The sequence below is a fragment of the Theropithecus gelada genome, chromosome 15 (assembly GCF_003255815.1).
Source record: "Theropithecus gelada isolate Dixy chromosome 15, Tgel_1.0, whole genome shotgun sequence".
In the NCBI taxonomy this organism is placed as follows: Eukaryota; Metazoa; Chordata; class Mammalia; order Primates; family Cercopithecidae; genus Theropithecus; species Theropithecus gelada.
Genome location: NC_037683.1, coordinates 96,987,220 through 97,131,398, shown reverse-complemented (window position 1 = coordinate 97,131,398; position 144,179 = coordinate 96,987,220). Strand labels below are relative to the sequence as shown.

The following is a 144,179-nucleotide window of genomic DNA, read 5'->3' as shown; positions in this document are numbered from 1 at the left end:
TAACAAGCCTCCCCTATATAGTAACAATATGGATGGATCTCAAACAATACTATGTGAAAGAAGAAAGAAAAGAATACAAAGTATGATTTTAGACATATGAAATTTGAAAATAGGCAAAATTAATTGCATATTGATATTTTACAGATGATAACATACAAAATCAAATACATGATTACCATGAAAATCATGTTATTGTTTATCTCTAGGGACTGGGAGAGGATTATGATAGGAAGAGACACACTAGGGAGATCTTCTGGGCTGCTGGTTCTATTCCTTGACCTTGGATACAATTACATACTTACATATATCTTAATATATATCTAAATTATATTTATATATAGATGTACTTTATGTACCATATGATGTATATCACAAAATTAATTCATAAAAGGGGGACTATTTGCAAGCATCTCTTAAATACTCTCCATAAGGCAGTTCCATGTTATATTAGAAAACTAAAATAATCCTAGATCCTAGACCCTTAAATAAAATAAACTATTTAAATATTTCTAGGAAGAAACAATTAGGCTTTTTGCTCCCTCTTAAAAACATTTGGATGTGTCTGGGCCCTAGAAGACTCTAAATGTCCATTTTGCCTTTTTTGTGATTTTAAAAATATTCTCAATTTTGCCCTTTTGCTAATAATGAGCAAAAGGGGGAATTTTTGAACACCATGTAAATTTTAAAAGTGTACTTTAAAAAGTATACATGACTGCAAATGGGAATACTATATGTTGAGTAGTAATCTTTGATTTAAGATCAAAGTAATGCATTGGCCATAGCTCTTACTTGCTTTAGAGCATTGATTGTGTGCATCTTTTCCCAAGTTCATACTCAGTAATGTCATATCACATTGATATCTTGAAATTGAGTATGATGGAATATTTACAGCATGGAAATTGGCAAATGATACAAGCTACAAATACACCCCCATCCCCACCCCAGGCATTTGTTAAACATTTATCAGCACACCACTGCTTAAGGACTAAGAGTTCTGAATATAAGTTTAAACTTTTTTTTCATTAGTTTTCCTATCTTTGGAGAAGCTTAACCTACTTGACAAACAACTCTGTCAAGGCAGTTAAGTATTTCTTAGGACTAAAACAAATATGTATCTCTAACAAGATAACTAAATTGATGTAAAACTCAGAAAAGAGTAAATTGAAATGTAGAAAAAATGGAAGAATAAACACAGTTTGGCATGCCTTAGACCCATGCCCCTCCCATTTTGTTGCTAATATGAAAAGGAAAAATTACTGAAATAGTCTCCCTTTTAGTTTGCTCAGCAGTTGAGTTTTACTTCCAACTGCTCTATTTAGGAAAAAATAAAACTGTCCTCTGTTCTTTGGAGGTGAAAACATGGAGGCAGTTTCCATATTGGGAATATTATGAAATTTGGGGCGAATGTATTTAGTATTTGATGTAAAGTTTTTTTTGTCTTTGTCCCAGCTCCCTGAACCTATTTAATAAAGGCCTTTACAGTTTTACTGCTATTGTATTAATCAGGGATACAGAAGTATTATTTATCCAGCTTTTCCACCAAATGGAAAAAGTTATAATAGCCCTTCTGAAGTGAGATGTAGATACTAGATACTTGTGAGATGCAGTGGCCTTTAGTGAGTTAATGTCTAATAAGAAGGAAAATGGGATGGAAATCCAGAAAACCCAGACTATGTTTTGGCTGTGTTGACCATTTACCCGATGATAGCCATTTAGTTGTCCTTTGCCTCAGTCTCTTCATTCTAAGACTTAGACTTAAAATACTGATAATATAATTCGTAAAGATTTGCATTTATCTTTTGGAGCATGTTGGGGTAGAGGCAGTGTTGAAGCATAAAGTGGTGGAATAGATTTAATGGTCCAACACTAAACAAGACAAAAATAACTTCTGCATTTCAATAAAGGCTATGTTTTCTTTTTCCTCTTCCTTTTTCTTCCCCTTCTCCTCCTCTTTCTCCTTTTTCTCCACCTTGGTTCTTCTTTTTTTTTGTAGAGGTGGCAGTCTTGTTTCATTGATCAGGCTGGTCTCAAACTCCCAGGCTCAAGTAATCCTGCCTTGGCCTCCTGAAGTACTGGGATGACAGGTGTGAGCCACTGTGCCCAGCCTCACCCACTTTTACTTTGGGTGCCATGTGATCTATTTCTTTAATTCTTTTTTTTCAACTTTTATTTTAGGGTCAGGGGTACATGTGCAGGTTTGTTATATATGTAAATTGCATATCATGGGGGTTTAATATACAGATTATTTATCCACCCAGGTAATAAGCATAGTACTTGATAGGTAGTTTTATGATCTTTACACTTCTCCCTTCCTCCGCTTTCGAGTAGGCATTGGTGTCTGTTGTTCCATTCTTTGTGTCCATATGTACTCAAAAGTTTAGCTCCCACTTGTAAGTGAGAACATGTGGTATTTGCTTTTGTGTTCCCATGTTCACTAGAACACTGACCTCTGGCTCCATCTGTGTATCTATAAAGGACATGATCTTGTTCTTTTTTATAGCTGCACAGTATTCCATGGTGTTTGTGTACCACATTTTTCTTTATCCAGTCTACCGTTGATGGGCATTTCGGTTGGTTCTGTGTCTTTGTTTTTGTGAATAGTGCTGTGATGCTGTGATGAACATACGCATGCATATGTCTTTATGATAGAATGATTTATTTTCCTTTGGGTATATGTCCAATAATGGAATTGCTGGGTTGAGAGCTAATTCTGCTTTGAGTTCCTTGAGAAATTGCCAAATTGCTTTTCACAGTGGCTGAACTTGTATGTTTAGTACATTGAACCTAAGAGATTTGGCTTCTACTTTGCAGAAAAGTTACTCCTTTTGAAAGCATACTTTCCCTCCTGCTCTTCCTCCTCTTTCTCTTTCCTCTCTCCCTTCCTCCCTTGCATTGTACTGGCTTGCTTAGCAGTGAATTTTAAGATACAGCCTTCTAAAAAAATTGGCTAGTTGTTGTGTAAGATATTTTACGGAGTCTAAACTCCTACAAAAATAGGTCTAAGCCCAGTCTAGCCTGCCTGTAATGTTTTCATTTATCAAATTCAGCCTATATTTAGAATAACATTCTAATTACACTGTTCACTTAGATGTATTTTTATACTGATTTTTTTTTTTTTAATTCACAGTTTCGTAGGGGAAACTCAGCCTCTTTTTTAGGTTGAAAAAACAATATTTGTGCTGAAAAATTTTAGTTGTTTTTTTCTCCACCAAATTTTAAAGTGAGAACTATATTGGAGGTTGCCAGGCTCAGCCAATACAAGAATCCTTCTGTTACATCTGTAATACTATATTTTCTTTTCTTTTCTTTTTTTTTTTGAGACAGAGTCTCACTCTGTCTCCAGGCTGGAGTGCAGTGGTGTGATCTCGGCTCACTCCAACCTCCGCCTCCCGGATTCAAGTGATTCTCTGCCTCTGCCTCCCAAGTACCTGGGACCACAGGCGTGTGCGACCACACCCAGCTAATTTTTGTATTTTTAGTAGAGACAGGGTTTCACCATGTTGGCCAGGATGGTCTTGATCTCTTGACCTCATGATCCACCCGCCTCGGCCTCCCAAAGTGCTGGGATTACAGGTGTGAGCCACCACACCCAGCCAGTACTATATTTTCATTTGGCTTTCATGAACATTCACAAGCAAATTTAGTCAATTGTTGAGCACTTCTAATTATTAAAGCCTCCTCCTTTTAATGATATGGTTTGGCTGTGTCCCCACTCAGATGTCATCTTGAATTGTAGTTCCTGTAATCCCTACGTGTTGCTTGAGGGACCTGGTGGGAGGTGATTTAATCATGGGGCAATTACCCTCACGCTGTTCTTGTGGTGGTAGTGAGTGAGGTCTCATGAGATCTGATGGTTTTATAAGGGGCTTTTCCTCCTTTTGCTTATTCTTCTCCTTGCTGCTGCCATGTGAAGAGGAACATGTTTGCTTCCCCTTCTGCCACGATTGTAAGTTTCCCAAGGCTTCCCCAGCCATTATGAACCGTGAATCAATTGAACCTCTTTTCTTTATAAATTACCCACTCTCGGGTATTCCTTCATACCAGTGTAAGAACAAACTAATATACTTTGGGATGCACTGAACTGCCTCTTTTTAGTTTCCATTCAGTGATCATAATTCTGTGCTCAGGAACCACATAATTGGTTGTAGTGTATTCGGAAACAATTATTGTGTTCACACTGAGACTTTTTTCTTGTCCGAGTTGAACTTTCCCAGCCTTTTGAAGGCAGTGTAGTAGGGTTTAAGAACACAGGCTTTAAAACCAAAACAAACCTGGGCTTATAGCCTAGGTACACCATTTACTACTAGTCCTATGTTTTGACAAAAGATACCTAATTTCTCTAAGCATCAGTGATCTTACCTGTAAATTAAGCATAACAACACTCTCATAGGACCCTTGTGCGGAGATAAAATCAGATAATGGATGTAATGCATTTAGTACAGGACCTAGTCAATAGTAAACACCGAAAGAATAGCAACTTATATTTAGATGTCTCTCGTGTAGTTTATAGATCTTTCATTGAAATCACTTTCCTCTGGGTACACTGTGGTGTGTCATTATTCCTCTTACTAAGTGGCTCTCAGAACTGAACTTAGTTGTTTTAATGTAGTTTGAATAGTTCATAGTACAAAAATCTTTCTTATCTTAGATGGCAAACCCATTTTAATGCAGCCTACACTTAAATTATTTTCGGTAGCTAGGCTACTTAAGTTTCTAGTTGACTAAAACCAAGTCTTTTTTTCGGTTGCACTACCATCAAACCAGCTCTTTAGAATGTATTTGTTTATTTATAGTTATGTCTATTCACTATTCCTAAATTTGCTTTGGCCTATCATTACAGAAATTTTAAATGATTCTGTCATCTGCTATATTAGCTAGTCTTCTAAATGCTATCCTCTGCACTTTTTAAAAAATTTTGTGGATATATAATAGGTATACATATATCTGTGCATTTGATCAAGATCACTCATGTCTTCCACATTGACAGTAATAGTGGACAGAATATAAAGCAAAAGTACAAAGTCCTGGTGTATGCTGCTGGAGACTTCCTTTCAATTGAGAGAGAGGAAGTTCCAGGCAGATCTCACGTGAACTCACAGAATGAGAACTCACTCATTACTGTGAGAATAGCACCAAACCATTCATGAGGGATCTGCCCCTATGACCCAAACACCTCCCACTAGGCCCATCTCCAACAATGGAGGTCACATTTCAACACGACATTTGGAGGAAACAAACCATCCAAACCATATCAGATATTGTATGAGGTTTTTGTCAAGTATCTTGCTGAAATCAGAGTTACTGTGTTTATATGCCCAATTATCAGCCCAATTATTCTGTTAAAACTTGTGAATAAAGCTACTCCAACACAATACAATATTCTCACCAAATTCATTTGTCTTTTAGAGATCACTGCTTCATTTTGTTAAGTTTTTGTTTGTTTGTTTGTTTGTTTGTTTTGAGACAGAGTTTTGCTCTGTCGCCCAGGCACGAGCAGTGGCACAATTTTGGCCACTGTATCTGGCCAATAATGTCTTTTATTACAAAATCATCCAGCTCAGAATCACATGTTACATTGTGTTGTCATGTCTCATTTGTCGTCCTCAGTCTGGAACAGTTTCTCAGTTTTCCTAGACTTTCATAAATTTGACACTTTTGGAGAACACAGGCCATTTATTTAGTAAAATGCCTCTCCGTTTGCATTTGTCTAATGTTTACTCATGATTAGACTTAAATTATGCATTTTAGGCTGTAAAATCATAATAGTGGTGCCACATTCCTCTCACTGCATCCTATTAGGTGATGCATGAGACATATTTGTCCCATTCCTGATGATGTTCACTTTGATGATTTGATTAAGGTGGTGTCTGCCTGGCCTTTCCCATATACTCTTTTTCTCTTTGTTTAATAACTTGTGTCAGTTCCTTTAAAACTATGTAAATATACTATCTTAACCAAGTTTTCAATGTATTCATTTATTTATATCTTTGTGGACTCATGGTTTCTCCTTCAGTGAGTTGTAATCTATTATTTTGTTGTTCGAATTGTCCTCAGTTTGGTTATTGGGAGCCTCCCTCAGCTGTTTTTGGTGCCCCTTAGACATGTCCCATAATTCTTTTAGCACGTTTTTGCTTTCTGGTACAACAAAAAAGATGTACTTTTACTAATCAGCCCCGTGACTCAGGCATTCTCCAGGGAACCCTGGTTTCTTTTATAAGAGAATGGTATTTAAAAGCCAAGATCTGTGTGCTAGGTATGCTTATTGCTATTGTGATAATGCTGCTCCTAGGTCTTTTGGTGTACAGAGCTAAGAATATACACGCATGTCTTTGTTTTTGTTCTTTTTCCAAGATGGCAGGTAGGAGGCTTTTAGTATGCCTCAGCCACTAGGAAATAGCAAGATAGTACATAAAGATCACTTCTGTGAGCTTTAATTCAAGAAGGAAAATGGGAATCTACCAAAATCATGATGGACACCCCAGATCCCAAGGAGGAGAACACAAGCAAATAGCCCCCATGATGGCATCTAGCTGATAAGTGAGTGAAGCCCCAGTATGTGAGACAGAGAATTTTCCTCTGTGACTTACCTTTTGTATTAGTCTGTTCTTATGCTGCTAATAAAGACATACCCGAGACTGGGTAATTTATAAAGAAAAGAAGTTTAATGGACTCACAGTTCCACATGGCTGAGGAGGCCTCACAATCATGGTGGAAGGCAAAGGAGGAGCAAAGGCACATCTTACATGGTGGCAGGCAAGAGAGCATGTGCAGGGGAACTGCCCTTTATGAGATCTCGTGAGACTTACTCACTATCATGAGAACAGCATGGGAAAAACGCACCCCCATGATTCAGTTACCTCCCACTGGATCCCTCCCACAGCACATGGGGATTATGGGAGCTACAATTCAAGATGAGATTTGGGTAGGGACACAGCCAAACCATATTACCTTTCTACTAGGATCCAAGCAACCCAGGATGAAGGAGGGCATGTTGTTTGTCCCAGGCCCTGGAGCTAGCCTGGGGAAAGGCTTGGAGGCACTGAGAGGGAAAGACACTGGGAAAAGCTACAGGCATTTTCTTAGAGTGAGGGCTGGGAGCAGGATGCCATTTTTTAATTCAGGCACATACAAAGTTAGTCATTCTTTGGTGACCTGGCAACATGGTCATGCAGGGATTTTCGTTTTAGGCCAGAGATTGTAGCACCTGCTCTGGAGTGGGCTAGGGGCCTCTACAACCAGAATTGTAGAAAGGGCCTCAGCAGTAGGTGAAGGAATTGTGTTCTCTCCTGCCACAGGCTTAAGGCAGGAAAAGCTGCTACCACTGCAGTTTCTCCTGGGCAACAAGACTTGCAGCCAGAGCCAGATTGATGACCTAAACCTGGTCTGTATGTCATTGCTGGATGTACCAGCCTGCTCTTCAAAAATTGTGGTGCAGCAGGGCTCTCTCCACTCCACACCCAGGAAGATCTCTAGGCATTCAGAGCACCTGTTTGCATGGGTTAGCAGCCTGAGTTTCCCTACCATTCCTGTGCAGAGATCCTGGTGCAGGAGGGCCTTCTCTACTTCATGTCCAGGCAGATATCCAGGCATGCAGAGTACGCACTTGTCTGAATCAGTAGCCTGAGCTGGCCCGTCCTTCCTGTGTTTAGACTGTGGTGAAACAGGGCCCTCTCTGCCCCACAGCCAGGCACATTTCCAGGGAGTTAAACCACCCATTGACCTGGATTAGCAGCCTGAGCTGCCCCACCTTTCCACTGCAGAGATTCTGGTGCAGCAGGGCCCTCTACACTCCAAAACCAGGCAGACCTCTAAGTATCTGGAGTACCCATTATCCTGGATGAGGAGTTTAGTCCCCTCTCTCACCCCTTGCAGAGAAATTGGGACTGAGGAAGTTTCTCAGCTCCATTCCTAGGTACACCTCTGGGTGCCTGGTGGCCACTCACTGGATACTCCCTTGGTGCTGATGCTTGCGCCTGCCATGAAGGGACCTGTACATGGGCCTGCCCTGTCTGGCCCTGCCCATTTTGCCCCGCCCCCTCAGGACTGAGCAGAGAGTTCAGACGATTGTGCACTCCACAGATCAGCCCATTGTCTGAGGCAACAGGGAGCATCTTCCAGTAAATAAGGATCAAGCATATACCCATCCATGTTGGCTGCAGACGACTCTTACCTGTAAGTACCATCCGCTGGCTTGCAAGTCAAACTATACAATGCAATATAAAACCTGCCAAAAGAAGTATACAGGGCTATAGAAGCAAAGTCAAAAGACCCTACCCAGCATTCTCTACAGTCACACCCCCAGGGTTGGCAGTGGGGGTTGGAGAAGGGAATGGAGAAAAAAGCCCAATAATATTACAGGAAAATAATATACCTGCACACAAATACTTATGAAAATTAGAAGTGCCAGTGTCTCCAGATGAGAAGGAACTGTCATAAAAACTCTGGCACCATGAAAAATCTGAATATAGAGACACCATCACAGGATTGTATTAGCTCTCCAGCAATGGTCCCTAACCAAAATGGAAACTCAGAAATGACAGGTAAAGAATTCAAAGCAAGGCTTTGTGGTGGCTCACACCTGTAATCTCAGCACTTTGGGAGGTCAAGGCAGGAGGATCGCTTGGAGCCAGGAGTTTGAGACCAGCCTGGATGACACAGCAAGACCCTGTTCCTAGAAAAATTTTAAAAATCAGCTGGGTGTAGTGGTGCCTGCCTATGGTCCCAGATACTCAAGGTGGGATCTTGAGTGGGAGGACTGCTTGAGCCCAGGAGTTCAAGGCTGCAGTGATCTGGTGACAGAGTGAGAGCCTGTCTCAAAAAAAAAAAAAAAAAAAAAAAAAGAAAGAAAAAGAATTCAAAGAATGGATTACAAGAGAGCTCAATGAGATCCAAGACAAGGTTGAAAATCAACACAAACTTATAAAGCAATTCAGGAACTGAAGGAAGCGATGAACAGCTTAACATGAAACCAATCAGAGCTTCTGGAATTAAAAAACTCACTTAAGAAATTTCAAAATGTAGTTGAGAGCTTTATCAGTTGACTGGACCAAGCTGAAGAAAGAATTTCAGAGCCTGGAGAATAGTCTTTTGAAATAATCCCAGTCAGACAAACATGAAAAAAAAATACTTTTTAAAAATGAACAACGTATTTGAGAAATATGGGTGTGTAAAGAAACCAAACCTACAAATTATTGGCATTCCTGAGAAAGAAGGGAATAAAGTAAACAACCTGGAAAATGTATTTGAGGAAATAATTCAAGAAAATTTTCATAATCTTGCTAGAGAGGTAGATGTCCAGATATAAAAAATCCAGTGAACACTTGTGAGATATTATACAAAATGAACACCACCAAGGCAAATAGTCACCAGACTGTCCAGGGTCAACACTAAAGAAAAGAAGTCTTAAAGGCAGCTAGAGAAACAGGTCAGATCATATACAAAGAGAACCCCATCAAGCTAACAGTGGACTTCTCAGCAGAAACCTCACAAGCCAGGAGAGATTTGGGGCCTATTTTCAGCATTCTTAAAGAAAAGAAATTCCAGGCAAGAATTCCATATCCTACTAAGCTAAGCTTTGTAAATGAAGGAGAAAGAAAATCTTCTCCAGACAAAGAAGCACTAAGGGTATTTGTTACCACTAGACCAGCCTTACAAGAGATCCTTAAGGGAGTCCTAAACATGCTAATGACAGAATGATACCTACTATCAAAAAAAAAAAAACAAAAACAGACCAGTACATAGCCCACATATCTTACAAAGCAGCCACACAACAGAAACCGTAAGGCAACCAGCTAACAACTTCACAGTAGGATTCTGTTTCTAGGAAACCCTAAAGACTCCACCAAAAGGCTCCTAGAACTGATGAAAAGACTTCAGTAACATTTCAGAATACAAAACCAATGTACATAAATCAGTGTCATTTCTATATATTCATAACGTTAAAGCTGAGGGCAAATCAATAATAAATCCTTTTTGCAATAGCCACAAAAAATATACCTACAAATACATCTAACCAGGGAGGTGAAAGATCACTATAAAGAGAACTACAAAACACTTCAGAAAGAAATTGTAGATGACACATACCAATGGAAAAATGTTTTATGCTCATGGATTGGAAGAATCAATGTCATTAAAATGGCCAGACTGCCCACAGCAGTCTACAGATTCAATGCTATTCCTATAAAAGTTCCAATGTCATTTTTCACAGAACTAGAAAATGACTATTCTAAAATTCATATGGAACCAAAAAAGAACACAAGTAGCCAATGCAATCCTAAGCAAAAAGAACAAATCTGGAAGTATAACATTACCCAACTTTATACTATAAGGCTACAGTAACCAAAACAGCATGGTACTGGTACAAAAACAGACATGTGGACCAATGGAATAGAATAGAGAACTCAGAAATAAAGCCACACACCTATAGCCATCCGATCTTTGACAATGTCAACAAAAATAAGCAATAAGGAAATGACTCCCTTTTGAATAAATGGTGTTGGCTAGCTATATACAGAAGAATGAAACTGGACCCCTACTGTTGGCAGTGGCAACCCATTTGGAGTGGCCACTGCCATCATGCTGGTTGCAGCAAGGAGGTGTGGCTGAGGTTGTACACTCTGTGGAGCAGGCAGGAGCCAGGGATAAGTGGGTACCTCACCCCTTCCAAGTTGGTGGGGCAGGAGCTTGCCAGGTGCAGCCACGGCTGCCCAAGTTGTGACTGTGGACATGGGCCTCCCACTGCATAGAGCAGGCAGGATCCCTGCCTTGCCCCAGGTGCAGCTGCTGCTGCCCAAACTGCAGCTGTGGACTCAGGTATCCCTGCACTCTTGGGGGCCTTGCCCACCGCCCCCACAGGCGCAGAAATGCCTGCTCCCACTGCCTGGCTTCTCCATGCTATTGGTACCTGCTCCAGTCTCAGAGCAAAGTTGGGATCAACCCCAGGTGCTGTCACAGCCTGGCCAGGTGTGCACACGCTTGGGGCAGTGTTGACATGCCAGTCTCTGCCACCTTGGCCCCCTCTAGATTTGGGGCACTAATGAGCATAGGAGGGAAGCCAATGGGGGTGCTGAGAGAAGCTTGACACAGGCCTACAGGCACCCCTTGGCACCTACAGCCTGAGTGCCATGAATAGCAGCAGGAGGCAGACAGGTTCCTGGGTGGAATGGGGTAGGTCCCTGATGAGGCCCCACCTTCAGGTTAAGGAGGGCCTGAAGCCTGAGGGCCAGGCTGCCAGTCCCACAGACCAGAGTGGAAACTTGTGGTGCCTTTTCCAGGCCTGCCCAAGGCCCACCCATAGACCAATCAGTGTGTACTTCCTCCCCTCTGAGGCCCATAAAAGCCCTCTGAGTTCAGCCAGAGCTGAGTAGACTTTGGGATGAATAGCTACAGAGAGGAGCTACCCACTCCAGGGCCTCCTCTGAGCTATTCTGTCACTCAATAAAGCTCCTCTTCACCTTGTTCACCCTCCACTTGTCTTCATACTTCATTCTTCCTGGACACAGGACAAGAACTTGGAACCTGCTGCATGGCAGGGCTGAATGAGCTGCAACACAAACAGGGCTGAAACACACCCCTTGCTTCCTGGTGTTGAGAGTGAAGATAAGGAGAGAAGAGCTGTGGCCCTTCAGGGAGTCCAGACCTGGGAGCTCCCTGAGCCAGGGCTGTGACTCCCTCTTTGGGGCCCTATGAGTCTCCAAGCTTCCAGGCACCACTACGTTCCCCATTGGCAGCTGTGGAAGCTGCTTGTCATGTGCCTGGTCCAGCCGCACCCTTGCAGAGAACCAGTACCCATGCCAGCACCTGGAGCTGCCTGCCCCACTGCACCAGCCGGTGTGCCTGACTGTGCACAGTGGCTGGACCCCATGCTGTCTCAGTCACACAACGCTTGCCGCTCCATCCTGGCTTGCCCTTGGCAGGCAGGGGACCTAGGCTGGTAGCATGAACTGAGGGCAGCTTTCTAGGTCTAGTAGGCAGAATGAGTCCAGCAGGCCCAGGCAAAACTCAGGCAAAGGCACCACCAGCCACAGAGGTTTCTGCCCAGAAAAGTGACACCTCAAGGATCCTGTAACACTACCTTTCACTATATACAAACATTAATTCTAGATGAATTAAAGATTTAAATGTAAGACCTCAAACTATATGAATCCTAGAAGAAAACCTAGGAGACATTATTTTGGATATAGGCTTAGGGAAATAATTTATTATTAAGTCCTCAAAAGCAAGTTCAACAAAAACAAAAATTGACAAGTGGGACCTAATTAAACTAAAGAGCTTCTGCACAGCAAAAGCAAGCATGAACAAAGTAAAGAGAGAACCTTCAAAGTGGGAGAAAATATTGATAAACTATGCAGCCAACAAAGTAATTTCCAGAATTATAAGGAACTTAAACAATTCAACAAACAAAAATCAACCCCATTAAAAAGTGGGCAAAGAACATGAAGACACCTCTCAAAAAAAAGACATATAAGTGGCCAAGAAACATATGAAAACATGCCCAACATCACTAATTATCAGAGAAATGTAAATTAAAACCACAACGAGATACCATCTCATACCAGTCAGAATGGCTATTAAAAAATCAAAAAACAGTAGGGGCTGGTAGCGCTGCAGAGAAAAGGGAACACTTATACACTGTTGGTGGGAATGTAAATTAGTTCAGCCACTGTGGAAAGCAGTTTGGAGATTTCTCAAAGAACTAAAAATAGAATTACCATTCAACCCAACAATCCTATTACTGGGTATATAACCAAAGGAAAATAAATTGCTTTACCAAAAAGACACATGCACGTGTATGTTCAATATAGCACTATTCACAATAGCAAAACATGGAATCAGCCTATGTGCCCATTAACAGTGGATTGGATAAAGAAAATATGGTGCATATACACTGTATCATATTCTGCTATATGAATACTACAGAGCTGTAAAAAAATTTACTTGCTGTATCATATTCTATGAATACTACAAAGCTGTAAAAAAAAAAAATGAAATCATGTCGTTTACAGCAACATGGATGCAGCTGGAAGCCATTAGCCTAAGCAAATTAACATACTGCATATTCTTACTTATAACTAGGAGCTAAACATTGAGTACTCATGGACATAAAGGTGGCAATGATAGACCCTGGGGACTACTAGAGAGGGGACGGAAGGAGGAGGGAAAGGGTTGAAAAACTACCTGTTGGGTACTCTGCTCACTACCTGGGTGACGGGATCATTCATACCCTAAACCTCAGCATCATGTAATATACCCGTGTAACAAACCTGCACGTGTACCCCTGAATCTAAAATAAAAGTTGAAATTATTATTATTATTTTATTTATTTATTTATTTATTTATTTATTTTGAGACGGAGTCTCGCTCTGTCACCCAGGCTGGAGTGCAGTTGCAGGATCTCGGCTCACTGCAAGCTCCGCCCCCTGGGTTCACGCCATTCTCCTGCCTCAGCTTCCCGAGTAGCTGGGACTACAGGTGCCCGCCACCACGCCCGGCTAATTTTTTTTTTGTATTTTTAGTAGAGACGAGGTTTCACCATGTTAGCCAGGATGGTCTCGATCTCCTGACCTCGTGATCCGCCCGACTCGGCCTCCCAAACTGCTGGGATTACAGGCGTGAGCTACCACGCCCGGCCTGAAATTATTTTAAGAAGAATACATACAGTCATAGATACATTTCCATCTATAGTTATATCTATATCTGTACTGAAAACCATGAGTTCAACTGATTCTAATCCAGTATTGTAAATTTCATTCTAGTTTTCTCCCTTACCTTATTTGTAATTCCCTTCTCAGACAGTAAGAGACCTGGCTCCCATTGTTCTTTATATCCATACAATTGAGTCCTATTACTCACAGTAGTTACACTGTATAAAGTCCGTGGGAACACCGAATTACTAAATACTGAACAACTGGTCAGAGCAGAAGCACAGGGTTTGGTTCCTGCAAGTCTCTGGTCACAACATTTCTATCCACTGATCAATACATAACCTTCTTTTATGTGTGTTTCTATTTAAGGACCCTTATTTAATATATGTTGTTCTTTCATTAAAATTGAACTCATGGCCCCAGCACTATAACTCATGCCTAGGTAAAGCTTATCTACACGTGTATTTTCTCCATAAGGCACATCACAGCCTTCTTGTGCTTAAGAACACTAGTCTGCACTTCAGCCCTATGCTTGGGGCCATTGTAAACAGTGAAATCCCCACAAAAGGCAAAAAAAAAAAAAAAAAAAAAAAATACCTTTTTAAAAAAATTTGGCACTAAATAAACGTGGAAAAGATACTTGTTTAAAGTATGAGTGCTGAAATTAAATGAGAAGACCTCAGCTGGGAATGTGTACATCCAGCAATTTAAGTTTTTTGTTGCTATGCACATGTCCGTGAATGGTCACGAAAGCATCGCAAGTATTGATTTTGAGGTTACAAATAACATTCTGCCAAAGAGGCAAATTCTCAAATATGGAATCCACAAGCAGTGAGGATCAATTGTATTTATTTGATGAATGTCCTCATTTGTAACCCATCTCCTATTGGTGCTGCCTCCCCATTCCACTGTGGGAATGCCCTTCTCACCCTGCTCAGCCTCTGACACTCAGCTCTGGCTATAGTGCCTGCCACCATGCCCCCCACCTTCTTCTCCTCCACTCTTGAACCCACTTGTTGACTTTAGGACTGAATTAGGAAGAGAAAGGAGAAGGATACTACTTCACTTTGAAAGTTTAAAAAGAATCTGTCTAAATCAGTGAGGTATTTCAGAGGTAGAGAAGAAATACAACGTTTATGTATGTCTCACTGAGCTTGAGGAATAAAGTAATACAGATACAATTGAGGCCCCACTTTCCATGTATTCTTCCCCAATTCCATTCCCTTTCTTTCAAAGGTGGTTACTATCTTCATTTATTTGTTGTTATTCCTATGCATGTTTTTATACCATAATATATTATTTTGCATATTTTAAAACTTGATATAAATGATATATTACATGTAGTGATATACGACTTGCATTTCTTTTTGCTGAATGTTTTTTAGATTTTACTAAATTGATACCTGCATCTCTGGTTTGCTTATTTTACTTGCTGTATCATATTCTGCTATATGAATATGTAAATATGTTATTTCCCATTTTAATTATTACAAACAGTGTGGCAATAAATATTCTTGTATATGTCTCTTGTGACACTGTAAGGGAGTTTTCTAAGGCCTATACTTAGAAGTAGAATTGCTGGATTGTTGGATGTGAGTATCAGAAACTTTACTGGATACTGTCAGTATTATATTCCAAAGTGGCTATACCAATTTACACTCCCAGCAGCAGTATGTGAAACTCCCCTTTTCTTCACATCCTTAACAACACTTACTATTGTCAGATTTGTTTTTGCCTGTAAGTATAATGGGTATGAAATAATATCTTGTTTAAATTTGTATTTTTCCATATAAACTATGAGACTGAGCATTTCTTAGGCGTTTACATTTGAGTGAAATGCCCATTTTTCTTTTAGGTATTTTTTTCTTGTTTATATGCAGGCATTCTTGATATATTCTGGATACTAATTGTTGTTTATGTTTCCCACATATACTTTGCAGCATATGGCTTGTCTTTTCATTTTGTTTATAAAGTTTTTGATGTACAGAAGTTTTCTATTTTTTATTTTATTTATTTATTTATTTATTTATTTGGAGACAAAGTCTCACTCTGTTGCCCAGGCTGGAGTGCAGTGGTGTGATCATGGCTCCCTGCAGCCTTGAAGACCTCTTGGGCTCGAGTGATCCTCCTGCCTCAGCCTCCTGAGTAACTGGGACTACAAGGCATGCACCACCACACCTGGCTAATGTTTTTTGTTTTTTATTTTTGTAGAGATTAAGTCTCACTATGTTGCCCAGGCTGGTCTCAAACTCCTGAGCTCAAGTGATCCTTTTGCCTCAGTCTCCCTAAGTGTTGGGATTACAGCTGTGAGCCATTGAACCCAGCCAGAAGTTGTTTTGTTTTGTTTTGTTTTTGAGATGGAGTCTTGGTTTGTTGCCCAGGCTGGAGTGCAGTGGCGTGGTCTTTGCACACTGCAGCCGCCTCCAAGGTTCAAGTGATTCTCCTGCCTCAGCCTCACAAGTAGCTGGGATTACAGGTGCTGGTCACTGTGCTTGTCTAATTTTTGTATTTTCAGTAGAGACAGGTTTTTTTTTTTATTTTAATGTAATTATGTAAGTGTTTCTGTTATGATTTGTGCTTTTTGCATCTTTTTAAAGAAATCCTTTGCTAGCTTCTAAAAGCTATTAAGTTTTGCTTTCCACATTTAGGTTACCAATCCCATACATAAACTTCTTGCTTACCCCAGTCAAGCTATGACACTGTCTTGCAGTGATGGTTTGGATGTGGTTTGTCCCTACCAAAAGCCATGTTGAAATTTGATTCCCAATGTGGCAGTGTTGGGAGGTAGGGGTCTAGTGAGAGGTGTCTGGGTTATGGGTGGCAGATTTCTCATGAATAGATTAATGCCAAGTGAGTTTTCACCCTTGAGGAGTGGATTAGTTCTCTCAAAAGTGGGTTGTTACAAAGTGAGGTTCCTCCTGTTTGGCTCCCCTTTGTACATGTCCACTGCGCCCTGTGACCTTCTGCCATGTTATGACATAACTGAAAGACCCTCACCAGAAGCCAGTGCCATTCTCTTGAACTTCCCAGCCTGCAGAGCTATGAGTGAAATAAACCTCTATTTAAACATGTCCCAGCCCTGGCTATTCTGTTATAGCAACACAAAACAGACTAAGATAGTCAATATGTATATTAATACAGTCATACTCTTCAGGAATTGCACCTTGATTATACACAATTGAGACAGAGTTTAATCTTTCATGAAACTTCAGAGTTTAGCTTATAAACATTGAGCATTTCACCCTGAACTTAATTGAAAACTATTAGGATAGCTGGGCGCAGTGGCTCACGCCTGTAATCCCAGCACTTTGGGAGGCCGAGGCGGGCGGATCACGAGGTCAGGAGATTGAGACCACGGTGAAACCCCACTCTACTAAAAATACAAAAAATTAGCCGTGGTGGTGGGCGCCTGTAGTCCCAGCTACTCAGGAGGCTGAGGCAGGAATGGCGTGAACCCGGGAGACGGAGCTTGCAGTGAGCCGGAGATCGTGCCACTGCACTCCGCCTGGGGGACAGAGCGAGACTCATCTCAAAAAAAAAAAGAAAAAAAAAAAGAAAACTATTAGGATGCCAGGCACAGTGGCTCACACCTGTAATCTCGGCACTTTGGGAAGCTGAGGCAGTGGATCACCTGAGGTCAGGAGTTTGAGAGCAGCCTGGCCAACATGGTGAAACCCCATCTCTACTAAAAACACAAAAATCAGCTGGGCATGGTGGCACCTGCCTGTAGTCCCAGCTACTCAGGAGGCTAAGGTAGGAGAATTGCTTGAACCCAGGAGGCAGAGGTGGTTGCAGTGAGTCAAGATCACACCACTGCACTCTAGCCTGGGTAACAGACCGAGACTCCATCTCAAAAAAAAAAAAAAAAAAAAGAAAAAGACTATTATGGAGTTCTTAAAATTAGCATTTTTGTAAACTTTAGTAATTAAGTGATTTTTCTTTTTTCTGTAACTCTAAATTCTCCCAATGTGGGGAATGTACTTATAAATAATAAATTAATTAAAGTGTTGCCATTTCTTAGCTGGATTAATGCTAATTTGAGGGTCTTATTCTTTAGAGTAGCATAGGCCAAATCAGATCTGCTGCCTGTTTTCCTACAGCCTGTGAGTAATAATGGTTTTTACATTCTTTAATGGTTGAAAAAAACAAAACAAAAACATTTCATAACATATGAAAAGCATATGAAATCCCAATTTCAATATCCACAAGTGAAGTTTTATTGTAACATTGATTGCTACACTGATTCATTTACATATTGTCTATGGCTGCTTTAGTGCTTACAAGAGCTGAGTAATTGCAACAGAGACTGTATAGCATGCAAAGCTCAAAATACTTAGTCTTACAAGATAGTGTTCCCTGTGAGAGCAAAGGGCAGGCAGGTTTACTGCCTATTATAAAAGATTTAGGTTCCCTAAGCTCAGAGTTCCTTTCTTGTAATGCAGTCTACTACATGTACTGATGACATTTGGCCCTCTTTGAGTTGCCCTCTGGCAACTAGGCCTTGGGGAACTGGCACACTAAAATGCTGATACTTTGCCTACTGTATTGCTGTGAGTAATAAAGTCCTTTGTTTCAGGAGTCTTGTGTCTTCTATCCACATCTATAAAATTGTGGTAGACAAACTTGTTTATTTGTTTGTTTGTTTGTTTTTTGAGATGGAGTCTCACTCTGTTGCCCAGGCTGGAGTGCAATGGCATGACCTGGGCTCACTGCAACCTCTGCCTCCCAGGTTCAAGTGATTTTCCTGCCTCAGCCTCCCCAGTAGCTGGGATTACAGGCACATGCCACAACACCTGGCTAAGTTTTGTATTTTTAGCAGAGACAGGGTTTCACCATGTTGGCCAGGCTGGTCTTAAACTCCTGACCTCCGATGATCTACCTGCCTCAGCCCCCCAAAGTGCTGGGATTACAGGCATGAGCCACCATGCCTGGCCCCAGACTAACTTTTTAGTTAGCATGTAGAGTAAAACCTCGATGCTTCACAGTTCTTGGAAGTTTTGATACCCAGGATAGGATACTGTCAGAGATATGGCTTTTTGGAAGAGGAAAGATAGGGGTCTTGTGGCTTGGTCAGTGGGATTTTAGGGAATCATCAGGAAGTCCAAAGGAACCTATTGATTAAATTGCATTCTCAATCAGGCTACACATCGTTCTCCATTTTACTGCCTCTTAATGAGGAGGAATTGGAAAGGTGGTCGCAGGCCAACTACTGGGAAATAGGTTTAATGACAGCTACCCAAATGGTGGCCTGGTTGTTGCTGACTCTCCTCTGGGTGAGAGAACTTCTTTGTCAATCTGCAAGTTACTCCATTGTAACTACAGCTAAATTTTGCCTTCTTTCAAACACCTACATTGAACATAAAAGGGAAATATGCAAACGCTATGGGCAGAAACCCAATACATTTTTAGAACTTTGGTTTACTTGGGAGATGAGGGAGTAGGTGTTAATGCTTGATAAGAAAGGCAACAGCTACGCTATCTTACAGCTCAGGCCTTCCTTTAGTCTATCATACTAATCTTAGATCCATCTGGAGATGACAGTAAAAGGTCTTGGAATTTTTTGCAGTGCACATGGACTGCTACAAAAAGCTTTGGTCCTCTAAGAGAGATTTTCCTGAGAGAGATAACTCCTGTGGGAAATGATAAATGAGGCATTCAGATTACTATTAAGGCTCTAAGAAACTGCCTTAGACTGAGATTACAATGTTGATGAGGTAACCAACTGAAGAATGAGAAACAAACCCAAAGAAATCTAGATATCTTGTAATCAGCCCTGCCATCATGGAAAACTCCACCTATCACTTATGTTGAATTTAAGAGATGTTATTTTCATAATGGGGCAGTAGATATCCCAGATTAAGGTGGACTCCTCAAAAAGGTCACATTTTGTGAGCCGATCCCAAAGGGCACAAACCCCAGACATACCTGGAAAATGTGGCTCTGGCTGCCACAAAATTAAGACTTTGCAACCTTATATATGGCTTTCAGTGGACGGAAAACACTGGAAGTTTGTTTGGTTAAGCTGCGGTCAGCCACTGCATAGCTTAAAATGCACCTCGCTTACTGTACATAGTCACTCTCTCCTGTGCCTCTCAATCTCTCCCTCCCCTACTACCCCAACCTGCTTTAAGGAATAGATGATTAGGAGTTTCCTGGTCACCAAGGGGGACCAAAGGTCTAGGCACCTGTCAAGTGTGTTGGGGAACTTTGGGGAGGGGAGGAACTCCAATTCTTATGGTCTTGCTGGATATAGGCGTCCGAGTCATTATTCTACCCAGTTCCATGGGAGGCACTAGCATGTGGATTCAGCTAATGGAATCTGGGCAGAGTTCACCTGGTGAAGGAGAGCTAATAGGTAGGTGGGACCCATGGTTCAATCAGTGTATTGTGTATTGCTTTTACATATGAATGTGTAATAGGAATTGATGTGTTCCCTCATCCTGTAAGTGCCATAGGAGAGTCTCCTGATTGGGAAAAGCTGCAGGTAGAAAAGTGCTAGTGTCTGAGGCTCCATAGTTGTAACGACTCCTCTAAGTTACAAGTTGATGATTTTGCTGATTGAAGTCTCTGACAAAGGGGGGCAGCTTCTATCTGGAGGTGCCCTTGGGGTTTAGGACTCATAGCCTCCCTGACATAGCAACCATATATATCCATTTTGAAAAGCACCTGGTAGTTTGCTACTGGGCTCTTGCTGAAACACAGTGCCTGACTGATAAAGGCCTTTTGACTTCCAGCCTGATATTCCCATTTTGGGGGGCATCAACTTGGACAGAATGACTAACAAGGTGGGAAGGGCTCAATAAGCCTTGTTTGTCAAGTGGAAACAATATATTCAAGAATGCCACTGTTCTGGCCCTAGAAGCATCTTGGCTTTATAGGAGAAAGTGGCACCTATCTCTCTGGGGGAAACCTTACCTTTCCCCTTTCCTCCTGACTTTTCTATCTGAACCAAAGCCACCAGCTCAGTGGTGCCCTCAAGTCACAATTCATTATCCTAAATGCCTGTGCCTAATTCACTCATGGTTTGGCCAAACTGAAACCTGATGGGAGTTCTCTGAGCTGTGGTGGCTATTCAACCCCAGTGTTGACTATGTAGAACCAAAAATGGATGTGGTTACTGTACTAGTAGGCAGAATTCAAGGCCAATGACTTATCTCTGACCATAGTCCTCTTGATGAACCTTGTTATATTAATACTAACTCTTGGGCTGTTGCACTGGCCTAGCTCTTTGGTCTGCACTTGGAAACTACAAAGTAGCAGACTGAAAACTCTCCTCTTTGGGGCCATGAACTATGGAAACAAATCACAGCCGCTGACTTGACTGTGTGGGTGCCTTAAGTAGATGTCCATGGTAAAAGCCCAATCTCTGATGAGGCTGATTGGAGTCAAGCACTGATCAAGCTTGGACTGCCCTGACACAGATGCCTCTGTGCATCATTGTGCTAGACATGGCACACACTCATCATCATAAGACAGGGCAGAGTAATCTAAACACCTGATGCAAAGGCTACCATTGCATGCCAAACCTGTGACTCCTGACAAAAGTGGACACATTCATCTCACAGTGAACAAGATCATGCTCCTGGCATATTAATTTCACTGGACTTTTGACCCCCTCTCGTGGATATTGGTGGCGCCTAACTGCTGTTGACACTTTTTCACGTTATAGTGTAACTGGTCCAGTCTAATCAGCTGACTTTAGCCACACTGCTGTGGTCCTTGAAACTAATTTACATCATGCCTTTGAGTTTCTGGACCATTTGCAATCTAGTACTGCTGTGCCTTTTATGGCAAAAGCCACTCAGTGGGCTAACAATCAAGATACTTAATGGACCTTCCATGCTCCCACTATCCACAGGCATTTGGTGTTGGTGAGCATTGGAACAATTACCTCAAAAATTAACTCAAAAAGATCTCTCACTCTCTCTCTCTCACATTTCTTCTTAGTCCACACATTTTGGTACTAGGTATTTTGGTCACTGAATGGGGCTGTCCCCAGAAAGGGATCATCTTTTCTTGGCCACTTCCTAGATAATGATCAGGACAAAAGGCTTGGGATTGGGTGGGGCATGTGTTGCTTATAAATCTGCCTTGAAAATTCAGAATTCCACCCTGGGAATTCCTGGGCATGATGCTTCTCTCTTTCCCCTAATGGCAATCACAGGCTGACCCAGTTGGTACACCCTCTGGGTGGCGGCCAGCCAAAAGGGAGCCTAAGGGATTTAATTCTGGTTCAGCTACTTAGCTCTTGTTTAACAAGGTCCCAGGTCATAAGGATAATGACCATGTGGTTGGAAACATTGCTCCCTATAGTAACCCATGTGGACCAAAATGGGGGACACAATGGGACTCTATATGTTTTAGAAAAATGTCCTTTTATTGTTGTTGTTGTTACACTTTACCTTTCTGGATACAAGGTCTGGGTGTGAGAAGGAAATTATTTGAAAAAAAGGTGAAATCCAGTGTGTCTGGATTGAGATACACTGATTTTTTTTTTTTTTTTTTTTTTTTTGAGATGGTGTCTTGCTCTGTCTCTCAGGCTGGAGTGCAGTGGTGCGATCTTGGCTCACTGAAAGCTCCACCTCCCAGGTTCAAGCGATTCTCCTGCCTCAGCCTCCTGAGTAGCTGGGATTACAGGCATGTGCCACCACACCCAGCTAATTTTGTGTGTGTGTGTGTGTGTGTATGTGTGTGTGTTTCAATAGAGACGGAATTTCACCGTGTTGGTCAGGCTGGTCTCAAACTTCTGACCTCAAATGATCCGCCTGCCTCAGTCTCCCGAACTGCTGGGATTATAGGCATGAGCCACCGCACCCGGCGTGGTGGTGGAGGAGGTAGATTAAACAACCCCAGCACTAGGAGAAGGAACATCTTAGAGTTTGGGAGGCATAGGAAAGGTAGAAACATCAATGATCTATCTTTCAGAGCCATCACTGGATCTTTACTCATGAAGGAAAATACTCTGGTGAGGCTCTCCTGAACGAGCAAACACTTTGAATATAACTGACTACTGTGTCTGCCACATCCTGCCAGACAGCTCTGACTGCAGTTGATTGCCATACTCCTTCACCTTTAATAAGAAAACTACTGAAAAGAGCAGAAAATGGCCCAGCTCCTGTATCTCTCATGCAAAACATCTGTCGACATCTCTGGATATCTTTCCCACTCCTGTTCCTGTAAACTTTGCTAGTCATTCTATAGAGTAGATGAATACCACCTGGCTGGTGGCAAGGACAAACAGAATGGCATGGACTGAAGGCCCTCAGGCAGTCCCTCCATAAATAAAAACTAGGCTTAGTTATTCAAACTGTACTGGGAATCCTAAGGCCCACCAACCATCTGGGAGGCCCTAATGCGAATCACATGTTGGGGGCTCTGATAATTATAAACAGTTTTCTTTCCAGGTGCACAATGTATACTCCCAGGATTGATGATGATTATTTTTTAGACAGTTTCACTCTGTCGTCCAGGCTGGACTGCAGTGGTGCGATCTTGGCTCACTGCAACCTTTGCCTCCTGGGTTCAAGTGACTCTCCTGCCTCAGCCTCCAGAGTAGCTGGGACTACAGGCGCACACCACCATACCCAGCTAATTTTTGTGTTTTTAGTAGAGACAAGGTTTCATCATGTTGCAGGCTGCTCTTGAACTCCCGACCTCAAGTGATCCGCCTGCCTCATGAATTTCTTATGTAGAAGTCAGCCAGTAACTTGCCTTATCTTAAAAACACCTTACAGACTGGGTGCAGTGGCTCGCGCCTGTAATCCCAGCACTTCGGGAGGCTGAGGCAGACAGATCACTGGAGGTCGGGAGTTTGAGACCAGCCTGGCTAACATGGTGAAACCCCATCTCTACTAAAAATACAAAAATTCGCAGGGTGTGATGGCATGGGCCTCTAGTACCAGCTACTCAGGAGGCTGAGGCAGGAAAATTGCTTGAACCTAAGAGGTGGAGGTTGCAGTGAGCCGAGATTGCACCGCCACACTCCAACCTGGGTGACACATTAAGACTCCATCTCAAAACAAAACAAAACCCCAAAACACCTTACAGTGACTTACACTGTAGAGGTGGTCATAAGAAAGCTTCCAGTGTTTCAGGAAACACCATCAGTAGATAACTGGGAGAACTGTGCAAATGAGGCTATTCTAGATTACTTAGAAGATTTTTCTCAGAGGGATAACTGACTTGCTATGCATATATGCACCTGTGCCAGTTACTCTTACAATGTGAGCCAGCCAATTAAAAGAATGAAACAAAATTTTTCCTAACTTCAGCTGAAATGATCAGTGATATCATATTGGCTCTGGAAGGGATTCAAATCCGCTTCACTTCACTGCTTAGGGTTGTTGATTGATGTAATTGCCCTAGATTTCCTCCTTACAGGCCATGATGAAATATGTGCAAATGCTAATACATCTTGCTGTACTTGGATATATTCCTTGGGCCAAGTGGAAAAAATCAATACATAATGCCAAGGAGGCAGCCAAAGTAGACCCTAAAGCTTTATGAGATTTGTTCAGCTGATTGGGCCTGGAACCCTGGAAAACATGGTTGTCAATATTGCAGGTTGGCCTTATCTTGCTACCAGTAGTCTTGTTGACAAGTCTTATTAATGCTGTATGAAACAAATTGAATAGATTTGGTCCCAGCCTCTGGTGAAGATTCATCAGAGTGACTATCAGTGTGGCATACTCATGGGAAAGTTTGCCAGAAGTCAAGAAAGTACAGAAACAAGGGGTGGATGTCGAAAGACAATTCTTTATAGGTCTTTCATGATTCTGCACATCTGATGAATAGAGGCACTGCCTGGCTATAGTGGATAGAACAATGGCTGCCCAAAGATGTCCACATTTTAATCTGCAGAACCTTTGAGACTGGGCACAGTGGCAAAGGCCTATTATCTTAGCAATTTAGGAGAGTTAGGTGGGAGGATCACTTGAGCCCAGGATTTTGGGACCATCTTGTGAAACAGAGAGAGAATGTATCTCTCTCTCTCTATATATATAAAAAGATTAGCTAGGCATGGTGGTGTGTACCTGTAATCCCAGCTACTGGGGAGGCTGAGATGGGAGGACTGCTTGATCCTAGGAGGTTTTGGCTGCAGTGAGATGTGATCATGCCATTGCATTCCAGCCTGGGTGACTGAGTGAGATTCTATCTCTTAAAAAAAAAAAAGAAAAGAAAAAGAAAAAGAAAAAGAAAAAGAAAAACCTGGCTGGACACGGTGGCTCACGCCTGTAATCCCAGCACTTTGGGAGGCTGAGGCAGGCAGATCACGAGTTCAGGAGATCGAGACCATCCTGGCTAACACGGTGAAACTCCATCTATACTAAAAAGACAAAAAATTAACTGGGCGTGGTGGCGGGCACCTGTAGTCCCAACTACTTGGGAGGCTGAGGCAGGAGAATGGCGTGAACCCAGGAGGCGGAGCTTGCAGTGAGCCGAGATCACACCACTGCACTCCAGCCTGGGTGACAGAGTGAGACTCCCCCTCAAAAAAAAAAAAACAAAAGAAAAAAGAAAAAAGTAACCTTTGAAAATATGTTACCTTACATGCAAAAGTGACTCTGCATGGTGTAATTAAGAATACTAAGATGGGAAGAGAATCTTGGATTATCTGAGTGGGCCAACATCATCACAAAGATCCTTATGAAGGAAAGAGGGAGGCAGAGAGTCAGGAGATGTGACAATGAAAGTAGAGGTTGGAGTGATGTGGCCACAAGTCAAGGAATGTGGGCATCTTCTAGAAACTGGAAAAGGCAATCTAGTCTCCCTTACAGCTTCTAGAAGAAACACAGACTTTGATTTTAGCCTTTTCAGATCAATTTTGGACTTGTGATCTCCAGAACTGTAAGTTAATAAATCTCTGTTGTTTTAAGCCACTAAGTACATGGTAATTTGTTACAACAGCAATAGCAAACTAATACATTGTCTTTCTTCTGGACAATTGTCTTTTCTTTTCTTTCTTTTTTTTTTTTTTGAGATAGGGTCTTGCTCTATGGCCCAGGCTGGAGTGCAGTGGCACAATCTCAGCTCACTGCAGCCTCAACCTCTGGGTGCAAACAGTCCTCCCATCTCAGCCTCCTGAGTAGCTGGGACAACAGGTGTGTGCCACCACACCCGGCTAACTTTTGCATTTTATATAGAGATGGGGTTTTGCCACATTGCCCAGGCTGGTCTTGGTCTCCTGAGCTCAAGCAATCTGCCCGCTTCAGCCTCCCAAAGTGCTGGGATTATAGGCATGAGCCACCAAACCTGGCCTGGACTATTTTTTCAAGGGTATTTCTATAGTGAACAGTCTTAGAAGATAAAGTATCTTCCTACAGAGCAAACAGAAGTCATGCTTACTGCCCATTATAAAAGATTTGGGTTCCCATGTTTGGATTTCCTCTCCTATAATGCAAACCATTGTGTGTACAGGTGTCACCTAGCTCTCTTTGTATCACCCTGTGGAAATTAGGGCTTGGGTAACTGATGCAAGAAAATGCTGACACAGTGGCCACTGATAATGGCTGTGAGTAACAAAGACCTTTGTTTCTCATGTAGGAGTCTTGTGTTTTCTGCTAGTATTCATGAAACTGATAGCTTGTAAGTAGGGACTCAGATCCTTCACAGTTATTTGACAGATTATAGAACAACTTGGATAAGCCACAGGTTCTGCCTTGACCTTTCAACTCATTGACCATTCTCAAATGGGAAAAAGGCTGTAAGAATTATTCAAGTGCAATGAATGATGGGAAGACAATACTTTCTTTTTTAAACACCTCTCAGCTTCCAGAAGCATTATATTTTGTCCCCCAGAAGCATTAGTATCCTCTGGAATTCTTGGATGATTGGCATCATACTACTTACTGCAGATTTTGAAAATTTCGAACCACTTTTTCCTGTCCTCAGTAATCACCTAAAATTTCCCCATGGCTCATTTGCTTAGTTTATACATGATGGCAGACTCTCCACATAAGGTAACCTCCTAAGGTCAAGAAACACATTCCAAATATGTTTGTTTTGAATACATTTGTCCACTGAAATCACCAGGCTTAGAGTTTTACACAAAATAAGACCAAGCCTGAGTCTACTTACCAAAATATATATTCTTCTATTCATATGTTTCCAGGAGAACCAGTCTTAACACTTCTGCAAAATATTCAATGCTTGCCTTAGGGACTGTGCCTTAGGTTATCAGCAGTAACCTGTTTGTAAGAGAGGTCAAAGGAGAATAGTCTTCAAATATTTTCAGGCATTTTCATAATACCTGAGTAAATTCCAGACTCTTGATAAGGGGTGAGTAGGTGAGGTGCAGTAACTGAGATTAAGTTTATAATGGAATCCTGGCAATACTTACCATCTACTGGGAAAAATTCGCAATGAAGTTTGTCTTGGGTATTCTAATAGACTCAGAATTAAAAAGACTTCGTAGTGAAATATCATTCTTTTGATACTTGGTAACATTTGCTACTCCACTTTGTAAGGGGAAATAAGAGGAAAGATGCAGATGGTAAGGATGATTTCACCAGCTCTCTGTACAGCATTGGTTCTCAACCAGGGGCAATTTTGCCTCCCATGTGACATCTGGCACAGTCTAGAGACATTTTCTATTGTCATGACGGGGGTAAGGTGGGACTGCTACTGACATCTAGTGAGTAGGGATTCTGCTAAACATCCTACAATGCACGGAAAAGCCCCCCACAACATAAAATTATCTGACCCCAAATGTCAATAGTATCAAGGTTGAAAAACCCTGTAATACAGGAAAGATTAAAAATAGTGAGACTGGTGATAGAATAATTCTCTATCTTGACTGCAGTGATGGTAACACAAATTTATGTATGGAATTTTGCATAGAGCTACATGCATACACATACGTGTGCAAATAAATGCAGGTAAAAAATATGATAAAAACCAGTAAGGTCTGTAGTCAACATGTCAATTTCCTAATTTTGGTATTATGCAACAATATCAAATGCTACCACTGGGGGAAGCAAGGGTACACAGAACTCTGTTCTATTTTTGCAACTTCCTATAATTACTTCAAAATAAAAAGCGAAAAAATGAATAGAGCCCCAGCTGGGTTCTTCAAAGAGGCCCTCTTCACCTTTTGCCGCTGCCAGTGCCCCCTTTGCTTCTGTGTGTTATACAGTGCTTGGTACAGCACCAAGAAAACTGTGGGATCCTACTTAGCACCTTTTATCCAAAGTTTGTAGTGGCTGTACATGTATTAGGTTGGTGCAAAAGTAACTGCAGTTTTGTCATTAAAATATGGCAAAAACTGCAGTTACTTCTGCACCAACCTAATATTTGCACCTTCTACCCAGTGTCTAAAGTTTTAGTTGGCAAATTAGTAAACACCCATCTTTACCACCACCTCTTCTCCAGCCCGAAGACTCAGAAACAACTGGAACACTTTATTTCCTTTGATTTCGAAGTAGCCCTAGAGATATTCATGAAATATTCCAATTGTTCCTAGGCTATGGACCCACTTTGAGACTGGTGTTCTAGGAGAGGTTCTATTTTCCATTATGAACTCTTTCTCAAGACATTGTCCCTCTCAACATGCTTAAAATCATATCCATTCCTTAAGGGCTGGCTCAAAATCATTTCCTTCAAAAGCCTCTGACTTGTCCACATTCCCCTGCCCCAATGTTTCCTTTCTCTGAACTTCTATTGTAAAGCAAGTAAGTTCTAAGGCATGTATCTATACATCTATCTTCCTTTGAATTAATCATCTATGTCACTACACTATAAACTTCAGGAGAGACAAAGGAGTATAACATATGATCTACTGCTCTAAAGGAGTTTCCTCTCTGGTGGAAAACATGATGGTTCAACAATTCAGTTCAACGATAAATGCTCTCATGCCAAGAAATTACACTGGGCACTGTGTGGTATTAGCTTGGTGCAAGAGTAATTGTGGTTTTGGACTGTGAATTTTAAATCATTGTAACTAGGCTCAAACGCATCTTACTAATCAAAATAGGAACCATTACAATCAATACATTTTTGCCAATGAGAAATAAGTTTGTTTATTCCTGTAGCATAAAAATCCATGCTTCGGGATTCAACCAACTCTTGGAAAGCATGTTCTGCATCCTGCTGACTGTGGAAGTGTTTTTCCTGCAAAAAGTTGTCAAGATGCTTGAAGAAGGTGGTAGTCATTCGGAGAGAGGTGAGGTGAATATGGAGGATGAGGCAAAACTTTGTAGCCCAATTCATTCAACTTCCCAAGTGCTGGTTGTGCAGTGTGTGGTCGGGCACTGTCGTGGAGAATTGGGCTCTTTCTGTTGACCAATGCCAGCTGCAGGCATTGCAGTCTTTGGTGCATCTCATTGATTTGCTGAGCATACTTCTCAGATGTAAGGGTTTCACCAGGATTCAGAAAGCTGTAGTGGATCAGAACAGCAGCAGACCACCAAACAGTGCCCATGACCTTTTTCTGGTGCAAGTCTGGCTTTGGGAAATGCTTTGGAGCTTCCTGGTCCAACCACTGAGCTGGCTGTCACTGGCTGTCGTATAAAATCCACTTTTAGTGGCACATCACAATCCAATTGAGAAATGGTTCATTGTTGTTATGTAGAATAAGAGAAGATGACTCTTCACGACCACGATTTTTTTGATTTTTGCTTAGTTCACGAGGCACTCACTTACCAAGCTTTTTCACCTTTCCAATTTGCTTCATATGCCGAACGACTGTAGAATGGTCAATGCTGAGTTCTTCGGCAACTTCTTGTGTAGTTATAAGAGGATCAGCTTCAATGATTGCTCTCAATTGGTCATTGTCAACTTTTGATGGCCAGCCACTATGCTACTTATGTTCAAGGCTCTCCTCTCCTTTGCGAAACTTCTTGAACCACCACTGCACTACTGTGTGTTCGTTAGCAGTTCCTGGGCCAGATGCGTTGTTGATGCTGCGAGATGTCTCCGCGGCTTTACAACCCATTTTGAACTCGAATAAGAAAATTGCTCGAATTTGCTTTTTGTCTAACATCATTTCCACAGTCTTAAAATAAACATAAAACAAACAGCAATGTCATTAGCAAAAAAAAAAAAAAAAAAAAAAGAAATGCACATTAAAATGATGTATAACATAACCACATTTATTTAAGAATGTATTTCAATGTCAAACAACAAATTCCAGCAATGCAAAAACCACAATTACTTTTGTACCGACCAGCAGTCCCCCAACCTTTTTAGCACCAGGGACCAGTTTTGTGGAAGACAATTTTTCCATGGACTGGGGGTCAGGGGCAGATGGTTTGGAATGAAACTCTTCCATCTCAGATCATCAGGCATTAGATTCTCTTAAGGAGCACACAACCTAGATCCCTCACATGCCCATTTCACAATAGGGATCACGCTCTTATGAGAATCTAATGCCGCTGCTGCTGCTGATCTGACAGGAGGTGGAGCTCAGGCGGTAATGCTTGCTTGCCTGTCACTCACCACCTCCTGCTGTGTAGCCCAGTTCATAACAGGCCACAGACTGGTACTGGTCCATGGCCCAGGGGTTGGGGACCTCTGGTATAAATAATGATTAAAACTTGATCCCTGTTTTCAAGGCCTTTATCTAATAAAGGAGATATACACAGACATGTGATACAAGACAGAATTTGGTAAGTGACATCAAGAAGGTAATAAAGCTATATGGGAGTATAGAGGATTTAAAGACTATTTTGGATCAAAAAAGGGTTATTAGGGAATGTCACATTTGAGTCTTGCAGGATGGGTAAAATGATGGGGTCAAAGTATGGGGGAAGAATTTCTACTTGCAGTTGAAGCTGGAAAGTGCAAGACATGCTTGGAGAGCTTAGCTGACCACTTTGGTTGAGGATATGATATGAGTGAAGAGCAAGGTCTTTGGGTTACAGTAGACCATGGACACCATACCACAAAATTTAGACAGTACTCTTAACACTTTGGTGACAGTGACTGGAAGTTTTCAAGCAGGTGTCATAATCAAAGCTTCGTTCTAGGATAACATATGGCATCACTGGAAAATAAGAGTTGAGGATGGAGACTTTAGATTGAGGCAGAGGAATCTGTAGGAGGTTATTGCTGTAATCTAGGCCAGAGCTAATGAGGGTGTAAATTAGACTGGTAGCGGGAGAAAGTTTTAGATGATAGAAGCTGTGCTACAAATGATGAATGGTCAAGTGAAATGTGCAGGTAATTATGACGGAAGGTCTGATTCTGTAGGCTTGGGTATTCAAGGAGTTTCAGAAAGCAGGTAGCAATAATGGGTACAAGGAGGTGGCTGTAATGACTTGAAGGAATGATCAGAAGAAAGAAAAGTATAACATACAAGTGTTTCTAGAGATGGTAATAAAGGTATTTGACTGGAATGGAGTGTATACATTGAGAGCAACAGGAGTCAACACTAGGAGTTAGCTGTGGAAGGTCTAGTTAAGCAGCTTTGGGCTGGGCGCAGTGGCTCACACCTGTAATCCCAGCACTTTGGGAGGCTGAGGTGGGTGGATCATCTGAGGTCAGGAGTTTGAGAGCAGCCTGGCCAACATGGTCAAATTCTGTTTCTGCTAAAAATACAAAAATTAGCTGGGCTTGGTAGCGCACGCCTGTAATCCCAGCTACTCAGGAGACTGAGGCAGGAGAATCACTTGAACCCAGGAGGTGGAGGTTGCAGTGAGCCAAGATCATGCCATTGCAATCCAGCCTGGGCAACAGAGCGAAACTGTCTCAAAAAAAAAAAAAAAAAAAAAAAAAAAAAAGAAAAAGCTTTGGTTTTATTTTCTAGGCAGTGGGAAACTTATGATAGATTTTTGAGTAGGGTAGTAACATGATGAAGGCCTGTTATTTCTAGCACTTATATGACATATGTAGTACCTCGTATTAAAGGTATGTTCCTGGACACAAGATTAGAGGATTAATGTTTGTTAGAGGATACTCAGTGAATTCTTATTGATTGACTGAATCATTTTGTCAAAAAAGAATTATTCCATCATGTGAATAATAACCTTCTATCAATATACTTGAACTCTGAATAATGGATTTTCTCAAAATGGGACTTCTTCAGTTGCAGCTGGCTCATACTGGCTTGTGAGGGCTTACTGGTAAAATTTCACATGTTTTGTGAGGAAGGTGATCTCAACTTGGTAACCATTTGCAAGATTTACATCAAGGAAATTGGCAAATGTAATAAATCAAAGTTTATTTTCAGGAGGACTGGTTATTAGTCATTTACCAGCACATCACTGCCAATTTCCCTCCCATCCCTTACCCCCACCATCCAACTATCATTTCAAGTTTTTTGACAGCAGAAACTGAGTCTTATTATTCGTGTATGCTCAGTACAGTATTATACAGTATTAGGGCATTAATTGTGATAAAATATACTCTTAAAATTTTATCCAGACCATTTAACAAACAAAAACCATTCTGAAGAAAATGCCACAAATAAACATCTAGACCTGGGGTTGGCAAACTATCTTCTGTGGGCCAAATCAGATCTTATGTCTGTTTTTATCTTGCAAGTAGAGTTTTTAGTAAACACGCTGTGATTATTCATGTATGTATTGTCAACGGTTACTCTGTGATACAAGGACATAGCTTAGTGTTTTAGACTGAGATCCTGTGGCCCACAAAGCCTAAAATATTAGGGTGGTGCATAAATAATTGCGGTTTTTGCAATTTTTTTTTTTTTTTTTTTTTGGCACCAGCCTAATATTTACTATCTAGCCCTCCCAGAAAGTTGACTAATCTCTGATTTACACCATGGTCCCCGCCACCTCCAGTGTCTCTTACAGGTCAGGATTATATCAAAAAAATGCCCTAACAATGGATAACTATACAGTATCTTCTTACAGGTAAATCTTATTACCTTATAATGTCACACACATCAAACATTTTTAGACAATGTAGACACAGATAATTGCAAAGTCCATAAATGCATGGAGACACACACACACACACACGGTATTTGCTGGAGAATCAAGAGAAAAACCGTCAAGTCTTCCTGGAGCATGTGATATAGGATGCATAGAAGTTAGACAGGTGAAGGCAAGGAGAAAGTCATTCTAGGTAGGGGAAGGCAGCTTAGGCAAAGCGTGCAGGTAAGACACAGCATGACAAGGGAAAAACAGGTAATGAGGAGCTAATGAAGTTGAGGAGAAATTTTATTTAGACATATGGAAGAAATTCCAAATGACTGATTGTCCAGTTGTGGCACTTTCTATCTTGAGAAGCAGTGATTACCTCACACCTAGACATAACCAAGTAGTCATCCTTCATTAAGCAGAAGGCCTTGTTATTGAGCCACGCTGCCAGAAATTTAGGTGATATCAAATGATGTCTATCCTGAAATCGATACCCTCAGAATTCTCTTAGACCCAGATTCCATATAGCTCTGCTAAAAAGTCGTGTTTATGTAACAGTTTTTATTCTGAGAACAGGGTTGGACGGCTTAGGAGCAGAAATGCAAAATGTATCTTTGCGGATTTGGGTCACCATGGGCTGTCAGGATTTAAATTGTGCAACACTGATTAATATAGTTAATGTGCTGGTTTGTACATTCCTTGCAAGTCATCTTTAAAACCAAATGATATAATTTCAAATTCGGATTCTCAGAGATAATTTATTTCTATCTGTATTACACTGAAAATAATTTTGGAACTATCCTTAATGCCACTTAAAGCCTGACATTGAGCAGTAACTTGATAGAATAGAAAGTGAACACCTCAGCTATATTACATTGTCCCAGTTGGGTGGACACTCCTCGGGCACCCTGTTCCGCCCTACACACTGTAGGAAATCGAGTTCACAGAGAATCTGGGGGCGCTCGCGCACAGCTGTCATCGCAGCAGCAGAGGCCACTGGCAATACAGGTCGCCTGATTGATCGTCTGACCAAACAGGGCTAACCCGAGGGGCGGTAAATAAGCTCTGGCCATGAAGCAATGACTCCGCGGGATTGCGCAGGGCAGTCACAGGCGTTTACTCCATTTTCTGTTTGTTGTGCTGAGGACCTTTCCGCCATTAACTTATCCCAACTCCCCCGCATAGGGCAATACCAGCCCTCCAAATATGAAACGCTAAGCATATTAAAATAACAACAAAATACCTCGCCGCTATTTTATCACCAGACCCTCCTCCCAGCGGGGAACGCAGAGTAGGCAGAGAGGCAAGGCAGGGCAAGCCGACTGTGACAGCGCGGAGCGCTGAGCATTGCCCAGCTGGGAATGAAGTAAGGCGGGGAGATTACCTGGACCGCGAGCGCGCAGGCGCATCCGCGGTCGCAGGGCCCACTGGTCCCTTTCTAGTAATTTCGCTAACCTTGACGTCATCTCTGTGCGCCGTTACAGCGCTTAACTGGAAACTGCAATTTAGTTTTTGGTGAAGGGAACGGAAAAAAACCATGAACTGAGCTCCCCGCCCCATTTTGCTTTTAGTCCTTCACACTGGCTTCGCCTACACTTTGGGCAATAGAGCGGGAAAGGAAAAGGCACGTAGGCTGAGCTCAAAGCGGCGCCAGCCGGGGATGACTCGGCGACGCCGCCAGGCGCGTTACCCGGCGTGCTCCGCGCGGCGCCGGCGAAGGGACGTGGGGGAAGGGGCAGGGAGGAGGAAGCGGTGGCTGCTGCGGATGTCGATGTGAGCGAGCGGCGCCTGAACACACGGCGACTGCCGAGCGCCTGACCCGGGCCTGCGCCAGAGCCTGCACCGAACTCCGAGGCCCCACACCCGCTAGGGTGGCCCTGCGCCCGTTGCTACTGAGGCGGCGTGCTCTGCATTCTTCGCTGTCCAGGCCTGTCGGCTTTGGTGTCTGCTGGCTCCTCCTTGCTCGCCTGCTCCCTCCTGCTTGCCTGAGTCACCGTCGCCGCCGCTGCAGCCATGGCCGAGAGTGGTGAAAGCGGCGGTCCTCCGGGCTCCCAGGATAGCGCTGCCGGAGCCGAAGGTGCTGGCGTCCCCGCGGCCGCTGCCTCCGCGGAGCCCAAAATCATGAAAGTCACCGTGAAGACACCGAAGGAAAAGGAGGAATTCGCCGTGCCCGAGAATAGCTCCGTCCAGCAGGTGAGGTCGCCTGGTGCTCGGGCCGGGATGGGGGTGGCGCAGGACCTCCGCTCGCCGCCCCAAGAGACCTTTTGGGAAGGACCTGGGAGAGGGGTCGTCCTCCCAGGTGCCCTCGGCCATTCTCCTGGGCGTCGTCCCAAATTAGATCACACCCAAGTTAGTGGGTTTGCGCTTTGGGACACCGCAGTGGTTTGTGGCGTGGCGGCGCGGCCTGTTTGTGGGACGGGCCGATGCCGCTTTTCTCGGAGCCTTCTTTCCCTGGCATCCGCCGACCCTCAGCCTCCTCCCCCAGATCCCCGCCTTCCGTCGCCTCTCCTCCAATTCCTCACAAAGGAAAGGGACCCACCGCTAGGCTCCGGGCGGGGTGGAGGCTGGGCGGGGGCGAGGGTTCGCTTTAGCTCAGGCTGCGGTTTTGTTTCATGAATTAAAAAAGGGGGTGGGTGGGATCCTCGTTGTTTTACGTGCCTGCTTGTTAAGATAGGTTTTGGGGTGAGGTGCACGTGTATATTTAGTTCTGCATTTTAACTCCTGAAATCTTTCCCACCTTGCAACCTTTTTAAAAAAAATTATGACGTAGAAACCGATTTTAGCTCCATCTTAAGTAATAGTAATAGTACTAGGTTTAAGGAGAAAGGTGAATGACTTTCTTTCATTGATGACTTGCTCTTTCCCTTTTAGTATGTTTATCATCTCTTAGATGCCAATCATTGGGTAGGTTTTTGTTTGATTTTAGAGAGGCGATAGCGATGTTGATATTAGCTGTTGCAACCAAATAAAAGAAAAGAAAATTGGAGTTAATGGAGAATATTACTTAAACTTGGTTCAGGAATACAAATCTTGCAGTTAATTAAGATCCTTGGTGGAATTTAACAAATAATTTTAGTGTATTGTTGAATACGTCGTATTTTCCATGATTATTGACTTAATCTCTGAAGATCGCACACAACGTGAACAGTTTGTGACAGGAAACAATCAACAATTCCTGAAATGTACCTATCAGTTTCCCCAGGGACTGTAGGTGATTGGGATATTGGTTTAGCGAGTTCCAAAGGTAGTGTGTTTTGTGAGGCAGTGAGGTGTGTAACATCGAATGAGAGAAACTTTTACCACCAACGGAATTTATCACTCTTTTTTTTTTTTTTGGTCTCCTAGTGCCTGTAAAAATGCTCCTTACCATTTTTGTATTTTCAAGCATACAGAAAGTTGAAAGAACTGGGCAGTGGACACACATATGTCCATCATCTACAATTAGCATTTTACAGTATTATAATCGATTATCAAGTCCATTTTATTTTTGGGGAGCAATTCAGAGTAAGTTGCACGTGTCAGTAGATGACACCAGTACATGTCACTTCAGCATTGTGAACTGATATTTGCCTAAGTTCAGCTTCGTTTTTTACGTTTTTTGACGTAATTTTGACATGCAGTGAAATGCACGCCATTCCATGAGTTTTCACAAATGCTTACACCTGTGTAGCCCAAGCTCTTATCAAGATATAGAACATTGTAATTGACTAGAGAGTTCTTTCTTACCTTTTCCCAAGTCATTTCAGTCACTCGGCCTTTCCATCAACCACCCAGTTTTTTTTTTTTTTTTAAATGCCATAAGTTACAGAGTTGCCTGTTTTAGAATTTAACATTAAGTGGGATCCCATATAGTCTATAGTACTGTTTGTATTTTTCTGGGTAAGCCTTTTTTTTCCCACTCAGCATAATGTTTTTGAGTTTCGTCTTTGTTGCGTGTATCAGTAGTTCCTTTCTTTTTATTGGTGTGTAGCTTTCCACTGTATGTATATACCATAATCTATTCACTGTTGAAAGTCACCTGAGCTGTTTCCAGTTAGTTACTGTGAACAGTCTTATACAAGTGTTTTTGTGGACTCTTTTTTCTTTCATGGTTATATACTTAAGACTTGGTTTAAGTAGGTCATAGGGCAATTGTATGTTTTAGTTTTGTGAGAAATTATGTTTTAAAAAATGCTTGTGGGCCCGGCGCGGTGGTTCACACTTGTAATCCCAGCACTTTGGGAGGCTGAGGCGGGTGGATCGCCTGAGGTTCGAGACCAGCCTGGCCAACGTGGTGAAACCCCGTCTCTACTAAAAATACAAAAATTAACTGGGCGTGGCCGCAGGCACCTGTAATCCCAGCTACTCGGGAGGCTGAGGCAGGAGAATCATTGCTTGAACCTGGGAGAGGGAGGTTACAGTGAGCCGAGATTGCGCCATTGCCATCCAACCTGGGCAACAAGAGCGAAACTCCATCTCAAAAAAAAAAAAAAAAAAAAAAAAAGCTTGTGTAGTGCTGGCTTCAGCAGCACATATACAAAAAAAAAGCTTGTGTCATTTTACCATCCCACCAACGAAGATATATGGGAGTTCCTGTTGCTCCGTATCCCTGCTAACATTTTGATCTTGTCAGTCTCTTTAATTTTAGCTATTTTAGTGGGGGTGTAGCCATATTAAGTTTTAAAGTTCAGGTCTGGTTTCTAGGATTCCTGATTCATGCCTCCACCATCCTGGGTGCTTTCAGCATTTTACTGCAGAAGATTAGAAATAGTCAATATTTTATAAATGGAAAAATTCCTTTCAGTTAATATATGATGTTATAGCTGTGAGGATGTTTTTGCTTTTTGTGATGGTAAAATTAAAATTATAAATTCTGTGAACGCTTTTATTTTACTCTGCTGTAACCAAATTGTGTGATTTTTTTTTTTTTTTTTCTTTTTTTTTTGAGATGGAGTTTCACTCTGTCACCCCCCCCAGGCTGGAGTGCAATGGCGTGGTGTCAACTCACTGCAGCCTCCGCTTCCCGGGTTCAAGGATTCTCCTGCCTCAGCTTCCCTAGTGGCTGAGACTACAGGCGCGTGCCACACCACACCCGGCTAATTTTTGTGTTTTTAGTGGAGACAGGGTTTCACCTTGTTGGCCAGGCTGGTCTCGAACTCCTGACCTCGTGATCCACCTGCCTCGGCCTCCCAAAGTGCTAGGATTACAGGCATGAACCACGGGGCACCCAGCCCAAAACGAATTGTTAATAGATAAAATTGAAGTCTTTCCGAAGTAGCCTTTTCTGATGGCAGTTAATTTTTAAATTCTTGATCATTGTTTTATGTCGAAGCAGAAAATGTGATAAAAATGGACGCTTACCACCACACCAGAGAACCTGAAGACAAGTTGGGCTTGTATATGCAAGGGAAACAGATACAGGAAAATGTGGAAGAAAAAGAAAAGCAGTTTTCAAATGACCTATTTGTAAAATCTACTTGAAGCACGAAAGATATGCCATTTTATAATTTAAAAATTTTAAAGGGTTTGATTGAAACTATTTGCTACAAATGAAAGCTTGTCATTAAAAAATACTTAATGACATTAAAATTCCACTGAAAATGTCCAGTTAGAAATTGGGAAATATTTAGTCTTTAAAATTTGTACCTAATTTTGGAGGGTCAGAGGGTAAGCTGAAGACAGACCTCCAGAGGATAATATTGAAGGCTTATGCTCTGTATCAGGCAAATTCCATTTTCTGTAAGTTAAAATTTCTTTCAATAAGTATTTCTATGTAATGTAGATTCCTTAACACATTATACCAAATTATGTTTATGTGAACATGCTGTAATAATTGATTAGATGAAATTATGTTAAACTTCTTGGGTAAATTGTGAAATAAGTTGTAAGATGGTAATTTATTTTCCTATTTTTCCATTGGTTTCTGGTCGTGAGTACCAACAGGCAGAAACAGGATGCCTTAATTTTTTACAGTGCTGTATACATTTGGTATTTAGTAATGTTACCTGTTCACAGTTACTAATAAAGCTGAAGCTATTTTCCAATTTAGAGTGAAATTTATTATTCATGGAGCACTCAGAATCAATTGAGTAACATAAGTTTTTACTTACAGGTAGCTAGAATAGGTAGTGAGAATATAAACTGTGCTATATGTATTCCAAGGTGCTGTCATTATTAGAGATTTTCATAATACAGGTTGAATATCCCTTATGGGAAATACTTGGGACCAGAAGTGTTTGGGATTTTGGATTTTCTTTTTTTTTTTTGATTTTGGAATATTTGTATATACATAATGAGATATCTTGGGGATGGCACCTAAATATAAACATGAAATTCAGTTATATTTCTTGTGCATTTTATGCACAGAGTCTGAAGGTAATTTTATATGATATTTTAAATAAATTTGTGAGTGAACCAAACTATACATTGAACCATCAGAAAGCAAAGGTGTTACATATGGTATTTTTCCACATGTGATGTCATAGTGTTAAAAAATTTCAGATTTTGGAGCATTTCAGATTTCATATTTTTGGATTGGGGATGCTCAACCTGTATGTAAGTAAATAGATACAAAAGCATCAATGTGTAGTGGCACAAAGGCCCTGTGTATGAGATTTTTTTTTTTGGTTAATTATTCATCATCAGCTATTGAAAAGAGCTTTGAGGATTTCCAAGCATCCATGAGCAAGATAACATCTAGAAGAATGGAGAGTTATATATGTGAGACATTAGTGCAGATAACGGAGGGGAGTTTCCATATAACTTCTAATTAGCTTATTTTGGGATTTCTAGACTATTAGGTTATGTGTAAAAATTTTGAAATACATTTGCTTGAAATGTCCAGGCAGTATATACTCTGGTTTTAGAAAGTGCCTTCTGTCAGTGCAGACTTCTGGGAAAATATTAATATACTTAGATGTAATTTAAACGTACTGAGTCAAATTGAGCCTTTCTTTGATAAGGGAAATTGCCTTAGGGTCATCATCACACACAACATTTAATGTTATACTGTGTAGTGTGGATTTAGAACTATACTGTCCACTTTGATACCATCACCCACATGTGGTTATTAAGTACTTAAAATGTGGTTGGACTGAAGTGAGATGTGTTGTTAAGTGTAAAATTTACACCAGATTTTGAAAATTTGGTATGAACAAAATAACTTAAGCATCTTAATGGTTTTGATATATTGTGTGTTGAAATAGTATTTTGCAGATTTGAGTTAAGTAAAAGATCAAACTTAATTTGACCTTTTATTAAAAACTTTTTTTCAGTATGACTTCTTAAAAGTTTAAAATTACTTGTGGCTCATATATGTTTCTACTGAACAACATCTTATCCAGAAGGTTGGATTGAATCAGTATAGTAAGATATCCGAGAAAAAAGTTTAAGATCATTGTTTTCTTATATGCTTTATTCTAATACTGAACAGCTGAAAAACTCGTTATTTAATGATTCTGATTAACAGAGATTGCTTAGCTTTTTTTAAGAAACAGCATAATTGAAGTATAATTTGCCTACCATACAATTCACCATTTTAAAGTCTGTAATTGATGTAATACATTCACAGGGTCGTGTAGTCAATTTTAGAACGTTTTTATCACCCTCAAAAGAAACCCTGTACCCTTTAGCAGTTGCCCTTCGTTTCTCCCTGGGCCCCCCAGCCTTAGGCAACTACTGATCTGTTTTTTGTCTATAGATTTGCTTGTTCTGGACATTTGTTGTAAGTGGAATCATGTGGTCTTTTGTGATTGGCTTTCACTTAGCATAATGTTTTCAAGGTTCATCCCTGTTTGAAGCATGTGCCGGTACTTCCTTCCTTTTTATTGCCGAATAACATTCCATTGTGTTGCCAACAGCATTCCACATTTTATTTTTCTCTCACGTGGTGGACACTGGGTTGTTTCTACTTTCTGGCTATTGTGACTAATGCCTCTGAACACTCATGTATAAGTTTTTGTGAGGACATGTGTTTTCATTTTTCTTGGGTGTAGATCTAGGAGTGGAAATTGCTGGGTTAAAGCTGTATGTGGAACTTTATGAGGAGCTGCCAAATTATTTTCCAAGGTGTCTGTACCATTTTACATTTCCACTAGCAATGCATGAGGATTCCAATTACCACATTCTCAATAACACTTGTTACTGTCTTTGTGATTATAGCCATCTTACTGGCTGTGAAATGGTATCTTACTGTGATTACTTTGCTTTTTATTTTCATTATTATTTTTGCTGGAGGCATTCTGAGGAAAACTGGAAAGCCTGATAGACAAATGTGCCTTTTATTATTTGAGCAGTAGTTCTCAGTGTGGTTTGGGGGGTCCCTATATCCTGTTAAGGGGACCATGAGATGAAACGATTTTCATAGTAATTCTGAGACGTTGTTTTTTTCAGTCTAATTTTCTCAAAACTGGGCAGTGCACTTGGCTAGAGTCTTTAAGGTGTGGGATATGACAACAGATATGTAAATCTAGCTGTCTTCTGTTATAAGACTAAAGTGATTTCCAAAAGTTTAAAATAATACCACTCTTATCACTGAGAAAATATAGCTATTTTTCATAAGGATGTTATGTATATTAATATATAGTGTATTATTTTTAAATGAATTTATTTTTAAAGATTATTCAGTTTTAATTTCTAATATTATAAATACCAACAACTATAAATAAACAAAACTCTTTGAATTTCTGAAGTTGTAAAATGGTGTCCTGAGAGCAAAAATTTCTGTGGTGGAGTATTTAATAGATTAAGTACGTCCTTAAAATATTGGGTAGTGGCTCCACTAAGTTGCCGTTACCTCTTGCCTAGAAACTGCAGTAGCCTACTGGTAAGTTGCCTCACTTTTCTATAACTCTCCTGCCAGCCATTCCAAGAGTGATCTCTGAAAAATGTTAATCAGAGCATGCCACTCTCTGTGTAAAGCTAATGGCTCCCTGTTGGTCTTAGAATATATAATGGGGTAGAGAGGCGCTATGTAACACGGTTCCGTGCCCTCTCCATTTTCTGCAGATGCCTTCTTTCTTTGCTTGCTTGGCTGACTGCATTGACCTTCTAGTTCCTTGACCTGTTAATACTTTTTTCCTGCCTGAGGACTTTTGTACAGTTTGTTCTTGTTACCTAGAATGCAAGAACACTCTTTGCTCGTTCCTCTTCCATCTTTAAATCTTAATGCAAAGGTCAGTTTCTCCAGGTAGCATCTATTTCTGATTGTCCAGACTAGATTGGGATCCCCTGTTGGATTTCTCACAGCAGCCTGTTTTTAATAAGAATTCATCACAACTTAAAATTGTATATTTATGTGATTCCTTCTCTTTAGAGAGGGGCTGTGATTGTTCACCATTGTATTACCAGAGCCTAGGGCTCAATAAATTGTTTACATATGAATCTAGTCCATTATGTACAATAATACATATTCAGTAATTACTTACTGTTGAACCTTTACTGAGTGTAGTATGTACATAATCTCGTAGCTTCCAGCCCTCTTGTGGAAGCTTCCTCTTAAGCTGTTCCCCCCTAGGTCACCACTCTCCAAGCACAACTCTTGACTGCTTCGTGATGTTCACTCTTTCTTCTCTGCCTGGAACATTATTCTTCTAGAACCACCTTTCTTAGCTGGAGATTCTCATCTGAACCACAGAGCACGGAAAGTGATTTGAATAGCTATCCATTTCTCTCAAAGGTGGTTCATGATGAATATAATTTTAGATGTATAGGAGAGAAGTTAATTCATTACATAGTGAGTGGTTCGCTGGAAAATGCTGGTTTATCAACCCGTTCTTCAGGAAAAACACTGATTTGTAGTGTTTGCTGGATTTCCATGATGTAAATATTGTCACTGTGGCAGATTTCAAGATACCGTTATTAAACTGGCTCACAAAATTTATGAAAATTTCAGAGCCATTGCTTATAATGGGTACCTTAGGGCAGGGGCCAGCAAACTGGTAGTCCAAATCCACTGTGCCCATTTGCTAGTGTGTTATCTATGGCTCCTTTCAGAATAGACCGTGTGACTGCTAGAGCCAGAAAGATTTACTGTCTAGCCCGTAACAGAAAGTTTGCTTATGCTGCTGTTAGGGCTTCGTGTTACTAGATCTTGTTCATCAAAACATTTCTCATTGGAAATTTTTACCATGACTTATTTTTTATAGAAATACAATGTGAGCTGGGCTCAGTGGTTCACGCTTGCAGTCCCAACACTTTGCGAGGCTAAGGTGGCAGGATTGCTTGAGCACCGTGGCTCAGTGATCATGGCTCACTGCAGCCCCCTGCTCCTGGAGTTCAAGACCAGCCTGTCTACAAAAAAATAAAAATTTATCTAGGTGTGGTGTCACACACCTGTAGTAGCAGCTAGTTCAGCAGGGTTGAGCCCAGGAGTTTGGAGGTTACAGTGAGCTGTGATTGCACCGCTGCATTCCAGCTGTGGTGACAGAGTGAGACTTGGTGTCTTAAAAATAAAAAACAGTATGAGCCACATATGTAATTTTCCTGTTAGCCACTTTAATAAAAAGGAAAGGCTGAAGTTAATTTTTCAATAGTGGTGACTCACACATAAAATTTATCACGTTAACCATTTTTAAGTGTTCGGTTCAGTGACATTAAGTACATTCACATTCGTTACCACCAGAACTCATCATCTTGCAAAACTGAAACCCTGTACCATATAAACAGTAACTCCCCATTTTCCCCACCTCTAGCAACCACCATTCTTCTTTCTGTCTCTGAATTTGACCACTCTAGGTATTTCATATAAGTGGAGTAAGACAGTGTTTGGCCTTTTGTGATTAACTTATTTCCCTTAGTATGATGTCCACACGGTTCATTTATGTTGTAGCATGTGTCAGGATTTACTTTTCTTTTTTTTGAGACAGGGTCTCACTTTGTCACCCAGGCTGGAGTGCAGTGGCACAATCATGGCTTGCTGCAACCTCCACCTCCTGAAGTTCAAGTGATCCTCCTGCCTTAGCCCTTCAAGTAGCTGGGACTACAAGCTCATGTCACTATGCTAGGCTACTTTGTATTTATTTGTAGAGACAGGGTTTTACCACTTTGCCCAGGTTGGTTTTGAACTCCTCAGCTCAAGGAGTCTGCCTGCCTTGGTCTCCCAAAGTGCTAGGATTATACAGGTGTGAGCCATCACACACCCAGCCAGAATTTACTTTGTAAGACTGAATAATATTCCATTGTATGTATGTACCACATTTTCAAAATCCTTTGATCTGTTGCTGGTCACTTGGGTTGCTTCTACCTTTTGGCTATTGTAATTTTAGTATGCTTTATTTAACACAGTATATCTAAAATATTTTAAGATGTAATTGATATAAAGACTGTAAAATATCTTGCATTTTAAAATACTAAGTCTTTGAAATATATTTTGTAATTTACACTTAGAGTATATCTCAGTTTGAAGTAGCCACATTTCAAGTGCTTAATAGCCATATGTAGCTAGCGACTACTGAATTAGCATAGCTAATAAAGCTTTCAGGATGTGCTTCCACCTACCTTTTCTCCTGTTTTCATTGCATTTCAGCCATTTTGTATTGTCTCTTCCGCTACCTTCAAACATCACTAGCTCTTTCTCCCCCTTTTGAGGCCTTTGCAAATGCTGCTAATGACAATGACATAATGGCCAATATTTATTGCAGGCTTGATTTGTAAAGCATGATGCATTATATTTTCTTAAAATGTCACACAGCTTTATGCTGAAAACACTGTTATTATCTTTTTTTAAAAAAATGAAGATGCTGGCCGGGCATGGTGGCTCGTGCCGCTAATCACAGCACTTTGGGAGGCCGAGGCGGGCGGATCATGTGAGGTCAGGAATTTGAGACCAGACTGACCAACATGGAGAAACCCCGTCTCTACTAAAAATACAACATTAGCCAGGCATGGTGGCGCATGCCTGTAATCCTGGGTACTCAGGGGGCTGAGGTGGGAGAATCGCTTGAACCTGGGAGGCAGAGGTTGCAGTCAGCCGAGATCACGCCATCACACTCCAGCCTGCGGCACAAGAGTGAGACTTCGTCTCAAAAAAAAAAAAATAGCTGGGTGTGGTGGTGCACGCTTGTAGTCCCAGCTACTCGGGAAACAGGTGGGAGAATTGCTTGAATTTGTGAGGCAGAGGTTGCAGTGAGCTGAGATCTCGCCACTGCAGTCCAGCCTGGGCGACAGAGGGAAACTGCCTTTTTTAAAAACTTTTTTTTTTTTTTGAAGCAGTGTCTTGTACTGTCGCCTCGGCTGGAGTGCAATGGCGCAATCTCAGCTCACTGCAACCTCCGCCTCCTGGGTTCACACGACTCTCTTGCCTCAGCCTGCTGAGTAGCTGGGATTACAGGTGCACACCACTACACCCGGCTAATTTTTTTGTATTTTTAGTGGAGATGGGATTTCACTATGTTGGCCAGACTGGTCTCGAACTCCTGACCTCATGATTCGCCCGCCTTTGCCTCCGAAAGTGCTGGGATTACAGGTGTGAGCCCCCCTGCCTGGCCTAACTGTGTCTTTAAAAAAAAAAAAGATACTGAGACTCATATTATTAATGTGATCAAATTCATACATATATTAAGTAGTAGACTCTAGATTCAAACCCAGTGACAAACTTGGGAGGCCTCACCGATCCAGTGCCCCAAATTGCCTTGACTTTCTTTGATTGGCTTTTCCATCTTTAAAAATGGATTGAAGAGCTAGGTGTGGTGGTTCAAGCCTGTAGTCCCAGCTACTTGGGAGGCTGAGGTGGGAGAATTACTTGAGCCCAAGAGTTCCACGCCAGCCTGGGCAACATAGCAATACTCTTATCTTTTTTAAAAAAGTTTATTTAAATGTTAGTTCATCAGAGGGTAATTGGATGCACCAGTTTATATCCGATCATTGATTATAATCTCTGATACCATTTTGTGATTATATGGATTGTCTCCTTTACCCCCCCCGCCACTCCGCAATACTGTAAGAATTTCAGGGGCAGGGACTGTTGTGCTTACTTTCTAATCCCAAGTTGCCTAGAATTGTGGCCTGGGCACATACTGAGTAGACAAGTATTTATTGAATGACCAAATAGTGTTTTAAATATTTATTTGCGATATTTTGTACCTAGTTGGGATTTTTTTTTTTCCTTTTTTAGACAGAGTCTTGTTCTGTCACCCAACCTGAAATGCAGTAGTGCCATCACAGCTCACTGCCACCTTGATCTCCTGGGCTCAAGCGATCCTCCCACTTCAGCTTCTGGAGAAGCTAGGACTGCAGACATGCACCACCACGCCCAGCTACTTTTTGTACTTTTTTTTGTTTTTTATTTTTTTGTTTGTTTTTATAGAGACAAGATTTCACTGTGTTGCCCAGACAGGCTGGTCTTAGGAATATTTTAAGAATGCAATTTTGGAAAAATGTGTTTATTCTTAGTCATCTTAAATGTCTGATGGCATTATTACAGTTATTTTCCTGTACCAACAACTGCTACTACAAAAAAGATAAGAGAGATGATACACTAGCTTGATTTAATCTCTCCACATTGTTTACATAAATCAAAATGTCGTATTGTGCTTCATAAGTATATACAATCATGATGGCAGGTGGATCATGAGGTCAAGAGTTCGAGACCATCCTGGCCAACATGGTGAAACCCCGTCTCTACTAAGAATACAAAAATTAGCGGGCATGGTGGTGTGCACCTGTAGTTCCAGCTACTCGCGAGGCTGAGGCAGAAGAATCGCTTGAGCCTGGGAGGCAGAGGTTGCAGTGAGCCAAGATTATGCGACTGCACCGTATCCTGGCAACAGAGTGAGACTCCGACTCAATAATAATAATAATAATAATAAAAAGTGAAGTTAAACTATACAAATACCATTAAATTGAGATTAGGAGCTTTTTTTAGAGACTGAAGTTGATACTTAAATCTGCCGCTCTTTACAGAGACTATTGGATTAGCATACTTAACAGATTCCATTTATTATAGGCATGAAAATATATGTGTGTATTTGCAAAATATTGTTACTAGACCTGAACTCTGATTTTTCTAGGTATAATTATATAACTATGAGTTAGTTTGATGTCCTGTACATATGACAACAGTCTGCTTGGTTTACTGGTTAAGCAACTGCTATATAGATGTCTAAAACTTGGGGGTAATTTTTTTTTGTTTTTACTCTTTAAAGCTCTCTCCAGTTTTCTTAAAGGATATAACTTTTACATTTAAAAAATACCTTATGCATATTTTTATTTTAAAATTAAGAAATTCACATGATGTTGAAAAGTATAAAAAAGGGGACTGAGCGTGATGGCTCACACCTATAAGCCCAGCACTTTGGGAGGCAGAGATGGGCAGATCACAAGGTCAGGAGTTCAAGACCAGCCTGGCCAATATAGTGAAACCCCATCTCTACTAAAAAAATAAAAAAATTAGCCAGTGTGGTGGGGCGCACATGTAGTCCCAGCTGCTTGAGAGGCTGAAGCAGGAGAATCACTTGAACCCAGGAGGCAGAGGTTGCAGTGAGTCAAGATCGTGCCACTGCACTCCGGCCTGGGTGACAGAGTGAGACTTAGTCTCAAAAAAAAAAAAAAAAAAAAAGGTGGGGGGACATTCAGCATAAAAGGTAAAGTTAACTTTTTTTTTTTTTTTGGTGATTCTGTCCAGAAAGGTGTTTGTATGTTCATATATAATTTTTGACTTTTGTTAAGCAAATGGGGTCAACCACCCACAATTTTCTTTATCTTACTCTTTTTACTTGTATTACCTTGGTAGTCTTTCCATGTAGAACTAGCTCATTAGACTATTATTTATTATTTTTGTGATTTATTGTTTTGGTTTGCTTATGAATATTTTGAGAAAGGAAAGCATGAACCTTAGAATTGGAGAAATCTGATGATGGGTAAGAAGCTTTAATCATCTCAGCCTCACTGGCTACGTTTTTAACGTATCATGTAATACCTGCTTCAGTAGATTGTTTGGAGGATTTTGTGACATCATATGCATAAAGTACCTGACTCAGAGTTTATATGATTTACTTATATTGGTTTCTTTCCCCATAGCCTTTTGTTCAGCAGCGAATTGAGTTTCAAGTTTTTGCAATAGAAGGAAGTATATCTATCCTAGCATGTGAATAGTGATATATTTAGTTTGTAATTCTTATCAGATTTAAATCAGAGAGATTCTAAAAAATAAATTTTCTAAATAATACACTAACATTTGTGGCTGTGTACAGTTTTATGAGAGAGTGCCCCTTTCTCATATATGTTACATATTCAGTGTGGTTGTTTCTCATACTTGGCATCCTTGTATAAAGGGTTATGCAGTGTTTTAAATAATACTACTAATTTTAAGGTTAAACGTCAGACTCTTGGGGAATGATAACTGACAGAACCATGTATATGGATGATTTATGGACATTTTTTCAAATGTTATTAGCAATATTGAGTAAGGAGCTAATTCAAAAATAGACTCTTGAAGGATCTCTGCCTTAAGATACTGAAATAGCAAAGATTTGAATACAGCATTCAGATAACTATTTAGAGAACCCTTGCTAAATGCTGTTAATATGTGACTCTGCGGGAAATTCGTGTATGTTTTATCTTCAGAGCTGAAGTAAATTTTATTTTTGGATAGGTTGATTCCTACCCCCCAGGATGTTTAATAGGGTGAGATAATGGTTGTTTAAAAGCAAGTTTGGATGTTTGGATTTTGGAATGTTTGTAAAGGGTGACGGTGTTGCTTTTAAAGTCAGATTAACTCCATTTTCAAAGTGTTTACAGTTTAGAGCTTATCCTTGCATAATTAGATTAGCAATATTTGAATATCTTAGTGAGTGAATTGTGCCCAGGCAATTTCCGTGTCTCATAATTCTCCCATCAGCCCTGCAGAATAGATATCTCTGTTCCTAATGAAGAAACCAAGGCTCAGAGACAGGTTACATCCTCCAGGTCACAGAACTAGTATGTAGCAAAACCAAGATTTGAATTCAGGCCTCCGTTTTTCAAAAATATTCTTTCCTAATTTGATTCTCTTCTCTTCCCTCCGTATGTGTGTTTCATTTTCTTCTCAAAAACAGTGGAGAACAAGGAGTAAGCAAAGTCGACCCTCAACAGCTGAGATTGGCACAATAAAGTTGATACACTGTATCTTAGACATTTTCATTTCAGGACAGCATTTCACATTCTTTGCACATTCTATTTGATACGGTTTTCTAACTCTTAATTATTTGCTGCTTTTCTTCCTCAGATTAAAAATAGAAAATTTAGGGGATAAAGAAGGTATACTTTCAAGACAGGAACTTGACAGTCTGGTTAAAAAAAAAAAGAAAAGAAAAAGGCAGATACAGGATACCTTGAGAGTCTGGAACAGTTATCACTATACTGCAGAACAGCAGTTGATATTCACACCAGTAACTCAGCATTATCAAAAGTTAAAAATTTTTTTTTTTTTTTTTTTTTTGAGACGGAGTCTCGCGCTGTCGCCCAGGCTGGAGTGCAGTGGCGCGATCTCAGCTCACTGCAAGCTCCGCCTCCCGGCTTCACGCCATTCTCCGGCCTCAGCCTCCCGAGTAGCTGGGACTACAGGCGCTACCACCTCGCCCGGCTATTTTTTGTATTTCTTAGTAGAGACGGGGTTTCACCAGGTTAGCCAGGATGGTCTCGATCTCCTGACCTCGTGATCCGCCCATCTCGGCCTCCCAAAGTGCTGGGATTACAGGCTTGAGCCACCGCGCCCGGCCAAAAGTTAAAATTACATTCAGTAGAATGGAAAACAATTTTGGTGCTCACACAGGGGTAACCTTCAGTTAGCTGGAGAATCCACTCATGTGCAACACCTGGCTTTTGGATGATGTTGAAAAAAGTGAGGGGTTACTGAAAGTTGTTTTGTCCGTGCTGGGTTCATTTTGAAATCATTAAATTGCTTATTCAAGGTGCATTAGAATTTTGATTCTTACGGTTTTTGAGGAAAAGTTTATTAATTCTCAGCTTTCAGCTCTCTGGCCTGTAGTTATCGTAGGTTATCAGTGCAAGACCAGAGTTGGATGTACATCCTGTAGGAAATATGGATACTTTCAAGCCCATTCTATCATGTATCTTTAATTTTGAGTTAATCGTGACCACATAGGCTTAAGGACAGGAATAATTTAATGTAGGTAATCTTTTTAATGGAAATTACAAAATTCTTCCTTTATGGTTCTGGCTATTCCTTAGATGAAAACATTTATTATTATTATTATTATTATTTTTGAGACGGAGTTTCGCTCTTGTTGCCCCAGGCTGGAGTGCAATGGCATGATCTCAGCTCACCACAACCTCCATCTCCCGGGTTCAAGCGATTCTCTTGCCCCAGCCTCCCAAGTAGCTGGGATTACAGGCGTGTGCCACCATGCTTGGCTAATTTTGTATTTTTAGTAGAGATGGGGTTTCTCCATGTTGGTCAGGCTGGTCTCAAACTGCCGACCTCAGGTGATCCGCTGTGGCCTTCCAAAGTCCTGGGATTACAGATGTGAGCCACTGCGCCCGGCTGAAAATATTTTGTATAATTGTAATAAGTCTTATTTTTCTGCAGAGGAATAGTGTCAGTGAGCTACCTCTGTCTAAACAGCTTTGAGATTTTCTAAGATGGCTAATTAAGTTTTTCTATATCAGTACTGTTTAGCTTCTGATTTTTGTTGTTGTATGATAAAAGTGTAGATTAAACAGACAAGGAAGTTAAGTTCAAATGTTAGAGAAAATTTCTAGAAAATTTGAAAACAGCGTAATCTAAAAGCTATTTCTCTATTCTGTAGGAAGCAGAATAGAAGTTTAAAGATATCTGAAGTATATGCAGAATTTTTAGCTGTAGGACAAATTCCATTTAGATAAAAGTACTACATTATTTAACTTGATTTAATTTTGTTAAATTAATAAACCCTAAAATATGGTTTATTTGGAGAAGTGTACCATATCTGGCATGGTACAATTAAGCTTAAGATTCATTTATCTTGGTTTCAAATAGAATGGCAGATAGCTGAACTTACACAGTTGTTTATCTCTTGGTTTTTGCTTGCTCGTTCCAAGTTTTGTATCATTTTTACTCAGAACAAATCAATTTAGCAGTAGTCTTCTACTTGGAAGTGGTTCTAATATCTAAATTAGGTGACCTTGGTTGTTTGAAAGTTAAAATAAGAACTGAGTTATAAATGGTAGTCATATGCAGTTCTCTGTAGTTCCCTAGAACTATACTGTATGCTATCACCATTTTTAACGTGTTTTCCAACTTTCAGCATAAAGTGCCATAAATTCGTACTTCAGGATTAAGATGTCCCTCCAGAACCAAGAGTCCCATGAGGCTGGAGGATCCCAGTATCTATGACATTAATTGTCAACAGCTCTGTAAATTTGTGAGTGAACATGATTTCTCACATGTCTGTCAGGACTTTGGTTGGGTTTCTTGAGGTTTTGTTGTAAGAAATGAATGTGAAAATGTGTGTGTGATGCCAGGTACAGCATAGCTGTATAATAATGATTAATGGAAGTAATTTTTGAATGTGTACTGTAGTGTCCTACTCTTCTGCATCTAGGACACTGTAGAGAAGCCCTTAGTCTGTCCAGAAAGCCCTGATTATCTTTCAGGTACTGATGCTGACAACTCATGGTTAGGAGACTCCTGTCTTTAAATGTTACCAGAGGTTCAGCTGAGCTTTATTCATTGCTGTTCTACTAGATTTTGAGATTATAGCTGTTTTGGATATCAGGTTTTAATTGTCTCTGCTACGTATTATGTTAATGGATGATCTTTTATCCTTCGGTGATCATCTCTGTTGTCATTTTCATGTCTTATATCCAGTCTGATCTGCTACCTAAAACTAAGTTCTCTTCATTCCATTTCCTTTCAGTTGACTTGCCCAAGATGAGACATATATGTATGTATTTTATATATATATATATATATATATAGTTTTTTGGTTTTTTTTTTGAGACGAGTCCCGCTCTGTCACCCAGACTGGAGGGCAGTGGCGCGATTTTTGGCTCACTGCAACGTCTCCTCTTGGGTTCAAGTGATTTTCAAGCCTCAGCCTCCCGAGTAGCTGGGATTACAGGTGTGTGCCATGATGCCAGGCTAAGTTTTGTATTTTCAGTAGAGATGGGGTTTCGCTATGTTGGCCAGGCTGATCTCAAATTCCTGACCTCAGATGATCCACCCACCTTGGCCTCCCAAAGTGTTGGGATTACAGTCATGAGCCACTGCACCCGCCCTCAGTAAGGCATATTTTAGCTTTGGGGAAGGGAATAATTTGAAATTGAAATACTCGGGAGTGCAGGCTACCTGTGTTTCGACTTCCTGATGTTTCTGTTCTTTTTTTTTTTTTGAGACAGGATCTGGTTCTGTTGCCCAAGCTGGAGTGCAGTGGCACGATCATAGCTCACTGCAGCCTCCAACTCCTGGGCTCAAGCAATCCTCCCATGTTGGCCTCCCAAAGTGCTGAGGTTATAGGTATGAACCACCACACCCAGCCCCTGCTGCAGCTTAAAAGTTCACAGTCAACTTTTAAAACTATTTTTATTAAAGTACAGCATAGAAGAATACATATATCATAAATGTACAGGTTTGTGTTTTAGCCTAAAGGTCAAGAAAGTAGAACATGATACGAATTCCCAAGAAGTCACTTTCAAACTTAAGGTTACCACTATTCTCACTTTGGACACCATGGATTTTGTTCCCAACCCTTAAAAAAAACAAAAAACTTCATATAAATGAAATCATACAATTTATCTTTATTTGTGATTGGCTTTTTTGCTCTGTGTTGAGGTATCCATGATGATATGTGGCAGTAGTTCATTTGTTGTCATTGGGGGTAATCTAGTACATGACTGCACTATAGTTTATTCTACAGTTGAGGGACATTTGGATTGCTTTCAGTTTTTGGCTAATATAAGTAATGCTGGTTCGAATGTTCTTGATTGTATTTGTTGATGTATTTGTTGTGGACATGTAATTTGTTAAATAGCGGAATTGTTGGGTCATGCGGTAAGCATATGGTCAACTTCTCTTGCAAAATGTTATTCTAAAATGTACTGATTTATACTTGTACCCACAGTGTGTGTGGTTTCCAGTTGCTCTGCATCCTCTGTAACACTCTAACAGTCTTAAACTGAACCCTTCAGTGCATTTGTCACTGGTTTTAATTTAACGTTTTCTGTGTTGTTTGTCATCTAAATGAAAAGGATTTTATTTTTGTGAAATTCCTGTTTCAATTTCTTGGCCATTTTTCAGTTGGGTTGTGTTTCTTGGTGATTTGTAGACGTTATGAAATCTGGATTTGAGCTGTGCTGGTTGTGTTGCAAATTGTCTCTTTAAGGGCTTATCTTTTTACTCTGCTAATGATAGTTCAGTATATGGTACCCCTTTAAAACAATGGTTAGGTCTTTTTGTATCCCACTTAGGTCATCTTTTCCAGTTGATCAACACTTGATTTCTTGTTATCTTTTTGGTAGTTTAATTGCATGTGGTCACAGAGTACAACTTGGTAAGATTTTAAATTTTTGAAATATGCTGACTTTCTTTATGGCCCAGGATATGTAGTCAAATTTAGTAAAGACACTTAAAAAGAATGCTTATTCTGCAGTTGTTGGGTTTGGTGGTCTGTGTATGCCCAGTTAGGTCATATGTTAATTTTCATATCTTTTCTGTTTTTACTAATTCATTTTTGACCATTTAGTTTGTCAATTTCTCTGAGATAAATGTATCACATTGTTCAACCCAAATGCCCATCACCTGATGAGTGGATAAACAAAATAGGTGGTATATCCATACAATGGAATACTATTTGGCCGTAGAAAGGGATGAAGTATTGATACATGCTATGACATGGGTGAATCTTGAAAACATGCCAAGTATAAGAAGCTAGTCACAAAGACCATATGTTATAATACTGCCTTTATATGAAATACTCCTGTGGAGACAGAAAGTATAAATTACTGGTTTCTTATGGTTGGAAGTGATGAGGCATACGTAGGTGATAGCTGTAGGGTATAGATTTTTTTTTGAGGTAATGAAAATGTTCTGAAATTGACTAACACATATCTGTGAATACTCCAGAAACCATTGAATTGTATACTTTAAATGAGTGAATTATGTGGTATTAGTTATGTCTCCATAAAGCTTAAAAAATTCTGTTGTTTTTGTGAGTATTTGAAAGGATGTAAGAATAGATGCATTTTTTTTTTTTTTACCCAGGCTGGAGTGCAGTGGCAATCTTGGCTCACTGCAACCTCTGCCTCCCAGGTTCAAGCGATTCTCCTGCCTCAGCCTCCTGAGTAGCTGGGATTACAAACACGCACCACCATGCCCAGCTAATTTTTGTATTTTTAGTGGAGATGGGGTTTCACCATGTTGGCCAAGATGTTCTCGATCTCCTGACCTTGTGATTCGCCTGCCTCGGCCTCCCAAAGCGCTAGGATTACAGACGTGAGCCACCGCGCCCGGCCAGATGCGTGTCTTTAATCTAGCATCTTACCTTCAAATCCTAAAATGTGATAAAATGCTGTATAACTGTATGTTCTATAATAAAGTCATTTATTTCAGAATAACAAGGGATATCAAAGATTTTGGAGAAGATTTCTGAGTTTCAGGTTAAGAAACACAAATCTAGTTTTACCCTCATTTTGCATATGAAAAATAGTTAATCTGGATAGGTTTGTCTTTGAAGTCAAATCTAGGTTTGAATCCTAACTCCCAGTAATCTGGATAGGTTTGTCTTTGAAGTCAAATCTAGGTTTGAATCCTAACTCCCAGTTTATTAGCTGTGTCAGTGTGGGGGGAAGGGAGACATCTGTAACCTCTTTTTCTGTGTCCGAAATAGGATTAAAATCTCTCTTCCTCACAAAATTGTTGAGTATTAAGAGAACTGGCATAGTAGTAGCTACCATTGATTGACTACTGCCTATATACCTGATGTTTGCATTTATATACATTCTCGTTTAATCCTTACAAACCATGTGTTCTGCCGTTCATTATATTATTATTTCGGATGGCTACTAAAGGGAAAATGAGGTGTCTAATAATGGGAGGCTAGTTAAATTATGACCTGTTTCTAGATATAGAATATCATGCAAATGGTGTTCTATGAAGATTTTCTCTTAGTTACTTGGAAATTGCTTGTCTTAGATAAAAGGATTATGTATCATATGATTTCAAATAAAGGAAAGAAAATGCAGATGGAAAAGCTTCAAAATATTTACTGAAGTGAAGTTTTGTGTTATCTTTATGCTTTTTTTTGGTATTTTTCAAAATGTTAGCAATGTGTATGGGAGTTGACAAAGGTAAAATAGATTTTTTAAAAACCAGTTGTTTACATTGGCTGTTGTAATTTGATTATGGAAAATTTTATTCATATACAAACGTAGAGTGTTAGGAACTTTCATGTACCTATCTCTGATTTTCAACAATGATACATAGCTTACCATGTTTTTTATATATGCCTTCCCTTCCTTGTCCCCGTAAGATTTTTAAAATCTCAGACATTCTATCATTTAATGTCTATTTATCGTGACAACCAGAAAAATGCCCCTATGTATTTCCAAAACACCTTCTTGGCAGCAGTTTCCTCGTCTATTGAGATCCATTGCTGTGGGACAGTGAGGTAGAGTGGTTTGAAGATGTGATTCTTTTCTGAATTTGGACTGATTTCCTGAGCCAGTCTTTTAATGTAGATTCCTGGGCCCACTCTGAAGCTTTCCTATTTGGGCAGTCTGGTAAAACCTAAGCATACTGGTGATTTTGGTAAAGATCTGAGAATAGTATAAGTAAGTTTTTCTTTATAGCATGATGCTCTTTTGTCTTGTAATGCCTAGACTGTTTGTTCCTTAAAGAAGACCACCAGAGTCCAGAGTCAAAGCCAAGCGGCAAGGATCTTTACTACAAGTTCGAACCTGGTCCCTCCTTTACACAGTATACAAGAGGGCCCCGAACAATGCGAGCGTTTGCTTTTTATAGCCCGAAAGTTGCAGGGGAACAAAGAAATGTTTTTGGCTCCCGCGCTTTCAGTAACTTTGAACGGCTGTCTCCTTATCGGAGACTTTCTAGGTGGTGTTTGTACTAGGCTCAAGGAGTTTTGAGCCCAGGGCTGAGGAATGTGCCTAGCTCCTTTCAGTCTGATTTTATATGTCTGGTCCCTGGAAAGCCTTCTTCAGGTTTTATTGGCTACTTTGTAGTCTTTCTTTAGTTTTCACTTATGGAAAGCCTTCTCTGACTTCCCTTTATGCTTCCTGTGGACTTCATGGTTTTACTTGACTCTCGTTGGGCTGTTCACCTTCAGGGAAAGAGTTGTGTCTTTTGTCTTTGATTTTCCATAGTACTGCTTATTAATATTGAATAAAGTAAGTGGGAAGGATGGTCAGTATAATACAGATTAAGTATACCTTATCCAAAAACTTTTTTTTTTTTTTTTAAAACAGACAGACTTGGGACCAGAAGTGTCTCAGATTTCAGATTTTTTTTTTTTTTTTGGAATATTTGCCTTATATACTTACTGGTTCAGCATTCCTAATGTGAAAATCCAAAGTTTGAAATGCTCCTGTGAGCATTTCCTTTGAGTGTCATGGATGCTCAAAAAGTTTTGAATGTTTGTGCATTTCAGAATTGGGGTATTTGCATTAGAGCTACTCCACCCCCAGGCCAAGAATATGAGATTGGCTGTGTATACTATATTCAACTAGAAAGAAAGGAACAGGACTGAAGATAGAAGTCTGAGGAATAGATTATTTTGGACGTAGTAAGAGCTAATTGTGACTCGAACTAAATCTGGTCTCGTTGACATAAAAAGAATAAGGATATTGGGAAGCAATGCATTGTTAGGCCTTAGCAGAGGATTGAACATAGGATATGTGCACTGTAATAAGACCTTTGTGTTAGAGATGAAGTGATAATCATTTCTTACTAAGATCAAGATACTGACATAAGAAGGACGCATCTCTATATTGTTTGAATTGGGAACTTTTTGTTTTGTTTTGTTTTTAGAGGCGGGATCTCGCTCTGTCACCCAGACTGGAGTGCAGTGGTGTGATAATAGCTCACTGCAGCCTTGAACTCCTGGGCTCAAGCAGTCCTCCTGCCTCAGCCTCCTGGAACATTGGCATTATGGTGTTTGAACTGTAGTGTCTGTAGTAGAGGCCTCTATGAGGTACCTCTAGAAACTAGACTGTATGGTGCTGTGCAAACAACTGTAATACATACTTACTTTATTTTTATTTAGTTTAAGGAAGAAATCTCTAAACGTTTTAAATCGCATACTGACCAACTTGTGTTGATATTTGCTGGAAAAATTTTGAAAGATCAAGATACCTTGAGTCAGCATGGAATTCATGATGGACTTACTGTTCACCTTGTCATTAAAACACAAAACAGGTATGGTTTTGGAAGATGTACAGCTTTAAAATCGTGGATAAATGTTCATACTTCTAAAAGTAACTAGTGTTGGCTGTAAATTACTTTCCCTGTCATTAATATTTAAATAGTTAAAATTCTTTCCTTGCTGTCGATAATGATTTTTTTTAAAAAAGTGATTCCATGTTAATGCTTACATGATTGTCAGATAACCATTTCATATTTTTCAAGGTTCATTGGTATTTAGTTATTATATCTAAATTATTTGCATTAGAACAAGCAAGTTTTTAGCTTTTCTCTCTTTTTTTGAAACGGAGTCTCACTTTGTCGCCCAGGCTGGAGTGCAGTGGCGAGATCTTGGCTCACTGCAAGCTCCGCCTCCTGGGTTCATGCCATTCTCCTGCCTCAGCCTCCTGAGTAGCTGGGACTACAGGCGCACACCGCCACGCCCGGCTAATTTTTTATATTTTTAGTAGAGACAGAGTTTCACTGTGTTAGCCAGGATGGTCTCGATCTCCTGACCTTGTGATCCGCCCGCCTTGGCCTCTCAAAGTGCTGGGATTACAGGTGTGAGCCACCGCACCCGGCCCAGCTTTTCTTTTAGTAAGGAAATTTTTAGACAAAGATCGTGAATGACTTATCTCCTTAGCAAACCACAAATTGATAATCATATTAAGTCTAAGGAACTTTTTTTTTTTTTTTTTTTAAAGAGAGAAGGTCATGCCGTGTTGCCCTGGCTGGGTTCAAGTGATGCACCCATGTCAGCCTGGGACCGTAGGTGTGCCACAGTGTCCAGCTGGCACCACCAGTTTTAAAGAGATACCTTTGTGTATCACTACAAAAGAATACTGCTAACTGAATTGATGTTTTCTTGTCACTTAAAAGGTTTATTTTATACTTAGTGAAAGAGCTCCTTTAGACTTACGTGGGTATGGAATTTTATCATATCACTCTTGCATGACATACAAAGACTTAGTTGTCAGTGTCCATATTTTCTCATACAGTATCAAACTCTGTTCTGTCAAGAGTGTTGATGGTGTAGCATTTCTTAAAAGAGCTCTCCAGTATTTTCTCCAGGATTTTGTTCCAAGCCATTAACACTCATTCTGTAAGTTTTTATGCTGGTATTCACCAACAGCAAATACTTGCTTTACTCATTCAAAATATTCCTTCTATTTTGGTGCTATTCTGAATACATGATAACTTCTCTCAGTGCCGATTAATGGTGTAATTTTTTTGAAGACACTTAATGTGGTAATTAAGCCTGTCACGTATGGTACAACAGTGTAGCCAGGCATTCAGTTGAAGTCATGTAGACTACATGTGCAGGAATGTAGTTGATGCCTGGCTGTCCGCAGTTGGAAGACAGATCCTGATTTCAGAGATGTTAAAATGGAAAAATGTGTGCTTAGCTAAAGTCAGGGAAAGAAGCAAGGAGTGAGATTCAAAACTCTTGTCTGGTATCATATGGAAAGGTTTTCTTTATTTCTTTACTTTTTTTTTTTTTTTTTTTGAGACGAATTTTGCTCTTGTCGCCCAGGCTGGAGTGCAGTGGCACGATCTCGGCTCACTGCAACGTCTGCCTCCAGGCTCAAGTGATTCTCCTGCCTCAGCCTCCCAAGTAGCTGGAATTACAGGCATGCGCCACCATGCCCAGCTAATTTTGTATTTTTAATAGAGATGGGGTTTCCCTATGTTGGCCAGGCTCGTCACGGACGTCTGACCTCAGGTCAGGCCTCCCAAAGTGCTGGCTTTACAGGCGTGAGCCACCTTGCCTGGCTTATTTCCTTTTAGAGATAATACTAAATAATAATCAGCCCAGGCACAGTGGCTCACACCTGTAATCTGAGCACTTTGGGAGGGTGAGGCGGGGCCATCACCTGAGGTCAAGAGTTCCAGAGCAACCTAGTCAACATGGTGAAACCCCATCTCTACTAAAAATACAAAAAATAGCCCGGCACAGTGACGTGCACCTGTGGTCCCAGCTACTCAGGAGGCTGAGGCAGGAGAATCGCTTGAACCTGGGAGGGGGAGGTTACAGTGAGCCGAAATCATGCCACTGCACCTCCAGCCTGGGTGACAGAGCAAGACTCTGTCTTTAAAAAAAAAAAAAAAAAGTAATAATTATTAATCATATTGATTGACTTTCTTTTGGTGAAGTCTCTCACTTTTTATTGTTTTCAAGAATTTCAGGGGCCTTAGTAAAACTGGCTCATAACCCTCAAAAACTAGAAGGGGATAGATAAAAAAGTTGTGGGTTTTTTTGTTAGTTTGTTTGTTTTTAAAGAGTCTCACTGTCGCCCAGGTTGGAGTGCAGTGGTACAATCTTGGCTCACTACAACCTCCACCTCCTAGGTTCAAGCAATCCTCCTTCCTCAGCCTCCTGAGTAGCTGGGATTACAGGCATGCACCACCATCCTGGCTAATTTTTGTATTTTTTGTAGATACAGGGTTTTACCATGTTGGCCAAACTGGTCGTGAACTCCTGACCTCAGGTGATCACCTGCCTCGGCCTCCCAAAGTGCTGGGATTACAGGCGTGAGGCACCACACCCGGCCAAGATAAAGAAGTTTTTTATATAGTCAAACTTTGTGGGTGTAACTGGTTACTGACTTCCCTCTTATGAAATAACCTATCTCCCTCTGTTACATAAGCAATATGATTAAAACTAATGAAATATTTATGTACGTTATACTCAGAGAGAAGGGGCAATTGCAGCATATTTTCTATTTTGCAGGATTTTATTTTATTTTGTACTTTTTGTTCCTAACGCTTAGTTTTCTCAGGCTTTTTATTAAATGATAATTTGATTTCATCTGAGAGTTTACTCTTTATTTCTAGATGTCAGGATTTCAGTGGTTCTTTCAAAAATAATCAGCTCTACTGCTTACTCTGTGATTAATTATTTTCCCTAGGCCTCAGGATCATTCAGCTCAGCAAACAAATACCGCTGGAAGCAATGTTACCACATCATCAACTCCTAATAGTAACTCCACATCTGGTTCTGCTACTAGCAACCCTTTTGGTTTAGGTAAGTGTCTTTAGTTATCTCCATAGGGATGGGAAAAAATACTCCTTTCCCTTCCTGGGTAGCTTCAGATAAAATGAGAAAAGAAAACGTATGTCACTTTAACAACAAAAATTTAAAAAAAAACTTATATATTCCTATAATTGTAGATATTAAGGAAATAGGTAGGGATATGGATATTCTTACATATCAGTTGGTGCCTTTCTTTTTAATAATGAAAGAGATGTAGTGTGTGTGTACCTGATCTGACTACCACATAATTTAGTATGAGTAAGATTAGCTGGTTATTTATTTATTTATTTTTTTTGAGACGGAATCTCGCTCTGTTAGCTGGTTATTAATCATAAGCCAGCATCCCTGAATCATAATTTTTTCATTAGTAAAAGGAAAGAATCAGACTGCATTAGTTAGTTTGTAACTGTCCTGAACACATGGAAAGGGGTCTGGGAAGCCAGCCTAGCCTAAAACTGCTTTTGCTTTTATTATATTAGTTTTGTTTTATTTTTTAAGAGAGACAGGATCTTGCTCAGTCACTGAGGCTAGAGTGCAGTGTTGCCATCATAGCTCACTGCAGCTTCAGACTCCTGGCTTATGGCGTCCTGCCTTGGCGTCCCAAAATGCTGGGGTTACAGATGTGAGCCACTGTGCCTGGCCTGTATTAGATTTATATATTGAGGTTCTGTGGAAGATTTTTTTTTTTTTTTTTTTTTGAGACAGAGTCTTGCTCTGTTGCCCAGGCTGGAGTGCAGTGGCGTGATCTGGGCTCACTGCAACCTCCGCCTCCCGGGTTCAAGCGATTCTCCTGCCTCAGCCTCCTGAGTAGCTGGGATTACAGGAGTGTGCCACCACGCCCGGCTAATTTGTTTGTATTTTTAGTAGAGATAGGGTTTCACTGTGTTAGCCCAGATGGTGTAGATCTCGTGACCTTGTGATCCCCCGAAGTGCTGTTATCCATTATCTTTTGATAATAGATAGCCAATCTCAGTGGCTTATTACAACAAAGCTTCATTTCTTGCTACATTTTTCTGCATGCTACTTGCTTTTTACCGGTTTGTAAGGTGCCCGTCCATATAGTCCCTCAGGGACTCAAGGTAATGAAAGTCATTTTTCATTCTGCTGTATTATAGCTCTACCGTTTGGAACATGGCAGAAGAGACAGCTAAAGGGTTTTAAGTTGAACCTGCTGTACTTTGACCAGAAGTGGCACATACCATTTCTTGTAGTGCTTTGGCATTTCACATAGGCCTGTCCAAGTGCAAAAGAAATAATAAGGCTGCAAAATGAAATGTTTGGTGAGCACTGCAATCTGCTACTGTAGTTAGTCATACTGAAGTTTTTGTGGTTTCAAGAATGCATTAATACATTTATCTCTGTGCTTTTTGTATATGGTGTTCATTGTGCCTAGTATTCAGTCCCCCTCCTAACCTTCTTTACGTTTCCTTGCCAGAGTATTTATGCTCCAGACTCATTAAGTGTCGTCTCTTCTTCTGAAAGTAGGCATTCCACTTAGGTTATATTACCATAATATCCTGTGAATATTCTTTACTGAAGTGTACTTAACATCTGTGTAGACATTTATTTTCTTGTCTGTCTTTCCCACTAGATTGAGTTCTGAGAATGTCTTTCTCTTTGCCTTATTCTCAATACATGTGTAGCACAGTCTCTGGCATATATAAAAAGTGCTTAGTAAGTGAGGAATGAATGCATTTGGTTGGTTATGTAATTTTACAAAGTAAACACTTTGTGATTACCAAAGTAAGCACTTGGTCATCCTGTTGCTCTGTTAGGTTTCTCCTTGGTTTAAGTCCTCCAAAGAGAAATCTATTTCCAGGTGTTCCCTGGCTTTCTGTATCCTTGATTGGCAGTATCAGCCCTCTTGTACCCAGAGTTTATAGGTGAATTCTGCTTCCTGTTAATAGAACTTAAACTAGTCTTTTGGAAAGATTATTAGAAGTATAGTCTGGTGTGTGTATTTATTATTTCTTCCTTTAGCTGGCATATTCTGGAGTGTTTTTTTCTGACACCAGCCAGTTGTCCAACACCAGCTCTGTGTCCAAGATTCAGTTTCTTTTCTGATACTGCCTACCTACAGTTAGTATCCGATCTCACAAGTTAGCAGACTTAGTCCTGCAAGACTGCCCCTACTTCAGATACTAGTCACAAGTTCTAGGCCACCTGTACTTCTGACTGACCAGTTCTAAATTGGGGGTTCCCCTGACCTCCTCCTCAGGTTCAATAATTGCTAGAATGGCACCTGGAACTCAAGAAAACACTTATACGTTTACCTGTTTATTATAAAGGATACAACTCAGAAACAGACAAATCTTGAAAGAGAATTATAAGGGCACAAGGTATGTGGGGCATGGAAGTTCAGCTCAAAGGTTCCAGGTCCCCTCAGCGCACAACTCTCCTAACACTCAGATATGCTTTTCATGTTGAGTTTTCTTAATCTTATTGTTCAAGAATTTGCATAGAGCTCTATCTCCAGCTCCCTTCCCTCACTTTCTTGGTGGGTGGGGCTGAAAGCTTCAGCCCTTTAATCACTTTGTCTTTCTGGTGCCCAGCTCCTTTCTGAGGCTATCCAGGGGCCTAAGTCACTTCATTAGCATAATTTTCAAAAAGGGCTTGTAATGAATAATAAAAGATACTCCTGTCACTCAGAAAATTCCAAAGGTTTTAGTAACTCAGGATCAAGGAGAAAGACCAAATATTTTTATGTATTATACTACACACATGAAAATATATTTTGTTGATTTTATTACTTAAATTTAATAACCAAAGTGTAAATTTTTGGCTTATTTCAATGATAGGAATTAAATATTAGTAATAGGTATTTGATTTGTTTTTAAATGATTTCTTGTGATAGACTGTTGGGTCAACTAATACTTTTTTGCATCTTCATAGTTTATGTCATGTTAATGATAAATTTTCTGACTTTGGTTTGTATGTTTTTGCCCTTTGTCTTCTTAGGTGGCCTTGGGGGACTTGCAGGTCTGAGTAGCTTGGGTTTGAATACTACCAACTTCTCTGAACTACAGAGTCAGATGCAGCGACAACTTTTGTCTAACCCTGAAATGATGGTCCAGATCATGGAAAATCCCTTTGTTCAGAGCATGCTCTCAAATCCTGACCTGATGAGACAATTAATTATGGCCAATCCACAAATGCAGCAGTTGATACAGAGAAATCCAGAAATTAGTCATATGTTGAATAATCCAGATATAATGAGACAAGTATGTGGAAAGTTCTTTCAATTTGTTTAGCTAAAAAATGATATATTTGTTATTTAATTTTCTGTGATTAACGAGATTGTCCTATATGTATGGTTAAGCTAAAGAGAGAAATCCTTATCTTTGTTTAAGAAAACTCAGCAAAGCCCTAATTTGGCTATTTGAACTCTGAATTTTCTGTTAAATTGAGGGATCTTTGTAAATAGTTTATTTTAAAGGATTAAGAATCAAAAAGTCCAATGTTGGAGATGGGAAATTCACTCATAATGAAGTGCTTCCTTCTTTATGTTATTTGAATGCTAAGTTCCTTTTTTGAGGTGAAATACACCAGGGATTATTTAAAATAATCTCCTGCCTTGTATATTGAATACAAAATTGCAACAACTCTAAAGCTTTAATTGGTTTTTATTTGTGATTCTAGAATCAGACAACACCTCGTTTTATAAAATAGAGTGTTCCCATGAGCTGAGCAGAAGAGGTTGGCTTTATAGGCATAAAAGGGCTGAAGAAAGCAAAAACGAACAAAAAGCAGATGGGTCATTTCAAAGTTACTTTCCTAATAGGGTTAAAATGGAGGGAACTCTTTCTTGTTACAGTGACTCACGTTGACTGCAGCTTACTCTGGTTTTGAGGGGGAAACTGGCCCTTTTCATAGTTGACTTGATTACATGGCACTTGGCACAAGTGGCTCCATTTTGGTTTGGTCTGGTCTGCTGGGGCATAGTGCAGGAGGCTGGTCCAAAACAGTGGCCTCCCATAAACTTTGTTTAATGGCAGTTAATAAAGTAATTCATGTAATTCATGTGTATTTCAATGCCTTTTTTCTCTTTTTTAATTTTTTCGGAAATCTTTTTCTTAGACGTTGGAACTTGCCAGGAATCCAGCAATGATGCAGGAAATGATGAGGAACCAGGACCGAGCCTTGAGCAACCTAGAAAGCATCCCAGGGGGATATAATGCTTTAAGGCGCATGTACACAGATATTCAGGAACCAATGCTGAGTGCTGCACAAGAGCAGGTGATCCACTGGCTCCAAGGTTCAGGCCAAGGAGTAGCTTCTCTTTTAACACAAATATGTGTATGGCTGAGGGTAGCTTTTATATGAGGAATGTGGTTTTCAGTTTTTAAAAAGTTTAGTGGCCAGGCACGGTGGCTCATGCCTGTAATCCCAGCACTTTGGGAGGCTGAGGCGTGCAGATCCCGAGGTCAGGAGCTCGAGCCCATCCTGGCTAACATGGTGAAACCCCGTCTCTACTAAAAATACAAAAAATTAGCCGGGCGTGGTGGTGGGCACCTGTAGTCCCAGCTACTTGGGAGGCTGAGGCAGGAGAATGGCGTGAACCCGGGAGGCGGAGCTTGCAGTGAGCCGAGATCGCACCACTGCACTCCAGCCTGGGCGACAGAGCAAGACTCCGTCTCAAAAAAAAAAAAAGGTTTCTTGTCCTATTTAAAACAAAAGCTTATTATTTGTGATTTTTTTGTCTTTATTACAGTTTGGTGGTAATCCATTTGCTTCCTTGGTGAGCAATACATCCTCTGGTGAAGGTAGTCAACCTTCCCGTACAGAAAATAGAGATCCACTACCCAATCCATGGGCTCCACAGACTTCCCAGAGTTCATCAGCTTCCAGCGGCACTACCAGCACTGTGGGTGGCACTACTGGTAGTGCTGCCAGTGGCACTGCTGGGCAGAGTACTACTGCGCCAAATTTGGTGCCTGGAGTAGGAGGTATGCTTATAACAACTCAGGCTTTTTTCTTTGTTGTCCTCACTTACACAATTAAAACATTGTTTATACTCTTATTCTTTGTGCTTTTGTGTGTGTGTGTATGGTGAGTATCTTTTATAAACTATCTTTTTCATGTTGTTTTTTTTTTTGATACAGAGCCTCACTCTTATTGCCCAGGCTGGAGTGCAGTGGCACAGTCTTGGCTCACTGCAGCCTCCACCTCCTGGGTTCAAGCGATTCTTCTGCCTCAGCCTCAGCCTCCTGAGTAGCTGGGATTATAGGCGCCCACCACCACGCCTGGCCAATTTTGTATTTTTAGTGGAAACGGGGTTTCTCCATGTTGGTCAGGCTGGTCTTGAACTCCTGACCTCAGGTGATCCGCCTGCATCGGCCTCCCAAATTGGTGGGATTATAGGCGTGAGCCACTGCACCTGGTCGCATTTTTTTTTTTTAATGGAAGCTTTAAATGTAGAGAGAACACTTAGTTATCTGTGTGGTTGTTACTAGAGCACATGTTTGCTGTCTTTAGCCTGGTTTTGTATTTTTAGATCAGTAGATTGTCAAGCACGCGTCTTGAGGTCAAGGCTATACTGGCTGCATCAGAGCACCTGCCAGATTTATTAAAAATCAGATTCCCATATCTTACCCTCAGACTTTGTGGAGCTGAATTTTTCATAGTGGGGTTAAGATGTGTGTTTGTGTAAAGCAGATTCTCATGTGTGAACAGGTTAGAAATTTACTTTTGTCCACTTTTCTGTAGACTGGACTCAGTAAGTAGGTGTCTTCCTTTCAGCTGTTCAGATACTACATGCTGATGTTTTATCCATGAATTAGGTCCAAGAGCATTAGGCATAGTGACAGTTTTGGTCCTAATGCTTGGCATATAAGTAGGAAGAAATGAGGCATGGGAACACTTCCCTAAGATGAGACAGACTGGGTATGTTTTAAAAGTTGCCTGTACTTTGGCAGAGAAAGTGGAAAGATGAGGTGCTGAATGAAGAATTTTTAAAAATTCATTCCTGAAAGAAGAATCAGAATGAGAAGAGTAATTAATGATCACAGTTGATATATATTCTTTTATAGAATACAGTGGATATCTTGAGATTTATGTATATAATATAGTTTTTGTAAAATCTGAATACCATTTTAAAATCAATAAAAAATAATCTGTTCTATATTCTACTTAATCCTTGCTTGATACTTACTAACAATTTTTTGAGAGGGTTGCATTGTTCTTACTTTAAAGGATATAGAGCAGGCAAAGATTTAATCATATTTCCTGACTGGTTAGGCTATTGTTTTCTTTCCCTTTACCATGGTTGTCTACAGTAATAACTTTTGTCTAAAAAACCAAAAACCAAAAATCAGTTTTGCAACCTTTTACTCAGATATTTAATGGTTTGATACTTTTAACATTTCATGTTAATATTTCCATCAAAGGAAAACAAGAAATAGCAAGAATGAACTTTCTGTGCTGTGGCCTATCAGATTGTCAGCATATTTGTACAGTATTATGATTCTTACTCAACTGTGACATTTGATGCATACATATATGCACACACATACATGTAAAGATGAAATTCTTGACTCTTTTTTGGTCCTGTAAGCACTTACTCTAGAATGTAAGGAAGTGTTAGAGCAGGAGTTGACAGATTTTTCATGTGAAGGGTCAGATAATACTTTAGGTATTGCTGGCCAAGAGGCAAAATGGAGAATATTGCATCAAAAGACAAATTTCCACAAATTTTTTAATTGACAAAATAAAAAATTTGGTAATATTTAGTTACAATATTTTCCTTATATCTACTGATAAGAAGAATGGGACTTCTTTGGGGGAATAACATTTTGCTTAATTGAGGTTCAGTGTTCTGTTTACCAAAATTGCAAAGTTCATCTGTTAATAGTGATATGTAATGAGACTTGACTGACTTTATTCAAAATACATACTCATTCCAAAAGCATTTGATTTTAATAGCATATTTATCAGTTTGGAAGGCATTTATAGAATTCCGTTAGATAATGTTGTTTTTAACATGCCATTACATTCAGATTAATCACTTCAAAGCGAAGATTAGATAGTAGCTCCTCAATTGCACAGTTAAGTGAATTTTGAAATGTGAATTGCCTTTGCATTTGCATTGAGGTCTGAAAAATGTTGCTGGTAGTATGAGCTCAAAAGTAAATATTCAAATTTGTGGGAATGGAGATCTCATTTCTCGTGATTTTTTTTTTTTTTTTTTTGACAACATAGGAAGTCTGTAAAGCACCTTGACATTAGTTGTGATTCAAACAATTTTAGTTGTCAAAATGACTTTAGTATGATCACACATGAATGCTGCTTTGATTTGTAGTTGTAGGTTGAATTCATGGAGAAGCATTACGAAGTCTCTAAGAAAAACGAATTCATATAGTAATTCAGTGTTTGGTTGTTGGTAGGTTGACAGGGTGGTGGTTCTCATTTACCAAAATTTTAGTCTTTGGCGTGAGCTGATAGAATAATGCAATGAAACTTTACATCTGCTAAGTCACCATCAACCTTTTGTGTGGTTAGAATGTTGAGCTATTGTCAGATATATATAATGTCAGAATATTGAGCTATCATTAATAAAAGTAATGAAGTTGACTATGGTTAAGTTCACAGGAGTGAACAATGCTCCTCGTTGATACTCCTGGTTCAGTAGTATGTGATCTCCTGGTTCAAGATAGATCAAAATATTTTCCAGAGTAGCTCCTGAAGAATAAGACAGTGAATAACTATAGTCTTTAAGGTTAAATACCTTACATTTTTATATGCTTTGAAAACATGTCCAACTAAGTCCTTTTAATTCCGCACGTAGCAGATTCTACTTCAAGTTGTATAAAATTCGTATTTCTCAACTTTTTAAAAAATAGTCTTACCCTGGTTGTTCCATTCAGATTATTTATAGAGGATAATTTTTTGGTCACTTCAAACTTGCCATTGATTCCTCATACAATTGAGCAGTATCAGTAACATCTGTCAGCTCATCAGGAACTTAGAAATAGCACTCAGAATCATTTGCATTGTTTTTAAATTGAATATTGATATCCTTAACTCTGAGAAAAACTGTTCTTCCTGAGAGCCGAGTAGACTTCAGTGAGTTTATTTTCTCTGGACACATTTGGTTACTGCAATCAAGATTTAATTAACTGTTAGTCATGACTAGTACTTGGCTTTCTTTGGCTAACAAGTTACTTGGAAACTTAACTTTGGTTGCAGTCTTACTTTCATTTTTGTGAAAAAGTGGCTATGATGAGGTATTTCGTTTTAAAGTTTATATTTTTTCTGACCATTGCTTTTCTGTGAGTGGGGAGTATTGTGATGAGTAGTTGTACCGGAAGTGTTTATATATGTTGTATTCTTTCAGTGTCATTGCATAAGAAACACAAGTTTTGCCATCTCATTTAATAAAATATATTCCACTGTGCCTTAGAAACCTGACATTTGTAACTCCCCTTCTTCCTTTTTTCTTGTTCTGGCATGATTGGTATATACTGGTTATTATTTTTTTTAATGCTGCAGTGATTTTGTGCTGCGTGAGTATAATTGATTCACTGTGATTTGTAGTAGTATACTGAACAACAGTATGAAGGAGGCCAGGTGTGGCATGGTGGCTCACACTTGTTATCCCAGCACTTTGGGAGCCTAAGGTGGGTGGATTGCTTGAACCCAGAAGTTTGAGACCAGCCTAGCCAACATGGTGAAACCTCATCTGTACAAAGAAGACAAAAAGTAGCCGGGCATGTTGTGCAGCTGTAGTATGGCTACTTGGGAGGCTAAGGTGGGAGGATTACCTGCACTTAGGGAGGTTGAGGCTGCAGTGAACTGTGATGGCGTCACTGCACTCCAGCCTGGGAGATGAAATGAGACCCTATCTCAAAACAAAACAAATAACAGTATGAAGGAGTGACAGTACCATAGACAGTTTCTGTTGCAAGTCCTCACTGCTTTTGTGAAAGCGCAAAACACCCATAGACAATAAGTGAGAATGACTGTTCCAGTAAAATGGTATTCATGGACACTGAAATTTGAATTTCGATAGTTTTCACATTTCACAAAATGTTTATCTTGGATTTGTTTTTCCCTTAACCATTTAAAAATAAAAACATAAAGCGATCTTTTTTTAAAGACCGAGTCTTGACCTGTCACCCAGGCTGGAGTGCAGTAGCATGATCTCGGCTCACTGCAACTTCCACCTCCCAAGTTCCAGCGATTCTCGTGCCTCAGCCTCCAGAGTAGCTGGAATTACAGGCACGCACCATACCTGGCTAATTTTTTTGTATTTTTTTCTTAGTAGAGACAGTGTTTCACCATGTTGGCCAGGCTGGTCTCAAACTCACGTCCTTGGGTGATGTGTCTGCCTCGGCCTCCCAAAGTGCTGGGATTACAGATGTGAGCCGCTGTGCTCAGCCAAAAATTGTTTTGGTTTGTTTTGTTTGAGACAGAGTCTGTCGCCCAGGCTGGAGTGCGTTGGTATGATCTTGACTCACTGCAGCCTTCTTCTTCTGGGTTCAAACGATTCTCCCTTCTCAGCCTCCCCAGTAGCTGGAATTACAGGTGTGCACCACCACACCTAGCTAATTTTTGTATCTTTAGTAGAGACGGGGTTTCGCCATGTTGGCCAGGCTGGTCTTGAACTCCTGACCTCAAATGATCCACCAGCCTCAGCCTCCCAAAGTGCTGGAATTACAGGTATGAACCACCATGCCTGGCTTTGAAACGTAAAAGCAATTTTTAACTCATTGGCTGAGCAGAAACATGTTATAGGCCAGATTTGTCCTGCAGGCTGTAGTTTGCCAGCCTGGCTTAGAATACAGACACACCTCATTTTGTTGTGCTTCACAGATAGTGTGATTTTCACAGTTTGAAGGTTTGCAGTGAGCCTGCATTGAGCAAGTCTGTTGGTACCATTTTTCCAACAGCATGTGCCCACTTCGTGTCTCTGTGTCACAGTTTGATAATTCTCACAATATTTCAGCCTTTTTCATTATTATTCTGTTGTGGTGATTCTGTAATCAGTGATCTTTGATGTTACTTTAGTAATTGTTTTGGGGTACCAGGAACCACCTTGTACCTGGCGAACTTAATCAGTAAATGTGTGTGTTCTGACTGTTCAGCTGACTGGCTGTTCCACTTCTCTCTTTCTCTCCTTGGGTCTCCCTGTTCTCTGAGACACAACATTGAAATTGGGTCAGTTAATAACTCTACAGTGGCCTCTGAGTATTCAAGTAGAAAAAAAGAGTCCTGCATCTCTTACTTTAAATCAAAAGCTAGAAATAATCTTAAGTTTAATGAGGGAGGCATATCAGAAGCTAAGATAGGCCAAAAGCTAGGCCTCTTGCACCAAACCGCCAAGTTGTGAATGCGAAGGAAAAGTTCTTGAAGAAAATTATAAGTGCTACTCCAGTGAAGACATCAATGACAAAAAAGTGAAACAACTTTATTGCTGATGTGGAGAAAATTGTAGTGATCTGGATAGACAATCAAACCAGCCACACCATCCCCTTAAGCCAAAGTCTAACCTAGAGCAAGGCCTTAACTCTTTAATTCTATGAAGGCTGAGAGGTAAGGAATCTGCAGAAGAAAAGTTGGAAACTAGCTGAAGTTGACTAGCTTAGGTTTAAGGAAAGAAGCCATCTCCATAACATGAAAGTACAAGGTGAGGCAGCGGGTGCTGTTGTAGAAGCTGCAGCAAGTTATCCCGAAGATCTAGCTAAGATCATCGAGGAATGTGGCTACATGAAGCAACCAGTTTTTAATGTAGGTGAAAATCAGCCTTCTATTGGAAGAAGATATCTAGAATTTTCATTTCTATAGAGAAGTCAATTCTTAGCTTCAGTGCTTCAAAGGGAAGGCTGACTCTATTAGGGGCTAATGTGTCTGGTGACTAAGGTGAAGCTAGTGCTCATTTATTATTCCAATAATCCTAGGGCCTTAAAAATTATGCTAGATCTATTCTACCTGTGCTCTATAAACAGGAAAAAAAAAAAAAAAAGCCTGGATGACAGCACATCTGTTTACAGCATGGTTTACTTAATATTTTAAGTCTACTGGTGAGACATTGCTAAGGAAAAGATTCCTTTCAAAATATTACTGCTCATTGATAGTGCATGTAGTCACGCAAGAGCTTTGATGGAGATGTACAAGGAGATTAATGTTGTTTTTATAAAAAGCCTGCTAACTAACACAGCATTCATTCTGCATACAGCCCATGGATCAAGGAGCAATTTCAAGTCTTATTTAAGAAATATGTTTCATAAGACTATAGCTGCCTTAGATAATGAGTCCTCTAATGGATTTGGGCAAAGTAAATTGAAAACCTTCTGGAAAGGATTCACCATTCTCAGTGTCATTAAGAACATTCCTAATTCGTGGAGAGGATGTCAAAATATCAACATGAATAGGAGTTTGGAAGAAGTTTATCCCTCATGGATGCCTTTGAGGAGTTCAAGACTTCAGTGGAGGAGGGGACTGTAGAAGTAGTGGAAATAGCAAGAGAACTAGAATGTAAGGTGGAGCCTGCCAGATGTGTTGGTTTATACCTGTAATCCCGGCACTTTGGAAGGTTTGGGCAGGAGGATCCCTTGAACCTAGGAATTGGAGGCAGCAGTGAGCTGAGTTCGTGCCACTCCCCTCACTCCAGCCTGGGTGACAAAAGCGAGACTCCATCTCAGTTCAAAATGAAAAGAAGAGGTGGAGCCTGAACACTGACTGCGTTGCTACAATGTCATGAAAAAACTTGAACAGATGAGTTGCTTTTTGTAGATGAGCAAAGAGTGGTTTCTTGAGATAGAGTCTACTCTAAGTGAAGATGCTGTGAACATTGTTGAAATGACAACAAAAAATTCAGAATGTTTTATAAACTTAGTTGATAAAGCAGTGACAGGGTTTGAGAGGATTGGCTCCAATTTTGAAAGTTCTGTGGTAAATGCTATCAAACAGCATAGAATGCAACAAAGTTTTCCTGATGTGGCAAACTTCATTGTTGTCTTATTTTAAGAAGTTACCACAGCCACCTCAACCTTTAGCGACCACCAACTGACTCACTGTTAGCAACTTTTGGCAATAAAGTATTTTTAAATTTGTGTGCAGAGTGTTTTTTAGACTGAAGGCTGTGGCATACTTAATAGACTACAATGTCATGCAAACAACTTGTGTGTGGGCTGGGAAACCAAAAAATGTGTGTGACTTGCTTTATTGCACAGCAGTCTGGAAACAAACCCACAGTATCTCCAAGGTTGGACTCTAGGATGTGAAAAAACCTACGTTAAAATTTACAACATGAGAAAATAGGAAAAACAAGAACCATTAAAAACAGTAGAATTATAATAAACTAGAAAGATACGCAAGAGGAGTTAGATGTCTTAAGCCTGATATAACTACACTGGATGGAATAGCAGAAGAGAGATGAAAAACCTGATGAGTTGACTTGGCATAGTAAGTTTGAAAATATATTTGAGTTTGAGTGTATCTAGTTGGCAGTTGAAAATCTAGGTGTAAGTCAAGCAAATTAACTTAGTTTTCAAAGAAAATTTGCCTGAATATGCAGTTGTCATCAGATATGGAATTCACATAAATTCAGCTGTAGCCCTTGGCAATTAAAGGAAAAACAATAATCATAACAAGTGCTTTATACATTAATTTCTTACAACCACCCTATGAAGTAGATACCGCTTTCTCCATTTTACACATGGGGAACGCTAAACATGAGGACACTAAATAACTTGCCCAAGATCACAGGGGTTAGGTTAGATTTGAACCCAGGTAGTCAGGCTCCTGATACTGCTGGGAGTCACTGTTACCTGTGGTTTCAAATGTTAAATGTGCCTACTATTTTACTTAGTGAGTGGCAGTACGCAGTGAAAATGGGTGGAGGCATAAATCTTTTGTTCCTTTGGACATGAAGGCTTCCTTCTTTCATAAGGGTAAGCGATATTGAGTGCCAAATATGATTCTAATTAATCCTTCTCAGTCCTGGAGGAAAAGTTGGCTCAGTCTTTTTCACTGTATGGAATTTTTCAGCAGTAATTTTGACCGTATCTAATTTTTGCCTTAAGTTGACTTCAGAAGTCCTCCATTAGACAAGATTTTACTGTAAATACAACCAGAATGTTTAAACTCGTAAGTCCTCTTTTCCTGGTATATGTTGGGCATGTACTTTTAGAGATCTTTTAGTTTTAAAGTTCTTTCATAGTTCAATTGATAGATAATATGTATAATCATTTGTACCTGGTAAAATTAAAGCTTTAACTTTTGTGTATTTTTCCTTAATATGTCTTTTTTTAAAACAAACTTTCAGCTAGTATGTTCAACACACCAGGAATGCAGAGCTTGTTGCAACAAATAACTGAAAACCCACAACTTATGCAAAACATGTTGTCTGCTCCCTACATGAGAAGCATGATGCAGTCACTAAGCCAGAATCCTGACCTTGCTGCGCAGGTGAGTTTGTAATTGTATTGAAAAGGACTGTGCAGTGTGAATTAAAATAACCTAATCTAGTAATTGTGATTTTTGGCACATTTGTGTTGTGTATGATACCTTAACACACTAGAAAAGTAAACTGTGTCTCCAGTTTTTTAGACCATGTATTTCTTTGTCGTAAATTAATACAAAGCATCTTTATCTCTGCCATTCATTGACTAGAAAGAAGTGCAGGTTTCCTTTGTTTCTACATATGTTGAGTTAGGAGACAAGTACAAAGTTATGGAATGCCCACTCTTTTGAAGATAAACTACTTAATTGTAAATCTTGAAAGCAATTAAGAGCAATGTTAATACGTTTGAAATACTTTTATTTAGTAGATCACTCAGATTATAATAGTCACACTCAAAATGGCAGTTGTAAAATAGTATGAAGGCATTTATTAAAGACAGGGGGATTTGTCAGAACAATGTTCTCATTCTTTCAACTATTGATTTCCCTGCTGAAGATCGTATACTGGTCCCTTATTAATGTATTCCTTTTTCTAATTTGTTTCTAAAGAGACCACAGCTAAGAAAATTAGGGGATCTCAATGCTGGCTGAACATTCAGGATCACTTGGGAAGCTTTATAGACAGTACTGACACTTGGGCTCCATCCTTAGACATTTTGAGATAATGGCATCTGATAACTCCTTCCCCCTCAAGTTCTCTAGGTACTGTCTAGGTTCCTTACCATAGGGCTTGAAAAACCACGGAGAATGTGAAATAAACCTTGATCATCTGTAGTTTATATTTGCTGTTTGTTAAAAACGGCTTCTGTAGTGCGTCAGGAATTTGGAGGACTTTATAGTTAATCCCATCCCTTACATTTTAAAAGCTTTAAGTCAAATGAATGGTTTGTATTTTCTAAATTCTAGAACTATATTGATTCAAGTATCTTTGACGTATAATTCTCAGTAATAACTTATGCCCTCACCAAATTTGTGAAATTGGAAATAACGAATTTTAAGAAGAATTTTTGTGTCTGTGATTCTGTATATTGGAGGTACATTTTATGGAAGATTGATTTATGCATATGAAACTTATCAGACTGAGCTGTTAGTATTAAATGCCTCAATTTACCATAATAAGCCATTTTAAGTGTGTATATGGCTAATACTGAATGTGCATCTTGCTTTCAAAATTTGACTTTAACAAGCACATGCCTAGCAATTTGTAATAATCTTACATTAGTAAAGTGACTTGAGCATTCACATACTATTTTTTTACTCTGAAGCACAATGTTGCTAATACTAGATTGGCAGGTCTTTTATTACAGATAGTTTAGAAACCATTACAGTGTTCTTGTTATCTGCAGATTAAAATCTGTGTTTTTTTCTATTCTTTTGATTTTTAAATATTTAAAAAGAGTCTTTCTATTCTTTTGATTTTTAAATATTTAACAAGAGTCTTGAGTGTAAAATCTTGTAGTATAAGCACTCAGGTAAGTTATAAGAAATATCCTAATCAAATGAGATGATTATCTGCGAATAAATACATTTAAGATGACATGCTTTTTAAATATTAAATGAAGTAAATTCCAAAAGATATGTGTGCTAACCTCATTAATATGTTCATAATAAAGAAGTATTTGACTGGAACCAATAAAGAAGCAGGTTTGTTGACCTTAAGCTGATATTAGTTTACTTACTGTGAACTTATTGGTCACTTTGAAATAAATACTGTATATTCCTGAAAGGTTGTCTGACATCTGCTTTGGTTATTGTATTGAAATTAACTAAAAGATCACTTTGCAAGAATTGGGGTGAATTTACTCTACCGGCATTTACATTGCTCTTAAATACAGTTAACTACTTTATGGCGAGGATCATTTCCTCCCCAGACTTTGGATAGGTAAATAGGCTGTCAGTAAATCCTTGTTAGTTGACTTTTTTACTCCATCTGGAGAAAATGATATAAAATGTGTCTTTTGAAGTTACAAGAATTTATTAGTTTCTGGTTATGCTGATTGTGTATTTTAATCTCATTTTTAGGTATATGACATCATACTAATATTGATCCTGATTTTTAAATTCTTAATGTTTATTTGAAGGTTAGGAGATGCCACTTTTCTCATCTCTGGTGGTAGTGAGGTGAAATCCAGATGCTAATCTTGGTGTTCTCAAATGGATTTACATATTTTAGGTCTTAAATCATTTAAATACTTTCCCCAGAGGACTGTTGGTGCTAGGCCTGGCTGATTTTCACCTAGCAGCTCCATTTCTCTGGCAAGTTGGTTGCTGTTTTGCGGTGTTATTTTTTTGGACCTAATATTAGCTGTTTTGTAGTAGGCGGGTAGATGTAGTGGTCCTTTTCAGATCTGGATTTTCTCTGTGCCTGCCACTTGTGTGTCGAGGTTTCTAAGCAAGCCATGTTACATAGTTTCATGTATTGATGTTTATGTTTATTCTGTCAGTGTAGTTGAAAATATATCTTCATGAATGCCAGTTACTCCCATTTTTCTTTCAATGGCAAATGTTCACCTTTGTTCAAGGAAAAGCCTAAGAAAATGATTCCTTTTATTTTTTAGGATATTGCATGTCATTATCATAACCACCATTCTCATTGAGAGAAAAGATGCCTTGTTTTTGTTTTTATTCTTCTGGAGATCCCTCTTGTGGACAGTATCTTCCCTTTTCCTTTTTTATTTATGTTCTACCTTCCTCTCTTTTAAGTGCCAGTTTAGGCACTTGGGGGAAGATAGAATAAAACAAGGTACATTACTTGTTTCAGATATTTCCAGTTAAAATTGTTTGAACACTTGCCCCATAGATGATGCTGAATAATCCCCTATTTGCTGGAAATCCTCAGCTTCAAGAACAAATGAGACAACAGCTCCCAACTTTCCTCCAACAAGTGAGTAAGACAAGATGTTAGCTGTCTTGGGTAATGATTTGCTTGAAAAAATTTGATGATATACATTTTCCTTGCTCTTCTCTGGCTGATAGCAAAACATAGAATAGAGACCAATAATGCTGTCAATTCTTAGAGAATTCAGCTTTATCTTAACTGAGTCCCATTTCGTTGCTGACCTTTTGCTTATGTTTCTTAAACAAATTCTGAGGAAAGAACCATTTTGTTTTTGCTTTTTAGGACCTAGGATTTTGAATGCTTTGTTAATACCATAAACCATTTCCTTTCACTGTACTAACTTTGAAGTGCTTCCTTGTGTCATGTTACGCTTTATGGTTTAACTAATTTTGAGTAACAGGAAAGAGCTACCCTATTCTGTTTTACAGGTTGTTTTCTTCCAAATTAATCGAATTTTTTTTTTTCTACGGGTAGATCTCATTTCCTCAAACTTGGGATTAGTAAGATTTAAATGGTCAGTGTTGTCATATAAGGAAGGTTATATTATAAACAAGTACTTGAGATTGCCATGGTATTTTATTATTTAAAACGACAAAAGAGAAGTTAGTCTTGGTGTTTTGAAACTGGTAGTTCTAGGGCTTCATATATTATGCAGATGACTCTCAGGCCTGTAAACCATTTTCCAAGGTTGGTGTCCTTGATGTATTGTAATGATGTAAGCCTATCTTTGGTTAGTCAGGTGGTGTATATTTGGAAGTAGTAAAGCTAAACTCAGCATACATGTATTAACGTCAAATTTGGAACTGTTGTTTTAGAGTGTACCTTACTGGTAAAATTGTTATATCAGTAACAGGTAACACTTGGTTAGGTGGAATATGTGGCTTTTACCATATTACCATGTCGTAAGAATTGTGCATTTGGAGGTTGTCTCTTAGAAATAATACTTTATCTTCTGTTGGAGAAAGGAAATAGTTGTGGCTTCCAAAGTAGCTCCTGATTTTCTTCCATTATGAAAATGGCTTTCATGATGGACTTAGGAGGAGGTCAAGTAATGATTTGCACACTAGGTTTGCTGTCAAAGAGGAGACACTTGTGTTTATTTTGGGAAAGAAATTATGGATTACCAGTGTCCAGGTGTAAGGTTTTAGATTTTCTCCGGAAGCATAACAAAGATTTAAAAATTTACCTTCACTGATTTTAATTCCTTTGTAACCACTAGTTTCTTTCTTCCTTAGATGCAGAATCCTGATACACTATCAGCAATGTCAAACCCTAGAGCAATGCAGGCCTTGTTACAGATTCAACAGGGTTTACAGACATTAGCAACGGAAGCCCCAGGCCTCATCCCAGGGTAGGCTTATTTGGGGAAGATGATGAAAGTGCATAATGGTTACTTTCTCTGAGAATTTCAGATTTAGTAGTATTCTGCCTTTTTTTTTTTTTTTGGTTGTGGGGGAGAACAGGGTCTTGCCCTGTCGCCTAGGCTGTGAGTGTGGTGGTGCAATCATGGCTCACTACAGCCTCTACCTCTCAGGCTCAAGGGATTCTCTCACCTCGGCCTCCTGAGTAGCTGGGACTACAGGTGTGCACCACCACACCCAGCTAATTTGTTTATTTATATATGTTTGTATGTATGTATGCATTTTTGTTGTTTTTAGAGATGGGATTTTGTCATGTTGCCCAGGCTGGTCTCAAACTTCTGGGCTTAAGCGATTCGGCCTGCTAAAGTGGGATCAGAGGCATGAGCCGCGGCACCTGGTCCCCATCTCCTCCCCCCGCTTTTTTTTTTTTTATTTAGGAGTTGGATTTTTGCTGTTTTACCCTGGCTGAACTTGAACTTCTAGGCTCAGGTGATCCTCCCACCTCATTCTTCCCAGTAGCTGGGACACAGTGCCTGGCCATGATTGTTTTTAAGTCAGGGTTTTCAAAGTTAAACATTATTATTATTTTTTAAATTCTTTTTAGAGATAGAGTCTCACTCTGTCGACCAGACTGGAGTGCAGTGGTGCAATTTCGGCTTACTTCAGTCTCTACCTCCTGGGCTCAAGCAATCCTCCTACCTCAGCCTGCCAAGTAACAGATACTACAGGTGTGCACCACCACACCCAGCTAATTTTGTTTTTATTTTTTGTAGAGATGAAGTCTCACAATGTTGCCTAGGCTGATCTCAAATTCCTGGGCTGCTGGGATCATTGGTCTCCCAAAATGAGCCAGTGCACCAGGCCAAAAGGGCTTATTTTAAGAAAATAGCTTAGCTTAATTATATTAAAATGTAACCGATTTACGGACTGGCCTCTGGTTTTGCAGGACCTTAGGAGATTTCCTTTTTGTGCTTTCTCTAGGTTTACTCCTGGCTTGGGGGCATTAGGAAGCACTGGAGGCTCTTCAGGAACCAATGGATCTAACGCCACACCTAGTGAAAACACAAGCCCCACAGCAGGAACCACTGAACCTGGACATCAGCAGTTTATTCAACAGATGCTACAGGCTCTTGCTGGAGTAAATCCTCAGGTATCAGTTCTTTTCCATTCAAGTTTTGTATTCCTTAATGTTGGAAATTTAGAAATTTCCAAAAAGAAGGAAAAAGGAAAGCAGTAGTTCTTAGGTGTTTAGGTTAATGAAAAATACGGTCTTAAGGATATTGAGTAAGAAAACAGGCATTACAAAAGTTGTTGACTTTGGTGCTATCTGAGACACTAAAGGAACATTGTTACGGTTGTAGAGAAGACATGCTACAACCTAAAGTCTTACTTTTTAGAAATTGCCTTTTAAAATGCATTTTTTTTTTTTTTTTTTAGTTCCTGTTTGAAAATCATTTGAAATAGGTTTTGCTTTAAAAAAGTTCTTAGGGAGGAATGGAAACTTGATTATCTCAAGTACTTCCAGGACAACTGTATTCTAGTCTGTCTTTTGACTGGAAAAAAGTCCTGACTACCTTACTCCACCCATCATTACACCATCTCCTGTGGTAGCTTGTTACATACATATCTATCTATCTATCTATCTATCTATCTATCTATCTATCTATCTAATCTATCTATCTAATCTCGTAATATGGCTAAAGAATATGGACCCCCAATAATGTGCTTGCATCTACAAACATACATTGGCTTTACTAATAATGTGCCATTATATAAAGATGATTGCCAGTTCAAGCCTGTTTTATTAGGTTGTCCCCAAACTTCTTAATGTCTCAAGGTCTGTTAGGTGCTTTCTGTTTTCTTTTCTGGGTTTCTTTTCTTTTTTCTTTTCTTTCCCTTTCCACTTTCCCCTTTACCTTTCTTCTTTCCTCTTCCCCTTTCCCTTTTCTCTTTCCTCTTCCCCTTTCCCTTTTCTCTTTCCTCTTCCCCTTTCCCCTTTCTCTTTTCCCCTTTTTCCCCTTTCCCCCCTTTCCCCTCTTTGCCTTTCCTTTTTCCTTTTTTTTTCCCATACCCTTTCCCCTTTTGACAGACTGCCCAGGCTGGGTGCCATCACAGCTCACTGCATCCTGCACCTCCTGGCCTCCAGCAATCCTTGCACCTTAGCCTCCGGAGTAGCTGGGACTACAGGCGCAGACCACCACACCTGGCTAATTTTTGTATTTTTTGTAGAGATGGGGTTTCGCCATGTTGCCCAGGTTGGTCTCAAACTCCTGAGCTCAAGCTATCCCACCCGCCTTAGCCGCCTCCCAAAGTGCTGGGATTACAGGCCTGAGCCACTGTGCCCGGCCTGCTTTCTGTTTTCAGGCCTTACTAAATACAATAAACAGACTAGTGTTCTGTCTTATACATATCTGTATTCCTGATAAGCTAGCGTAATATAGTTTCTGGCTCATGGTAGGTACTCAGTAAGTATTCATGGAATAAATAAGAAAGAAGGATTTGGAGTATTAGAATTAATTGTTACATAAGTTAACTTACCTCCGAATTACCAAGTAGGCCTAGGATTGATTGGTCATTTATGTGATTTATGTGGGGTTTTTTTTGTTTTTTTTTTTTTAACTTCATTTCTGAAGAAAAGATTTGATGCTGCTGAATTGTCAGAATTAAGAGTATAATTTTGGGCCTGAAACTGAAACTCTTTTCTAAGAATTGACTGTCCAGTGTGCAAGTTAAACTCACATTCATTCAAAGAATCATTGAAACTTTAGAATTTCATACATGAGGATACCGGCTTTTATAAGTTACTCAATTGGTCAGTAGCTACACAGATCATCTAATTCTGAACTATTTGTGTATATATATGTGTTCAAATTTTTCTGCACGTACATGATCCTCTAAAATAATGGTTGATGTTTATTAAGCTTCCCCCCCTTCCCCACCAAAGTAGAGTCGTGATCTATTTGACGTGATTAGGTATAAACTAGACTATTTAAAATAAAGTGCTAATGGACTTTTAAATATGTTGGATATGTTTCAAGAGGTGGGCAGTGTTTTTGAAGCTCAGTAGATCAGCATATGTTATAAAAAAGCAATTAAAAAATTTTAAAAGTCAGTCAGGTGTGGCATGGACTGGCTTCCTTTAGAGTTGGATTAATTTTTTTTTTTCTTTAATAGCTACAGAATCCAGAAGTCAGATTTCAGCAACAACTGGAACAACTCAGTGCAATGGGATTTTTGAACCGTGAAGCAAACTTGCAAGCTCTAATAGCCACAGGAGGTGATATCAATGCAGCTATTGAAAGGTTACTGGGCTCCCAGCCATCATAGCAGCATTTCTGTATCTTGAAAAAATGTAATTTATTTTTGATAACGGCTCTTAAACTTTAAAATACCCGCTTTATTTCATTTTGACTCTTGGAATTCTGTGCTGTTATAAACAAACCCAATATGATGCATTTTAAGGTGGAGTACAGTAAGATGTGTGGGTTTTTCTGTATTTTTCTTTTCTGGAACAGTGGGAATCAGTGCTTTTCATTTCAGGCTACTGCATGCATCACTTCTGCATTTATTGTAATTTTTTAAAAACATCACCTTTTATAGTTGGGTGACCAGATTTTGTCCTGCATCTGTCCAATTTATTTGCTTTTTAAACATTAGCCTATGGTAGTAATTTATGTAGAATAAAAGCGTTAAAAAGAAGCAAATCATTTGCACTCTAATTTGTGGTACAATATTGCTTATTGTGACTTTGGCATGCATTTTTGCAAACAAAATGCTGTAAGATTTATACTACTGATAATTTTGCTTTATTTGTATACATATAGAGTATGCACATATGGGACTGCATTTCTAGAAACATACTGCAATAGGCTATCTGAGCAAAACACCTGTAACCAAAAAAGTGAAGATAAGAAAATACTCTTAAAGCCGAGTATTTCCTAATTGTATAGAATCTTACAGCATCTTTGACAAACATCTCCCAGCAAAAGTGCCGGTTAGTCAGGTTTGTTGAAAATATAGTAGAAAAACTGATTCTGGTTATCTCTTTAAGGACAATTAATTGTACAGACACATAATGTAACATTGTCTCAACATTCATTCACAGATTGACTGTAAATTACCTTAATCTTTGTGCAGACTGAAGGAACACTGTAGTATACCCCAAAGTGCATTTGCCTAGGACTTTTCAGCTTCTCCCATAGGTAGTTTAACAGGCATTAAAATTTGTAATTGAAATGTTGCTTTCACTGAAAAAGTGTCTAAATGTTTCAGTTATTTTTAATCGCCATATAAAAATAGAACTCTCTTTTGGGTTTATCTGTTTCCTCATGCACAGGCAATACACGAATTTAAAATGAGTTGTGAGCCAATTGTTTCTGGAGTGTTTTGGTAGTTCTGTTAAGAAATAGTTAAATATTGTGCTTTTCAGAGCCTCAGAAAGGGGGACGGGGTGGGGGGGGGCAGTGGAATCTATCCTGGATGGGGCCAGCTTAAATAATACTGGCAACCAAGATTCTGTTAGGATTTCTGTGCATATAGTATAGTAAAGAAGTATCATTCAGGGGTGAAAAACAAAGAGCCGTTTTAATGATGTCGAGTACATTTGGCTGTTTTATAGCCTTTTTCTTCCCTCCCCAAAGAATTCTGTTTGCCTAACTCCCAAACTGTTGGGGTGGTACATTCCTTTAGGACCAATTAAAACAGAGTTTAGGGTCAGTAATACATTTGGCTGACTCTGGTTCAGTATTCTCTTAGGTGATTATATTCTCTCATGTACAGTTACAGGAAATTAAAATGTTAAAGTAACCTAAAATGAATTCAGACCAATAAAATCAAGGGAAATACAAGTTGATTCCATTACTTCTGTACGTTGCTTGCTATTAAAAAAGGTTAAGAGGCCAGGTTACCCACCAGTCCATGCACTGTTTTGACACTTTCCCCAGGAGGAAAACAAGTACAAAGGTTACGGTGGAGGCATGAGTAGAGATTGTTGAGAAGGATATTCATGTGTCTTTGCTCTTTCTGCTTGATGCCTCAGTCTGGTTTAAAAACTTCTGTACTGGCGAATGTGGTATTCAGTGTGGGATAGTGTCATAACTAATTTGACAATTTATTAATCACAAAATAACAATAAATCTCTAGCTTTTACATTTGATTTGTCTTGCCTCTTTTGTAGAAAGAAAAAAAATGTCTTTAACTTTTGCTAACCGTGTGTTTTAAAGGCTATTGAAGTTGATTTACCCCAGATTTTGTCACATTTTACATTCTTTATTTTTCAGGTTTTCCAATTAAAATGTCACATGGTCTTTTGTGGTGTGATAAAAAGATAGCACACTGGGAAGGTAGGTGACTTGAGCTCCACTTTTGATCTTGGTACTTGACTAGTTACGTGACATTGAGGCGTCATGATTTCTTTATTATACATGTACTGGTGAGGCTTATAGGTGCACTGGACTGGGCGAGAAGCTCTGAAGTACCTTCAAGCTGCTGCAGTGGTATGGTTTTCGTTTTTAATATGTTTACCTTTAGGTCTAAGTCTAAAGATAAATATCTACATCCTAAGGGGTTCAAAATACTTAAAATTCTTATCAGCACTAAAAGGATGTTTAAAATACTGTAGGCTTAAACTGTTCTCATATTGAGTGATAATATTTAGTACAAATTGAATAAAGAATGGAGTAGTGAAGATGTCATTTCAGGATTTTATTTCCTAATTATACTATTTGTGATATCCTAAACAAAGTGTAGCAAGTACTGAAAAATCAGATGAATGACACCTGACCTCTGTGTGTATTAGAATCTTGAGTTTCAGACTTGGTTTAAATATGATAATGAAAAGAGTCTTTTATTCTTACTATGTTAATTTAATAGGCATATCACAACAAAATACAGCGATGGATAACAATATGCTAGTGACAAAAGTGAAGCTAAGCCATGTGTACAATGACATCCACATGAGTAACCAAAAAAAGGCTATGTGATTAATGCAGGGAAATACTCCATATTGTACTTCTTCTCTTAGAGATTACTATTAAACATGTTAACAGTCAACAGGAAGTCTTACATTAGAGAAGTCTATTTAAAGTTTTATCAGCTTTTTCCAGTCTCACTAGACCATCTCTTAACTATTCTTTAAGGTGATGCTGTATGCAATGAACACACTTCTGTACTTCGTGTATCTACCCTTCTCTCTGGTGTTGCACATGGTATTTATCTACTTTGGCTCCTATAAAGCCTGCCATTCTTTCTGGGCTCAGTTCTGAAGGCGCCCTAAACTTTGCTGATCCAGTGTTTCGTTAACGCTTAACTGTTCATACTTAGCCTTTACTGTCAATTGCTGCATTTTGCTCCTCCCCTTCACCTTGTAGCGTTTTGTTTTGTTTTTATTTTTCTGCTCTAAAATTGTCTTGGCAGTTACCTAAGTAACACCAATTGTTCCTCTTCAACTTGTCTGTATCTTTTCTCGTAGGCAACTATTGTGTCAGAAAGTCAAATTATTGAACATCTACTGAGTGCCAGGTTCTTTTCCAATTGCTCAGAGTATACCAGCAAATAAAACAAGATTCTGTCCACGTGGGGCTTACATAGTAGAATGTAGGCAGATAGCAAAACATCCAGATTGCTTGCCAGGTAATCAAAATCAGTGCTTTGGTGAAAAATTCTGCATAGTAAGGAGACTAGGTCAGGAAGGTGGTGGTCTTATTTTATATAAGGTAGTCAGAGAGAAAGCCTCAGCTCATTGAGGAGGTGACATTTGAACAGACACGAGTATCTGGAGGGGTGAACAACTTTTCCAGGAAGAAGGAGAACTAATGAAAAGGCCCGGAAGAGTGTCCTTGAGTGTATGTCAACCTACAGGGAAGAAGCTGAGGCACAAAATACAGTTTCAAAAGAGTTTACTTGAGCCAAAGTGAGAACAACTGCCAGGGACCCATTTCAAGTTGCCTTGGGGAGTACTCTGTTTGGTTCAAGCAGGTTTTTAAAGGCAAAGGGGAACAAGGAGTGGGCTGATAAAAGTTTTGACAGGTATTCTCATTGGTTTCCAGAGATAACATTGATTAGCCAGGCTGTACACTGTTGAACATAGGGTAAAAGTTATGGCATCTACTGTACGTCTTAATGGCTACTTGGTGTCAGTCCAGAGCCCACATAGTAAGTTGCTTCAAGAGGTAATTATTTAGCTCAAGAGGGAATGAGACGTGACTGATGTCACATTTTAAATACCTCTCTGATCCTGATTAATTTAAAGGGGTTTGCATTCCTCAGATAAAAACTTTTGTTTCTTTCTCAGTGTGTTTGTAGAACACAAGGAATCCAGTGTGGCTGGGCAAGATGAACAAGGGAGGGGGGAAATGGGGTAGGAAATAGGAGAGAGGTCGGGGGGTTCAGGTATTTGACACGGAGGACTTGGTAATACACAAATCTTTATGACCCACCGCCAGAGTTTGTGATTAATAGGGAATTGGGGAAAATTTTGCATGTCTAACAAGTTCCTAGGTTGAACAACTAATGAAACAACTAATGAACACCACTGCACTACAGGAACCAGGGTGAAAGCAGGAAGGCTTTTCGGAGGTTATAATCTAGTGAGAGATCACAAGGACTTGGACTTGTGGCAAGTGGAGGTGGTAAGAAGTTGGATTTGGGGTATGTTTTGAAGGTAGAGCCAACAGGATGGACTGATAATAGAGGTGTGAAGTTTAGAGCAAGAGAGGAGTCAAGGCAAACAAGGTAGAAAGACAGGAAAAGGAGTGGAAATCAGGATTTTGGTGTTGACATGTTAAGTTGAATGTACTTGATGGAACATTTAAGTGAAGATGTTGAGGCGAGTGGAGAGCTGCAAAGGAGAGGAACAGATAGGTCATAAGGTGAGAGCTAAGAGAGGTCCTGAAAGCGGGTGATGAAACTTACTAAGAAGGAGAGTGGTTCAATACACTGCTGCCTCAAGTTCTCATCATGGATTGAGTTAACCCTTTGCGTTTAGTAAAGGAAGGACCCTCGTGACTATGACTATAGCGGTTTAGAGTGGTGGGTAAAATAGTGGTTAGAGCGGACTGGCAGGAGGCACAGTTTGAAAGAGAGAGAAATGGGGCCGTAGCGGTGGGGAGGGTGCTGTGGTGGTGTAGAATTTTACCTTTTTTTTTTTTTTTTTTAAGATGGGAAATACTACAGCATGTTTTTATTTTAATTGTAATGACCAGTGTGGGGGGCATGGGGGAGGGGACTTGCCCAGGTAATTGTTTTCTACCAAAAGAGAGAAATGTACAGAGAGAAACGAGTTACTGCTAGCCTTTGATTCCCGGAAGAGGTTTTAAAAAAATAAAATCGGCACCTTTGTTACATGGGCTGAGGTGTGAGAGAGAGTTTGTCTTTCCAGCCATCATTTGCCTCAGCTGGGTCTGCCTTTTCTTGCCAGTAGAAGTGGCACCTGCCAGCCCATCTGAACTACACTTCATGGTCAGCCCTTTCAGAAGTAGAGGAAAAGCACCCCTCCCAGCATTTTCGCTTGGGTAAGATCTCATAGAACAAAACTGAGATTTCCTGTAAGCTTGGACAGTGGTGAAGCACACCCTCAATTTGTAATTCCAGCCTATGCCCGATAACATGAGTATTTCTGACTTCCAGTCGACTGTCTTGCTTGCCACTTTGTGCTTAGACAAGGCTAGACACATACAGGAATTGTCAGTAGTTTCCCTCAAAGACCAAAGCTGAGTGTAGGAGCCTAATTCTTTAATAGGATATATAGTAGACAGTTGGGTATTCAAGCCAGATTTTTTTACGAAGGTGTTTCAGACACATTTTCTATTCCTTATATTTTATAGAGAGGGGAGGGAATTTCCACTGTGTTGTGGTTATCTAATGCTTTATTACAAACTACACCACAGCTTGGTGGCTTAGAACAGAATCATTCATTTTGTTCATGAGTGAGCAATTTTGGCAGGGCTTGGTGAATACAGTTGGACCAACCTGACTGAGTCTGGAGAATTTACTTTCAGGAGGGCTTATTATGCACATGGGTGTTAAATTAGTGCATGCTTTTATCGGGGAGTGCACTCAGGGTCTCAGTTCCTTTCCACATGGACTTCCCAATAGGGCTACTGTGCTTCCTTACAACATGGCCGGTGGGTTTCAAAAATAAGTGTTTTAAGAAAAATGAAAAGTGCTGTTTTTTTTTTAAGTTCTGGATCCCAAACTGGCCCAGTGTCATATCTCCAGTATTCTATTGGCCAGGCAGTCTTAGCTCACCCAAATATAAGAGGAGTGGTTGAAGACCCACTGCTTGTTGGGAAGAATGTCAAATAATTTGTGACCATCTTAATCCCAGATTGTAGTGTGACCACTACAATCCCAGAAGGAGGAAAATGTTGGAGGTTACACATTTCTTCTCCACTGTTCATCCCTTTCTAAGGGAATTAGTGACATGGCTGCTCGTTGAAGAGTGTAGAAGGAACTAAGCATAAATATGAACCCCTTTGGGAAACTGTAAAAAGGGAAACATTCCCTGCTGGTCTACTTCCTGCCACAAGGTTAGTGAGATAGGCTTGACCCGTATGGGGGTTTTTTGTTTTTTTTTTTTTAACTGTGGTAAAGTATACATATCCTAAAATTTACCATTGTAACCATTTTAAAGGGTACAATTCAGTGTCATTAAGTATATTCATAATGTTGTATAACCATCACCAGCCTTGAGAACTTCCTTATCACCCCAAAAGGAAACCTTGTAGCCATTAAGCATTCAATCCCTATTCCCTCCTCACCCAAGCCCCTGGCAGTTGCAAAATCTGTTTTCTGCCTCTCTATGGATTTACTTATTCTGGACATTTTATATAACTGGAATCATTTAATATGTGGCCTTTTGTGTCTGGCTTCTTTGACTTATGTTTTCAAGGTCCATCCATTTTGTACCGTGTAATCTCATTCCTTTTTATGGCTGATATATGATGTTCCACTGTATGTTTATGCCACATTTTATTCATCTGTTGATGGACCCTTTTCACCATTTTCCTATTGTGAACAATGTTGCAATGAATATTGGCCTACAAGTTGGAGTTTCTGTTTTCAGTTTGGGAACCTGAAAAATCTGAGACAGATCTCAGTTAATTTAGAAAGTTTATTCTGCCAAGGTTGAGGATGTGCCCGTGACGCAGCTTCAGGAGGTCCTGACAACATGTGCCCAAGGTGGTTGGGGCACACCTTGGTTTTATACATTTTAGGGAAGACATGAGACATCAATCAATATATGTAAGATGTATGTTGGTTTGGTTCCGTCTAGAAAGGTGGGACAACTCAAGCAGGGAGGGGGCTTCCAGGTCACAGGTAGGTGAGAGACAAATGGTTGCATTCTTTTGAGTTTCTGATTAGTCTCTCCAAAGGAGGCCATCAGATATGCATCTAATCTCAGTGAGCAGAGGGGTGACTTGAATGGGAGGCAGGTTTGCCCTAAGCAGTTCCCCTGGTTGACTTTCCCTTTAGTTTAGTAATTTTGGGGTCCTAGATTTATTTTCCTTTCAAATTTTTTTTCTTTTGAGGATATATGTAGGAGTGGAATTGCTGGCTCATAATGGTGATTCCGTTGTTAACTTTTTACGGAACTGCTGAACTGTTTTCCATAGTGGCTGCACCATTTTACATTCCCACCAGTGTTGTTTGGGTTCCAGTTTCTCTACATCTTGCCAACACTTCATTCCTCCTCCACTTCCCGTCCCCGTTTTTTTTTTGGTTTTTGTTTTTGTTTTTAAATTACTGCCATCGTGGTAGGTGTGAAGTGGGATCTCATTGTGAGTTTTTTTGTTTTCTTGTTTTTGAGACAAGAGTCTTACTCTGTTGCCCAGGCTGGAGTGCAGTGGTATGATCTCAGCTCACTGCAACCTTTGCCTCCTGGGTTCAAATGATTCTTCTACCTCAGCCTCCTGAGTAGCTGGGACTACAGGCATGCGCCACCATGCCCAGCTGATTTTTGTATTTTTAGTAGAGATGGGGTTTCACCTTGCTGGCCAGGCTGGTCTCGAACTCCTGACCTCAGGTGATCTACCTGCCTTGGCCTCCCAAACTGCTGGCATTATAGGTGTGAGCAGCACCAGGCCTCATTGTGGTTTTGATTTGCATTCCCATAATGACTTGATGATGAGAATCTTTTCATATGTTATTGGCCATTTGTATACCTTTGGAGCATGAAGTCTTTTTCTATTTTTCTTTTGTTGCTTGTGCTTTTGGTATTGCAGCTAAGAAAACATTGCTAGGCTGGGCGCTGTGGCTCACACCCGTAATTGCAGCACTTCCGGGAGGCTGAGGCGGGTGGATCATCTGAGGTCAGAGTTTAAGACCAGCCTGACCAACATAGTGAAACCCTGTTTCTACTAAAAATACAAAATTGGAGGCTGAGGCGAGTGGATCACCTGAGGTCAGAGTTTGAGACCAGCCTGGCCAACATAGTGAAACCCTGTTTCTACTAAAACTACAAAATTAGCTGGGTCTGGTGGTGCATGCCTGTAATCCCAGCTACTTGGGAGGCTGAGGCAGGAGAATCATTTGAACCCGGGAGGCAGAGGTTGCAGTGAGCCAAGATTGCTCTACTGCACTCCAGCCTGGGTGACAAGAGTGAAACTCCGTCCCCCGCTCCCCCCGACACAAAAAAAGAAAACACAGAATACATTGTTTCCTCCTATATTTTCTTCTAAGAGTTTTTTGGTTTTAGCTCTTCTATTTAGGTCACTGATAAATTGAAGTTATTTTTGTTTATGGCAAGAGTCCCAATTTGTAATTGGTTTTGTGGTTCTAGATTTGCAAAAGGAAGACCAGAATGTTTTACACATTCCCACCCTTCTCCTTTAAGAAAATAATAAAAACAAAACCCAGCAAGACCAAGGACAAATAATGACTTAAAGATAAAATGATAATAGATGCTGAAATGTTGCTGATTGTAGACCATGCTCTTGACCAACTGAGGTCTTTGGTTTTCTCAGGAAATTGTTGAAGTTCTATACTTCCTCTTCTCATTTCTATCTCTTGTCCACTCTCATACACTTATCACCCGGTATTACTGCCATTCTCTAGTCTTAATGAAGGTGTGATTTGTATTATATCCGCAGACACTAAGCCTGTTCATACTCATGTACTATGTGCACTGTGAATGCTGATCCCAATTTTAATGTAGCACTGTTAGAAGTCTCAGCATCACATATAAAGCAGTGGATACAAACCAACCTAACAAAAGCATGTGGGTGAAATCCATATGGAAAGAATGTATGAATGATGTTAAATATACCATTCGTCAAATAAGTTAAAGACATAAAACATTGATTAGGCAATGAGGCAAGTGATAGCTTTGTGGACATCCTCATTAAACTGAAGAATTAGTTGAGGGCTACAGAAAATGTTAGTCAGCAAAGGTGGTAATTCTCAACCCTCGCTTCACATTAGAATCAACTGAAAACATTAAAAAATAAGGCCACCTCAGACTAAGCGGAATTGTATCTGGGTGAGGCTTATGCATACATTTTAAAAGCTCTTAAAGTGATTGTAATGTGCTGCCAGGGTGTGACTTAGGCAGTGGTTTTCAGCTTCAATTGTGCATGCAAATTACCTGGGACCTTGTTAAAATGCATATTCTTATTCAAAAAAGTAACCCAGAATGGAGCCAAGACATGAGCTAAAGCGACATAAAACTCTTAGAAGTAAACATAGGTGTAAATCTTTGTGACCTTGGGTAAGGCAGTGGTTTTTTAGCTAGGACACCAAAAGCACAAACAACCAATGAGAAATAGGTAAATTGGACTTCATCAAACTTTAAGGTTTTTTTGCTTCAAAGGAAATGATGAAGAAAGTACAAAGAGAATCCAACTCACAGAATGCAAGATAACATTTGCAAGTAATGTATCTGATCAAGAACTTTTACAACTCAACAATGAAGAGACAATTTTAAAAATATAAAGAATTTGAATAGACATGTCTCCAAGGAAGATGAACAAATCACCAATAAGCATGTGAAAAGATGCTTTTCATCACTAGGGAAATGCGAATCAAAATCTTAAGGAGATACCACTTCACACTCACTGGGATGGCTGTAATGAAGACAGACCAATAACAATTGTTGGTGAATGTGGAGAAATTGGAACCTTATATTGCTGGTGGGAGTGTAAAATGGGGCAGCTACCAGGAAAAAGAAAAGTAGTTCCTGTCATCCAGATGCTAGCCTGGTATTAAAAGCTGTACCTCCATGTCCTGCTGAGCGTACACAATTTCACAGGACACCTACGTCAGTACAAGACTGCTCTTCAGCCGTGGTGGGTCAAGACAAAGGAACATTTCTTTAGTCATGTCCACACTGAAAAACATGAGCATTTTCCAAGATGCAAAATTGACCAAACATCTCCCTGTCCTGGTTAATGTGCTTGTTAACCAGTTACAGCTTTAGCTTCACTTCCTTCTTCACACTTTACTTTATTTTTTATTTATTTATTTTTATTTTTTGAGATAGAGTCTCTCTCTGTCACCAGGCTGGAGTGCAGTGGTGCAATCTTGGCTCACTGCAACTTCCGCCTCCCAGGTTCAAGCAATTCTCCTGCGTCAGCCTCCCGAGCAGCTGGGATAACAGGCACCTGCCACCATGCCCAGCTAATTTTTGTATGTTTAGTAGAGATGGGGTTTCACCGTGTTAGCCAGGATGGTCTCAATCTCTTAACCTCGTGACCGCCCACCTCGGCCTCCCAAAGTGCTGGGATTACAGGCATGAGCCATCTTATTTTCTTAAGATAACCAGTTATCCCCCACTTCCTGACAGCATCCATTTAGAGAGCCCTGCTTCCTTGAACCCTACCCAGGACTACCTATCATGCATCCAAATCCTTAATCCTTTCTGACATCTTACTGAGTCTTTTGCACAATTTTTGGAAGTGTGTTGTTACACAGTGAGCAGTCAGCCCAACTTGTACAGGGCAGATTGTGTTCCTGTGTTATCTGGTCTGGAGCTGCACCGTGGTTGCCCTATTCAGATAGAGCGTGCATTTTTAATTTTGTCACAGTCTCCCATATCCCACTAGTGTTGGTCGCATTCTTTGGCCATTCAAATTTGCAAGTCTTGCCATGGACTGTCAAGGGTTGAGGGCATTTCCTTAGGCACCATCTGACTGGGTCCCTGATTAAGGTACGTGTTAGATTTACTCAGCATCAGGTCTGGGGTCTTCCTAAGTGATGACCAGTGACTTCAACCTCCCACAAAGTGGACTTTAATTTGCACAGCATCCAGGGTAGGTTGCTGGAGGGAAACCGCTGGATCATCAGGAAATTAGCACCAGCTCCCATTTCACACATGAGATTGTGTGAAGCTGGGCTGAAACAACTCGCCACACTGATGCTCAACACAGCTTACTGGCTGAATGTCTAATCAGATCCTCATTCCTTGGTAATTGCTGGCCCATGATACAGTTAATACTCTGATCTTGAATATTTCATCTTTGAATGAACAGATGTGCTGTTCAGTGGAGGGATAATAAACTTGCATATTACAGTTTCAGAAAATTAAAATCCCTGATGGATGGTGTCTTTGATTAAAGTCAGCTTGTTATAGTTTTCTCCTGGTTCTTGCACTCCATCCACTGAAAAATAATTTGCTCATCAGAGCAGACTCTAGAGAGGCACAGGATGTGAGCACTGGACCTTGGCAGCATCTAGTGACATCCCCTAGGGCTGCCTTATCTATGTCACCCAGCGAGTTTACGCCAGTGCTGTGCCTTGAGCCCAGGTTTTTCCGGGTCCTGATTCCAGAGCCGGCTGCTCAGCTGATTGCTAGTTCATCCCATGCTTCAGGGACCTCATCCTAGACCCTGCCTGATGTAAGCTGCCCAAGGGCTGGGGAAAGGGGTGTGGAAATACAGAGACCCTGGCGGGACTAAGCTATCAGAGCCAAAAGACTTCATTCTTACGAGGCAGGTAACGCCCTCATTTTACAGGAGAGAAAAATGTTTAATCTGAAATTTCTCTGGTGGTGGGAATGGAGACTGGGGAGGGGGCGGTGGTGGTGGAGAATCCTGCCAGAGGAGAAGGTGAATCTTTTATCTCCATCCATTTTGAGCCACCGCAAACCATCCGGCCCTTCTTCCCTGGGCTCTTTGTGCTTGCTGGGTCCCTCCCACCCCGGCCACAAGAGGGCAGTACCGGTCCACACCTCAGCCTCCCTGGGACCACGTTTGGGAAGATGAGAGCGGTGCTCTCAACCCACCAGACTCCTTTTCAACACCTCCTTTGTAACAGCTATTTTCTAATGCCCCTTTACTATAACAAAATGAGATTAATTGCTAACAAAACGTACCTAAGCAAGTAATAAATGTATGCCTTAGCTCTAACGTAAAGGACACATGAAAGTACGAATAAACTTTCAGTGCGTACTGCTTGAGCACGACTACAGTAAACACAATGGAGTCGTTATATGCTTGCGCCCATTGTGGGGTCACCCCTGAAAGAATGCAAGTGCTTGTGGGTTGCCGTGTCGGTGACAAACACATCACATTATGATTTTCTAAATGATAATTCTTGGTAAAGTTAAAAAATAAAATGGGGGCCAGGCACAATGGCTCACACCTGTAATCCCAGCACTTTGGGAGGCCGAGGTGGGCAGATCACTTGAGGCCAGGAGTTTGAGACCAGCCTGGCCAACATGGTGAAACCCCATTGCTACTAAAAACACAAAAATTAGCAGGGTGTGGTGGTATGTACCAGCTACTCGGGAGGCTGAGGCAGGAGAGTCACTTGAACCCGGGAGGCGGAGATGCAGTGAGCTGAGATTGGGCCACTGTACTCCAGCCTGGGCAACAGAGTGAGACTCTGTTTCAAAAAAGGAGAAAAGAAAACTCTTTAAACCCAGGACTCATTCTTAGGTGTAAGGTGCGTGGGAGCTGGACGCAGGCCTACCCTTCCGCTCATAGACTTTCTCCAAGTGGGATGATGGGGAGGCGCCTGCGCTGGGGTTGCGGCCCTCCACAGTGGTGCATTCACTGCATTGATTTTTTTTATTGAGATAAAAAAATGCCAGTATCAAAAAATGGCAGATAAAAATTTATATACCATAAAATTCATTTGAAAGCGCACATCAGTGGATGTAGCCTATTTCACTATGCTGTGCAAACATCACTACTGTGTAACTCCGGGACATGTCCATCACCCCCAGAAGAAACTGTGTACCTGTTAGCAGCCAGTCCCAAGTCCTGCCTTCCCCATCCCAGGCAACCCATCCATCTGTCTCTATGGATTCTTCTACTCTGGACACCTTTTCCCTTATCTCTCTGTGTGTTCACTTCATCTGAATGCCTCATTGACGATTCCCTGCTGTTACACCAAGAGAAATACTTGAGAGGGGAAGGCCAGGGCAGTATTAAAATGTCAATCAATAGATTATCCTTTCCCTGCAGCCAGACCCTCTTAGCCAACCCAACTTTCCCTGTAGATCAGTGTCCTTAGCCAGAAAAGGAATTCTCCACCCATCTCTTTGGTCCTTTCTACCTGCTACCTGTGATCCCTGCCAAATCAATCAGCCGCTTTACACGGTTGAGGGTTAGGTGCTCCCCAGCCTATCACCAACCCAAAGCGCCACTTTAGAGACTGCACTTCATCCCTGGCCTTTCGTGAGTTGTCCAGCGGGTCTTTGGCAAGAACTAATCCAGTCCTAAACTTCACCTGCATTAAGATTCTCCCTGCTGCTGCCATCTAAGTGGGCTCAGCATGAGCAGGGGATCCAAATGGGGTCCTGGTTGTCAGACCTCACCCTGGGGCTCCCACCCCTGGCTGCTCATCAGGTCAGCTGTGGAGCTTTCAGAGATGAGACCGGGGCCCCTCATGACAGATGCTGCTTCAGTGGGTTTGGAGGAAGCAGAAACAGGTCTGTGCTTTTCAGTTCCTCAGGTGACTCTAACAGGCAGTGGAGGTTGAGAACCACTGCCTTCCTCAGTTTTTCCTCTGTTTCCTGGCACCATGACGGAGGGGAGGCCAAAGGGTAGTTCAGCTGTGGAGCAGCTGTGGGGGTCTGGCTTAAGTCTTTTGTCAAGGAATGTGCTTTGGCATTCATGATGGGGAGGGAGCTAGGACAGGGGCACGATCCAGCCAGAACGGATGCTTTTCAGCATGTCTAAGTCCCCATGGTCAAGGCCCTCGTTGCTTCCTTTCTGTCTCGGGAGTTTAGTTGGTGCCAGAGAGTACACGATGCCTTATCTTTCACCCCAACTGGAGCCACCTGACAGCCAGGGCTTTGTGTCACAAGCCTCAAACCCTCCACGGTGCCTGTCACATACAGTCTGGACTCACTACTAAGCACAATGGATTGGTTGATTTCTCCCTCCATATGGCAGGGGGACTTATCCAGCTGGATGTGTTCATTGGACAACTTCTAGTGCCTGGCCCCCAAATATGAGGGTTGATGTAAACCAAAGCCAGCCAGAAGCGACTCCAAATAGCTTGGCAAAGAGGAAAATCAAGGGCTCCATATTTTCTTAGGCAAGGGCCAGCCACCAAAACTGTCTTTTTTTCCACTGGCATGTAATTTATTTATTTATTTCCTTCCTTCCTTCCTTCCTTCCTTCCTTCCTTCCTTCCTTCCTTCCTTCCTTCCTTCCTTCCTTCCTTCCTCCCTCCCTCCCTCCCTCCCTCCCTCCCTCCCTCCCTCCCTCCCTCTCCCTTCCCTGCTTCCCCTTGCCCTCTCCTCCCCTCCCTTCCCCTCTCTTCTCCTCCCCTTCCCTCCCCTCTTCTTTTCTTTTCTTTCTTGATGGGGTCTCTCCATTGCCCAGGCAGGAGTACAGTGATGCAATCATAACAAACTTCTTGGCTTAAGCAGTCCTCCCACCTCAGTGCCCCCTGAGTAGCTGGGACTACATGTGCATGCCATCATGCCTGGCTAATTTATTTTTTTCACAGATGGGGTCCTCTATGTTGCCCGACCCGGCCTCAAACTCCTGGGCTCAAGTGATCCTCTCACTTGGCCTCTGGGGTCACTGGGATTACAGGCACAAGTCACTGCACCCAGCTGTAGTTCCTGAGTCAAATATGACATGCCCTGGTGAATAGAAACAGGTAAATTGGTTCTGAAACCCAATCTCTGGCCAGAGCGAACCAGTGGGCCCACAGGTGGCCACAGGGTGCCTGTTAGAGTCACCTGAGGAACTGAAAAGCACAGACCTGTTTCTGCTTCCTCCAAGGCCACTGAAGCAGCATCTGTCATAAGGGGCCCTGGTTTCACCTCTGAAAGCTCCACAGCTGACTCTGATGAGCAGCCAGGGGTGGGAGCCCCAGGGTAAGGTCCTGTGGCCCTGGTTGGGACCGAAGGATAAAGCATCTTTCTGGAGCACAGTACGGGGAAAGGCTCAAACCTGGCCCATGTTGGTCAGATTTTGGCCTGCACAGCTGGTGCCTGGGTAAGCTGCATGCCAGGAGGGCACCGGCACTTCTCACCTCCTGCTCCGCATCCCCCAGCCCTGCTGCTGCGGTGCTAGTGACGCATCACTGCCCTTTGGAAAGTTTCATTGCATGTCTTGGCCATAGCGGCTCTAGTGCTTTTTCTTCACCTGCCTAGTGTCCATTGCTGATGATTTTGCACAGGACGGCAAGCAGATGGACACGAGCCTAGGCTCATGGAGGTCTTTAGAGACCTTTGGTTCCTCTTTGTAGAATGAGGGCTACATTGGGTGGGTCAGCAAGTCTCTCTCTTCATTTGCTCGAGTTCCACATTGGCAACTTTGTGATGGATCGTGTACTTTTTATTCATCTTGAAATGACCCAATTTATATAAATATGTTTCTTTTTCAAAAACCGTCATGTCACTACTTTCAATGGAAAATGGACACTTACCTTACATAGAATGAAAGTAAAAACAGAAACAAGAACTAGATAAAGTGATTAAATTGTGGGGAGACCCCATGTCTGCCAGGGGTCTGAGCCTGCGGCTGCTCTCTGTTGAAAAGGAAGCTTGACAAGTGCTGGAGAGGGATGAAGACACTCATATGAAACAGACACTCCCCATGTCACAGACAGGCAGAGCAACAGAGAAATATAAGGGGGATCCCTTCTGATCACATGTGTCTAATTATTTAAAGCCACACCTGAAATCACTGACATCTGAAATCACATGCCTTGTATATTCCCAGCAGTGCTGCCACACACTTTGGTCTGACTGCTGAGATCTGTCTCCAGTTCTGATACTCTGCAAATTCACAGACAGGGTGGAGTAGGGCCTTCTCACATGATCTATGAGGACAGCTCCCCTACTGGAAAAACAATGTTTTTTTTCCCCGCTAAAATAATTGTTTTCAATCTTTATTCCACCAAAACGATGCTTTTTGTTATATCAAATTTTGTTGAGCTGGGCACTGTGTCTTATGCTTCAAATCCCAGCAACATGGGAGGCTGAGGCAGGAGGATCACTTGAGGCCAGGAGTTTGAGACCAGCCTGGGCAACATAGCAAGACACTGTATCTTAATTTTTTTTTTTTTGAGATGGAGTCTCCTGTCACCCAGGGTGGAGTGCAGTGGCGCTGTCTTGGCTCACTGCAAGCTCCGTCTCCTGGGTTCACCCCATTCTCCTGCCTCAGCCTCCTGAGTAGCTGGGACTACAGGCACCTGCCACCACGCCCGGCTAATTTTTTGTATTTTTAGTAGAGACAGGGTTTCACCATGTTAGCCAGGATGGTCTCCATCTCCTGACCTTGTGATCCGCCCATCTTGGCCTCCCAAAGTGCTGGGATTACAGGTGTGAGCCACCATGCCCGGCCTCTTAATTTTTTTTTTTTTTTTTAAAATTAGTTGGGCATGGTGGCGCATGCCTGTAGTCCTAGCTACTTGGGAGGCTGAGGTGGGAGGATCACTTGAGCCCAGGAGTTCAAACATGCAGTGGGCTATGATCATGCCACTGTACTCCAGCCTGGGTGACAGAGCAAGACCTCCTCTCTAAAAAAGAAAAAAAAAATTGTGTTGACCAAACTCTAATTTTTTAAAAATTGAAATGGAATCTCACTGTGTCACCCAGGCTGGAGTGCAGTGGCACAATCTTGGCTCACTGCAACCTTTGCCTCCTGAGTTCAAGCAATTTTCCTACCTCAGCCTCCTGAGTAACTGGGATTACCGGTGCCTGCCACCATACTCAGCTAATTTTTTACTTTTATTTTTACTAGCGACAGGGTTTTGCAATGTTGGGCAGGCTGGTCTTGAACTACTGACCTCAAGTAATCCACCTGCTTCAGCCTCCCAAAGTGCTGGGATTACAGGTGTGAGCCACCGCGCCTGGCCCAAACTCTACTTTTTAAGTAGCAGTTATGTAAGTTTCTACATTTAAATTACACACAGATACATAACACACAACCGCTCAGCGCAGAGCTGGTGATCAGCAGAGACAGTTCGAGTTGACATAATTTCAGGCGAAAGGCAAGAAACTTGGTATTGCTGCTGGTGAGTATGTTTGTATTACGCCATTTAAGGAACTGAACAAAGTTTGCTTGTTCTCCAATGACTACCTTTTGAGACCTTAGCTTAAGAAGTAAGCGGAGATCACACCACTGCACTCCAGCCTGGGCAACAGAGTGAGACTCCATCTCCAAAAAAAAAACAACAAAAAAAGCCACCACTCTGACCACAGGTCCAGGAGAGAGGATTAGGAGGTGTGTGGTGTGCTGGGTGGTGGGTGGATGATGTACATGTTTATACTTCCAACACCAATTTCCAGGGAATGTCAAGGACAGCCAAGTTTCATTTATTTGTGCACATACCGGCATGAGCAAGAATGTTCTAAACAATGTAACAATTTCCAGCATCGATTACAGAATTTCCTCTGATCATGTGATGAATTTAAACTTCAATTTAAGCTTGACTTTTAAAACTCCCCTTCTGCTTCCCGATGAACCAGCATAATCCCTAAAATTACACCCAAACAAGTCTGTCTTGATACATTGGGGTTTGTTTGCCTTTAGAAAAATTTAGAATCTAGTATGGGCAAGGTGGCTGGAACGAGGTTTGGGATGGCACAAATATTTATGCTTAATTTTGTGTGGACCACTGATACAAAATGATTCTCACTTCATTTTTAGAGTTTCCATAATTTTAGCAATTATCTCTGAAACATTTTTGTCCACACTTATTTGGATAAAGTTTTCTGGAGCTGCTGGGGGCTCTAGAGTCTCGAACTGGGACTGCAGTAATTCAGGGGGCATAAAATGTCCCTTTCTTTTGAGTAAGCGTCCAGAGATGACCTCAAACGACCCACTCAGATGGACCACCAGGAGCTGCATCTCAGCCCGCTTTGCTTCCTTTTCCGACTCCTCGCACTTCAGAGCTGCACCATCTTTTCCTTGTGTTAATATGTCTCTGTACATTTTCTTCAGGGCTGAACAGGCTAGAACCACATGCTGTCCCGAGGCTACATCTCTGTTTAAAAAAAGAAAAAAAAAAAAAAAGGAGGGAGGTTAATTTAAAAATATGAATGAAGACATTTAAAAATAACCTCTGTCAATTCTAGGTGCAGGACTCTAGTCCTACTTCCTGCCAGTGGAAGGCATTAGAAAGTGGTGGTTAAGCATCAGGCAGTACTAACTGAGTTAAAGATCTTCTGCTAGTAGTGAACAATCCTGGGTGAAGGGATTTACCTCTCTGATTGTCAGTTCATCATCTGTTAAATGGGGCTACCTAGCATACTTAGAGCTTTCATAAGGAAAACATTGTCCGAGATCTCTGATATACAGATGTGCTCAGGAAGTGTTGGTTCTGCTTTGATGGATGCCAGACGTTGCTCCGTCTCAGCGTGTGGAGACAGGGCTGCCAGCGCGCCCCTGTGCTATGCAAACAGCTAACTAAGCTCAGGTCCTCTGCAGGATGTTCAGGGATCTGCATTCTACAACTGGCTTCTCCCTATTCCTACTCCACAGTGTCTGGGGGAATTGCTAGGTGCAGAGCTGGAGAAAGCGGGAGAGAAGGGAGCATCAGCCTCTCTGTGGGCAAGGCGAGTAGAATATGAGAGGTTTCTAGGGACGCACTAAGGGAAAAACTGGAGCCAGAAACAGAGGCAGTGTGACACAGCACCAGTAAGGGGAAACCAGTGCAGCCAGAGACCACGCGGCTGCTGAGTGTGGGAGGCAGTCATCCTGGGGTCAGGACAGGACTCTGGAGTTAAGAGGTGGTGCATAAATTCTGACTTGGGGCTGGCTTAGGGATTCAGTATAAAGTTCTCTTCAGAATGAAAGTTCTGAAGGAAGGGGCCTCCCTTGCGGGTTTTTTTTTTTTTTTTTTTTTTTTTGCAGCCAATACATGATTAGCAAACATAAAAATGAAGCCATACTCCTTTTTATGACTATAAAATGACAGTACTGTAAAAATAGACTCTCATGAGTGCATTATGTTAGAGACCCAGGTAGGCAAAAGTTTTCAAACCTTGTAACCCTGAACCGTAAACCCCTAAATCAAAACTCAGCCCATGCAAAGACAGGGCTGCCAGCCATGTCAACGGGTGTGAAAAAAGCAAACTGAATTTTTGTTCATTTAAGTATATTCTAACTTCGTATGGCCCAGACGGTTTTAGATGAATAAAATATGACTTCACCTTAGAAAGGAAGATCCGTAACCCACTCCCTGCCTTTTCCTTATCCTTCTCCATGTCCCGACCAGGATACCACTGGGGTCAGACCCACAGATGGGTAGTGTTGGGGGGACCCTGTTTGCTCAGGGCCATGCTGCAGAGCTGGGCAATATGGACTCTAATCCTGGTGGCTAATTACCTGTTCACTCACAAATGACCTCAGGCCTTCCTGGTAGTCAAAGCTTGAAGTAAAGGGAGGAAAAATTGAAGACTCAGATAGGCAATAACAGGAGTGGTACCAGTGGACATTTTTTGAGCACTTACTATGTATTAGGTACTGTTCTACTGCCCACTCACCAACTCACTTACTTCTTACAATAATCTGTGGGTAGGAACTATATTAATTCCCATTTTACTAATGAAGAAACAGACTTATGGAAACCAAATGGCTGATCAAGGCTGCTAGCTAGTAGCTGTGGAGCTGTCTAGAAGGTGTGTCTCCAGAGCCGGATGAAGCTCCGTGCTGTCTGTAACTGGCTGAAATCGTTGTGGTTACTTGATAGAAGTGTAGTCAGTTTTTAGAATCCTTTACCATCAGTCAGCTGTGATTTCAGGAGTGCATTTTTCTTTTCCTATCTTTTCTGAGGGTTTTCTTTACTTGCTGGCTGTGGCTTATGCCAAGGCCCAGTGGTCTCTTACCTTAGTAAAATGTCATGCAAGTTACAGAGCCATGGAATCCGGTCCTGAAAAAAACAAAACAAAACCAAAAACCCAGACACAACGTGACTTCTCCAGGTATTGTTTGTTTGTAGAGAAACATAGTTATGTCATGTTCACAAATGTTAAGGTCCAGCGAAAGCTCAGTGGTGTGAGAAGCGGGCCGTGCACAAGGATGAGGGGCCAGCCCCTGGGCAGAAACATTTTCTTTTGACTGGTGTCAGTGGCTCTTTTCATAATAATAAAAATTGCCCTAAAGTACCAGTGTGTATCTCCCCATCTTAATCTCCCCATCTTAAATATGTCCTCCCTGGTTCTGATATGTTTACAAATCTTTTATTGTACTGCATGTATTCTTCAGGTACCTCTGATCTCAAATGCAGAGAGATACACACATAAACCCTTATGTCAGCTGTCCCCTGGTCCTGTTCTTCAAACCCTCCAAAGGACAAAATTCCCTTCAGATAAAAGTATTCCAAGAAATTTATATTTCTGCCAAAGAGAAGACAGAGGAAATTTACGTAGCACATGCTACAGTGTTTCACAAAGAAATCTTCCTGAGACAAGTAAATTCTCTCCTTCCTGGTGCAAATCCTGATTACTGGCCATAATGCATTGGAAAACAAAATGGAAAAACCTTTCTATTGTTGAAAATTTTAAACACACTGAAAAGCAGACAAAACAGTACAAAGCAAACCTCTATATTACCAATACCCAGCTTCAGCAAGTTTCTTTTGAGACGGAGTTTCGCTCTTGTTGCCCAGGCTGGAGTGCAGTGGCGTGATCTCGGCTCACTGCAACCTCTGCCTCCTGAGTTCAAGCAATTCTCCTGCCTCAGACTCCTGAGTAGCTGGGATTACAGGCATGCGCCACCATGCCTGGCTAATTAATTTTGTAGTTTTAGTAGAGACGGGGTTTCTCCATGTTGGTCAGGCTGGTCTCGAACTCCTGACCTCAGGTGATCCACCTGCCTCGGCCTCCCAAAGTTTTGGGATTACAGGCATGAGCCACCGTGCCCAGCTGGCTTCAGCTATTTTCAACCCACGATTAGTCTTGTTGTACGTATGCCCCCAACCACATCCCACATCCCAAATAATCCCATCCTAGATGATTTTGAAGCTGATTCCAGAAACATGATGTGCTTTTTAAAGTCCTTGCTTTTAGGCATTTGATTACTACCATTTAATTTAGAATTTTTGATTTTATATACTTGAGATGGGCCTATATTTTAAAAATATGGACCATATTAAATGTCAGTATCAAGGCTTTACTAACTTTATAAAATGAGTAGGATAGTTTTCTCTTTTGTCCTGTTCTTTCAAACAGCTTGTATATAATATATCATGTTTGATAAAACTCATCTGAAAAACCCCCTAGGCCTCGGGCCTTTTTTGAGGGGAGATCTTTGATTACAGATTCAGTTTCTTTAATGAGCACTGTATTGTATTCAGGTTTTCTATTCTTGATTCACTTTTGCTAGCTGCAACATTTATGATGGCAAGAAGAAACCACACTTAGACACCTGAGCCACCCTCCCTGCCTGCCCTTCCCATCTCTTACTGCATCCTCTTACTTGGCTAAAGAATAAGGAACCTGGTGGAAGCCAGGCGGCCACACAGCAGGAGCAGATTCAGCTCATTTCAGCCCAGCTTCCAGGCCTCCAGAACCTTGAACACAGTTCATATCTGTAGGTTACACTCTCTGTACAACGTAGTCACTTTTTATCACCTTTATCATTACTTCAAAGGAGTAACATAAACAATCCATGCCCTTACTGTAAATTATACAGCTCTCTGGACCTTCTGCTTCTTAGGCCAAATGCAGCACCAGAATGGTCACATTTTCACTGGGGAAAAAGCAGGTGTCCCTAAGCAGTGTCTGCCACTAGATCACTGCCATCCAACCCCATTTTCCCCACAGTATTGATATTTTTCATTGAAATATCCAATTTTGTCTAAGTCTTCAAATTTACTGGCATCAGGTTTTCCACATCTCTCTTTTTGTTATTCATCTCAATTGTGCTTCTTTCTTCTTGATCGGTCTCACTAGAGATCTATTTTTATTTTGTCAAACAACTAGCTTTTGCTCATAGTTTATTTTTTTCCATGACATAGCCCTCAGGAGATCCTGAGAACATGTGCCCAGTTTGTTTTCACTAGCATTCATTTCTATTATTTCTTGCATTTATTTTTTTCTACTTGAACTGAACAACTAGCTCATTACTTTTCATTCTTGTCATTTCCCAAAAATGCACTTAGAGGCTAGTTTCCCTCTAAGTAATGTTGTAATTGCATCCCACAAATTTTAATTGATAGTACTTTTGTTGTATATTACTTAATATTCTATAATTTCCATTATGATTTTTAACTTATAAATTATATGAATGTTAATTTAAAAAAATTTTTGCTTATTTTTAGAGTTCCCAACCATTTTGGTGATGTGTGTGCATTTTTACTATTGATTTTACAGTTCATTGTAAGTAAAAAATGTGAGTGGTATGATACTGATTCTTTGAAATTTGTGGCAATATTCTTTGTGGTCTGGTACATGTCAATTTTTGTAAATGTCCCACATGAACTTGAAAAGAATATTATTTTTCATTAATGCCTATGTCAGGCTTGATGCATTTATTCAAATCTTCTATATTCTTACTGATAATTTCTTTTGTCTACTTCATGTATCAATTTTTCAAGGTATTTAAAATTCCTCTATTAGACTGAGAAGTTGACAGTCCACCCTTCTGTCTTTGTGTGTGTTAGAAAATGTCTTTATTTTGTGCTTACTTGTGAATCAGATTTTGTTAGTTGATGAAGAATTCTTGGTTGCACGTTTTCAATAGTTTGAATAATTATTTCATTTTATTTGGGCCTTTGTTGAGAAGTCTCTTTTAGTGTATTAGGCAATCCTTTAGAAAATATATCTTATCTCTGGTAGCTTTAGGTAGGAAAAAGCCTCTTTGTCTTTGAGGGGCTGTGCAGTATTACTCTTGTCCTGCTCAGGACTTATTTTGCATATTCAGTGTGAGTACTCATACCCTGGAAAGGTGTTATTACCTATTTGAATATTGCCTTTCTCCTATTCTATTTACTTGGGTTCCTTTTAGCTATACGGGAAGTTTGACATTTTATCATACACATCTATTCATTTTTCTTGAGTATTTTCTGTTTAGCTCTCTTCTTCATCCTGGGTAATATGCTCCAATCTGCTTTTCTTCTAATTCACTAGTTCTCTCTTCAGCTGTATCTAGTTTATTGTTTAATCCATCTGTTGATTATTTTTTATTTCTAATATTTTTATTTCATTCTTTTTCAAATTTTCCTGTTCTTGTCTTCCATTTGATTCTATTATGTCTTGTTCTTGGAGTGCAACATCTTACTATTACTGTTTTTGCTGATTCTCTCTCATAGTGGTCCATTTTCCCATGCAGTTTATAGTTTTTGATTGTAGTTTCATCTTCAGCAAAATATTTTTTTTTTTCCTTTGTGAAGTCCTAAGTTTTGGAAACACTTTCACAGGCAGTTTCATCAATTCTAGAACAGTTTTATGTCAGTTTATAAGCTTGGTGCCTCTTTGTCATATAATGTGAATTTGGGTGTAGCAGGGGCTCAGGTTTCTCAAGGATCATTGTTTTTCCCCACCTGTGGCCCAGGGAGGCAGCTAGATTTTTTGCTCCTTTTGAATTCAGTGGGTGGCAATATTTTTAATCCTCATTCAAAGACAACCCTTATATAAGGACTTTATATTCTACTACTTGACATCAATGTTAACAACAAGACTTTATGTAAGATACTCAGGTCCAGTTCCATGCTTCATACAGGCTTACAATCTTATCTCCCATCTCTACAGGGTCATCAAAACCTCAGCCTCCTGCCCTCCTGGCTTTTACATAGTCCAAAAATGCAGGGGAGTGGGTTATTCTGGTTTAGTTCAGCCTTGCCACACTTTGATTTTGGCACATGAGATGTTCTCGTTTTGCCTTGGACTTTGGCAATTTTTATTTTCCTTTGATCTTTTCCATGAGGAGCCTTTTAAGCTCTCCAGCTCGGTAACCACCTTTAGCTCCTGGGTATCTCCCCTGGGCTCAGGACATTTCTTATTCAGAGTAATTTAACCTTCAGTAAGTGCAAGGTCATTCTACCAAGGCTATCACTTTGTGCTTAGCAAGTCAAAAACCCTCTAGTTATCTGGATCCACCCTTCATAGAAGGAAGAGGAGAATTAGAAATAATATTTCTTTTTCTTCATATCAAATAAAAGATTATTTTTAAAGCATTGCGTGCTAATGTAGGATTGAGGGTCCTGTAAGTTTACTAAACATAGAACTCTAAGACTTTACTTCCATGCACACACTATTTAACCAGAGATCACTTAGGAGTTCAAATGTAATAGCTACAAAAATCACAAAATGTACAGATCAAATGATGACAGTCACAATTTACACAAATTATAATCTAAATGTCAATAACTACATAATTAACATAAATCAATACTCAAATCACAACAGTTACTGTCATGTATGTACTTAAGAGCTGAAATGTACTTAACAAACGAAACATCTGTTTATGTTAGCAGTTGTCTGGGGGGTGTATTTAGTGGAACAAGTGTGGTTTTTTGTAAACGCAGTAACAAGATGATGAGGCTTACCAGCTCCATATTTGCAGACCACATGGTCAATTTTTATAAACGTCCCACATATACTTGAAAATAATATGTGTTATTTACTTTTCATTAATGCCTATGTCAGATTTGATGCGTTTATTCAAATCTTCTATATCCTTCTCATGATTTCTTTTGTCTGCTTGATGTATAAATTTTCAAGAAAGGTTTTTGAAATTCCTCCATTAGACTGAAAAGTTGACGGTCTGCCCTTCTGTCTTTGTGTATGTCAGAAAATGTCTTTATTTTGTGGTTAATAAAGCAAAAACTAAAGTTATTAACGTTAGAATATATGAGGAGACTTTATGTGCTCTTGGAGAAGAGTGTAGATATTTAATGCTTATTATTGGCAAGGTTTTCTAGGACATCCTACTAAAAAACTAGATGTTCTGGACACTCTGTGAAGAGAAAAAAAGTTGGACAGTCTACATTTATGCAACTTGAAACCACCATTGCAATTCAGTGTTTTCTGAGCTTATGGTGGGGAATGGGGAAGAAGGCTGTCAAGGATTATAGGCTACAGGGATAATTAGCTGGACTGACTCAGCTCTGCAGTATTTTTTGATGGAAAATTGCCCCTGGGGAGAAGCTGCCCCTTCAAGCACAAATTTGGATTTCCACTTTCCTTTATCCATTTATAAGTGCTTATTGTGTGTGTAGGGAGACCCAGCCACTGTTCTGGGTGCTTTTGGTCCAATACCCTAGACATGATCACTCTAAGTTTGACTAATTCCTAAGGTACCATTTGAACTCATCTTTCTAAATTCCTTTCTTTCTCTTATTCCCCTTGTAATTAGCCAAGCTTTTCTACCACATTTATGGGCTAATGAAGATGAAAAAGACAATACTGCTTACATCAGCTTTTTTTTTTTTTTTTTTAAAAACAACCTTCTTGTATATATTTTCTAAAACAGCTCCTCTGACAGACTGTTGTAATGAAAGAAGGCACTGGGTCTTGAAGCCTCCCACATTAGCAGGAGGTTCTACTTCCCACTCTGGGATTCAATCTTATAAAAACGTGGCACATATTGGCCCACAGGAAGGGAAACAGTGGCCACATACTTGACAAAAAGGTAGAATAAGCATTTAGGGGACTGATTTCTAACCCCGGAGTATGTTTTACATGAAAATGGAGGCATCTGCCTTCAAATCGTAGAAATTATGTCAAGTTCTATAAAGCTATGAGTCAAAGGATTTATCTTCTTAGAGAAAATGAGGGCCACAGTGAGGTGCTTTCCTAAGGACTTGGAAAAGAAGGAAATACGATTGTTCTCTAAGTGTTAAATTTAAAGATCAACAGTTAAAAGGAAGGGGCAGAGATGTGTAAGGTCACGTGAAGGAGTTAGAGTGACTCCCAGGCTAGCAAGGCATCACTGTGATTCAACTTAATATTTTCACATACCTAGAGGAAGCATGTCTGTCCCAGACAGGCTGGGCAGGCAGGAAGGCCAGAGCAGGGCACTGTAGATTGAAATGTGAAGCACTGTCCAGCGGACATGGAGCCTTGGCCACTGGCCTGTGAACATCATATTCTCATTAGCAAGCCTTTTCCTACTAACGCGTGGTCTCGCACCACCAGATTCTTTGGTCTTAACTCTCCCATGTTCACTAAGAAACCTCTGATTGTATGTTGGCTTCTGAAAATGTGGGTACTAATGTGATTGTTACAGGCCACGTAACGGTAGTATTTCTTTTGGTACATTAATCAACTGGCATTTTGATTTATGCAGGAACTTGTAAACCTGATTAGTAGGGGTCTCACATGAGAGATGAATCCATATTCAATGTGTTGACAATATCAAGGGGGCTGGGCCTGCAAGACAGAGAGCCAGCCCTGAAGTCCCAGTTGGGTAGTCAACCAGCCTTTTCCAAGGTGTTCCCCTTGTCACTGTAGAAGTCTCTGGCTGGGACTTTAAGACTTTACTTAAGACTAGTGCTGTGAGCTGCGGATCTCCATTCAGCAAGAAGAATGCTTTAGAAGAGGAAGTGATTGGAAAGTTCTTGGGGCTGAATGCTAATTTACATGATCACATATCTACTTAGAGTTAAGGGGCAATTCGAACTATGAATTAGGACCAACTCAGAGATGAAATACACAGAACAAAAATACTTTTTTTTTTGGCATGAGTAAATGTTCATAATGAGTTTGGGGTGAACCAAAGAGAGAGGACAATTTGTTTAAATACGAGAATTTCTTTCTTATTAGCACAGGCACAAACTTGCATTTTGCTCTTTTGCTCAGATTATACATTCTGCCATTCCATCTGCACAAATATTTCTGTTTGCTGGTGCTGTGGAAATGGAGATCAATCTCTGTATTATTTTATGGCTTAGGAAGCAAATACACTTTTCATTAAGCTGAGTGTTGACTATCTTATTCATTATACTTTCTATGTGCCTGAAATATTTCATAAGAATGAAAAAAATTAAAAATTACAGAAAACATATTTGGGTAATAAGTTTTCTATCTTGCATACAAATAAATAGAGCTTTACTTTGAATACATGTTTTTTCATTGTTTTAATAGTGCCTTAATGGATGATTTAGTCAATAATAAAGCACATTGCTTCATCTAGTCATAATAAAATTTTTCAGAATCTCAACTATGAAAGCCATAATAAATATAAAACTATTTAAACAAAAATAGGTGCTTTTAGACATCCGCCCTATCGGAATTTATGGCAGACCAGACTAATGACCATGTACTGTGTGCATCAGTCATAAAAACAATAGGGAGGGTTGGAAATAAAACAGCAGCACTTTGAACGTGATTCCTGAAATTTCCAAATAGTGAATCATAATTCAATGATTATGAACTTTCCTTGGAGGCTCCCATGAAGCCACAAGGAGAAAGGTTTTTCCAAAGCAGCGCCAGTGTGGAAATTCAAGTTCTAGTGCCTGACCTGCTTCAAGCCAGGGCACCATGCCAGTGCCGTCATGACCCTTTCAGTCAGTGCCTCAAACATCCTTAAGGCCTAACCCCTATCATGGATGCGCTTGCGGGGAACTGCCCCTCTCCTGCTGTCACTCTCACCCTCTCTCTGACCCTTTTCTTTCCATTTAACCAACCTTGATTCACTGCTTGTGAATCATTTGTTTAATGGTTGGATGATCAGGGCCTTTAACACAGTAGGAAAAGTATGATCTTTGAAGTCAGAAAGACTCCCCTTGCTGTGTGGCTTTGCTCAAGTTACTTAATTTCTCTATGCCTCTCTTTGTTCATTTGTAAAGTTGGGATCGTATATAATTCATTGAGCTGCTTTGGGATTTAAATAAGAAAAGGAATAAACTATTTTTTGATTGATTTAACAGTTGAAATAAACAGTACTTATTTCCAACTCTGAATTTTTGAGTTTAAATTCACGAATTTCATAGGCACTGGGCCTTAATTCCACAAACACTAAATGTTAATACATGCAAAGCACCATACTGAGTGAGCACTGGGGATAAATATGAATGGTGTGGTTCCTATCCTCAAAGGGAAGAGGCAAATGAGTAAATAATCTATTAAGTTACTTGCAGGGCAGTGATGAGGGCTGTAGGAGATATACTAAGAAGGGCTGTGATAACACAGCAGGAGGACAGGCCATATTTTTTTTTTTTTTTTTTTTGAGACGGAGTCTCACTCTGTCGCCCAGGCTGGAGTGCAGTGGTGCGATCTCGGCTCACTGCAAGCTCCACCTCCTGGGTTCACGCCATTCTCCCGCCTCAGCCTCCCGAGTAGCTGGGACTACAGATGCCCGCCACCATGCCCGGCTAATTTTGTTTTTGTATTTTTAGTAGAGACAGGGTTTCACCATGTTAGCCAGGATGGTCTTGAACTCCTGACCTCGTGATCTGCCTGCCTCGGCCTCCCAAAGTGCTGGGATTACAGGCATGAGCCACTGCGCTCGGAGGACAGGCCAATCTTGATCAGGCCTTGGAAACAGTAGGCCTTGGAAAGAGTAAATCTTGAAGGATAAAGAGAATTTCAAGACCTTGACTGGCCTGCTAAGGAGTGTGGACCTTATTGTAAGGGTGCTAGGAAGGACCTAGACACATGAGCTCCAAATTTTATGCTCATAATGAAGAAAGGGGGCAATTGAGATCTCTCTACAGTGAAGAAATTGGAACAAGGTGATATTAGAACAAATTCACTAAGCTCTGCGCCTTCCAAACAGTTACTGTGGACAATATAATAAATTATGAAAATCAAACACACACACACAAGTCTTAGGGGAAAGAGATGAGACAATCCAAATTAGCATCTCTGCCTATGGCTCTGATGTTCAAGGTTTTCACACTCCAGATCAAGCTTGTACAACCCACAGCCCGCAAGCCCTACTGCGGCTTTGAATGTGGCCCAACATAAATTCGTAAACTTTCTTAAAACATTATGAGATTTTTTTTTTTGCGATTTTTTTTTTTTTTTGCTCATCAGCTATTGTTAGTGTTAGTGTATTTTATGTGTGGCCCAAGACAATTCTTCTTCCAATGTGGCCCAGGGAAGCCAAACAACTGGACACCCCTGTTCTAGATAGTCCCTACATGCAAGGATGGGGAAGGCAGTGCACTCCCGACTCCCAGCCCAGTGCTCGGAGGTGAGCACAATGAATGCTCCAAGAAGGGTTAAATCAGAATGTCATGAGGCTAGAGAAAGCTTTCTTGGCCTATGGAAACATCTCGAGAAATTAAGTGTCTTTTGGCAGGGAATGATGGGTAGAGAACAGATAATGGTAGCATATGTGTGGAGAGAGACGGAAGGAAGGTGGGAAGTAGGAATGGCGGGGAGATGGGAGTGTTTTACCTGACGCAAAAGTATATAGAATGTTATATACTGACCACCCTCCAAAAAGAAAGAATAATAATTCCAAAATTCAATTAATAGATATTTTTGGAAGATGAGACTAAGGGTGATATAGTTTATGAAAAATTTTTTAGTACTTTCCAAATTTTCTATACAGGGCAAATATTACAATTATAATCAGGAGATTTTTTTTTCAGGATTTTTTTTTCTTTTCCAAAAAAACCCTCTTTTTAAAATAGACTTTGAAGTTGAAGTCTACTCAGTTGTCACTGCAGGCTCAGATTGGACACTGAGGGCCGGGCGCCTAGGGGAGACTCACTGACGAGCAGCTTTGAAATTCTTTATTATTAATATCATGATAATGCTAATAATTTATCACAGCTTGGGTAGACTGTTTCTAGACTGGCACTGTCCAACACAGCTTTCTGCAATGATGTTCTATAGCTGTGCTGCCCAATAAGGTAGCCACTAGCCACTCACGGCTACTGAGCTTTTGAAATGTGGCTGGTATAACCCAGGGACTAGATTTTACATTTCATCTATTTTAATTAATTTGCATGTATTTTTTTCAGACAGGGTCTCACTCTGTTCCTCCAGGCTGGAGTGCAGTGGTGCAATTACAGCTCACTGTACCCTCGAACTCCCGAGCTGACGCCATCCTCCCACCTCAGTCTCCCCAGTAGCTGGGACTACAGGCATGCACCACTGGCTATTTTATTTTTATTTTTATTTTTGTAGAGACAGGGACTTGCTATGTTGCCCAGGCTGGTCTCAAGCTCCTAGCCTTCAGCCTCTGCCTCCCAGAGTGCTGGAATTATAGGCTTGAGCCACTGAGCCTGGCCTAATTAATTTACATTTAAATAGCCTGAGGGAGCCCTTAACATGTTCCACTCAGACTGCAGCTTTGAGCCCTCTGAACACAAAACTCTCCCTACATCCTCCCTAGATTCTTTCTCAAGGGAGAACCAGGGCCTCTGCCTTGAACATGGACACGCTTTGATCCATCCACAGGGGGCTTTCCTCAGCTCTGTAGCATGGGGAGAGTGTGCGGAGGGTGGGGACCGGTTACCACGGCAACCAGGAGCTGTGTTGGTGCCAGCACAGCTGTGACCCATATCGTCAGTCTTAGACTCATTGGATTCTTATCAAGAATGAAAATCATCTGTCATTCTACCTCTTAAGAATGTAAACCATCTGTCGTTCTACCTCCTCCTCTCTCTATTTTGCTTATCTCTAAGGTCTGGCTAGCTTGTAGTTTTTTTTTCTGAAAAAATTTAGTAAGTAGCTTGTGTTTCTTCCAGTAATCTTTTCTCCTGTACATAAATTTCTCTTCTGAATTCTACCCCCCAATCCATACAGTCCACTTAACAAGCATCACTTGTGAAGAAGAGGAAGATTACAGAAATTCCATTTTAAAATCTATCAATTTTGGTTGCTTTGTTATTTAACTTACCTTTTATTTGCAGTCACCAAACAGAAACCTAAAATAACACTGGCACAGTCACATTTTATACACTCCCTTAGAAATGGTTTGTTATTGGTGTATATATATGATTTATGTTGTGTGTGTATGGTTAGTAATAATAATTTTAAAACGTGATATTTGTTGAATGCTATAGGCACTTTTCTGTGCATATTTTTTGTATTATCTCATTTAATACTCCCAAGAAGCCAATCAAATAGATCCTGTTAACATTCCTACCTCACAGGAGAAAAATGGGGCACAGAGAGACTAAGCCCTTTGTCAAGGTCATACAAGCCTGGTGGTGGAACTAGGTTGCCTATGTTTATTATCTCTAGTTTAGTATCAACATGATTACTACTCTCTTTTATTACTACTCTGTTATACTATTATTACTCTCATTATTATTACTCTCTTTTATAGTTCTGTTGCCCTATCTTCTAAAATCAAATGTTGCAAACCTGTGATGATTCCAGGCCCGAACCTCTACAAACTCAAGCTGCATCCCCAATAACAAAGAGAAGTGCACTCTTGGGGTGCTCTAGAAAGACCTAATAATGGTTTAATGGCTCAAGGCACAAAAAAGAAAAGATAGTGAGCTAGGGAAAGGACACCTGGGGGTGAGCCCAGCCCCACTGAAAGTGAAAACAACAGTGTTGGTCTGTGGCCAGTTCCATTCGTTCTTGCTCTTTGGACACACTTAGTGCGTGGCCCCAGCCTTTGACCTGCCCTCATCTCTCCTGAGTTACGGCCAGTTATGCCAGTGAGGACAGTTTGTAACTCTGGTGTGAGACACTCTAGGGGATGGCCTTACAGCCTGCACACAGGAGAGTGCTGTTCATCCACTCATTCACTCGAAAACATGCCACAACTATTTTGTGATGTTTACTATGCATCAGGCCCGGGGGGTACAATGGTTAACAGGAACAGCCACAGTCCCTGCCCTTTTAGGGGTAAAGTCTAGTTGCAGAGACAAACATTAATCAAATTCTCAGACCGTCAGTTGTTGAGCTGCCACAGGGACAAGTGCAACAGTGAAATGGCACCATGAGAGTCCCTCATGGAGGTTTCACCTCCCTGTGGAAGTGGCATGGGTGCTGAGAACAAAGGATGAGAAGGGCTAGCTCAGGGAAGAAGGGAACAGGGATACAAAGGCCCCATGGGAGAAGTGTTTCAGTGGGAGGGACTGGAAGAGGCCAGGGTGCTCCCGTGGAGATGGCGGGGGGCTGCATGGTTTCGAAAGAGGCTGGAGCCATATGGAGGCCACGCCACGCATGCTTAGCAGTGTAGGTGTTTGGTCTTGATCCTGAGGTTAGTGGGAAGCCTCTACCGGGTCATAGGCATGACCAGATTTGAGTTTTCAACGATCACTCTGGCTTTGGGGTGAATGCCAGAGTATGGTGATGGTGGCAGGCTGACAGCACCTGGGAAGAGATGAGGACTTCCCCATGTATGAGGCACAGGGAGCCTCTGCCCTCTCAGGAATTACATTCTGCAGGTTAAAATCCCACAACAAGGTGTTCTGGCAGAACCTGTTCAGGCTGGGGCAGAGGGTGGCAGTGTTCCTGGGCCCGAGTTCAGACAGTTGTTCAGGACTGGAGCTAACATACGTAGAGGATCTACTGGGCACCTGGCTCTCTGAAGCCCCTGTACAGTGACCTTAGGACTCAGGAACTCTACTGCACCAAGTGCTGTAGAGATCTCATCCTGTCACCCAGGTGGAACACGTGTGATGGACACAGACAGCAACTGTTACCTGGTCATCGAGCGGTATCCCTTTTCCCATCTTCTTTCGATTTTCCTCCGGGTGATAGTCATCAGCATCATAGAATTTCCATCCCAGCTTTAAGAACAAAGTGAAAGGGTGTATGTGGCAGGCAGATGGGCCAATGTGACAGTCATTGTGGGGTTACTAACAGGCAGGTGTAGAAACAATACCACCTGCTGGTTCCCATCAACCCCAAGGACAACCCCCAGGAGGGAAGCACCTTGTCATGCCGTTTCACAGCCCCCACGACTGGGGCCGCCACAGCCTCCTTTAATTCATTACCTTTTTGTGTGTGTGTGAGACAGAGTCTCACTCTGTCGCCAGCCTGGAGTACAGTGGCTCAATCTCGGCTCACTGCAACCTCCGCCTCCCGGGTTCAAGTGATTCTCCTGCTTCAGCCTCCCGAGCAGCTGGGACTACAGGCACACGCCACCATGCCCGGCTAATTTTTGTATTTTCAGTAGAGACGGGGTTTCACTGTGTTGATCCGCCCACCTCGGCCTCCCAAAGTGCTGGGATTACAGGCCTGAGCCACCGCACCCTGCCTATTCATCGCTATTTGTAATCACCAAGGAGAAAAATGAAATTGCTCCAATGGGGTTCAAAGCCATGTGGAAGTGTCCGTACAAAGCAGAAAAAAGAGATGCAAGGAGACCAGAACACAATGGGACACGCACTTGGAAGGCATTAGGACAGGTTACTAACCTCAGATGCCAGCAGGGCGCCCACGGTGGATCTGTGGAGAGGACACAGATGTTCCCATTACTGCCCTGCCCAATGTGTGGAGCTTCCTCTTGTGCAAGGATGTCTGGGAAAGGGACGGCTGTCCTAGCAGGAATTTAAACACCAATCACGGTGTAATCCTAAAGCAGTGATGCCCGTGACCCTGGAGTCTGGAGATTGGCCTTAGCTGATCCCCGCGAATGTCAATGAAGAAATAATTAGTTAACACTATTTTTTTCTCAAAAGGCGATATATAAGATCTCATTAAACCCAAGATTTTTCTTCAGTAATCAGTTTTTGGTCCCTGTTGCATAATTTTGTGTGTGTGTGTGTGGGGGGAATGTTGAATTCATAAAGTCATCAAATTCTGTTGAGAATATTGAGTGGAGGGGTCTGATGGAGGATTTAATCTCTAGCAGCACCCATGTAAAGTTCAGGGCACTCATAAAAGCATAAAAACATTTTTGGAGTTTAAAAGAGACACACTCCTAAAATAAAGGACATGGGTCAGTATCTCACGGATCACCAGCACTTGTTAAGACTGGGAGTTAAACGTTCTCTGTGCAGAGCATTTGGTAACGATCTGTCCATACTCTACCAGGCAGCATGTGCTAGTGAAAGGGGCTCGGGACTCGGGACTGGAGATGGGGCCACAGTTGCCTTCTGCCACTAAATGACTGAGTGCTCCCAGCCCAGTCACCTGTTCCTTTAAACCTCAGTTTTCTCACCTGTAAAACAAGGGATCTGAGCCACACAATGTATCCATCCACCTAAATTTCATTTGTTTATTGAGCACCTACCCAGGATGTAATGGTAAGCTCACTGAGACATGGCCTTAGCCATCCTAAACAGTCTAGTACCACAGGGTAGGGGTGGAGGCCAGCAGACAATGACCCATATAAGTGCTTTCTTGCTTTCAGTGTTTAGTGTTGCCCAAATGCCGATTATTTAAGCACCATCTTCGTAATTTTTTACCTATCTCCATACTGTTTTATCATGCCCTCTTAAATTTTGCATATCACCTCAACATTTTGATGTTTTTATTTAATTGCTTCGCTTTTAAAAATTAAATAAGTGTGTTAAAGAAGGAAACTTTCTTTCATTCCCTTACACAAGAAGCTATCATCACTTGCCTTGAACAGAAGGCACCTGAAAAGCTGTATGTAATGAAAACAGAACAATGTGATTAAATTCTAGCTGGACACTGTTGCCTAACAAAGGTCCTCTTTCTTTCACCAAAAAGCCATCAGAGAGGTGTTAGACACACTTGTACCAAACTGAGATCTGCTCCTTGATGTAACCAAAGGATTGCGAGAGCAATGAAACCTTTCCCGTTATGTTCATTCTATTGAAGGCTGCTCAGCGAGACATGCACCCTATGGATGAACAGACCATCCCGGCCAATCTCCACGGCTGGTGAAGCCAGAAGTATGCATCGCAGAAATCACACTTAAGACCAAGTTAGGTTGGGCGCGGTGGCTAACGCCTATAATCCCAGCACTTTGGGAGGCTGAGGCAGGTGGACTTTGGGAGGCTGAGGTAGGCGGATCACTTGAGGCCAGGAGTTTGGGACCAGCCCGGCCAACATAGCAAAACCCCGTTTCCACTAAGAATACAAAACTGAGCTGGGCGTGGTGGCACACACCTGTAACCCCAGTTACTCCGGAGGCTGAGGCATGAGAATCGCTTGAACTCAGGAGGCAGAGGTTGCAGTGAGCTGAGCTCACACCATTGTACTCCAGCCTGGGCGACAGAGTGAGAGTCTGTCTCAAAAAACAAAACACCACCACCACCACCAACAACAAAAAGACCAAGTTACATTAGCTGTGAATGAATATGCCATCCAGTACTCATAATCTGAAAGTAGAGCTAAAGAGATGTGGGTGAAGACTGTCAGGAAGAAGATGGGAAACGAAAAACCACTGTCTGGACTCTTGAATATGCACCAAAGACCCTGGCAGAAATAAGGCACCGTGCTGGGCCCCAAAATACTGGTCAGACCCAGGATTACAAATCAAGATTTGGGGTCTATAGGTCTCCCAGTGAGTTGGTCTAAATCAGGAGCAAGGGACTTAAAAAGACAACACAGGCCAATGGGGGAGAAGGAAGGGATGCAGAATCAATGAGAAAGACATTCAAAAGGTCTGAGCTTGTTTCATCAGCAAAGAGAAGGAAACCTGGGAGGAGATGTTAAGGGTGGCTTCACTAAGACTGTGAAAATATAAAGAAAACTAACAACACTGCCACCTATTCAAATGCCTGCCATCTTCCATCCATTTATTCATTCATGAAGTCATCAAGTATTTAGTGAGTACCTACAAAATGCCAGGAACTGTTCTAGACACATGTATCAGTAAACAAAAAAGAAAATGATCCTCTACATTCAGGTGGGGGAAGACAGTAACAAACTGAGTACTTGAGGTCACTGTGTTTTAACAGTGTTATAAATGGAGTCTTTCTGTTTTGAGACTATTGTTTTCTTCAGCCATTACGCATGACAAATATTTTTCTAAATGTTATGGAGTATAATTTTAAAATCCTGTAGGGCTTCAATAGGGGTTCACAAAGTCACTAAAGAACTTGATGTTGCTACATCCAATGATGAATATAATCAAGTCTCAGTCTTTTTATTACTCAGCTAGTCAATAACATTGAACACATCTCCCTGACGCTGAGCCACCAGAAGGCCCCAGGGTTCAGTTCTTGGCCAGCTTTTTATCTATACACACCCCTTTGGTGATCTCAACACCTTAGGTCTTTAAGTACACCCACACAACAATGATTCCCACCGTCAGATCTAAAGTCCCTCTCCTCTGAACTTCAGACTTGGACATCCAACCACCATCCACTTGATGACTGACTGGCTGGTGAAACTCACTATATCCCACACTGAGATTCTGAGGTTGTCTTCCAAATCTGCTCTATCTACTGATTCCCCATCGCAGTTTGAGGCAACTCCCTCCTTCCAATTACCCAGGCCTAAAATCTTTTTTTTTTTTTTTTGAGACGGAGTCTCGCTCTGTCGCCCAGGCTGGAGTGCAGTGGCCGATCTCAGCTCACTGCAAGCTCCGCCTCCTGGGTTCACGCCATTCTCCTGCCTCAGCTTCCCCAGTAGCTGGGACTACAGGCACCTGCCACCTCGCCCGGCTAGTTTTTTGTATTTTTTGAGTAGAGATGGGGTTTCACCGTGTTAGCCAGGATGGTCTCGATCTCCTGACCTCGTGATCCACCTGTCTCGGCCTCCCAAAGTGCTGGAATCACAGGCTTGAGCCACCGCGCCCGGCTGGCCTAAAATCTTGAATCATCCTTGACTTCTCTCTCATCTTCTTACACCCCACATCCAGTCCACAAACACATCTTTCTGACTCCGCCTTCAAAATATTGCCAGCATATGACCACATCTCTTCAACTGCATTGTTTCTGACTTCATCTCCCATCATGCTTCCCCTCACTCAGCCACAATGGCTTCCTTCCTGCTCTTTAAAGAAGCCAAGCCTTAGCCGGGCATGGTGGCTCACGCCTGTAATCCCTGCACTTTGGGAGGCCGAGACGCGTGGATCACCTGAGGTCAGGAGTTTGAGACCAGCCTCGCCAACATGATGAAACCCCATCTCTACTAAAAACACAAAAAATTAGCTGGGCATGGTGGCGGGCACCTATAATCCCAGCTACTCTGGAGGCTGAGGCAGGGGAATTGCTTGAACTCGGGAGGCGGAGGTGGCAGTGAGTGAGCTGAGATTCCACTACTGCACTCCAGCCTGGGCAACAGGAGTGAAGCTCCATCTCAAAAAAAAAAAAAAAAAAAAAAAAAGAAGCCAAGCCTCAGAACCTTTGCATCTGCCATTCCCTCTGCCTCTCCTGCCCTTTGCTCAGCTATCCACATGGCGGACTCCTCAAGTCTTGCAGGTCTTTGCTCAAATGCCACTCCCCCAGAGGAGCCTTCCCTGACCACTCCGCCTGGCACCCTTTATTCCGCTTACTCCAGAGCATCTCACCAATTCACACACTACATATATTCATTTACTCTGTCTCCTATGCCAGAATGTAAATCCTTTGAGGGCAGGGATTTTATCTGTCCTGTTCACTATATGACAATGACATAGAGTAAGGATTGAGCTCAATAATTACTGAGTACATGAATATCACAAGCTATACATCATAGGGATTAGACCCCCCTCAACTGATCCAAGACTCAGAAGGGTACATGAATTACCCAAGCTCACATAGCCAGACAGCAACAGAACCAAGACCTAGGGCTCTTCACTCCTGTTACATCACACGATGGCAATGATTTTACATTCTCCAACTGATTCAAATCATATGGCAGCTAGGGATTTGGGGCTCCATGTTTTATTTCAATTTCAGTTCAAGATTTCTTTTCTTTGTGGCTAAGAACCCTACAGCAATTTTGGAAAGCAAAACCCATCTACCTGGAGTAAGTCTTTACACCTGACTACACGGGCCACAACATGGGCCGTTCCTGATTCAGAAAGTTCTAGAAGGGTCCTATGGGCCCTTGAAGGTTATAATGTTTTAGGTGATCAAGTTCTATCCTTTGCTGCCTGTGGTCGAATGCTGCAGCAGCTGTCTTTTCTGATAAAAGGGCACGGTTAGACTTTGGTTTAAACAGGAAGCCAAATGTTAACTCCTCAATCTCCAAGTTAGCACACTGGGCTACCTGTGTGGTTTCCACAATTCTCTCCTTTCTTTCCAAACCTTCAGGAGCTACTCTCCATATTAACGCTGTCTCCTTCCGGGTTAAGCTGATGAAAGGAAGGGGAAAACGATTCACTTCACAAAATCTAATCGGAGAAGTCCAGGGCCTCACAGGAGGAGGCCGCTGTGTGTTCAGATGGCCAAAGGTCCGTGAGAGCCTGGGCCGTGGTTTGCGTCCTCTTGCTAGAGGCCGTGCACCCTCCCGCCTAGCCCCGACGAGGCGCCCGGAAACCGAGCCCCGCGCCGCTCGCTAGGCCTCCACTGCGCGGCCCCGCAGCCGCCTCTTCAGGAGCGGCTTCCTCCCTGAGCATGCGGTCGCTGCAGCCTCCCTGTCTTAGAGCGGGAACCCTGGGCTCGGATGCGGTCCCAGGATGGGCGCTCTGCTAGCAGGCTGGAGGGCGGGGAGAGTGCGCGCAGCCGCGGGCCTCGGTTTCTTCATCTGCAAAGGGAAGGGTGGGGGGTCCCCACGACCCCATTTCACCGGCAGGGACGGCGACACGTCCGGCCTCCGCCGCGCCCGCAACGTCTCTCCCGGGCGCCCCCCGCCCTCTCCCGGACCTACTTCCCCGAGCCGCTCACGCCCATCACCAGCAACGCGCCGGGCGCCGCCATGACCCGAGCCTGGCTCCTTCCAGTCACCTTCCGGGCCCTGCCGTCCCCGGCCTTCCCGGCGCCCGAGGGGCGGAGCCGCTCCCGCCCAGGCAGGGCGAGTGAGGGCTGTGCCCCTCTGCGCTCCCCCGGTTTCCCCGCGCCCCTTTTCCATGCTTTCCGCCTCCCTTTCCCAACCTCCCCATCTCTCTCTCCTGCCCCTTCTTTTCCTCTCCCCTCCCCTCCCCTCCCTCTTTCCTCTTCCCGGAAGTGAAGCGCGCGCCCGGCCTGGCACTGGCGTCTCCCTGGGCTGCCCATAGTCGCCCAAAGCCCCGCCACCTGTCTTCCTACTGTCCTGGCCCCTCTTGGTTCCAGAAGAGCCTCACCCTGGCAGGCCGGATCGTCATCCACCCACGGAAAGCATTCATTCATTCATTTATAAAAATGTTTTATAGAAAGAATAAACGGAAAATAAGACTCATAGTTTCCCACACCAGGCAGCAATAAGCAGCACTTCCTAAAACGACACCCCTTTCCCCGCGCCCCCGCGTAGGTAGATGGGTATGAATATTTTGTAAAACTGGGATCAGGCCGTACACAGCGTTTTGTAATCTGGCCTTTTGTCACAATAATAAATGGCGGCCATCTTTTGGTGTCAAACTTAAGGTTGAGGGTTGACCATAGCAGGGTATGTCATGGCTGTGTGGCTCTGCTATTAAATCCAGCTCTGGTTGGGACTTTAAGAGGACGGAGCTCCACTTTAAAATGTCCATTTGCTTTAAAACAATGTGTTAATTATCTGTCGTTTGAACTATTTGATTAAAAGCACTTCTAACTGCATTTGGCATCACCTCCTTTGGTCTTTTGCATTTGGCATCACCTCCTTTGGTCTTTTGTTAACCAAGGTCGTAGGTATTACTCTGTGTCCTAGAAAACAATAAAAGTGACATAAAAGCATTTATCTAATGAATAGTTCAATTACTCCTGCACTGCCTTTGTTTTTCATATACTTAGCTTGAGTAGATGAGATTTCAATCTGGATGGGAGCTGTACAGATGAAGAAATTGAGGCTTGGAGAGACAGGTCTTACGACTCAGTTATGGTCAATACTCATTTCTTGAACATCTACCATGTGCTGGTTAATATAATATTAATATGCATTTAAAAGATTACCCTCTCGGCATTCTCAAGCTTGATAAGAGGAATAGATGTGTATGCAAATACTCTAACTTGTGTCCTGCTTCTCTAGCTCAGTATGAAAAAAAAAAATCTCATATTTCTTTCATTGTTCAAATCAGAATTATTAGCAGAAAATCTGGTTCTTCTTCTTGGATTTCTTTCCCAAGACATGTCCAAGGATCTTAAACTTGCTGTGCTGCTCAGGGTGGTGGCAGGAAACAGCATGCTCAAATTGGGGCAGGTGAACAGAATTTAACAAAGGGACTATTTGTAGAGATGTGGGTAGGGTCAGAAAAAGCAACTAGGGGCAGAGTCCGGATCTGAGTAACTGAGAAGTGTTTTCACTCTTAAATAGAAAGGGGCCGATGAGAGGGAGCCTTTATATGAGAAGGGAAGAGAATGGAAAGAAAGACAGAGAGAATAGACCATATAGAAAGAAGTATCTGACAGGACTGTAGCCTTAGGAAGAGAGATAGACATTCCTTGTTGACCCAGCAGAAAAATAATCAGGAGAATAAATAACCTCTCCTCCCCTCCTCTTGCACTGTGATCTGCTAGTGGCCAAACCCCACCCGTCAAACCCAATTGGAAGGTGGAGAGGTAGGGAGTCCATTGGTGCCCATGCATGCCAATTTCCTGGGCTCACAGCAGGGAAGAGAACGGTGAAGATTGTATCTGGAGGGACCAATGAAAGATACCCAGCACACCAGTGTCAGTGAAACCCTGTGCCTGCTTCCAGGACAGCAGAACTTCAGAGGTGCCCCTAAGAGCTGAATTCCACGTTTTTTGCTTTCCAAAGAGTGCCACCTGCTGGTCCTGGTTGTCTTGGTGCTTCCCAGCTGTTACTATGGGGCAACCCAGAGGCTGAATATTGGTCTGGTTTTAGGTCCCGTCTACTGCAAAACTGTTGTACTGAGGCACGTGGTACTCTGGAAACCCCAAGTCCCTAGTGAGGCACAGCTTCCTGCATGAGTTTCTATAGTCACTCAAGTCCAGATCACCCCCAGATTCTGGACAGCATGTACTGTAAGTCTCAAACAGAAGTGGCAGTGCTCCTGTATGAAGCTGCCCATTTCCACAGGGGTTAAACAGAGCTCAGTGACGAGCACCTTAATGTGCACAGGCACTTCCCTGGGAGGCAAATCATCCACAAAGATGGCTGGGTTGGGGCAGATATTCACATAACAGGAGCCTCAGAGTTGTGATATGTCTAATTGAGAAGAGTTTGGATCTTCCCCCTTTCCCTTCCAGGAGAGTCCTTGATCCCGGTTTAATTCTGAGAGTTCAAACAGATGCATGAGAGAGCTTAGAAGTCAAATCTCGGGTCTTAACCAAGCCCTAAAGTAGCTCGTTATACCTTCTTCTGGAAATAATGGCTGTATACTTGCTTCACATCTTCATAATTAAAAGGGGCCACTTGAAAGATCCAGAACAAAGTTTGCACAAAGGCAAAATGGTATCTGTTACCTCAATAGATGTAAAAAAAGCACTTGACAAAATTTAACTTCCCTTTGTGATCAAAATACTCAACAAACCAGCAATACAAAATTCCCAACCTGATAAAGAGTATCTATGAAACCCCCAGGTAACATCATACTTAATGGTGAAAAGACTGAATGTTTCTCCCTATGATCAGGACGAAGGCAAGAATGTCTTCTCTCACCACTTCTATTCTACGTTCTGCTAGAGGTTCTAGCCAGGGCAGTTGGATAAGAAAAAGAAATAAAAGGCATCCAGATTGGAAAAGAATATGTAAAACTATCTCTATTTCCAGATGACATGATCTTGTTTATAGAAAACCTAAGGAATCCACAATAAACCTACTAGGGTTAATAAATGAGATCAGGAAAGCGACAGGTTATAAGATCAGTGTACAAAATCAATTGTAATTCTAAACAATCTGCAAATAAAAAATTTTTAAAAAATTATTTACAAGAGCATCAGAGAGAACAAAATAATTAGAAATTTAACAGAAGTATAAAATGGTAGTCTGAAAATGACAAAACATTTTTGAAAGAAATTAAAGGAGGCCTAAATAAATGGAAAGACAGCCTGTTTTCATGATTTGGAAGACACTATTTTTGAGATGGCAACACAGGATTCAACATAATCCTCATGAAAATCCCAGCTGACTCCTTTGCAGAAATTGAGAAGTTGATTCTGAAGTTCATAAGGAAATTTGAAGGAGATAGAAAAATCGTGAAAAAGGGAAAAGTTGGAGTATTCACATCTCCCATTTAACAAACTTATTTCACTTATACACTCATAAAGTCAATTTGGCACTGACATAAGGATAGACACACAGACCAGTGGAATAGAACTGGGAGTCCAGGAATAAATCCATAAGTTTATGGGAAGTTGATTTTCAACAAGGGTGACAAGACAACTCAATGAGGAAAGAACTGTCTTTTCAACAAATGGTGCTACAACAACTGGATGTACGCATGTATAAAAATAAATTTTATTTATTTATTAAATGATTATCATTATTTTTCTGAGGCAGACAGGGTCTCACTCTGTCGCCCAGGCTGGAGTGTAGTGGCACAATCTCTGTTTGCTGCAACCTCCGCCTCCCAGGTTCAAGCGATCCTGCCACCTCAGCCTCCTGAGTAGCTGGGATTACAGGCATGTGCCACAACACCTGGCTAATTTTTGTATTTTCAGTAGAGTTGGGGTTTCACCATGTTGGCCAGGTTGGTGTCAAACTTCTGACCTCAAGTGATTTGCCCGCTTCGGCCTCCCAAAGTGCTGGGATTACAGGCATGAGCTACCGTGCCTGGACTTGATTCACTTCTTGTCAATCATTTGTTTAATGGATTATCAGGGCCTTTAACAGAGTAGGAAAAGTATGATCTTTGAAGTTAGATTAATTTATGAATTAATTGATGGAGAAAAGCTGCAGAGATAGAAGGAGGGTGTGGTAATGAGACTAGAAATGAAGGGATATGGGTGTTGCGTAGCCTCTGACAAAATAACTAAAAGCCTCTTTCTGATTCAAGATCTCTGCCTATAACATGAAGGAAGACAAGAGAGAATTACCTCAACAATACCTTTCATAGGTCTGAACACTAAATAATTTCATCCTAATCTCTCTAGATTGTTCATATGAATAATTTTGGACAACTAAAACACACCTTCCTCAATCAAAAGACTTAACACAAGATTCTTTTGGAAAATAAGGGCAGGAAACATGTAAAACAAAACTGACAGTGAATGTGAACCTATGTCAAGCCATGCCATGCCCCAAATGCTTCTAACATATATTTGGTGTGGCACAACTGAATTAATCTCATGGAAGAGATAAAAGGCATGATCATTGATATGTAAAAACTGTGCGCATAAAATACGCCATTTCAAGGTGTTATATTAGTCATACCAGAATCAAAAGAAGCATTAATCCATTTATCTATCTACTTCAACTTCTGTTAAGCTTCAGAATACTTTCATCCTCAACAAAATCTTCCACAGAACCTCAATATATAAATCTAATATAGGCCAAGCACAGTGGCTCACATCGGTAACCTCAGCAATGTGGGACGCCAAGGCAACAGGATGCCATAAGCCAGGAGTTTGAGGTTGCAGTGAGCTATGATGGCACCACTGCACTCCGGCCTCAGTGACTGAGCAAGATGCTGCCTCTCTTAAAGCAAACCAAAACACTGAAAAACCAAAACCAAACCAAACCAAACCAAAACAAAAAACTAATATGAGAAAAGTAAAAGCAGTTTTAGGCCTGGCTGGCTTCCCAGACTCCAGCCCTTCCACGTATTGAGGACAGTTACAAAAATAACTAATGCAGTCCCATCCCTTCATTTTACAAATGAGAAAATTATTACTCAGGGGCGTTGGCTTATGAGGAACAATTAGCTAATCTTACTCATGCTAAATTATGTGGTAGTCAGATCAGGTATATACACACTGCATCTTTTTCATTATTAAAAAGAAATATGCCAATTATTGACCACTTATTGAATGTAAGCTAACCCAGGACATCCATATCCCCAACCACTTCCTTAATATTTACAATTATAGGACTATATGAATTATTTTTTTACGATATTTGTTGTTAAAGTGACATAATGTTTTATTTTCTCATTTTATCTGAAGCTACCCAGAAATGGAAAGGAGTATTTTTTTCCCATCCCTATGGAGATGACTAAAGACACTTACCTAAACCAAAAGGGTTGCTAGTAGCAGAACCAGATGTGGAGTTACTATTAGGAGTTGATGATGTGGTAACATTGCTTCCAGCGGTATTTGTTTGCTGAGCTGAGTGATCCTGAGGCCTAGGGAAAATAATTAATCACAGAGTAAGCAGTAGAGCTGATTATTTTTAAAAGAACCACTGAAATCCTGACATTTAGAAATAAAGAGTAAACTCTCAGATCAAATCATTTTATCACTTAGTAAAAAGCTTGAGAAAACTAAGCCTTAGGAACAAAAAATACAAAATAAAATAAAAACCTACAAACTACAAAATATGCTGCAACCGCTCCTCCTCTTTGAATATAATGTACACAAATATTTCATTAGTTTTAATCATATTGCTTATGTAAGAAAAGGAGATAGGTTGGTTACCTCATAAGAGGAGAGTCAGTGACTAGTAACACTCACAAAGCTTGACTATATAAAAAACTTTTTTATCTATCCCCATCTAGTTCTTGAGGGTTAGGGGCCAGTTTTACTCAGACCCTTCAAATTCTTTAAAATAAAAAGCCAGAGACTTCACCAAAAGAAGGCTGACAAATCAATATGAATGATAACTGATTATTACTTCTTTCTTTTTTTTGAGACAGAGTCTCTGTCACTCAGGCTGGCGTGCAGAGGTGCGATCTCAGTTCACTGCAGCCTCTACCTCCCACACTCAAGCGATTCTCCTGCTTCAGCCTCCTGAGTACCTGGGATTACAGGCTTGCACCACCATGCCAGGCTAAGGTTTTATATTTTTAGTAGAGATGGGGTTTCACCATATTGGCCAGGCAGATCTCAAACTCCTGGCCTCCAGTGATCCACCCTCCTTGGCCTCCCAAAGTGCTGGGATTACAGGTGTGAGCTACCACGCCCAGCCAGCATCATATATTCTATGAACCCATTTACCTGATATGTCCAGAATAGCCAAATCTGTAGAGATAGAAGTAGATTAGTAGTTGTCAGGAAAGAAAGGGTGGCTGTTGGGAGAAAATGGGGAGGATATGACAATGGATATTAAGTTTCTCTTTAGAGTGACGAAAAATTCTAAAATTTGTTATGGTAATGATTGCACAACTCTGTGAAAATACTAAAATAATTATATTGTATATTTTGGGTAAATTTTATGGTCTGTGGATTGTATCTCAGTAAAGTTGTTAAAAATAAAAGATAATAGTAGGTTTGCAGGGCAACAGCAATGAAAGTGAAATTTACAAAAAGATATTATTTACAATATTACTGAAAATGAATTAGAAGTAAGTCTAGCAAAAAGTATGCAAGATCTTGAGGAAGAAAATTCTAGAAATGTTAGAGGCATCAAAGACCAAATAAATGGTATGCCATGTTCTTTAATAGTAGATTCAATATTGTAAAGATGTCGGTTTTCTCAAAATTGATTTAACAATTCAACGCATTTTCAATCAAAATTCCAATAAGATATCTCATGAGGATTCAGAAGCTTAATTCAAAATGTATATAAAAATGCAAAAGCATAGGAAGAGACAACTCTTGAGGAAGAAGAACAAGATGGAAGGAATGTTTCTACCAGATATTAAATTTTATTATAAGCCAGGCATGGTGGCTCATGCCTGTAATTCCAGCACTTTGAGATGCTGAGGTTGGAGGATCTCTTGAGTCCAGGAGTTTGAGACCAGCTTGTGCAACATAGTGAGACTCCATCTTTATAAAACAAGAAAAAAAAAATAGGTGGAGGTGGTGGTGTGTGCCTGTAGTCCTAGTTACTTGGGAGGTTGAGGTGGAAGGATCTCTTGAGCCCAGGAACTCAAGGTTACAGTCATCTATGATCATGCCACAGTGCTCCAGTCTGGGTGACAGAGTGAGACCCTGTCTTTAAAAAAAGAATAAATAAATAAACACATTTTATTATAAAAGTGTAGTAAACCACACAATGTAGCATTGGCCTAAGGATAGAGTTACAGACCAATGGAACAGAACAGAAAGCCCGCAGACCCATCCACATATCGATATTTGCTATTTGAGAGAAGTGGCATTGCAGATTAGTGAGGAAGGATGGATTCATAAATAAATGATACAGGCACAGGTGATTATCCATGTGGAAAAATATGAAATTGGATTTCTACCTATATCTGTTATCATTTTGATGCATAACAAATCTCTCCAAAAGGCAGAACTTTAAAACAACAAGCATTTATTTAGGTCTTCTTTCTATGGGCCAACAATTTTGGATGAGCTCAGCTGGCTGATTCTTCTGGTCCTGGCTGGGTTCATTCATTCATCTGTGGTCAGCTGTTGGGTCAGCTAGGGGCTGACTGGCCCGAGATGGCTTCACCCAGGACGTCTTGTTTCACCTTCACATGGTTTCTCATCTTCTGGCAGGTTAGTCTGGGCTTATTCACATGGTGGAGGAAGGGTTCTAAGACATCAGGAGTAATTGTATAGGCCTTTTGAGGTCCAGACTTGAAACTAGCACAGCAGCACTTTGAAGAGTTGGGAAAGTAGGCTCTGTCTCTTGATGGTAAAAACTGAAAAGCAACATTACAAAGGGACATGGATACAGCGAAGGAAATAATTGCAGACATCTGTGCATTCTGTCAATCACACTGCCCATATCTTATACAATTCCAGGTAGATTAAAGGCTTAGCTATGAAGGAAAAATTAAAACATTAGACCTTGGACCTTATAGGTGAGTATAGGATAGTGAAAAATTTTTATTATTTATTTATTTATTTATTTTTTGAGATCGAATCTTACTCTTGTCACCCAGGCTGGATTGCAATGGCGTGATCTTGGCTCACTGCGACCTCTGCCTCCCAGGTTCAAGCTATTCTCCTGCCTCAGCCTCCTGAGTAGCTGGGATTACAGGGGCATACCATCACGACTGGCTAATTTTTGCACTTTTAGTAGAGACAGGGTTTTGCCTTGTTTGCTAGGCTTGTCTTGAACTCCTGACCTCAGGTGATCTGCCCACCTTGGCCTCCCAAAGTGCTGGGATTACAGGCATGAGCCACTGCGCCTGGCCTAAGAATTTTTTAAACAAGATGCAGAAGGCAAAATCAATAAAGAAGAAGACGGATACACATTTTTTAAGACCTTGCCATATATAGTACAAAAAGAAAAGTCACAGAACGAGCCTAGAGTTTTTCCACTGCTCCCCCCACTGCCTAAAATGAGTTGGTATTGAGACTGTGAAGAAGTCTTCTAAAATCACTATTAAAGAGACAGAAAACCTAATAGAAAAAAAAGAGTGAATACATAAACAAGAATTTAATAGGAGAGGAAACATAAGTGGTCCATAAACGTAGGAAAAAATGTTTGATCTTAAGTTTATTAGTAATTAGAGAAATGCAATTAAAATATAAAGGCCCGGCATGGTGGCTTGTGCCTGTAGTCCCAGATACTGGATAGGGGTGGGGAGGTGCTGAGATTGTGGGGAGTGCTTGAGGCCAGAAGGTTGATGCTGCAGTGAACTGTGATCCTACCACTGCACTCCAGCCTGGGCTACAGAGTAAGACCCTGTCTCAAAAACAAAAAAACAAAAACAAACCACCAAAATAAAATTGTGAGGTACCATGTACATACGAAGCAAACTAGAAAAATCCAAAGTGGAACAGTACCAAATGCTGGCTGGAGTGTGACACTTGAAGATACTTGTCCTCTGCTGAAGGAAATGTAAACTGTTATCACTGCTCTGGAAAAAACAGTTTCGTCTGATAGAGTAAAACTGAATATGCACATATCCTATTAGGTTAGGACCATTATTTTTTTTTAATTAATTAATATTTTAAATTTTACTTTAAGTTCTGGGATACACGTGCTGAGTGTGCAGGTTTGCTACATAGGTATACAGGTGCATTGGTGGTTTGTTGCACCTATCAACCCGTCATCTAGGTTTTAAGCCTCACATGCATTAGGTATTTGTCTTAATGCTCTCCCTCCTCTTGCCCCCCACCCCCTCAACAGGCCCCAGTGTGTGATGTTCCCTTCCCTGTGTCCATGTATTCTCATTGTTCAACTCCCACTTATGAGTGAGAACATGCAGTGTTTGGTTTTCTGTTCTTGTGTTAGTTTGCTGAGGATGATGGTTTCCAGCTTCATCCATGTCCCTGCAAAAGACATGAACTCATTCTTTTTTATGGCTGCATAGCATAGTATTCCATGGTGTATGTGCCACATTTTCTTTATCCAGTCTATCACTGATGGGCATTTGGGTTGGTTCCAAGTCTTTGCTTTTGTAAATAGTGCTGCAATAAACATACATGTGCATGTGTCTTTATAGTGGCATAATTTCCAATCCTTTGGGTACATACCCAGTAATGGGATTGCTGGGTCAAATGGTATTTCTAGTTCTCAATCCTTGAGGAATTGCCACACTGTCTTTCACAATGGTTGAACTAGTTTACACTCCCACCAACAGTGTAAAAGCATTCCTATTTCTCCACATCCTCTCCAGCATCTGTTGTTTCCTAACTTTTTAATGATCGTCATTCTAACTGGCATTAGATAGTATTGCATTGTGGTTTTGATTTGCATTTCTCTGATGACCAGTGATGATGAACATTTTTTCATGTGTGTGTTGGCTGCATAAATGTCTTCTTCGGAGAAGTGTCTGTTCATATCCTTTGCCCACTTTTTGATGGGATTGTTTATTTTTTTCTTGTATATTTATTTAAGTTCCTTGTAGATTCTGGATATTAGCCCTTTGTCAGATGGATAGATTGCAAAATTTTTCTCCTATACTGTAGGTTGCCTATTCACTCTGATGATAGTTTCTTCTGCTATGCAGAAGCTCTTTAGTTTGATTAGATCCCATTTGTCAATTTTGGCTTTTGTTGCCATTGCTTTTGGTGTTTTAGTCATGAAGTCTTTGCCCATGCCTATGTCCTGAATGGTATTGCCTAGGTTTTCTTCTACGGTTTTTATGGTTTTAGGTCTTACATTTAAGTCTTTAATCCATCTTGAGTTAATTTTTGTGTAAGGTGTAAGGAAGGGGTCCAGTTTCAGTTTTCTGCATATGGGCTAGCCAGATTTCCCAGCGCCATTTATTAAATAGGAAATCCTTTCCCCATTGCTTGCTTTTGTCAGGTCTGTTGAAGATTAGATCGTTGTAGATGTGTGGTGCTATTTCTGAGTTCTCTGTTCTGTTCCATTGGTCTATATATCTAAAAACTACCATTACTTTTGCACCAATCTAGTACAATTCTGCAATTCCATTCCTGGGTTTGTACACCAGGAAACATGTATGTAAATGTTCAAGAAGTCTCGTTCATAATACTCTGGAATTGGAAAAAAATCTGAATGTCTATCAGTGGTGAAGTGGTTTCTTAAGTTGTGTCATATTCAAACAATGGAGCCCTGTACAACAAATAAAATGAATAAATCACAGCTGCAAAAGCAAATCAAAGCCATATTGCTGATTGTAAGAATAAAATCCATATGATCCTCAATTACAGAAAATTTAAAAACAAGAAAATTAAGCAATATGTTTGTAGTTAAAAGACACACACACACACACACACACACACACAATGCAGAGAAGAAAAGAATGATTAACCTAAAATTCAAAATGAAAGGTGTTGGAAGAGGCACAAAATGTCCTCCAGTGAACTGGTAATGTTCTATTTCTTAGCCTAGATATTGATTACACAGATGTTTATCTTATTTTTTTATTTCAAAGTGTACCTGTAGATTTTATAGACGTCTTTGTGTGTAATGTATCACACACAGACATAACTGGGATCTTTCCTGCCTAATTTACAGGTGCCAGCAGCAGTGAGCGACCCAGGAAAGTACCCCCTGCGGGCAAAGCAGGAATGAATAATGTCTGATATGCCAGAAATCTAAACTGATCTCGACCTTCATCTCCTCCAGCTTGATTTATTCCCTAACCGGCCGCTACTGTTTTTGCTTACATTGCACTTGCTGGTAACTATCTCTGACACCAATGACATTGCATAATACTCCTTCACTGGTGTTAGTATGTGAATACTTGCCACTAAATAAGAGTTACATTTTATTAAAAAAATTAAATCCACTTCAAAACAAAACAAAATAAAAATACCCTTTTGTGTATCTTTGACAGAGTATGTTCTTATCTCCTCTAACAGTGGCCAGTTGATTCAGGCAACACTTTAAATGATGACATACATTACCTATTATCTTCTTTTCTAATGCACTTCAAGTACATTTTCTCTCATTCTTTGATCCATACAGTAATGAGGATAATTTTTACAAGTACAAATTCCCCAGAAAATTAAGCATCTCCAAATTTTCTTTGAGTGGAAGCCACAATTATACTGCATCACTCTTATAAAAATAGCTCCCTCTTTATTCTTTATTTTCTTGAAGAAAAGTTAGTTGTCCATTCTTGGGTCCATCCAAGTATGCCAGCCTTTCAAAACTTTTGCTCATGTGATGTACATTTTCTAAATTTCCTTTAAGATCAATTTCTTAAATAAAATAAAATGGCTAGGTTGCTTATTATTTGGCATCTCTCTCACACTCTTTTTTTTTCTTCTCTGTAATAAATTCTTAGTTAGCCTGAAGGGTAGAGGGGATGTGGATTTCAACTCAATCATATTTCCTTGTAGACTGAGAGTGACACTTACTGTCGCACAGGGAATTTGAGTATACTAAGTCTTCAGTGATATTAGAAAACTTGCAGTTGCATCTTTTATTGGCGATTCAGAAAACATGTCAGGACCAGGCACAGAGCTCATGCCTGTAATCACAGCACTTTGGGAGGTCAAGGCAGAAGGATTGCTTAAGGCTAGGATTTCAAGACCAATCTGGGCAACATAGAAAAACCTTGTCTTTCTCTCTCTATATATATATTTAAAAAATGTCAGAATATTTAAGTGCCCTGGGTCATTATAAATATCAATGATCATCACATAGGGTTGTAGTTACCTATTGCCCCATTACAAATTACCCCAAAACTTAGCAGCTTAAAACAGCAAACATTTATTTAGTACAGCAAACATTTATTATAGTACAGTTTCTAAGGGCCAGGAATGTGGGCTGGCAGTGAAGCTGTCAGTAGGGCTGCAGACTCATCTGGAAGCTCAGCTGGGGGAGGAGCTGCTTCTAAGCTCACTCACATACTGTTGGAGGCCTCAGTTTATTGCCGGCTGTTGGCGGGAGACCTCAGCTGCTCGCTACATCTGCCTGTCCATCGGCTGCCTGAGTGGCTTCACAACATGGTAGTTGGCTTCCTCCAGAGTGAGTTATGAGAGAGAGACAGAGATAGAGAACCAAAATGAAAACCACAACCTTTTATGACCTAATCTTGTGTCACAGTCACTTCTGGAACCATATGGGAGGGAATTACACAAGGGTGTGAATGTCAGGAAGTAGGAATTACAGGGGGTATTGTCTTGGAGGCTGGTTACCACAGACAGAATTTATAATGGAGTAAATCCTCCTTTTTAAAAACATTATGAGTTGTAGTAAAAAAAAAGCCCCAGATAACTGTCAAATACCATATGTTCTTACTTATAAGTGGGAGCTAAATAGTGTGTAGACACGGACATAGAGTGTGGAATAATAGACATTGAAGACTCAGAAGGGTGGGAGAGTGGGAGGGGCTGAGAGATGAGAAATTACTTATTGGGTATAATACACTATTCAGGTGATGTTTGTACTAAAAGTCCAGACCTCACCACTGTGCAACATTTCCATGTAACAAAATGGCAATTGTACCCCCTAAATTTGTACAAAAAACACCCACAAAACAAAATTTACCAGCTTAACCATTTTTGAGTGGACAGTTGAGTAGTGTTAAGTGTATTCACATTGTTATGCAACACCGCTCAGAGCTCCAGAACTTTTTCATCTTGAAAAATGGGATACTTTCTTCCCCCTAACTGCCAGGTGTGTGTGTGTGTGTGTGTGTGTGTGTGTGTAATTTCAATAGGTTTTTGGGGAAATAGTTGCTGTTTGGTTACATGGATAAATTCTTTAGTGGTGATTTCTGAGATTCTGGCGCACCCATCACCTGAGCAGTATACACTGTACCCATTGTGTAGTCTTTTTATCCTTCACCCTCCTCCCACCCTTTCTCCAGAGTCCCCAAAGTCCATTGTATCATTCTTTTTTTTTTTTTTTTTTGGGATGGAATTTTGCTCTTCTCACGCAGGCTGGAGTGCAATGGTGCGATCTCAGGTCACTGCAACCTCTGCCTCCTGGGTTCAAGTGATTCTCCTATCTCAGCCTCCCGAGTAGCTGGGATTACAGGCAGCTGCCACCACGCCCGGCTAATTTTTGTATTTTTAGTGGAGACAGAGTTTCACCATGTTGGCAAGGCTGGTCTTGAACTCCTGACCACAGGTGATCCACCCACCTTGGCCTCCCAAAGAGCTGGGATTATAAGCATGAGCCATCATGCCTGGTCCATTGTATCATTCTTATGCCTTTGCATCCTCATAACTTAAAGCTTAGCTCCCACTTATGAGTGAGAACATACAATGTTTGGTTTTCCATTCCTGAATTACTTCACTGTACTTTGGCCTTCTTCAGCTATGGTTGGAGAGGCCTGGGACACAGGGCACCAAGTCCCTAGGCTGCACACAGCATGGGGACCCTGGGCCTAGCCCACAAAACCACCTTTTCCTCCTGGGCCTCTGAGCCTGTTATGGGAGGGGCTGCTCTGAAGTTCTCTGACATGGCCTGGAGACATTTTCCCATGGTCTTGGGGATTAACATTAGGCTCCTCGTTACTTATGCAAATTTCTGCTGCCGTCTTGAATTTCTCCTCAAAAAATGGGTTTTTCTTTTCTACTGCATCATCAGGCTGCAAATATTTCGAACTTTTATGATCTGTTTCCCTTTTAAAATGGAGGTTTTTTTTTTTTTTTTTTTTTTTTTTTTGAGATGGAGTCTCACTCTGTCACCCAGGCTGGAGTGCAGTGGTGTGCAGTCTCTGCTCACTGCAACCTCTGCCTCCCAGGTTCAAGCGATTCTCCTGCCTCAGTCTCCTGAGTAGCTGAGACTACAGGTGCATGCCACCATACTTGGCTAATTTTTGTGTTTTTGGTGGAGATGGGGTTTCACTATGTTGACCAGGCTGGTCTCGAACTCCTGACCTTATGATCCACCCACCTTGGCCTCCCAAAGTGCTGGGATTACAGGCGTGAGCCACCACGCCTGGCCCGGAATGCTTTTTAACAGTACCCAAGTCACCTCTTGAATGCTTTTCTGCTTAGAAATTTCTTCTGCCAGATGCCCTATGTCATCTCTCTTACTTCAAAGTTCCACAGATCTCTTGGGCAGGGGCAAAATGCTACCAGTCTCTGTGCTAAAACATAACAAGAGTTACCTTTGCTTCAGTTCCCAACAAGTTCCTCATCTCCATCTGAGACCACCTCAGCCTGGACCTTATTGTTCATATCACTAACAGCATTTTTGTCAAAGCCATTTAACAAGTCTCTAGAAGGTTTCAAACTTTCCCACATTTTCCTGTCTTCTTCTGAGCCCTCCAAACTATTTCAACCTCTGCCTGTTACCCAGTTCCGAAGTCTCTTCCACATTTTCAGGTATCTTTTCAGCAATGCCCCACTCTACTGGTACCAATTCATTGTATTAGTCCGTATCCACACTGCTGATAAAGACATACCTGAGACTGGGAAGAAAAAGAGGTTTAATTGGACTTATAGTTCCATATGGCTGGGGAGGCCTCAGAATCATGGCAGGAGGCGAAAGGCACTTCTTACATCACAGCAGCAAGAGAAAAAGAGGAAGAAGCAAAAGGGGAAACCCCTGATAAATCCATCAGATTTCGTGAGACTTATTTACTATCACGAGAATAGCATGAGAAAGATTGGCCCCCATGATTCAATTACCTCCCCCAGTGTCCCTCCTACAACACGTGGGAATTCTGGGAGATACAATTCAAGATGAGATTTGAGTGGGGAGACAGCCAAACCATAACAGAGTCTTTGCCTGAGCCAATGTCTAGAACCTTTTTTTCCCCCAATGTTATCTCCTAGAATCTTTATAGTTTCAGGTCTTAGATTTAAGTCTTTTATCCATCTTGAGTTGATTTTTGTATAACATGAGAGATGAGAATTCAGTTTCATTCTTTTACATGTGGTTTGCCAATTATCCCAGCACCATTTGTGGAATAGGATGTCTTTTCCCCACTTCATGTTTTTGTTTGCTTTGTAGAAGATCAGTTAACTGTAACTATGTGGCTTTATTTCTGGGTTCTCTATTCTGTTCCATTGGTCTATATGCCTGTTTTTATACCAGTACCATGCTGTTTTGGTGACTATGGCCTTATAGTATAGTCTGAAGTAGGGGAATATGATACCTTCAGATTTGTTCTTTTTGCTTAGTCTTGCTTTGGCTATTCAGGCTCTTTTTTGGTTCCATATGAATTTTGTGATTTTTTTCTAGTTCTTTGAAGAATGGTGGTGGTATTTTGATGGGAATTGCATTGAATTTATAGATTGCTTTTGGCAGTATGGTCATTTTTTGTAATTGATTCTCCTCATAGAGGAACATGGGATATGTTTCCATTTGTTTGTGTCATCTATGTCATCAGCAATGTTTCGTAGTTTTCCCTGCAGAGGTCTTTCACTTTCTTGGTTAAGTATATTTCTGAGTATTTTATTTTATTTTTTTTGCAGCTATTGTAAAAGGGATTGAGTTCTTGATTTGATTCTCAGCTTGATCACTGTTGCTGAATAGCAGGGCTACTAATTTGTGTATATTAATTTTGTATCCTGAAACTTTGCTGAATTCATGTACCCAGGGGCTCTTTAGATGAGTCTTTACGGTTTTCTAGGTATGTGATCATGTCATCAGCAAACAGTGACAGTGTGACTTCCTCTTTACCAATTTGGATGCCCTTTATTTCTTCCTCTTGTCTGATTGTTCTGGCTAGGATGGATACTTTCTTATAGCTGCATTTCTTGTTTGTCAGACACTGGTAGATGGAATCACCCTGATTTTGTGCTCTGTTTGGTTTAGATGCTTATTTCCGCCTGTCTATATTCTACTGACTTAGTGGCCCCTTTCTTTACTCTGCCCTGTACCCACATCCCTTGCCCTTACCATGAGACTCTGCAGGCCTCTGTATGAAGCACTCTGCCCCTTGTCTTTGGGCTTGGCCATCTGACTTACTCTGGCTGATGGAATGAGGGCAAAGGTGACAGTGTGCCAGTTTTGAGCCTAGGCCTTAAGAAATGTCACTTTTTCTGCTTGACTGCTTATGCTTCTGCCATGACCTTAAGAAGAGTTTGCTGCTGCCTATGAGAGTGTTGTCCCCTGCCCCCGAGAACTGACGCACATAGAGCAGATGTAAGCCCAACCTGCTATGAGGAGCCCTAACCAGTTAGACCTTTACCTTAAAGCCAAGCTGCTCAGCTCAGGCAACTGCCAATCAATCTGCAGATACAGATGATGGGCTCAGCTGAGAGGGCAGAACCCATAGCCATGTGAGAAGTAAATGCTGAATGTTGGGTATTGCTGATATTTGTGATCGTTTGATACCAACTGATGTTCTGCCCTTTTCCACTCTGACTTCTGCCCCACAGGTTCCCAGACACACTCACATATCATCATTGTTTTTCCTTCTGCACTGTCATGACACCTGTCTACTGTCTGAGTTGACTGCAGCAGGTTCCAGAAGTAGTCTATCCACTGAGGATGAGCAGGAAAAGAATAACAGTCCCTCAGAATTACAGACATGAAAAGCACCTCAAGAGTTTCCGCACACAGGGTTTCTGGAAAGCAGCTGGTATTGCTGTGAATGTTCCTTTTCCTCCTGGGGAGCAGAGTCACATTCTGCAGAACATCCACTGAATATGCTGAGGCAAAGTGTTTGCCATGGTGAAGTTTTGTGCAAGATGGTGCTTATTGATTAACAATGGCATGGTTCATGATCGATAGTGATGGATTCAATATGGGTGAATTCATCATGATTAGTAATAATGTTGGCTTAATACAATGTGCTGATGATTAGTTTATTTTTTCTATCTTAAAGGATCATTCATAACCTTTTCCATAGTCTTCTCCTGACCCTCTGCACCTCCTTCCCAACTTCCTCTAGGACTCGTTTTTTTTTTTTTTTTTTGAGGCAGAGTCTTGCTGTTGTCCAGGCTGCAGTGCAATGGTGTGATCTCGGCTCACTGCAATCTCCACCTCCCAGGTTCAAGCAATTCTCCTGCCTCAGCCTCCTGAGTAGCTGGGACTACAGGTGCCTGTCACGACGCCTGGCTAATTTTTTGTATTTTCAGTAAAGACTGGGTTTCACCGTGTTATCCAGACTGGTCTCGATCTCTTGACCACGTGATCCACCCGTCTTGGCCTCCAAAAGTGCTGGGATTACAGGTGTGAGCCACTGTGTCCGGCCAGAACTGGGGTTTTGAGAGGACTGGCATGTCTCTAAGTATATTTCATCCTTGATAGGGTTCATGTTTGTAGCACCTAGCATACTGCTACTCAAAATGAGTACTTGAATGCCAGTGACCCAACATAGTGCCTTTCACGGCAATTGCTCAACAAATAAATAAACTGGGCAATATCTCATGGAAGGTTAAATAAGGTAAAAAAGGAGATCAGTTCTGTTGGCTTCAGTTTTCTAATCTGTTAGATCAAGGGGAGAGGGTCAGTGAAGTGGATGATTCCTAAGGCCACTCTTTGGCTTGAGCCTTTATTACACTTCTGAGACACAGTAGCTGGGGTTCTGGGATGCCTGGCTCCGCCTCTGGCTATTGGTCTGACCCCTGAAATCCCACCACCTGGTGAGTGGGAGAAGGAAAAGGAGAGGCTTACAGTGGTTTAGATGCAGGGCACGGCACTTAAATACATTGTCTCATTTACTTTTCACAGTGACCTTGTAAGATCGGGATTTAGCAGATGAGAAAACAGGCAGAGTGAGGTTGAAGAACTACTTAATAAATGGTGAATTGGGGGCTTGAAAAAATGCTTGTCTGACATTAAAATCCAAAATCCTTTCAGTTTTAACCATAACATCACGTGATTCAAGATGATTTATAAGAGGACCTTGGTTTTAATAGTGTCCTATTACAAATTTGGGATGGAGAATTCCAAGCCCATTTGTTTTTACAATACCTACCTTATTATTATTATTATTATTATTTTTTGAGATGGAGTCTGGCTCTGTCGTCCAGGCTGGAGTGCAGTGGCCGGATCTCAGCTCACTGCAAGCTCCGCTTCCCGGGTTTACGCCATTCTCCCGCCTCAGCCTCCCGAGTAGCTGGGACTACAGGCGCCCGCCACCTCGCCCGGCTAGTTTTTTGTATTTTTTAGTAGAGACGGGGTTTCACCGTGTTAGCCAGGATGGTCTCGATCTCCTGACCTCGTGATTCGCCTGTCTCGTCTCGGCCTAATACCTACCTTATTTAAAAATATATGACTAAATGCAATTGAAGGGAGAAATATGCATGTAAGTACAAGATTATGTTAAAAAAGATTTTTACATTTAACACAAAGAGCCAAAGTTATGAAGGTGAAGAACGTGCTGAACAATTCGGGAGAGACATGCTCCTATGGTGTGCCATTTTGTTAATTATGTGGCATTGTTTTTCAGTATGTCATGCATATAGAATAACCACAAAATCTTGCTCTTGTTGGTCATCTCCTGGGGGAGGATGTGGGTCTCAACAGCAACTTACTTGGCTGTTGGCCACAATCTGAGATTGGATTAGGAAATCGGGACTCCAGCTACAGAGGTTTGTTTCAGTACAGGCTGAGCTAATTGGTGATAGGTGGGAGGTTAGGGTGGGGAACACCCCTTTCCTTCCCATCCCTCTACAAAGGGATGCAGGTTGAGCTGCATACACTATGGTACTCAGGTCCCTGGGCTTTTCACTTTACGTTACTAGAAGAACCCATATTTTTCCATTCATGGGCAGTTTTTCTCATTATCTTCAACTCTACTTTTTATTGCATTTTGGCCACTTTCTATCCATAATGATTGCCATTAAAGAACAGCTAGTCGGTCTGGATTTTGTCCAAAACATATACTTTTTCTCTCCGTAAACACTTTACATCTCCTCTTTTCACATGTTCAGGGCAATTTCAACCATGGACAGAATATTGAATTGTTATCAGAATTCCAGACATTTGTGCTAGAGGAGCTTTATAAATCATCTCATCCAAAAACCTCATTTGTGAATGGGGAAATTTGTTATTCAACTGAGTGAAGTGACTTATCCAGAGCTGGGACCCAAACCCCATCCCCTGTTGCCCTGTTCAGCGCTTGTTGTACTATACCGGCGTCCTCCCTGTCACAAATTTAAGGCATCCAGGAAAGTTAGAACAGGCCCATGTGGGCCACAGTCTGAAGGTGTCAGGCTGTATCTTGAGAAAGCAGACTCTGGATAATAGAGAATATTGAAAATGTGATGTTTGTTCTGGTTCACTCAATCAACACATATTTATTGAGTGCAAACTGCGTGCTAGACATTAGGTTCAAAGCTTGGCAGGGAGAGCGGGGCGGGGAAAACCTAAATGTGGTTCTTGCCTTCAAGGACGTTACAGACTGGTGGAGGAGGCAGGCCTTAAGCATGAAATAAAATAATGCACACCAGAAATATTTTCCTTCATGTGAAGGAAGAGGATGAGAAGCTGTAACAGAGGGACCTAATTTGGATTGAGAGTGGAGTAGGAAAGGCGTCCCTGAAAAAGGGACAATTTTAGCAAGATCAGAAGGATAAGAGGAGCTACTCTGGCAAGGAAGAGTAGGGAGAGGACCCAGAGAGAGGGATGAGCATGTTCAAAGGCCCTGAGGGGTGTGTGCAGAGTCTCACTGCTACCTCCCTGTTAGTTGTTAGCAATAGTCACTCTGTTAGTTGTTAGCAGTGGACCTTCAGTGGTAGTGGGGAGACGAGCAGCAATCCTGCCCCCTAGACCATAGCCAGTTGGTCCAGGGAAGGACATGTGACCCATACTGAGCCAATCAGATTATTCATTCTTGGGAATTTGGAATGTGGAGCCAACCCTAGGAGATCCCCAAGCCCAAGCAGGTGAAGGGCAGCGCTCTAGAGCCCAAGGCCTCCTGTTGAGGCACCCAAGCTGTCCTGGTGCTGGCCCATCTCGAAACCTGAAGCCTTACCTCTTCTGTGGATTCCATGAGACATCTCAACATATTTCCCTATTGGTTTAGATTTGCTGCAACTACATGTAACAGGCTGGAAACAGCAGTGCCTGAAATAAGGCACAGGTTTGTATTTTTTTATGTCAAAGACTTTTGGAATTAGCCAGTGCAAGCTGGTGTGGAAGGTCCCATGGTCATTGGGTGCCAAGGCTCTGTCATGGGGTCATAGAATATTCAACATGATAATATGTGTAAGAATTTAGCTCAGAGTTTGGCACAGGGCAAGTGCTCAGTATTGTTGTGGACTATGGTCATGGTTACCAGCTTTACCTTATAACAGCCTAACTCCTGTCACTCAGTGTTGGGGCTCCTCACCACTCAGTGCTGGGTGGTTTTCTCTTCTCTTTCTGTCCTTCCTCTAGTTCCTTGCCTTCCTATGCATATGGAGAAACATATTCCCCAAATGTCCATTTTCCCTCATCTCCACACCACTTTTCTAGTCCAAGCCATCTGTTCCCTCTGAATTGCTGCAATTGCCTCATTTTCTTGTCCTGCGTCTACTCGTGGTGTACCCTATGTCTCCTCCCTCCAACAATCCATTTTACATGTGGCGTCCAGAGGGTCTTTTAGAAATAGACCATCACTGTTGCACTCCAGACCCTGGATGGTGAATCATCACACTTAGAATTAAATTCAAGTGCTTAACATTGCCTGCAACTTTCCATGTAATCTGGCCCTTACCTACTTCTCAAGCCCTGTCTTTTACTGTCACTATGCACTGGCCTTAGTTCAAGCCCTTTAGTTTGTCAAGTGTGTTCTCTCCTGGGCGCTTGCACTTGCTGCTCTCGCTGACCCATCACCAACTCCTCTTAACTTGGGGGTACACTTCAGGTCCCAGCTCACAGGAGACTTCTGTCACCTCCTCAGACAGGACTTCCCTGACTGCCCCTCCCCCATATCTCCTGATCATAGAACCTGCTTTTTCCTTCATGGCACTCGTCATGATTTATACGTAGACATTTACTTCATGTGTTTGATTTAATCCCTATTCCATACTAGACTGCCAGCTCCATGTGGATCCTGATATACCTGTTTTCCTTACAATTGTATCCCAATTGTCGGCACAGTGCCTGGCACGGAGAAGGTGCTGTGGGAATAAGTGTTCACTGAACAGATGATGCCACTGTAGCTGCATGACTGCTTGACAGATGATGATTACTCCTGTGCCCCTGCCCCGCCCTCCCAGGTTCTGATTAAAAAAAAAAAACCAGGAAGAGAGGATTCTGGGAGCATAAGGAGGCCTGAGGGCACTGCCCAGGAGAAGAAGCTGTAGTATAGGTAAGGAGAACATTCCTCAGTCTGTGGGCAGGAGAGATCCAGAGTAAGCTCAAACTAAATTCAGAGTCCGGCTGTTTATGCAGAACTGCTGGATTGTGAGCCCTCCCTCGAGGCTGCCATCCGCGAGAGCTGATATGCATAGGAAGAAGGAGGCTGTACCAGGAGAAGGAGCTCTGCCTAGCGTCTCAGGTAATAGACAAAGGAGGTGGTGGGAAGCACAGCATGTGTGCCCCACCAGGGCTTGCAAGACTGGGCCAGAGTCCTCAGATGGAGGTGAGCTGGGTCTCAGGTGGGAGACCCTCATCCTGTCTTAGCCCGAATCTCCGCCTGCCTCCGGGATAGTGAGGACAGCATGAGGGCCAGTGGCTTTAGGTCACATGGGCATTGGCATCAGAAAGAATGTCCGTGAGGAAGCCTAGAGGAGCCTGGAATGCGCCATCCCCTTCTCTTTCCAGCACTTTCCCACTTTTCTGTAGAAACCATCTCACACTTTCTCACCTTTTCTCAAGTCTCAGGTGACCCTCCACCCAAAACTCCTTCCATCTCCACAGATGACTTCCTTCAGTCCCCCATGGGCAGAGACAAAACAACCTCGGCTTCTTTCCACCAAACCTGTGTGCATCCCACCTTTCCTGCTCCGCTTCTCCTGTCTAGGGCCAAGCCTTCCACTTCTCTCCTCTCTCCAGTGTTTCCTTTGAATTGCTCCTTCTCACTGGCATTTAAACTTGCCCAAACTTCTCCCATCTTTTTGTTTGTAGAGGCAAGGCCTCACTCTATCAGCCAGGCTAGAGTGCAGTGGTGTGATCATAGCTTACTGCAGCCTCGAACTCCTGGGTTCAAGTGATTCTCCTGCCTCCTGAGTAACTGGAACCACAGGCGTGAACCCCCGCACCTGACAAACCTCTCCCATCTTAAATGAAACCTTCGTTTGACCTTATTCACTCTCTTGTCCTTCATAGCCCAACTTCCTGAAATAGTGGACTATACTTGGAGTCTCCACTTGCTCACCTTTCAGTTTTCCACTCTCTGTAGTCTGGTTTCTCCTGTCCCATCACTACCTTGAGAACACTTTCACCAAGGCCATGATGGTGGGCTGAATAGTGGCCCTCTGAAGATATCCAAGTCTTAATCCCTGGAACCGTGAAGGTTACCTTATTTAGCAGGGCAAGATACCTTACTACTGGTTTAGACTACGGAGGAATGGGACCATGAGCCAAGGGATGAAAAGAATGCATCTCTAAGCCCCAGCCTCCTTTCCCATGGACATCTTTTACCTCTCTCGGCTCTTGCCTGATTTATCCTGTGGGTCTGCCGTGGGGAAGTAGGGCCTGGTTCATTTGTCTTTCTTTTTACCTCCTCTCTGAAGGAGATGGAGTATTTGAGAAAAAAGTCCAGGTATTAACAGGCTGTTGCGGCTTTCATCTGATGTCAGAGGTCTCTGGGTACATTGGAGGTTCTCTGCTGGGGCTCTTTGGTGGGTGGTGGGTGTTACAGTTTTTATTTCTTGCTCCATTTGCTGGTTGTGAAGACTCCAGCCACTCATTCCTCAGCTTCCAGCATTCAGGAGCTTAGCTCTCAGCGTTTGCTCACAAGGAAAATTTCTTGGTCCAGTTCATTTTAAGATGACCATCTGTCTTCCATAAGGTCTAAGTCTGGCCCATGGGTAGCAATGGGGCACCCTCATTCTGCCAGGCTCTGAAGAGGCTGCCATTCACCCATCCTAGCCTCTGAGGCTGGCTGAAACTGCTCACTTTCAGACTTTCACACTAGATGCTAGATCCTGCATACCCCACCTCCCAGGAAACACATGTCAAACTCTCCATGTAGTTTCATCAAGCCTCTCTGGCTTGGTTAAGGTGAGAGTGTTGGAAATAAGAGCTCAGAGTCACAAAGAAAATGAGCACTCAAATAAAGGATTTTTCAGCAGGCAAATTTACTTCTGCCGAAAGGTGCTGCTTGTTCTTCTGGTCACTGCGAGACCACACCAAACAAAGGAGGGAAGTGGTTAACCCTAATGCAGTCAGTCCCCGCTACTGTGTCCGGTCCTCATTGGCTGGGGTCAGACCACACAATCTAAGCTGATCCCGATTGGCTACTTCAAATGGAGCAGCGGTGGGGGCTACAGCAGCAGGAGGAGCAGTTTTGGAACTAAGGGTGCCAAATAAGGATAGGGGTTGTTACAAATTGGGAACAGATGTGGGTTACAGATTGGGAACAGATGTGGATTACAGATTGGAAATGGATGTGGGTTACAGATTGGGAACAGATGTGGATTACAGATTGGGAATGGATGTGGATTTCAGATTGGGAACGGCTGGAAGGTTGTTTACCGTAACTAGGGGCAAGGAGGCAAGGAAGTTAGGCTTTGAAAATAGAAAACAAGCGGAACCTTCGAAGAGGAACTCACAGTTTCCAACATATCTCTCTCCTCCCTCCATAGAGCAGATGAGGTGGGGGAAAGGACCACACAGAGATGAGTCTTTGGAATGCTTATATGAAAGCAAGCCTCATAGATTATTTCCATGGCCTGTTCTATGAAGGATTCCTTCAGTGGAGAAGGTTCTCTCAACTCTGAAGCCTGAGGAAGTTGAATGCTCACATCAGAACCTTTATGTTACATCAAGACTGTTAATTCTATTAAGTGGAGAAGAAATAAAAGCCACAATTATCCAGCTACTCATACACTTCAATACGTGAAGAAAGAAAGGAGAAAGCAGGGAGACCATATCAGTGCTGTGTGCACCTTGTTCGTGAAATTGCTTGGTAAGTTGTATAATGCAGAAGCCAGAGGCCTCCTGCTCTGTGAGATTCCTCAATCCCTGTCCTCACTCTAGACTGTAGACTCTTCAGAGCTTCTCTTTCCAGTGTCATCTCTGACCCTGGCTCCTCTTTTCCCATGGCCCTGAACCCTTCCCTACCTTGCCCAGATGAGGGATTCTGCCCGTCTGCAATTTTCCAGGAACACATGCACCTTATAAGGCCTTTGTGGTGGTAGCAAACTAAGAAACTTGACACAGAGGCCCAGGCAAACAACACAAAGCGGAGTATTAGACATCTTTTTTACTGAGAACC

At 41.3% G+C, this 144,179-nt stretch overlaps 2 protein-coding genes across 7 annotated transcripts; one reads left to right on the top strand and one right to left on the bottom strand.

Annotated features, from left to right (window-relative positions):
* Positions 1-33,799: 33,799 nt before the first annotated feature.
* UBQLN1 (ubiquilin 1) lies at positions 33,800-82,561 on the top strand. Of its 2 annotated transcripts, XM_025359160.1 has the most exons (11): positions 33,800-34,657; positions 56,635-56,786; positions 59,681-59,796; positions 62,764-63,026; positions 63,883-64,041; positions 64,517-64,751; positions 73,070-73,212; positions 76,007-76,090; positions 77,281-77,396; positions 78,388-78,556; positions 80,581-82,561. In XM_025359160.1, exons 1-11 carry the CDS (start codon positions 34,478-34,480, stop codon positions 80,731-80,733), a joined length of 1,770 nt encoding a protein of 589 aa, XP_025214945.1. In that variant the 5' UTR covers positions 33,800-34,477; the 3' UTR covers positions 80,734-82,561. The 2 variants fall into 2 exon arrangements, with proteins under 2 accessions (XP_025214945.1, XP_025214946.1); XM_025359161.1 differs by lacking the exon at positions 76,007-76,090 and having other exon boundaries at positions 33,908-34,657; positions 80,581-82,554.
* A 15,547-nt stretch (positions 82,562-98,108) lies between these two features.
* IDNK (IDNK, gluconokinase) lies at positions 98,109-119,503 on the bottom strand. Of its 5 annotated transcripts, XM_025359759.1 has the most exons (6): positions 119,350-119,503; positions 115,188-115,817; positions 114,037-114,067; positions 113,320-113,406; positions 100,643-100,686; positions 98,109-98,799 (listed from the first exon to the last, which is right to left on the bottom strand). In XM_025359759.1, the coding sequence occupies exons 4-6, from the start codon at positions 113,347-113,349 to the stop codon at positions 98,448-98,450; spliced, it is 426 nt and encodes a 141-aa protein (XP_025215544.1). In that variant the 5' UTR covers positions 113,350-113,406; positions 114,037-114,067; positions 115,188-115,817; positions 119,350-119,503; the 3' UTR covers positions 98,109-98,447. The 5 variants fall into 5 exon arrangements, with proteins under 5 accessions (XP_025215544.1, XP_025215546.1, XP_025215547.1 ...); XM_025359761.1 differs by lacking the exon at positions 115,188-115,817 and having other exon boundaries at positions 114,037-114,241; positions 119,333-119,503; XM_025359762.1 differs by lacking the exon at positions 115,188-115,817 and having other exon boundaries at positions 114,037-114,139; positions 119,333-119,503.
* Between the last annotated feature and the right edge of the window lie 24,676 nt (positions 119,504-144,179).

What these genes read in the sequence shown, in the direction of transcription:
- UBQLN1 (XM_025359160.1), top strand. Translation starts at nt 34,478, where the DNA reads ATGGCCGAGAGTGGTGAAAGCGGCGGTCCTCCGGGCTCCCAGGATAGC. An exon ending in TAGCAACCCTTTTGGTTTAG is followed by an intron (nt 59,797 to 62,763) that starts GTAAGTGTCTTT and finishes TTGTCTTCTTAG; the next exon opens with GTGGCCTTGGGGGACTTGCA. An exon ending in ATCCTGACCTTGCTGCGCAG is followed by an intron (nt 73,213 to 76,006) that starts GTGAGTTTGTAA and finishes CTTGCCCCATAG; the next exon opens with ATGATGCTGAATAATCCCCT.
- IDNK (XM_025359757.1), bottom strand. Translation starts at nt 119,382, where the DNA reads ATGGCGGCGCCCGGCGCGTTGCTGGTGATGGGCGTGAGCGGCTCGGGG. An exon ending in GGCGTGAGCGGCTCGGGGAA is followed by an intron (nt 114,068 to 119,332) that starts GTAGGTCCGGGA and finishes TCCTCTCCACAG; the next exon opens with ATCCACCGTGGGCGCCCTGC. An exon ending in TTGCATGACATTTTACTAAG is followed by an intron (nt 98,800 to 100,642) that starts GTAAGAGACCAC and finishes TTTTTTAAACAG; the next exon opens with AGATGTAGCCTCGGGACAGC.